At 37.6% G+C, this 144,179-nt stretch overlaps 4 pseudogenes; 3 read left to right on the top strand and 1 right to left on the bottom strand.

Moving 5' to 3' along the window:
* Window positions 1-39,594: 39,594 nt before the first annotated feature.
* Window positions 39,595-40,036, top strand: LOC147575527 (6-pyruvoyl tetrahydrobiopterin synthase pseudogene; annotated as a pseudogene).
* A 27,017-nt stretch (window positions 40,037-67,053) lies between these two features.
* Window positions 67,054-67,428, top strand: LOC112868230 (large ribosomal subunit protein eL43 pseudogene; annotated as a pseudogene).
* A 23,613-nt stretch (window positions 67,429-91,041) lies between these two features.
* LOC147575526 (protein LLP homolog pseudogene) lies at window positions 91,042-92,216 on the bottom strand (annotated as a pseudogene).
* Window positions 92,217-96,898: 4,682 nt separating this feature from the next.
* LOC112868231 (uncharacterized) lies at window positions 96,899-138,633 on the top strand (annotated as a pseudogene).
* The last annotated feature ends 5,546 nt before the right edge of the window (window positions 138,634-144,179 follow it).

Here is a 144,179-nt window from a genome sequence, read left to right as displayed (position 1 = left end):
AGTGGATAAATAAGGGTAAAATTTTAAACTTATATAAATATAAAACTACAACAAACAAAATTATAAGGCAAACAATAAACTCTTTAAAAATATTTGCCAGTGGGGCGCCTGGGTGGCTCAGTCGGTTAAGCGTCCGACTTCAGCTCAGGTCATGATCTCGTGGTCTGTGAGTTCGAGCCCCGCGTCGGGCTCTGTGCTGATGGCTCAGAGCCTGGAGCCTGTTTCAGATTCTGTGTCTCCCTCTCTCTCTGACCCTCCCCCGTTCATGCTCTATCTCTCTCTGTCTCAAAAATAAATAAACGTTAAAAGAAATTTAAAAAAAATAAATAAAAAAATAAAAATAAAAATATTTTCCAGAAACATAAAAAAAATAACATCCTTAAAAACAAAGAGCCTTACAAATCAGTGAGAGAAATACTATTATTACAATTTTAATAGTAAATGATATTAATTTACTGATTAAATTGAAAGGAGCTATTAAATATGTAAATAGTTTTAACCTCATTAAGAAACAACTGCAATTTAAAACAAAATATCGGGAACTGGCGGAAGATGGCGGCGTAGGAGGACGCTGGGCTCACCGCGCGTCCTGCTGATCACTTAGATTCCACCTACACCTGCCTAAATAACCCAGAAAACCGCCAGAGGATTAGCAGAACGGAGTCGCCGGAGCCAAGCGCAGACGAGAGGCCCACGGAAGAGGGTAGGAAGGGCGGCGAGGCGGTGCGTGCTCCACGGACTGGCGGGAGGGAGCCGGGGTGGAGGGGCGGCTCGCCAGCCAAGCAGAGCCCCCGAGTCTGGCTTGCAAAAAGCGGAGGGGCCTGACGGACTGTGTTCCGACAGCAAGCGGGACTTAGCGTCTGGGAAGTCATAAGTTAACAGCTCTGTTCAGAAAGCGGGAAGGCTGGAGGACAAAGGGAAGGAGAGCTGCTGAGCCCCCGGACGACAGAGCTCAGTTTGGTGGGGAACAAAGGCGCTCGCCAGCGCCATCTTCCCCGCCCATCCCCCAGCCAAAATCCCAAAGAGAACCAGTTCCTGCCAGGGAACTTGCTGGCTCCGCGCGCAAACACCCAACTCTGCGCTTCTGCGGAGCCAAACCTCCGGCAGCGGATCTGACTCCCTCCTGCTGCCACAGGGCCCCTCCTGAAGTGGATCACCTAAGGAGAAGCAAGCTAAGCCTGCCCCTCCTGCCCCTGTGCACCTTGCCTACCCACCCCAGCCAAGACGCCAGATCCTCAGCATCACAAGCCTGGCAGTGTGCAAGTAGCCCAGACGGGCCACCCCACCCCACAGTGAATCCCGCCCCTAGGAGAGGGGAAGAGAAGGCACGCACCAGTCTGACTGTGGCCCCAGCGGTGGGCTGGGGGCAGACATCAGGTCTGACTGAGGCTCCGCCCACCAACTCCAGTTATACACCACAGCACAGGGGAAGTGCCCTGCAGGTCCTCACCACGCCAGGGACTATCCAAAATGACCAAGCGGAAGAATTCCCCTCAGAAGAATCTCCAGGAAATAACAACAGCTAATGAGCTGATCAAAAAGGATTTAAATAATATAACAGAAAGTGAATTTAGAATAATAGTCATAAAATTAATCGCTGGGCTTGAAAACAGTATAGCGGACAGCAGAGAATCTCTTGCTACAGAGATCAAGGGACTAAGGAACAGTCACGAGGAGCTGAAAAACGCTTTAAACGAAATGCATAACAAAATGGAAACCACCACGGCTCGGATTGAAGAGGCAGAGGAGAGAATAGGTGAACTAGAAGATAAAGTTATGGAAAAAGAGGAAGCTGAGAAAAAGAGGGATAAAAAAATCCAGGAATATGAGGGGAAAATTAGAGAACTAAGTGATACACTAAAAAGAAATAATATACGCATCATTGGTATCCCAGAGGAGGAAGAGAGAGGGAAAGGTGCTGAAGGGGTACTTGAAGAAATAATAGCTGAGAACTTCCCTGAACTGGGGAAGGAAAAAGGCATTGAAATCCAAGAGGCACAGAGAACTCCCTTCAGACGTAACTTGAATCGATCTTCTGCACGACATATCATAGTGAAACTGGCAAAATACAAGGATAAAGAGAAAATTCTGAAAGCAGCAAGGGGTAAACGTGCCCTCACATATAAAGGGAGACCTATAAGACTCGTGACTGATCTCTCTTTTGAAACTTGGCAGGCCAGAAAGAATTGGCACGAGATTTTCAGTGTGCTAGACAGAAAAAATATGCAGCCGAGAATCCTTTATCCAGCAAGTCTGTCATTTAGAATAGAAGGAGAGATAAAGGTCTTCCCAAACAAACAAAAACTGAAGGAATTTGTCACCACTAAACCAGCCCTCCAAGAGATCCTAAGGGGGACCCTGTGAGACAAAGTACCAGAGACATCACTACAAGCATAAAACATACAGACATCACAATGACTCTAAACCCATATCTTTCTATAATAACACTGAATGTAAATGGACTAAATGCGCCAACCAAAAGACATAGGGTATCAGAATGGATAAAAAAACAAGACCCATCTATTTGCTGTCTACAAGAGACTCATTTTAGACCTGAGGACACCTTTAGATTGAGAGTGAGGGGATGGAGAACTATTTATCATGCGACTGGAAGTCAAAAGAAAGCTGGAGTAGCCATACTTATATCAGACAAACTAGACTTTAAATTAAAGGCTGTAACAAGAGATGAAGAAGGACATTATATAATAGTGACAGGGTCTATCCATCAGGAAGAGCTAACAATTATAAATGTCTATGCGCCGAATACCGGAGCGCCCAAATATATAAAACAATTACTCATAAACACAAGCAACCTTATTGATAAGAATGTGGTAATTGCAGGGGACTTTAACACCCCACTTACAGAAATGGATAGATCATCTAGACACACGATCAATAAAGAAACAAGGGCCCTGAATGAGACATTGGATCAGATGGACTTGACAGATATATTTAGAACTCTGCATCCCAAAGCAACAGAATATACTTTCTTCTCGAGTGCACATGGAACATTCTCCAAGATAGATCATATACTGGGTCACAAAACAGCCCTTCATAAGTTTACAAGAATTGAAATCATACCATGCATACTTTCAGACCACAACGCTATGAAGCTTGAAATCAACCACAGAAAAAAGTCTGGAAAACCTCCAAAAGCATGGAGGTTAAAGAACACCCTACTAACGAATGAGTGGGTCAACCAGGCAATTAGAGAAGAAATTAAAAAATATATGGAAACAAACGAAAATGAAAATACAACAATCCAAACGCTTTGGGACGCAGCAAAGGCAGTCCTGAGAGGAAAATACATTGCAATCCAGGCCTATCTCAAGAAACAAGAAAAATCCCAAATACAAAATCTAACAGCACACCTAAAGGAAATAGAAGCAGAACAGCAAAGGCAGCCTAAACCCAGCAGAAGAAGAGAAATAATAAAGATCAGAGCAGAAATAAACAATATAGAATCTAAAAAAACTGTAGAGCAGATCAATGAAACCAAGAGTTGGTTTTTTGAAAAAATAAACAAAATTGACAAACCTCTAGCCAGGCTTCTCAAAAAGAAAAGGGAGATGACCCAAATAGATAAAATCATGAATGAAAATGGAATTATTACAACCAATCCCTCAGAGATACAAACAATTATCAGGGAATACTATGAAAAATTATATGCCAACAAATTGGACAACCTGGAAGAAATGGACAAATTCCTGAACACCCACACTCTTCCAAAACTCAATCAGGAGGAAATAGAAAGCTTGAACAGACCCATCACCAGCGAAGAAATTGAATCGGTTATCAAAAATCTCCCAACAAATAAGAGTCCAGGACCAGATGGCTTCCCAGGGGAGTTCTACCAGACGTTTAAAGCAGAGATAATACCTATCCTTCTCAAGCTATTCCAAGAAATAGAAAGGGAAGGAAAACTTCCAGACTCATTCTATGAAGCCAGTATTACTTTGATTCCTAAACCAGACAGAGACCCAGTAAAAAAAGAGAACTACAGGCCAATATCCCTGATGAATATGGATGCCAAAATTCTCAATAAGATACTAGCAAATCGAATTCAACGGCATATAAAAAGAATTATTCACCATGATCAAGTGGGATTCATTCCTGGGATGCAGGGCTGGTTCAACATTCGCAAATCAATCAACGTGATACATCACATTAACAAAAAAAAAGAGAAGAACCATATGATCCTGTCAATCGATGCAGAAAAGGCCTTTGACAAAATCCAGCACCCTTTCTTAATAAAAACTCTTGAGAAAGTCGGGATAGAAGGAACATACTTAAAGATCATAAAAGCCATTTATGAAAAGCCCACAGCTAACATCATCCTCAACGGGGAAAAACTGAGAGCTTTTTCCCTGAGATCAGGAACACGACAGGGATGCCCACTCTCACCGCTGTTGTTTAACATAGTGCTGGAAGTTCTAGCATCAGCAATCAGACAACAAAAGGAAATCAAAGGCGTCAAAATTGGCAAAGATGAAGTCAAGCTTTCGCTCTTTGCAGATGACATGATATTATACATGGAAAATCCGATAGACTCCACCAAAAGTCTGCTAGAACTGATACATGAATTCAGCAAAGTTGCAGGATACAAAATCAATGTACAGAAATCAGTTGCATTCTTATACACTAACAATGAAGCAACAGAAAGACAAATAAAGAAACTGATCCCATTCACAATTGCACCCAGAAGCATAAAATACCTAGGAATAAATCTAACCAAAGATGTAAAGGATCTGTATGCTGAAAACTATAGAAAGCTTATGAAGGTAATTGAAGAAGATTTAAAGAAATGGAAAGACATTCCCTGCTCATGGATTGGAAGAATATATATTATCAAAATGTCAATACTACCCAAAGCTATCTACACATTCAATGCAATCCCAATCAAAATTGCACCAGCATTCTTCTCGAAACTAGAACAAGCAATCCTAAAATTCATATGGAACCACAAAAGGCCCCGAATAGCCAAAGTAATTTTGAAGAAGAAGACCAAAGCAGGAGGCATCACAATCCCAGACTTTAGCCTCTACTACAAAGCTGTCATCATCAAGACAGCATGGTATTGGCACAAAAACAGACACATAGACCAATGGAATAGAATAGAAACCCCAGAACTAGACCCACAAACGTATGGCCAACTCATCTTTGACAAAGCAGGAAAGAACATCCAATGGAAAAAAGACAGTCTCTTTAACAAATGGTGCTGGGAGAACTGGACAGCAACATGCAGAAGGTTGAAACTAGACCACTTTCTCACACCATTCACAAAAATAAACTCAAAATGGATAAAGGACCTGAATGTGAGACAGGAAACCATCAAAACCTTAGAGGAGAAAGCAGGAAAAGACCTCTCTGACCTCAGCCGTAGCACTCTCTTACTCGACACATCCCCAAAGGCAAGGGAATTAAAAGCAAAAGTGAATTACTGGGACCTTATGAAGATCAAAAGCTTCTGCACAGCAAAGGAAACAACCAACAAAACTAAAAGGCAACCAACGGAATGGGAAAAGATATTTGCAAATGACATATCGGACAAAGGGCTAGTATCCAAAATCTATAAAGAGCTCACCAAACTCCACACCCGAAAAGCAAATAACCCAGTGAAGAAATGGGCAGAAAACATGAATAGACACTTCTCTAAAGAAGACATCCGGATGGCCAACAGGCACATGAAAAGATGTTCAGCGTCGCTCCTTATCAGGAAATACAAATCAAAACCACACTCAGATATCACCTCACGCCAGTCAGAGTGGCCAAAATGAACAAATCAGGAGACTATAGATGCTGGAGAGGATGTGGAGAAACGGGAACCCTCTTGCACTGTTGGTGGGAATGCAAATTGGTGCAGCCGCTCTGGAAAGCAGTGTGGAGGTTCCTCAGAAAATTAAAAATAGACCTACCCTATGACCCAGCAATAGCACTGCTAGGAATTTATCCAAGGGACACAGGAGAACTGATGCATAGGGGCACTTGTACCCCAATGTTCATAGCAGCACTCTCAACAATAGCCAAATTATGGAAAGAGCCTAAATGTCCATCAACTGATGAATGGATAAAGAAATTGTGGTTTATATACACAATGGAGTACTACGTGGCAATGAGAAAAAATGAAATATGGCCTTTTGTAGCAACGTGGATGGAACTGGAGAGTGTGATGCTAAGTGAAATAAGCCATACAGAGAAAGACAGATACCATATGGTTTCACTCTTATGTGGATCCTGAGAAACTTAACAGGAACCCATGGGGGAGGGGAAGGAAAAAAAAAAAAAAAGAGGTTAGAGTGGGAGAGAGCCAAAGCATAAGAGACTGTTGAGAACTGAGAACAAACTGGGGGTTGATGGGGGGTGGGAGGGAGGAGAGGGTGGGTGATGGGTACTGAGGAGGGCACCTTTTGGGATGAGCACTGGGTGTTGTATGGAAACCAATTTGACAATAAATTTCATATATAAATAAAAAAAAATAAAATAAAAAATAAAACAAAATATCATTTTTGCCTATAAAATTAGCAAAATATTTCTATTTTTTTATGACTTTATTTCTTAAATGCCTGTTTTCAGCATTGATAAGGTACAGTGAAAGAGATACTCTAAACATTAAGTTTAAGGCAATGTCAACGTGTTCAATGTTTATGGGAGAACAACTTGGAAATCTTCAATGATGGTCTTACAAGTTGACATTATTTGAAGAAATAATTTGCTTTCCAGCCATCCAACTCAAGAAAATAATCTCAATATTTATGTATAAAAATATTATTTCATAGTTTTATCTATAAGAGAGAAGAATGAGTACCCCTTAAATGTCTAGCAGTAGGGAAATGGTAAACTGTAGCGTATATATTAATGCAATATTCTGAAGCCATCACAGTTATGTTTACAAAATTTTTAATGACATAAAAATATTTATAATTGTTTCAGGTTGCTACATAACAAGCCACCCCAAAACTTAATGCCTTAAAACAATAGTATATATTTTTCACAGTTCTGTAGGTTAAACATGGCTAACATCCTGGGGCAGCTAGAAAAGCCAAAGTGACTTTCCTCATATCCCAAACCCTTCATTCTCCTCCATATGAACCACTCCATAAGGTTTCTTAGACTTCCTCAGAGAACGGACACTGGAATCCAAGAAGAAATGCTCCAAGCAGCAAAAGTGGAAGCTAAGATCTCCTAAAGCCTAGCTCTGAAAGTTACACATTATCATTTCTGCTGCATTTTATTGGTCAAAACAATTCCCAGCATCAATCAGGCTCTGTGCTGACAGCTCAGAATGTGGAGCCTGCTTCTGATTCTATGTCTCTGTCTCTCTCTGCCCCTCCCCTGCTCTCTCTCTGTCTCTGTCTCTCTCTCTCGCTCTCTGTCTCTCTCAAGAATAAACATTTTAAAAAATTGAAAAGCAAAGAAAAAGGGCAGGAGGAGTTGCTCCTGTACAATTCTTTTTTTTTTTTTTTTTAATGTTTATTTTTGAGAGAGAGACAGAGAGACAGAGCATGAACATGGGAGGGGCAGAGAGAGAGGGAGACACAGGATCCCAAGCAGGCTCCAGGATCTGAGCTGTCAGCACAGAGCCTGATGCAGGGCTGGAACCCATGAACTGCAAGATCATGATCTGAGCTGAAGTCAGACACTTAACTGACTGAGCCCTCCAGGTGCCCCAACTCCTGTATAATTCTTTTTTTGATCACATAGAGTATTAAGATATTTGAATCATCAAACATTTTGACCATACTAAACAAATGAGTAACTGATTTTCATCTTTCATTATATTTACATTACATATTGAATATTTTTCTGTCTCCAAAAAGAAAAAGTGAAATAGACTTTCCTTGTTTTCTAAATACAGATCTAAGCCAAAATAAAATAGATGCAGAAGTCTTGAGGCAGAGACTAACAAAACTTAAAAAGTTTTAGTAGATGTATATATCAAAACCTAAAAATAAAAAATAGACGTGCTCAAAAAATAAAATTTCACTGTTGTTCCTTCTGACTCTCATTTTATACAGTTAATCAAACAGTCCTCTGTGGGTTTGTTTGTTTTTTTTTTACAAAACCAGCACACTATTTCAACACAGCATCATAAATTAATGTTGTATGATTCTAATAGCAACTTTACATGATATGAAACACTGAGGAAGGGAAAAAAACATGCATTTCTCTTACACAACCCATTAGACAGACATTATTTTCAAAGATCCAAGAGCTGCTATTTAATAGCTTGACTAGCCATTCCAGAATTGTCAGAGAGCCCAGTTTTAATCTTTGCCTCCTGACTACTCCTGAAAATATCCCTGGCTTACACCAAAAATAATATATTTGAGAGAAGAATTCTCTCTCCCTTCAGAAAGCAACAAAGAAAGTACTACAATTTAAAAGAAGGAGAAATACTGGGGAAGGATTAGCCAAAACAAAGTGTGTGCTCATGTGCTGTTTACAGACAGTATCTGTTGGAACTTCAAAATATCAACCTCTCCCAATTCAGGAATGGCTTCTGTCTATGTACAGGTACCAGATGAAGGTGCCCTTTCCTTGCAACTTGAGGCTTCTAACTCCATGCACTGAGTGATCCCCACCCTATCCTGAAGATGAATTCCTAGCAATCTTTCTTAAGGCACCTGCATATGCTATGATGATCACTTTGGGCACAAACCAGTAACGATATATTCCATATGGAAAATATTTGTGACATGTCAGAAAATCATGAAATGTAAGGTCCTTTCTCTATGTCATCCTTTCAGCAGATAAAATCAATTAGATAGCATGTGCTCCTTTGGGTCTGGGTAAATCCGCATAACATTTTTAATATATTTCTATAAAAGTGAAAACAACCCTATCAGAGCTTTGATAAAACATATTTTAGATTCAGTTAAGCTGTTTTGAACTCTGTTACATGATTTTGGAGACTAAGGAATTTTAGTCTCTTTAAACACTAATGAGACCTCAAGAGATTATTCCAAAATACCTCTAATCCTCCCCCCACTGTGTCATCTCGGCTTCATACATAGTTCTTTCACCCTCATTAAGCTTCAAAGTTTTTCTTAACAATTATCTTAGTTGTCTATGGATTCTGAATGCTTGGTACTATGGCATAAAACAAAAGTTTATTTTATTTTTGTTTGTTCATTTGTCTCCGGGATTTATTTTAGATCTTTGAGATGTTTTCATTTTTCACTGAACAATGGCTGATCAATCTCATTTGAGTTCAGACTTCTATTGACTTGCTACATCTTTGTAGGAGAAATTTAGTATGTCGTTGATTCTATTTTGTTTAATGGCTGGGTCCTGCTATCCTTCAAAATAGAACTGAAAATTAAAACTTTATGACACAATCAAATAAATTCATTTATAAATATTCCTCTAGGTTCTGTATGGCACCAAGATTTTTTTCAGAGACTTATTCCACATTTCTGACCTAATCCACATTTTTTCCCATACATCTTATATTTTTTTTTAAAAAAACTCTGAGAATAAAGGTATTTGAGAACTACTGAAGCAACAAAATAAGAACAAACCAAAAAGCAGTGACTTTGTAATATGACAAGGAACCTGGGTCTGTTGGAGAATAAGGCCAAATATCAAACAGAAGCCTCTGGAAATTTAACCTCATCATATTCAACTAAAAGGGTCTTTTTCAATCTCTCTCTCTTCCTTCCCTCTTCCTTTTCTTCTATTAAAAATGTACAAGCAATCTTCCTTGCCTAAAGTTTCAAATTTAGCTAACCAAAAACTTCACCTAATAAGAATACCCCATTCCCAAATCCAAGGAATAATACAGCTCTTGTTTTCAACACTTAAAGCAGGAGCTGTCCTATTACATAAGTTTCTTCATAGCAAGAGCTTTTGTTTTAGGAAAGACTATCCTTTTCTGTTATTGCAGATGCTAATTTAAGAATATGCTCAAAATGAGCTCATTTTAGTGTTACAGATAGTGAGAGAAATAAAAGCATTCCCACTTCCTATAATCATTTCATTGTCTACCATACAGCTTTTATACTTCTAGGTAGGGGGTTTCTTTTTTTACCCAAACCATCTTATTTCCACAGAAATCACAGAAGGCAAATCTCGACTTTGAACATGAAAATATGATTACATTTAGAAGATAGCATTTCTGGATGTTCTTCCTTAGTGACGTGTAAAGTTCTACTTTTAAATTTGACTAATAGCATCACGCTAACCTTAAGCATATGTAAATGTCTCTCTTACCTTGGAGTGCTAGAGTTCTACAAGATTAGAAATGGAAATGGCCATTTTAAAACTGTCAACTTCACGAGTTCTCCTGGTTTCTTATGTAAGCTATATCAAAGTTCAAATTGTTAGTGAAAATTACTCTATAAAAAGTTTTGCACTGTCATTATAAACTTGCTAAATAGTGTCTCTTCCTAGAGAAGCTCACTAGTTCGTAAACATTAAAGTTTATCTTTTAATCCCCCAACTCCTTTTTGTGGTAGAGGCTATATTTACACTAAGAAGAATTTTATTCTGGGCTATCGAAATTTATTTCTTTGTTTATTTGTTTGTTTGTTTGTTGGTGCTTCTCTACTGAAGAGGGTCCATTGTATTTAATCCTACTATGATGAAAGATGAGTTTTTCTCATTTCTTTCATGCTGAATGTTTTGTGACATATTTCATTAAATCAGAAGATGATGCATCCTGCTATAAGATCTCTAATTATCTCAAAAAATAAAAATAAAAACTCCTAAAGTAATTGAGTCCTGAAATAAGTAAGTTTAGCGAATGTTATGTAAAATCATTGTTACTTTGGTTTGTATCTATTTTTATCAGTTATATTCAATTTTAGTTCTAGTTCATTTGGAATGGAATATTTAACTTAATTGTTTCAGGGGGCATTAGGAAATTGTGAAAACATATGTCCATGTTTTTATTCCTTGATATTTTATAATATTTTATAATTTAAAAACCATATTTATAATATTTTATAATTTAAAAACCATATCAAGCAACTTAACACTTCAAGCAATCCACTGTTAAGCAAAAGACTGTTATATGGGGAGGGGGGTGTGGGGGTGCTGGGTGGCTCAGTGGGTTGAACATCTGACTTTGGCTCAGGTCACAACCTCCCAGTGTGTGAGTTCAAGCCCTGCATCCAGCTCTGTGCTGACAGCTAGGAGCCTGGAGCCTGCTTCTGATTCTGTGTCTTCCTCTCTCTGATCCTCCCCCACTCACACTCTGTCTTTCTTTTTCTCAAAAATAAATAAACATTTAAAAAAAAAAAAAAAGACTGTTACATCTTCTTATAAATGACAAAACCAAAGAAGACGAGATTAAGTACTACCTGAGGTCACAATACCAGCAACTGGCAATGTTGAGCCTGGGCCTTAAACTATGGCCCAGGGCTCTTTCTGCTATATTAATGACACATTGATCATACCATCTATTCAAGATGCACTTATCAAATGCCTAATAAATCATTAGCAGTATAATTTTTTTTAAAGATGAATATAAAGTACAAGAGGTAAAATTCACAACCTTTACCCATGAAGCAGGCCCTGGAGAAGCACAAAGTTTTTCTTGGTTTACTTGAGAAGCAATTTTTTCCAATTTAGTTACTAAGAGGATCAAAACTTTGTTTCAACCATTTTTCAGTGTGATATGTTTCTCTCGTGTCATTTTTGTCAGAGAAAAATTCTTGATTTCAGGTCACCAAACCAAGTGGCTACTGTAAATAATGTCTGCAGTGAATTCATGGGACCTCCAACAGTGTGCCTTTTGCTAGAAAGGAAAATGTCAAGCAGCTTGGAAAACAAGGAAAAAAATTACCTCTGCCCTGAGAATTGGCATCAATTACCCCACATTGCCCTGTTTACTAAGTAGCCCTGCAGAGCCAGGTTAATCCTATGTCACAGCCTCTTTTAGCTTCAAGACTTTGGAATTAATCATGTATGGCACTTTCTGTGCTAATTTCAAAGTATTTTGTGCTATTAAATATTATCTAAATGCTACTTATAAAATTTCATATTTAGGCATAAACTTCATCCTTCTCTTCCAGATTACTGTCATTCTCTTTTTTAGCAGTGAGTCAGATGTCCTCATTTCTCCTCTGGTAATTCAACGAACACTTAAGTACTCTATTTGCATATTGATTTGTCAACAAAACTTGTGGCTTTGTTCCTTGGGAGGCTCTTCATGCCACTTAATTGCATGTGGATGGATTCAGGTATGTTTGTGAGGTTTTGGTTAATAGAAATAGAGAAGACATGCAAGGCAGGGACAGCGTCATCAACATCAGTGTTTTCCAACTATTTGTGAGGAAGGGCTAATATTTTTTTATTACTATTTCTAATCTGTCACTACACACGACTGGTACACAGTTCACACATGTGAGTTTGCTAACATGCAAACTGGTCCATACCCATTCAGTGAGACACAGCCACTGATCCAAGCTTGAATGCCAACCTTGAATGTCATGACAATGTCATGTTGCTACAAAATTTTCTAAGTATTTATTCTCTATATCTCTATTTATCTTGCCACAGGCCAGTAACAAACTGTTCATGGACATTGAGTGGCTGTGATCTACATTTTCCGTATAGATCCATGACTTTTAGCACAAAACTGTGACCAGAGGAAAAGCTAGCACAGTTGCTGCTACGTCACAGAATGACTCTCTTCAGAAGGAACCTCCCAGCCTCACCAATTATGTATCTTCTTCAATCACTGAGCCTTTCAGTTCATTTCCTTACTGTTACTATCTACTTCCTTCTATACATAGCATATGTCCAAAGATGGGCATTTCTGGTATAGCCTTCTTTATAACTGAAAGACAGATCTCATTTAAAAGAGATGTAGTCTCTACCTTAGTTAGAAACTATATAACGTCAACATGCTAGAAGCCTCTTAAAGAACAGATGCAATTTACATCAAGGGTAACAACATAAGTGAACAACCTAAACTTAAAGTGAGCAATTATAAACATACAGTTTATAGTTCAGAAGTCAAAATAACATACTTAGTATAATAATAACATAACATTATAAAGACACTTATGAAATATGTGGACCTAAACGTTTGCTTCCTATAAAGAAACATTACAAAGAGAATAATGTAGATTTTTTTAAAAGAATTTTAAAATAATCAATGAAAGAGTAAGTAATAGCTAAAGTAACATTATCTTCCTTTTCATTGACATGATAAAGATGAAGGAAGATGGCTGGAGTAAGGTGGCTATTGGCCTCGTAAAGCCCCCCTCAAGGTCCAAAAAGGCTGTTGAAGGTTCTAGGTGCTAACCTTGGGTGGTAGTACCTAGGTTACTAGGTAGTACTAGGTAGTACCTAGGTAGTACTATTACTCGCTCCACCTACCTCTTCATAGAAACAGATTTCTTGAGATTCACTTGAATTTTAGGCTGAGATCAGTGCTTTCTCTGTTTCATAAACAATCAAGAGTCAGAAACATGCCCTGACACTGCATCCCAATTAGTATGCAGCTGATATTAATTATAAATTATTATCGTTATTGTAAATTGCAAAGAGAGCTTCTGGTTTTCCATCCTAATGATAAAGGAAGAACAACACATAGAACAACAGAATAAAAGAGTAATAGCTTCTGTGGGAAATATTATAACAGAAAGATTTGCTATTTGTTTCACTGGAGGGTATTCTCTAATATTATCTTCCCAGATCAGACCTGCATGAAGGATAAAAATCAGACAATAATTCGGGCTCACAGATCATCTCTCCTATTTTGAACATTGAGTGTTTTGGATACAACAAAATAAGGTGCTTCATATTTGGAGAATATTTTCCCTCATTTCTATTTTATTTCATCCATTCCTCTCCTAAATATCACTGACTCATTTTTTAGACCTTGTTAATTGTCATCATTAATACTTTTTTCATCTTGGGCTGAATTTACATCAAGTTCCACTGGAGAACTCTGTGATATTACAAAATAAATCCTGAGATACAAACTTGAACGTGTAGACAGTTCTATGAAGCTGGAGTTTCCCATTTTTTTTCTTTCCTACAACCTGCTCTTAAGCACCCACCTCTGCTTCCCCCCCCTTTTTTTTTGTACAAACTTTCAATACTCTTTGCTACCCTCAAAACATAGAAATCAGAGCCAGAAAACAACTCAATATATTTTGTGGATCTATATATTCAGAAAAGTTAGTATCTTCCATCAAAAACCCATTGGTTCAATATTCACTTCTAAACAAGATTCCCTAAGAAACTATAGCTTTTATTATTAACAGGGAGAGATATTTATTTAAATATGTTTAGTCCTCCTTATTACATTTTCACTTTTCTAACAAAATATTTACTGAAATTCTCTAAAATATCCCCCTGTGGCCTATTCTTTCACTTACAATCTCACACTTTAATTCTTTCCCCCCTAATCTATATTCCTTTTGTTTCTTGTATGCCTTGTCTTCAAAACATCATATTTTCAGGTCTTGCTCTTCTATTAATTTTTAAATCCTGTTATAATAATAGTAACATAAGATTTATTAGTTCTTTTTACTTTCTAGAGAGTGTCATAATCCCTTTCCCATTGGCCATAGCTACTATTTCTCAGAGGATAACTGGGATTTGACAACAGATATCTAACTACACCCATTTGTTGCTTTAAGCCAAATGTATTCTGGATGATATATTTTAGGCAAGTTTGTAGGTTGGCTCTCTCTGATAATGCCAACAAAATAGACTCCTTAGGATGTGTGTCCACAGCTTCACCTGCTCTGTAACCACACATGCCTATCCTATCTATACCTCCTCAGAAAAAGAAAAAAAAAAATGATCCCATGAAGGGCAGCATTTACTCCATGTTGCCATTGAAGGGGGAATGGGTATGAAGTATAACAGGTGGAAATTGGATGGGCTATTTGTTGGTACTATGCCTAGGGGCCTGCTAAGAATGCCCAGACCTGTTCTGTCATTCACCACTCCTCCCTGTGGATTTTTTCAGAGAGACATACATGAGGAACAACAGTTAATTTAAAAAAAAAAGTATCCCTTGATTATTAATGGAGACAGGGCAAGAACCTCTGGAATGTGGTTTCAGTATATACCTTGCTATCTAAGTAGGACCATCTATTTCCCCTCAGTTCAAATCAATATTTGTGGATCTTAGGGATGCCTGGTGGCTCAGTCAATTAAGCATCCAACTCTTGGTTTCAGCTCAGGTCATGATCTCGAGGTTCATGAGTTCGAGCCCCTCATGGGGCTCTACACTAACAGTGCAGAGCCTGTTTGGGATTCTCTCTGTCTCCCTCTCTCTCTGCCCCTCCCCTGGTGATGCTCGTGTGCTCGCTCTCTCTCTCTCTCTCTCTCTTTCAAAATAGATAAATAAACTTAAAAAAAAAAAGAATTTGTGGATCTTTTACCTTCTAACCTGCAGGAAATCAAAGCAATGACCAAAACTCTGCTATGTATGGAAATTGAAAGGGAAAAAAGGCAAAAGAGCCCTCAAGTGGGACCCTGAATCAGCCCAGCAATTCTGCCTTCTAGAGTAAAACACAAAAAAAGCATGTATGATACATGCTTTGTTAATATCCAGTTACCCCACCACCTACAAACATAGCCAGATGAATCCTACTAAACTCAAACCAATCAAATTGGCCTTGTTTTCTTTTGGGGAATAAATGGATGACATATGGGGGAGAAAAACAACTAGTGAAAACTGACTTAAGGTTTTCTGTCCCATATGAATCTATTGTGGCGAACTAAATAGTGCCCCCCAGAAATTCAAGATCGATCCACAGCCTCAGAATGTGAATTTATGTGGAATAAGGGTCTCTGCATATAATTAAATTAAGGGTCTCAAGATGAGATTACCCTGGATTTAGGGTGGGTTCTAAATCTAATGATCGATGTCCTTATAAGAGAAAGGTGAGGGAGATTTGAGACACAGACACACAGAGAAACACAAAGAAGGGGGGTATGAAGATGGAAGCAAATATTGGAATTACATATCTATAAGCCAAAGAATGCCAAAAATTGCCAGCAATCACCAAAAGCTGGGAGAAAGGCATCAAACGGGTTCTTCCTCGGAGCTTCCTAAAGGAGCCAAGTATGCTAACAACTGATTTTGGACTTTTGGCCTACTGAACTGTGAGAAAATACATTTTGTTGTTTTCAACCACACAGATTATGGTAATCAGTTACAGCAGCCCTGGGAAACTAATATGCTTATTAACACCCCTCTATTATATGATCACAGAAAATGTGTCTAATTGGTCACAAAGAGACTGGGAAAGAAAAAGATGAATAAAAAATATAAATCTTTCACAACTAAGAAACCATGTTCATTAGTTTCCACACAACTAAGAAATTATGTTTAAAATTTTCATTCTATTGGTGGAGAAGCAATAAAATTACTGTTGGTATAGGGGGTGTCTGAGTGGCTCAGTCGGCTGTGTCCAGTTTTGTCTCAGGTCATGATCCCAGGGTTGTGGGATCCAGCCCCACATCAGGCTCCACACTGAGCATGAAGTCTGCTTAAGACTTTCTCTCTCTCTCCCTCTCTCTCCCTCTCTCCCTTTCCCCTCACCCTTGCTCGCTCTCTCTCTCTAAAAGAAAAAAACATATTGTTGGTACAAAGAACAACAATATAGTATAATGGCTTAATATAGAAACCCAGGTTTGAATCCTAGCTTCATCACGTACTCGTTATAAGTACTTTCTCTAAGCCTTAGTTTCTTCATTTGTAAGATGAGAGTAATAACAGAATAATACTATGTACCTCAAGTGATTATTACGAGAATTAAGTGAGATATTCTTCCTGCATATGCCTGGAACATAGTAAATGTTTAAAAAATGTTTACTATCACTTAATGTCATGCTTTTAACCATCAGTACATCAGTAAACAAAATGAGTGAGCATAATAAAATCTATTCCAACACTTCCTCAGAGGCATGTTATAATAATAAGTGAGGACATGGCATAATTGGAGTCTGAACTGGGACTTCAAAGAAAGGAGAAGCCACATATAGGAACAAATAAGCTACTAGACAATTATGAGATGATGATACTGACCCAGCCAGGTCCAAAGTACTTTCCTCATGTGGAAGAATTTCTTTCAGACAATTTTTAGGTAGTTTTTTAGAAACACCCCCCCACACACACACACACGTTCTGGAAGAATGTACAAAAAAAGAAGTGCCCTACTATATCCTAGGCAATGGTTTGATGTCAGTCTGCTGTTCTCTAGCTCAGTGATGTCCCAAAGTCTGTTTCCTCATAATTGAAAAACAATAATAATTAGCAAAATATGTACCTCATACGATTTTATGAAGATTGATTAATAAGGCAAGTGAAATAGAACATTGTCAATTAAAAGTTACACAACATTAACTATTCTGTATCTCTAATAAAATACCCTGAGAATTACAGAGGATTCAGTCTGAGGGTTAAGGCCCTATCACAGGAGGTGATCATCCTGGGGGCTAAGTGTCACGGCCATGCTCATGTATCCAGGGCAGAAGGGAGCAGTATTACCTTGGGTCTGTTATTTACCTTCTTCAAGTCTCTTGCAACAGCAGACAACTTTGGGGACAGCTGCCCAACATACATGGAGTTCCCTTCTCTGAGAATGAACCTGATTCACAGAAGCAGGTCACCAGTACACATGTCTGTTCTGTGTGATTCTATCACCTAAGCCATAGCTGATTTTTCCAGAAGTCGAGACCCAATCAAGAATCACTCATATTCCTGAGAATTTAAACTTAGCAACCCAGAGATGGACAGCCTGGGAATCACTGGAGCTAAGTTTTCTTTGCAACACGCATGAACTATTGTTGCCAACTCTCTAGAATTTCCCAAATTTCTCCTTTTCCTAAGTCAATTCTTCCTTCAGTTTCATGACATAACCCAAGAGCCTTCTAACATATGCCTCATTTGTGCTATATCAATTAATGTGAAATTCTACAAATATAGTCAAAAAGATACCTTTAATTTTAGACCATGGGCCATCATCATAGTCACTTATTCTCAGAAAGGCAGGGCCTGATATCACATTATTCTAATTTTACAAGAAATACATGGACTTGATATTATATTTTCTTTAACTTATAATAAATATGAGCCTCACCTCCAAAAGAACCCTGAATTAAAAAATAATGTAATTTTGTTAAAAGATGAACAATTGGAAACTTATTAAGCAAAAGTAGGAAAAGATATTCTTCTGTTTGTTTTGCTTTTTGCTTTTGTTGAGGTTTTCACTAAAATGTAAAAGAATCAAACTCACTACTAACAGGAAAAACCTGACTATGGGACAGTCTTTTGCAATTTTTAATTACCTTTTTTATCACAAGAGTATCTATACCAATTTTGTTTAGAAATATAAATTAATGTATTTATAGATTAAAATACAACGATGAAAAATATAAAATCTAATCATTGGTACCAAGAATTTATGGGGTTTTTAAATAGATCAGGTTATCAAATGAACATGCTCATTGTGAAATACAGTAAAACCTTGCTTTGTGAGCATAATTTGTTCCGGAAACATGCTTGTAATTCAAAGCACTTGTATATCAAAGCAAATTTCCCCATAAAAACTAATGGAAACTCAGATGATTCATTCCACAACCCAAAAATATCCATATAAAAATGATTAGAATACTGTAATATAATACAAAATAATAAAGAAAATACAGCATATAAAGAAAAATAAACAAATCAACCTGAATTTACCTTTAAAAACTTTGGTGGTTGGTATGAGGGAGACAAGAGAGAGGAGGGTTATTGTGTTGGACGACTTTCACTATCACTAACAGAATCACTGCTATCTATTGGCTCAATGGAATCTTTCTTTTCATGCAACTTTAACAGGGAAACTATTCAATAACACTTGCTTTTGCTTCCTTTTGAGGATTTTGTGGAAAAGTGACACTGCATTGACAATCACCCACAATCCCTCAGCAAAAGAAAGAGAGAAGAACCACTGGCTCAGTTGTTTGGCATCATGTACTACCCATATTGCAAGACATCATTTGTTTACCAAGTTAAAATTTATTAGAAATGTTTGCTGGTCTTGTGGAACACTTGCAAAACAAGTTATTTGCAATCCAAGGTTTTACAGTATATAAACTGTTAACAAGGCAATATAATTTGTAATCTAAACACTTTACATAATCAAAGTAGGTAAAAGGGCGCCTGGGTGCCTCAGTCAGTTAAGCACTTGATTCTTGATTTTGGCTCAGGTCATGATCTCAGGGTCCTAAGAGAGAGCCCTGCTTGCAGTGAGCCCTGCTTCTGGCCCTGGCTGAGCATGGAGCCTGCTTGGGATTCTCTCTCTCTCTCCCTCTGCCCCTCCCACATGCTCACTCACTCTCTGTCTCTCTCTCTCTCTCTCTCTCTCTCTCTCTCTCAAAAAAAAAAAATCAAAGTTTGTAAAAAAAAATAATAATGAGTCAGAAATAAAAGCAATTCCTGTATCAGAATTTTACTGTTGAAATTTTAGAAGTCTTTAATAGTTTTCCTTAATGATAAATGTTTAAGAAATTGATTTAGTTAATGGAATACCCTTACCAACAAAAGACAGCTCCAAATTTGATTTTTTCAAGTATTTACTTTGAAATTATTTTATTAATCACCTTAAAAATTTGGTTTTGTCTCCTGCTATTTAGATTGTATGTCCTAACAATTTTCTTCATTTAAACATTTTTAAAAATAGGCAAATGGTATAAAGTTTATACAGAAATGCAAAGAAACCAGAATTGTGAAATAGCTTTGAAAAAGAATAACAAAGTTGGAGGACTTACAATTCCCAATTTGAAGACTTACTATAAAGCTATACTCATCAAGACAGTGTGATATTGGAGTCAAAAAGCCTCTAGTAAAATTCTCTATGTTGTATTAGGGATAACTAACATTTATATCTTTCATTGTTTATAGGATATTTTACATAAATATCTCATTTGATTTCACTCAACTCTATGAATCAAATAAGACCTTTCAGAGGTGTAGAAAGCTAAAGTTCAGAGATATTTATCGACATCTAAAGTGCAGAGTTACTAAAAAATTAAACCAGAATCATCATTTAACTCAAAATTTCATGTTTCCAGTATACCACATATACATTTATATATCTATATACACTATTATATATTTTGTATATATAGCCTATTATATATATATATGAGATATATAGATATATATAATTTCTTCTACCAAGAAACCAAATGAAGTTCCCTCATACAAATTTTAAAATAATTACAATGGGAACACTGTAAATTCCTCAAATCAGATCAAGCTTCATATTGATCTTCTGTCTCTTGCAATCAAAGCTGTGCTTTCACAAACTTCTTTTAAATTTTGATCCTCTATAAGAAAACCAAAAACATCTAAGGGCATTAGTCTGACCCTAGGGCTGCGAGCATCTTCCAGAGAATATCGACAAAACATGTCCCTCTTTGACCTCGAGTGTCTGGGAACACGTTATGTGACTGCTAACTTCCTGCTAAGCACCTAAAACCCACCAGGCTCCAACTTTTGCTGCAAGCAGCAGGTTCCTCTGCTTGGATTACTCTTTTAATGAACAGAGCCAGATGGTGGCCAGCGAATTTACCAGACAACAGGAGCTTCCTTCTCTGTGAAATCTGAGTTTTTCATAAAAGAAACACTACCTCTTCTGTTCCTCAGTAAAAACTCATATTCTTAATACATTCAGCCCTTAAGAAATTTCCGAAAATGTTTTTCATCCCAAAAGACTTGTTATGGGTGTCTTATCATATCATTACATGTTGCATGCTTTTATCTCAACCAGATCATACAAGTATTAAACTCCAAGAACTGAAACAGGACCAGGCCTCCCCTTCTCTATTCCCACTAAGCTGCCTCACCCAACTCTGTACACACTCTCCTGAGAGACTCCTGGATATTCGGTAGGCACTTAAGGATCTTGGCTAATTACAGTAGTCACATTTACAAATGAATTAATGAAGAGGAATTCCTCTCAAGAAATCTAAGACAACACTGATTTTTAAAAAATGATAAAAGAAATTCAGAAGATGCATTACAACAACACTAGGAAATTCCTTTTAAAATGTTAATATTATGGGGCACCTGGCTGCTCAGTCCCTTGAGCATCCAACTCTTCACTTGAGCTCAGGTCATGATCTCACAGTTTGTGGGTCCGAGGCCCAGGTCAGGCTCTGTGCTGACAGCTCTGTGCTTCGGATTCTGTGTCTCCCTCTCTCTTTGCCCCTCCCCTACCCATGCTCACTCACTCTTTCTCTCTCTCTCTCTCAAGAATAAACATTAAAAAAAAAATCACTTCCCCGATTATAAGAGTTGATACATTCTTACATAAAAATAAAGCATATAATAATATGAGGTAGTAAGTAATGTTTAGATTGAAAAAATAGCAATTTTTAGGCTATCCTTTGGATAACATCAGGTTCTCAAACCTCACTAGGGGTCACTCAAAACACTACTTTTTTATTAATCTAATGAGGATGAGAAATAAAATTATGCTTTTTATTTTTAAAACTCTTTCTTTTTCTACAAGGAATGTGAATGATTGCCTCATTATCCAATTCTGTGCTATCTGGTCCTACAAACACACATACATGTGCGAGCGCGCACACACACACACACACACACACACAAACACTTCAGGACAGTGTGAGTACTTTTACAAATTACATTCACTATATCGTGTTTCCATAGCAGAGAAAATGAGATATATATTTTATTTACCCATTTCTAAATGAATAAATCTTTTTTATTGAGTAGTTCATTTTCACAAGTGTTTTACCTTTTTTAAAAAAATGAGAGGGTTGACACACAATATTACATTAGTTTCATATGTACAACTTAGTGATTTGACAAGTTTATATATTATGCCATGCTCATCACAAATGTAGCTAGCATCTGTCCCATTGCATCCTATTATATCCCTGACTGTATTCCTTACACTCTTCCTTTTATTCTAGCTATTCCATGACTGAGGGCTTGTATCTCCCTCTCCCCTTCACCCATTTTCCTTTTTAACACTGACCCATAAATCATATAGCCCAGTTTGGGAAAATTTTGATGTTGACCCACTAGGAATTAGGCTTAAATTTAATGTATATGTATATCATTAATATTTTACTATTTAGTTAGGGTACTTGGATATTATTGCCAAATCTTCCTTTGCAGTGTCTCACACTACTTTATATTATCTGTTCACTCAACTGTATGATGTCTAAACTGGATTTAGATAAACTTCTCCTAAATGACGAATGAGAATAATCAAAAGAAAACATTTGACACCTCTCTCTGTATCATATATGCTAGAGGGTTCTAATGTCTGTTTCTTCAAACATATTTTAAGAACTTATTAATTTTATCATTCTTAATTTTCAACCTAAGAGAACCAGTATGGCCTTGGCATGAAATAAATTTCATGTTAAGTTTATTCTAGCCAAGTGACAGTTATAGAATTATTCCCCAAAACAATGTCACTAGCAGAAAAATAAAACCATTAACATTTTTTTAAGGTCCTAAAAGTAATTTTTAAAGCATATTACTATCCTTTAAAAAGAAAATATGTAACGAACTTACAGCTTTAGTAGTGTGAAAACATCAGTGAATCCTTTCCACACAAAAAATTACAATATAAAACTGAACAAATACAATTATGTCTGGGCTCTGAAAATGAATCAAAACCAGACAATAAATTGAGATCTTGGTCTAGAAAAATGATTCAAACTTTAGTTAAGAACAGCCAAAGTCAGGGGCACCTGGGTGGCTCAGTCGGTTGAGCCTTCGACTTTGGTTCAGGTCATGATCTCACGGTTCATGGATTCGAGCCCCACATCAGGCTCTGTGTTGACAGCTCGGGGCCTGAAGACTGCTTTGGATTCTGTGTCTCCCTCTCTCTCTGCTCCTCCCTTGCTCACACTCTGTCTCTCTCAAGAATAAATAAAGATTTTTAAAAAAACAGCCAAAGTCACTGTCTTTCTTCCTGGGGTTGCTTTCATTCATCCTCTCAGCCCCCACCCAGGTCATTTGACAAAAGCAATAGAGTTACCAGTGTCTGACTGGTCTCAAAAAGGGCAGCTTTACTGCCCGAGGGCATGTAGCATCAACTTGGGAGATAGAAAGAAAATCTGTGATTTTATCAACTATCATGGCAAAGTTGGAGGAAAACAAACAAGGGAAATTGCAACTTTGCTAGCCTGAAGTTGCAGCCCTGGTTTGGACAAGCAGTGAATCAGAGATTTAACTGATGGAACCTCAAATGAGAAAACCATAAAAAGGCACCTGGGGAGCCAGGTATAGAAGCCAAAGGAGACTGGAGAACTTAGCTAACCTTGACATATTCTTCCAAGCCACAATCAGACTGGTGACAGAGTGGGAAGCTTTATTAGTTAGAAATGTTTGGATGCAATATTTTAATAAAATAAGTCAGTGCCACCAAAGGAAACTGTAATAAATAAAAATGCATATTACAAACTCTGGAACCAATATTTTAAAATTATGAATATATATATAGCTAAAAATCAACTGATAAAGTATGATGAAGTCCTAAAAACCATTTAACACAAGGAAGGCGTTTAACACAAATAGAAGAGGATGGAACACTTCCAAACCCATTTTATGAAGCCAAACCTAGTATTACCAAACCTAGACAAAACATTACAACAAAAGAAAAATATGGGCTAATATTTCTGATGAATATAGATACAAAAATCTACAACAAAATATTAGCAAAACAATTAGTAATACATTTTTAAAAATACACATTGATAAAGTGGGATTTATTCCAGGGATGCAAGGATGGTTCAATATCCACAAACCAATCGATATGATATAAAATGAAAGATAAAAATCATAAGATCATTTCAGTAGATGCAGAAAAAACATTTCACAAATTTCAACATGATAAAACGCTCAACAAAGTAGATATAGGAACATACTTCAACATAATAAAGGCAAGAGCAATTAAGAAAAAGAAATAAGACATCCAAATCAGAATGAAGTAAAACTGTCCCTGTTGCAGATGACATGATTATATATATGGAAAACCCTAAAGACTCCACCAAAAAACTGTCAGAACTAATAAACAAATTGAGTGAAGTCCCATTTATAATGATATCAAAAAGAAAAAAACTATTTAGGAATATATTTAACCAAAAACGTGAAAGACCTGAGCTGAAAACTATAAGACACTAATGAATAAAATTGAAAATGAAATAAACAAATGGAATGACAGTCCATGATCATGGATTAGAAGAATTAATATTGATAAAATGCCTATATTATCCAAATAGTCTAGAAATTCAATCCAATCTTTATCAAAATTCCAACGGTATTTTCACAGAAATAGAACAATCTTAAATTTGTATGGAAGCACAAAAGACACTGCAAAGCCAAAGCAATCTTAAGAAAGAAGAAGTTGGGGCGCCTGGGTGGCACAGTCGGTTAAGCGTCCGACTTCAGCCAGGTCACGATCTCGCGGTCCGTGAGTTCGAGCCCCGCGTCGGGCTCTGGGCTGATGGCTCGGAGCCTGGAGCCTGTTTCCGATTCTGTGTCTCTCTCTCTCTCTCTCTGCCCCTCCCCCGTTCATGCTCTGTCTCTCTCTGTCCCAAAAATAAATAAAAAACGTTGAAAAAAAATTAAAAAAAAAAAAAAAGAAAGAAGAAGAACATTAGAAGCATAATGCTTCCTTATTGAAAACAATATTACAAAGTTATAGTAATCAAAACAGTATGGTACTGGCATAAAAACAGACATATAGATCAATGGAAAAGTATAGACAGCCCAGAATAACCCACGCATAAATGTGTGGGTTAATTAATTATTAATTAATTTACAAAAAAGGAGGCAAGAATATAAGTGTGGAAAAAAGTCTCTTTAAAAAAATAGTGTTGGAAAAACTGGATATCCGTACACAGAAGAATGAAACTGAATTAGTATCTTATACCACACACACAAAAGTCACCTTAAAATGATTAACGATTTGATATAAGACTGGAAATCATAAAACTCCTAGGGAAAAAAAAACATAGGAAGTAAGCTCCTTGACACTGATCTTGCCAATGATTTTTTTTTTTTTTTTGTATTTGAAATAAAAGCAAAGGCTACAAAAGCAAAAATAAAAAACTAGAACTACATCAAAGTAAAGAGCTTCTTTATAGCAAATGAAACCATTAACAAAATGAAAAGACAGCTTACTGAATGGGAAAAGATATTTGCAAATTATATATCTAATCAGGGGTTAATAAGCAAAATATATAAAGACCTCATACAACTCAATAGAAAAAAATTCCAATTAAAAAAAAATGTATAGAGGATCTGAATGCACAGTTTTCCTAAAAGGACATACAAATGGCCACTGGTACACAAAAAAGATGCTCAACATCCCTAATCACTCACTACTCATCAGAGAAATGCAGACCAGAAGTGCAATGAGATATCACCTCACACCTGCTAGAATGACTGTTAACAAAAAAGAAAAAAAATAACAAGTGTTGGCAAGGATGTGAAGAAAAGAGAACACTTGTGCACTATTACTGGGAATGTAAACTGGTGCAGCCACTGTGGAAAAGAGTATGGCGGTTCCTCACAAAATTAAAAATAGAATTGCCACATGATCCAGCAATTCCACCTCTGGGTATTTATCTGAAGAAAATGAAAACACTCACTTGAAAAGACACATGCACCTTTATGTTCACTGCAGCATTATATATAAGAACAAAAACATGGAAGCAGCCCACGTGTCCATCAACACCATCAGTCATTGCATAGAAAAATGCAAAATAAAATGACGAAGCAATACCACTCCATACACACTACAAAAGCTGAAAGATTAGCAACATCAAGTGTTCGCAATGATGTGGAGAAACTAGAACTCTCATATATTCTTGGTAAGAATGCAAAATGGCACGGTTTCTTTTACAAAACAGGTTGGCAGTTTCTTAAAAATGTGTTAAGCATAAATTTACCAAATAACCCAGAAATTCCACTCCTAGATATCCACCCAAGAGACATAAAAACATTTGTCCAAAGACTTTTATATTAATATTAATAACATCATTATTCATAATAGCCAAAAACTGGAAACAAACTGCATAAATAAATAAAATGGAATAGTATCCAGCAATAAAAAGTAACAAACTACTGATATATGCTGCAATACAGATGAACCTTGAAATCATGCTTTGTGAAAGAAACCAGACCCTAAAGATGACATGTCATTTTATTCCATTTATATCATAAATTTTTTTTGGTTTCAAGTTTTTATTTAAATTCTAGAGGCTCCTGGATGGCTCAGTTGGTTGAGTGTTTGATGCTTGGTTTCAGCTCAGGTCATGATCTCAGTTTGTGCGATCGAGCCCCACATCGAGCTCTGCACTGACAGTGCAGAGCCTGTTTGGGATTCTCTTTCCCTCTCTCTCTGTTCCTCCCCCACTTGCACTCTCTTTCTCTCTCTCTCTCTCTCTCAAAATAAATAAATAAATTAAACTAAATAAACTCAAGTTAGTTAACATACAGTGTGTAATATTGATTTCAGGAGTAGAATTTAGTGATTCATCACTTACATATAACACCCCGTGCTCATCACAAGTGCCCTCCTTAATACCCTTCACTCATTTAGCCCATCCCCCTATTTATATCATAAATTTAATGATTTCATACAAAAAAAAAAAAACTCAGAGAGACCAAAAGCATATCAGTTGTTTCCTGAGTTGGGGAATGGGAGCAGTGGTTTTCTGCTTTGGAAATTGATTGAAAATGGGCACAAGGGAACTTTTGGCATAACAATTGTTCTAAAATGATTTGAATTTGAATTATATATTTAGAAAGTGTATCTCAACAGCTGTATAAAACAAATCTTTGCCTACTCAAAAAAAATCTATCATTAGTGGAAAAAAGAAAAACTGCTTCTATCAAAATTTGATTAGTATTATCACAAAATAACATTCAATATTTATTAAAGGCATATGTAGAAATCCATTGAATTTCTATACACTAATAATGAAGTAGGAGAAGAGAAATTAAGAAAATGATCTTATTTAACATTGTACCAAAAATAATAAAATACAGAGGAATAAACTTAACTAAGGAGGTGAAAGACTCCCATACTCTGAAAACTATAAAACACTGATGAAAGAAGTACACACACACAATGGAGTATTATTCAGCCATAAAAGAGAATGAAATCTTGCCATTTGCAACAACCTGGATGCATTTAGAGAGTATAATGCTAAGTGAAATAAGTCAGGCAGAGAAAGACAAATACTGTATGATTTCACTCATACTTGGAATTTAAGAAACTAAACAAAGAAAAAAGGGGGCAAACCAAAAAACCAACTCTTAACTATAGAAAACAAATTGATGCTTACCAGAGGGGACATAATAGGTGAAGGGGATTAAGAGTACACTTATGACTAGCACTGAGTAATGTATAGAATTGTTGACTCATTATATTGTACACTTGAAACTAAAATAACACTGTATAAATTTTTTAAAAATATTTATTGAATACCATTAACCAGCTACCTACTTAAGTAGTTATTCTAGGCAAGATGTTGACTATTACATATACATAGTTTTACTCATTTTTTTCCCTTTGTAAGAACTAAGTTGATTGATTGGTATATTCAATTATTAAAATGATGCATTTTCTTTACTATAATAGACTGCTCATTTTTGAATTTTTTTATACAATTAAATGAACTGCAGTAAAATACTAACAAGTTGGGGAGTTTAATAAATGATTTTAAACAACTGAAAACTGAGGAATAGCTATTAAAATTATCGATGTAAAGTTGCCTGTGTATGGCACATATTTCACCCCCACCTCCTCTTGCATACTTTCTCTCTCTCTAAAAATAATAATTAGGGGCGCCTGGGTGGCTCAGTCAGTTAAGCATCTGACTTCAGCTCAGGTCATGATCTCACAGTTTGTGAGTTCAAGCCCTGCATCAGGCTCTGTGCTGACAGTTCAGAGCCTGGAGTCTGCTTCGGATTCTGTGTCTCCCCCTCTCTCTACCCCTTCCCTGCTCATGCTCTGTGTCTCTCTGTCTCTTAATAATAAATAAATGTTTAAAAAAATTTTAATAAAAAAATAATTAAAGGCAGTCAGAATTAAAATTAATCTGACTCAAATATATCTTTGTACCTGTTTCTCCTTGCAAAAGTATAGGAAATGCCATATCCTAGCAACCAGAGAATGCACATTCCTGACTCCAACTAAATTGCCTCGTATGTGCTAGACATCCAGGTACGTTTTTTATGCTTCAAATTTATTTCTCTTCTAGACCGCAAAGGAGAAATTGCTACAGTCCAATACACACCTGCACAGAGATGTCACTGAAGTAGAAAACATGGGATGTAAACAGTTTTCCAACATGTTCAAATTCTCCATCACAAACCTTAGAGCCAGGTGAATACCATCCGTTTTTTTTTAAAGAGCGAGACAGCAAGCACATAAGTGGGGGGAGGGACAGAGAAGGAGAGTGAGACAAAGAGAGAGAATCCCAAGTATACTCCATGCCAAGTGCAGAGCCCAATGTGGGGCTCTATCCCACGAGCCATGAGATAATGACCTGAATTGAAATAAAGAGTCCAAAATCAAGAGTCAGACACTTAATGGACTGAGCCATCCAGGACCCCCTAGGTGAATACCATCCATTTTAAATGCAGAGGGAAAGAGGTATTTCCTAGGACATTAGCAATGTGTTTTTAAATGCAAGAAAATTGAGATAGGTCAATATATTCTTATTATGTGTGTTATAAACTAATTTGGGGCTATACGAATAATATGTTCTGGCTAAGATCTTAGTTACTTTTGTAGAACCAAACCAAAATGAAGTCACTTATGTCAGGGACAAAATGGACATGGTCAACCCAGGCACATTAAAAAAAAAAAAAAAAAAAACTTAACCAAACTTACAGGATTTTTCAGCTCTTCTCGGAAATCAGCAGAGGCCATCAACCAATACCCAAACACCAAGTCTGTTCACACAATTTCTAGATTTCCTGTTTCTCTGACCCAGCTACCCTGAACCAAATAGAGAAGAAGATGGCTAGGCTTATCTGAAAAAGCCAAAGAACTTCTGCATTTACTCCATAAAAATCCCTTAGTATTGTAAGCAACTCATAACTCATTGCTCCTGTAGGCTTGAATTTCTTGACTTGCAGATCAAAAGCCCTGCAATAAACTCATCTGTTTTGTTTTATTCACTGTGCAGTTTAGTTTTTGCCATTTCACACCCTCAAAAGTCTGAGATAGCTGTAGTCTGTGCTTAGTTCACATTACCGCAAAGGGAGTTACTTTGTAGAACAGAAATATAAATGGAAAAGGAATGTAGGACTAAAATCTCACTTCCACTGTGTTCTTTTGAGGAAATCGTTTATCACTGACTTGAAATTCAAAATGATTGAGAAAGCTCTTTGACTTCTTGGTAGAGAATACCCAGCTCCTAGAAGATAGCTGATGTAATACATCTTGTTTGGGAATTCAATTTAAAGATCAAAAATGAAATTATATGATGGTCATAAACAAGTTTCCCTGGTCATCACCATTATATTTTCCTTGTCTTCCTAAAATACTTTGGCCTGGGACACCTGGGTGGCTCAGTTGGTTAAGCGTCTGACTTTGGCTCAGGTCATGATCTCAAGGTTCACGAGTTCCAGCCCCACATTGGGCTCCACGCTAACACCTCAGAACCTGGAGCCTGCTTCAGATTCTGTGTCTTCCTCTCTCTCTCTTCCCCTCCCCTGTTTGTGCTCTGTCTCTCTTAAGAATAAATATTTTAAAAAATTAAAAAAAAATACTTTGCACTAATGACAAAGAAACTTGGGATTGTCTCTTTTACCCTACTAGTGAGTACCACAGAGAAGCAAAATGTCATCCCATGGGCACCAAAAGTGCACTCACGACCCACTACCACTTTGCTGCTTTAAATTCTGTTGCCATTAATTTATGCTATTACCCCTTCTGTATGAACTTAACTTTATCCTTCTCAACCCAACTAGCACTGTTAGAGCCATTTTAGGATGTTATGATCCTAAGGTTGTTTGCTACCAGAGTATAACCTAGCCATTCCAAACTGATACACTCTCTCAGAGAAAAGACCATGTAATGTATTCCTTTTGCATGTGAAACTATTCTGAAGGACCTACACCAGTGAACTGTGAACAGCTGCCAAGTCTGTCACGTCTTCCAAATAAACTCTGCCAATCAATGGAGCAGTAAATGTCACAGTTAAATCACCCTCATTCCAGCACTAGCATTATTATCCCCAACTCAGACAGTGAAGGCTTGGATTACTTCTTAAATATTCCCAAAAGTTCAACAAAGGACTTAAGATTTGAATACAGCTCTCCTAATTTCCCAAAGAGTAGACTACACCTCTGCCTGCTGTTTTGTATGCCTCAAAATATGATCCACACTCTTCTACTCTCCTCCTCCTCCATCCTCAAGCTTCTCTTCAATCAGTGAAAGCCCTTGCAAAAGTTTTTATCTTTTATTATTTCAATTTTATTTGAAAGAAAACTCCCAAAAATGTAGAAATATATTTTCTGGGTTTTGTGAGAGCTGCTTTGGACATCGTATAACAAAAAGTGTTCAGCATTATTACACACGCTTCCCAATCTAGTACACAATCAATTATAATCCAAACTCTTAAACATGGAATCAGAGACTGAAAAAAATAAAGGAATACAACAAAGAATTATGTCTTCATTTGTGCTCATATAGATAAATCTGTTCAACATGGAATAGTATTTCTTCATGGTTTTTGCCATTGTATGATTTTAAGAGCTTTGTGGATTAATAATACAAAAAATCCTGTTTTCAATTTACTTCATAATTAAAATTCTCTATTTAATTTTTTTTCAAACCTACTAAACCCAGCAAATGGAAAACTTTGTGCACTGAAGCTGAATGAAACCATTGCATTGAAGGTCACATTTAGAACTTTGAACCTGCAATTGTTGAATGTTTCTTTCACTCTAAAAATACTTTGATCAGTAGAAGAATCTGAACATTGTCATTTGAATGACAATCATTATTCTACCTGGCAAATTATGTAAATTTCTGTGGATTGGCAACCAAGGTCAACAGCTTCTTTGCACAATTAGAGAATAAAAATTAAACCCCAACATTTCAGCATTTTAGAGAGAAAGATAATTTTTAAAGCTTCATGTAATATGTTTTTAAGTTTAGAAAAATGTACATATAGAAACTGTAAAAACTCAATGAATTTGAAATATCCATTTCTTTCTTAAAGAGAATTCACCACATTTCTTTGAGGATTTTATATTAAAGCATTACTTTCAGTCTTTTCATAAAATCTAGGAAAACCTTAATTCCAATTGGAAACTATTCTTCATTCTACTGTCATTCACTTAAAAAGAAATGATGACTTAAAATGGTATTTGCTTTTGTTTATATAAATAAACAATGCTTCTAAGTAACTTCTTGCTCTTTTAAAGTTTGTATTTCATTTCATATATTGTTTTTCTTCTCTGATATTGCTATTTACACTTATTTTTATAGTACATTATATCCTATAGTACAGTTTAGAAATCTGTAATTATCATTATTAGAAGAGGTTGGGTTTTTTAAACCACTTCCTATTATACCCTGCAATCAACACAGTTATTTTTCAAGTTCTTTTTAGCACTCCTAACCAAAAACAATAATAACATTTGAAATGAAGTGATCCTCCTTTATTAATGTTATTTGTGATAATCAGTTAACACTAAGTTTGAGTGTCATAAGTGATTTTATATTCCACATATCTTACGTTTTACAGTAGATTCAAGCTCAGCATATATTTTTTCTATACTGAGTAAACCAGAAAGAATTAGAAAATTCACTAAAACCCTGATTATTGGACATTAGCCGTAACAAAATAGTCTCCATATAGTTAGGCTTCCTTATTCAAGTTTTCCATTTTTTCATTTTTAGTCCTGACTCATGATTAATTACAACAGCCTAATAAAGAATGGAATCTGCAGTGAGTCATATAGAACCAGGGAGCTCTAGAGAAAATAGAGTGTATTCCACATCTATAAGGGTTCTTTGATGATATCAAATATTGCCAAGTAATATTACTGAATTAATGCCACAACAACATACAAACTATCAGTAAAAGCCATCAATATATATCAAAAATCTAAACTAAGGTTTACTCATGTGTATCTGTGTGGGTCTGTACGTGATGTCTGGGTGGTGTGTGTGTATATATGCGCATGGTGTCTGTGTGTATATGCATATGTGATGTCTAAAAGTGTGTATGGGTACATGATATGTGTTTGTATGGTGTCTGTGTGTCTGTATGTATGTGTGATGTCTGTATGGTGTGTGTGTGTGTGTGTGTGGTGGGTGGGTGGGTCTGTGTGGGTGTGGGTGTATACTAGGAGACACATCTAGGGGAACAAAGAAACAGAAATGAGAGGGAAATGAAAAGAAGATGGATGGTAGTAAGCCAAAAACCATTTTCTTTCTTTCAGAGCTGATCTGTCCCATGGGATCAAGACATAGGAAAATAGACATTTCACAATCAGTCCATATAACTCATGAAAGGGTTCTGATAATGAATAAAGCTCCAGAATCCCAATCTGGGGCAACCCTCATATCCCCACTTAAGACGCATAGTCATAGGTTATTTTTAGTGTTTTGATTTTTTTAATTTAATTTTGTAGCGATGTGTTATGAGAAGGTATAGATGACAGAAGGATTGGAGTCTTTAAAAGGCAGAAACCCTGCTGAGTATAAACAAAAAGGAATTCTGTCTGTATGTTGTAGCTCTCTGTGACTAAAAAAAAAATCAGCAGCAAGGGCATAAATTTCAGGAGACGAGAAGGAGGTTTGCTACTAAACTGCCTTGATCAACTTTTAAAATAATATTTTATGTGACAGGGAAGTGTCCTCTCCTCCCCACCCCCATCTGAGGATTTATTAATGGCTCTCCCCAAGAGACCAGCTAGAAGCAAAGCCAGAAGGTACAGGAATTGTCCCTGGCTATTATCTATCAAAGCTTTTTCTTACAGCAATAGCTATAAACTGGCAGATGCGGAGCGAAATAAATTCAATTCATATTTTTTTCCCCTTACCTCCATATCCCTCTAAGGAAAATATCCTGTGTGTCAATAAATCTAAGCCGGAAAATGTCCTATTGTTTCATCAATCTCCAATGAATAAATCCAAATAGAGCAAAAAAAAACCTAATTTCATGAACACTTACCCCTACACTGTCCCAGGGACCTGCCCTGGAGGACCTTCAAAGAGGAATGTGACAGTGTTTCCATCTTTGGGCTGAAGTAAAGTGAAGTAGGTCAAGGGTGTTTGGAATGTTCTATCCTTAAGGAGCACACTCCTGCACTCCATAGACTGCTTGTACAGCATTCATATGACAATGGGGCTGCAGGGTGCCACTCCTCAAAACTGAACCTATGGTCCTTAATCTTCTTTCCCAAAAGCTCTGACTGCCTTACCAAAGATTACTTAGGTCTACTTGATATTTTCTATGGAAACAAAATATAAAGAGGGAACACAAAGGCGGAAAGTTATATAATTTGAAAACTCATTTTGTTTCCTCAACCTTCTAAGTATGACCACCAAGAATAAATTTGAGTTGGGAAAATAATAACAAAGAAAATTTTATTGAATATGTGGGAGGACAGGGGAAGAGAGAAAGAACTTAAGTCTAAAAAAATATATATATATAATCATCTCTTCAAATACATCTATTAAAGGGGCGCCTGGGTGGCGCAGTCAGTTAAGCGTCCGACTTCAGCCAGGTCACGATCTCGCGGTCCGTGAGTTCGAGCCCCGCCTCGGGCTCTGGGCTGATGGCTCAGAGTCTGGAGCCTGTTTCCGATTCTGTGTCTCCCTCTCTCTCTGCCCCTCCCCCATTCATGCTCTGTCTCTCTCTGTCCCAAAAATAAATAAACGTTGAAAAAAAAATTAAAAAAATCAAATACATCTATTAAAGATTCTAAACACAGAAAAGAAATATACACCATGACCCCTTATTTTTTTTTAATATTTAATATTTACATGCTCCATAAGCTTGATGCTATAATGTGAAATTTGGGGAAGGAATTACACCTGACAGTGTTCATAATATACAGATTATATTGTTAACAAAGTATTACCAAAAATAGAAAATCTTACTATGAAATTGTTAAGCTGTTAGAATATAGATCACTGTATTGGACTTTAAAAAAAAAAAAACTATAATGCAGAGCTTTAAAAGATATGAGGTATATAGGAAAAGGCTTCGATTGAGACAAAGTCACTTTTGAGGCAATAAAATGAGAATCTTCCAAAAGAGATATTCTTTTTTTTTTTTTTTTTTTTAATTTTTTTTTCAACGTTTATTTATTTTTGGGACAGAGAGAGACAGAGCATGAACGGGGGAGGGGCAGAGAGAGAGGGAGACACAGAATCGGAAACAGGCTCCAGGCTCTGAGCCATCAGCCCAGAGCCTGACGCGGGGCTCGAACTCACGGACCGTGAGATGGTGACCTGGCTGAAGTCGGACGCTTAACCGACTGCGCCACCCAGGCGCCCCCCAAAAGAGATATTCTTGATAGAAGAAAGGAAATAAAGGACCGGACAGAACATAACAGAGAAAATGGCAAGATGCAGAATTACAAAGCACAGCGTAAAGTTGGGTAAATCACTAAGAAAAAAATGGGAAAGAAAACTGAAGTTGGTGAAGAAATGAGAGAGTAAAAACATTTTTAAATAACTGTTATTAAAAAGGAGAAAAAGAAAGGTAGAATGGTACCAAAAAAGTCAGAGAAATAAAATAAGTTAAATTTTACATGGAAAGAGAGTTGTGATTATCCTTATAGTTAATTTTTCCTAATTACAATATCAAACATCCCTTGGGAAAAATCTAGAAAATGCATCAAAGCAAACAGAAGAATAATTGATATTCATAATCTCACAATCCAAAGCCAAATGTTATGAATACTCTAGTGCACTTCCTTCTATGTTTTAAATGCATTTTATATAGTTGTGAAACTATCACATTTAAATTTGTATTCCACTTTTATCCCTTAACACATTACTAGAAATGCTACACAAATATTTTTGTTATATAATATTTATTATGTAGATATACCACAATTTTATTATCATTTTTCTATATGGGGTTTTCATGTAGTTTTCAGTTTTTCAGCACTATAAACTAGAGTTCCAAAAGCATTTATGCATCAGCTTTTAAATCTATATTTGGGGACACCTGAGTGGCTCAGTCAGTTAAGCGCCGACTCTTAGTTTCGGCTCAGGTCATGATCTTACAGTTGGTGAGTTCAAGCCCCGCATCCAGCACTGTGCTGACAGTGCGAAGCCTGCTTGGGATATTCTCTCTCTCTCTCTCTCTCTCTCTCTCTCCCTCCCTCCCTCTTTCTGTCCCTCCCCCACTTGTGCTATCTTTGTCTTTCCCAAAAATAAATAAATAAACTTTGAAATAAGTAAATCTATATTTGGATTTTTCTTTTTTTACTGATAAAACAGGCAAAGTAGTTGACACACATGTCTTCAAAGAAGACATACGGTTGGCCAACAGGTATATGAAAAGATGCTCAACATCACTAGCCATCAGGGAAATGAAAAGCAAAACCACAATGAGATCACCTCACCCCAGGGAAAGGGACAATAGAGATCCTCTGCAGTGGGACACCAAGCAGAGTCAAAGTCAGGAATACAATATTGAAGGAGGACTAAAGGAATATCATACTGAAGGAGGCTGAATGTTGAAATCCCAAACCTCTTCCCTGACTTGGATCACAGAACACTGGCAGGAGAGATCTTTATTTGCAAAATCTGACCAAAAGACAACAGACAAACTAAAGATATTGATATTTGAGCATATCCTCCATGAAATAACTAAATCAGCTCAGGTTATTATAAAGTTCACAGGCAACAAGCTCTGTACATGCTGTCAGCTTCTTAGTGGACCACATTTAATATTAATCCACAGACAAGGACCAATAGACATAGGCAAAACGTCTCTACATTTTTGGAGAAAAATAAAACAAAGACAGATAAAGGAACTTGAAGGAAAATAGAGATCATTCAAGAGAAAGAACATTTTTTTATTTTTAAAATTTTTTTAATGTTTATTAATTTTTGAGAGAGAGAGACAGCAAGTGAGCAGGAGAGGGGCAGAGAGAGAGGGAGACAAGAATCCAAAGCAGGCTCCAGGCTCTGAGCTGTTAGCACAGAGCCTGATGTGGGACTCGAACCCACAAACTGTGAGATCGTGACCTGAGCCAAAGTTGGAGGCTTAACTGACAGCCATTCAGGTGCCACAAAAAAGTACATTTTTTTAAACTATAACGTTAACATTCTCACAAAGAAATAAGATTTTGCACCAATAAAGCATGAATATAATACTGCAGAGAAGAAACTTACAGAAAACAAAAAAGTGCTTTTACTTTTTAAACAGTCATAGAAATGAAAAACTCAATCAAATCACTAGATGAAACAATGAAAATATTTCCAACAAAGTAGAATCAAAAAGACAAAGGTATGAAAATAAGAAAGAAAAGATAGGAAAGTTAGAGGCTAAGTCCAAGAAGTTCAGCATCGCAATAAAAGAGTTCCAAAAACAAAAAAAAAAAAAAAAAAAGAGAAAACAAAATTTTCCAAAACTGAAGGATACATTTTCACATTGAAAGAATCCATGAGAGCACAGAATAGTGTATATAAATAGACCTACTCTAAGGCACATCATCAGGAAATATCTGAAGTAAGTCGGAAACTAATCTTAAAACTTCCAGAAATAAAATCAATTTATACACAAAGGATCAAGAATCAAATTGGGTCACACTTTCTCAATAGAAACACTGGAAGCTGGAAGAAATGCCTTCAAAATTATGATATAAATTATTTATATATTTATATATTTATAATCTAGAATTATATATACAACCCAAATACCAATTAAAGATGAATTGAGAATAAAGGATTTTCAAACATATATTAAAAATTTGGGGGCGCCTGGGTGGCGCAGTCGGTTAAGCGTCCGACTTCAGCCAGGTCACGATCTCGCGGTCCGGGAGTTCGAGCCCCGCATCAGGCTCTGGGCTGATGGCTCAGAGCCTGGAGCCTGTTTCCGATTCTGTGTCTCCCTCTCTCTCTGCCCCTCCCCCGTTCATGCTCTGTCTCTCTCTGTCCCAAAAATAAATAAACGTTGAAAAAAAAAAATTTAAAAAAAATTAAAAAAAAAAAATTTGTCTCCCACTTACTTCTATTCAAAAGGCTGCTGGATGAGTAAACCAAGAAAGATGAAGGCATGGGACTTTGGGAAAAGTGAGCCAATTAACAAAGATGTGGAAAGAATTCCCATGAGAGAGATGAGTGAGTTAAGATACCAGCTTTGTAGGGGCGCCTGGGTGGCTCAGTCGTTTAAGCGTCGGACTTCAGCTCAGGTCACGATCTCGCACTCCGTGAGTTCGAGACCTGCGTCAGGCTCTGGGCCGATGGCTCAGAGCCTGTAGCCTGCTTCCGATTCTGTGTCTTCCTCTCTCTCTGCCCCTCCCCCACTCATGCTCTGTCTCTCTCTGTCTCAAAAATAAATAAAACGTTAAAAAAAAATAAAAAAAAAAAAAAGATACCAGCAAAGCCTAAAGAACAACCAGTCTAGACAACAGTAAGGTGAAAGCTCCAGTTGGGAATGATTTAGGATAGACGATAGCATTGGAAGCACCAGGAATCCATCTCCCCACCCTGATAAAAAATATACTGTCAGAATCTGTGTGATATAACTATTTTGGAACTCTGGAGTCTATTGAAGGCTTGCCACTTCCAGGGAAAGGCTTGTACTGTAAAGTGCAAGTTAATTTCAGCCAATTTCAGCTCTTAGCACTGCAGCAGCCACCCAGTCCTCATGTTTCAGTTCCATGGTAGGCAGCCATGCACATGCTCCTGAAGCAGCTTGCACATAGCTTGTGGGAGACAGGATGGGCAATAAAGACTCTGTCCTCCAAATATCAGGAATCTATATTCATTATTATTGATTCTACAGAAATAAAAGAATTATAACAGTATTATGAACAGTTGTACATCAACAAGTTGGATAACCTGGATGAAATAAAGACATTCTTAGAAACAGAAAATCGCCCAAGACCAAATCACAAAGATAGAAAAACAAAATAGTTCTATAGCCAGTAAAAGATTGACTCAATAATCAAAAATTTCCTGACAAAGAACAACCTTGGATAGGATGGATTCACTGGTGAATTCCACCACATATTGAGTAAGCTAACACCATTCACGAATTAACACCAATCAAATAGCTGAGAAAGACTGAAGAGGTGAGAAAACTACCTCACTCATTTTATGAGGCCACTGCTATTCTAATAACAAAGTCAAAGACACTATGAGAAAAGAAAACTACAGACCAATATCTTTTATGGACACTGATGCAAAATTCCTCAGCAAAATACTAGCAAACTTAATTAATTCACTAGCACATTAGAAAGATTATACACCATGACCAAGTGGGATTTATTCCTGGAATGCAAGGAGAGTTCAATGTAAAAATTGATTATTATAATACACCATATTAACAGAATGAAGGAAAAACTCAATGATCATCTCAACTGATGCAGAAAAATCATTTGACAAAATTCAGCACACTTTCAAGATAAAAAACACTCAACATCTAAAAATAGAAGTAAACGACCTCAAGATAACAAAACATAATAAAGGTCATATATGAGAAACCCATAGCAAACATCATACTCAATGATAAAAGACTGAAAGCTTTTCCTCTAAAATCAGGAACAATGCAAGAATGCCCACTTTTACCACTTCCAGCCATAGAAATTAGGCAAGAAAGAAATAAAAGGCATCCAAATTGGAAATGAAGAAGTAAAATTATCTTTATTTACAGATGATATGATCTTACATATAGAAAACCCTAAAGATTCCACACACCAAAAAATTGCTAGAATAATCAGATTCAGCAAAGTAGCAGGATACAAAGTCAACATGCAAAAATTAGTTGCAGTTGTATACAATAAGCAATGAACAAAATGGAAAAGAATATAAGAAAGAAATCTAGGGGCACCTGGGTGGCTTAGTTGGTTAAGCATCCGACTTCAGCTCAGGTCATAATCTCACAGTTTGTGTGTTTGAGCCCCATGTCAGGCTCTGAGCTGTCAGCACAGCTGCTTCAGATTCTGTGTCTCCCTCTCTCTTTGGCCCTCTGCCGCTTTCACTCTGTCTCTCTCTCTCTCTCTCTCAAAAATAAATAAACATTAAAAACAATTCTTTTTTTTAAAGGAAGCAATCTATTCACAATAGCATCAAAAAGAATAAAATACTGTGGTTCCTGGCTGGCTCAATTGGTAGACCATACAACTCTTGATCTCAGGGTCATGAGTTTGAGCCCCACATTAGGCATAGAAATCACTTAATAAATACATACATACATACATACATACATACATACATACATACATACATACACTGGGAGATTGCCCTTTTAGGGGGTGTCTGTCTGACTCACTCAGTAGAGCATGCTACTCTTGATCTCAGAGTTGTGAGTTCTGGCCTCATGTTGGGTGTAGAGATTAAAATAATTTAAAAATCTTGAAAAAAAGAAACTTCTTGAGGTTAAAAAAAAGGATAAAATACTGGAGGAGAGGCGATGAGTGCAGCAGCCACATTTGGTATCTGCCAGGCACAAGTGTCCTGCCTGGTCTCTTCCAGCACAACCCACTAGCATGACAGCAAAACTCTGAGTAACCAAGAAAACTTTAAACTGGTAAATGCCACAATCCCAATGCCATGGACACAAGTATAAAGTTGTGGTGACTGTACATAGAGAGACTGATCCTGTTACAGGAGTGGTTATGAATTTGACCAACCTCAAAGCGTATATGGAGGAGACAGTTATGAAGCCCCTTGATCATAATAATCTGGATTTGGATGTGCCATACTTTGCAGATGTTGTAAACATGACAGAAAATATAGCTGTAGATATCTGGGAAAACCTCCAGAAATCTCTTCCCCTGGTGGGGGGGGGGGGTCTTTATTAAGTAAAAGTATATGAGACTGACAATAATACTGTAGTCTATAAAGAAGAATAGCTTTTAAGAGTTAATACTGTTGGGGCGCCTGGGTGGCGCAGTCGTTAAGCGTCCGACTTCAGCCAGGTCACGATCTCGCGGTCCGGGAGTTCGAGCCCCGCGTCGGGCTCTGGGCTGATGGCTCAGAGCCTGGAGCCTGTTTCCGATTCTGTGTCTCCCTCTCTCTCTGCCCCTCCCCCGTTCATGCTCTGTCTCTCTCTGTCCCAAAAATAAATAAACGTTGAAAAAAAAAAATTAAAAAAAAAAAAGAGTTAATACTGTAGAAAGATTAATTTATTTCCATATTTGAAAAAAGGTCTTTATCCCCTTGGACTATTAAGAAGTCATCACATAATTGTTATACCTCCACATTGTGTTCTGGAGTGATTGATGTATTGAAATCATTGTGAATTCAAATCTATTTTAAAGTCAAACTTGTAAAACAAACAAAAAAAAAGGATTAAATACTCAGGAATTAACCAAGGAGGTAAAGGACTTTCACAACAAAAACTATAAAACATTACTGAAAGATATTAAGGAAGACATAAATAAATGGAAACATATCCTATGTTCATGGATTAGAAGACTTACTATTGTTATGATGTCAATATTACCCAAAGCAACTTACAGATTTAATATGATCCCTATCAAAATCCCAACGATTTTTTTGCAAAAATAGAAAACTCCATCATAAAAATCATATGGACTCTCAGGGTACCCCAAATAGCTAACATTGAAAAACAACAAATATGGAGGACTCATACTTCCTGATTTTAAAACTTACCACAAAGCTACAGTAATTAATACAGTATGGTGCCAGCATAAAGACAGATGTTTAGACCCATGTAATATACTAGAATTTGGAAATAAACCCTGACATATTTAGTCAAATGATTTTTGACAGGGTTTCAAGGCCATCCAATGGGGAAAGGACAGTCTTTTCAACAAAAGGTGCTAGGAAAAGTGGATATCCACATGCAAAAGAATGAAGTTGGACCCTACCAAACACCAAATACAAAAATTACCTCAAAAGGGATCAAAGACCTAAATTTACACCTACAACTATAAAACTCTTAGAAGAAAACACAGGTCAAAAGCTTCACAATACTGGATTTAGAAATAAATTCTTAGATATGACACCAAAGACATGGGCAACAAGAGAAAAAAAAATAGGCAAATTAGGCTTCATGAAAATTTTTAAATTTTAAGTATCAATAGATTAAAAAGCATTAAGAGAGACTTCTGGGTGCTTAGTCCATTGAGCATCCAACTCTTGATTTCAGCTCAGGTTATGATCCTAAGGTCATGGGATCGAGCCCTGCATCAAGCTCCATGCTTAGCATGAAACCTGCATAGCATTCTCTCTCTCTCTCCCTTTGTCCCTCTTCCCTGCTCACACTCTGTCTCTAAAATCAAATCAAATAAAATCAAATCAAATATATTAAGAGTATATTCCTCTCGGTGAGCACTGAGAAATATATAGAATTGTTGAATCATTATATTGTATACCTGAAACTAATATAACACTGTATGTTAATTATACTTGAATTAAAAGAAAAAGAATCTCTCTGTGTGAGACTCCAGTGATTCTAATGTGCAGCCAAGTTTGAGAATCTGTGCCCACAGACCTATTGTTCTCCAATTAGATATGCATCAGAATCAAGTGAGGAGATATTATACAACACAGAAGCCCAAATTCACTCAAGCAAGTACAGGACTTGGGCCTTTCCATTTTTAAGTAGTTTCCCCAGGTGATTCTATCTAACAAAGTTTGAGAACCACTCCATAGACTATGCACAATAAAAAGGCATCAAAAGACAACAGAGTAAATCTATCAACAGAGTAAAAAGGAAACTCAAAGAATGGGAGAAAATATTCACAAATGATATATTTGATAAGGAATAATATCTAGAATATATAGAAAAACTTAAAACTCAACAACAATAAAACAAAAAACCCAACTCCAAAATTGGCAAAAAAAACTTGAATGGACATTTCTTCAAAGAAGATACATAAATATTATGGAAACAAGTACATGAAAAGATGCTCAACATCACTAATCATTAGAGAAATACAAATCAAAACCACAATGAAATTCCACCTCACACCCATTAAGATGGCCACCATCATCAATCAATCAATCAATCAGAAAATAACAAGTACTGAAGAGGATGTGGAGAAATTGGAACACCTGTACACTATTAGTGGGAATACAAAATGATACAGCCACTGTGGAAAACAGTATAGGAGTTCCTCAACATTTTTTAAATAGAATTACCATATGATCCAGCAATTACATTTATGGGTATATACCCAAAAGAACTTAAAGTAGATTTTCAATGAGATATTTGTACACTCATATTCATAGCACCATTATTCACAATAATTAAAATGTGGTAGCAACCCCTGTGTCCATCATTGGATGAATGGATAAGCAAAATTTGATACATACATATAATTGGATATCATTCATACTTTTAAAAGGAAATTCTGACATATGGTACAACATGAACGAATCTTGATGACATTATGCTAAGTGAAATAAGCCAATCACAAAAAAACAAATACTACATGATCCACTTATGTAAAGCACTGACATTAGCCAAAATGATAGAGAAAGTAGAATGGTGGTTTCCAGGGATGAGAGGGAGGGAGGAATGGGTATAGAGTTTGGGCTTTTGCAAGATAAAAGAGTTCTGGAGTTGGATGATATTGATCATTTCACAATATGAATATACTTAATACTTCTGACCTGTACACTTAAAAATGGTTAAGATGATAATTTTGTGCTATGTCTATTTTACCACAATTTTAACAAGTGAAGAAAACAAGCTCCAGTAGGAATGTCTCCAAAAGATGAAAAAAATATATTACCTGAATTTTTTTATAAATTAAGAGATTTAAACTTCTGAGGAGTAAATTAAGGATAAGACCTAACTACAGAGAAAATAAAGCAAATGCAAAGCAAGATATTATTAATTCCAACCAAAAGAAATTTTTAAATCTATGCAGGTAAAGAAAATAATCACAGTATACCACATGGCTAAGTTAGGCCCCCCTCTAACATTTGGGGAGGGGGCAGGGGAAGATAAATGAAGGGCCATGTATCATATGACTATACATTTTTAAAAGGTAAATCAAACTAAAAAAAGTATTAAATAAAATACATCCTATTCTCCTACCTTAAGTAAATGACCTAGAAAGCCAGGATTAAATTTAAAATCCATATACTTCTCAGAGTTTCACGCCAGAACTTAACAGTGGATGGAGAGCTAGGTACTGGCCTCAGACCAAGAGCCCATCCCCTTCTATTCCAGCCTCAAGTTCCAACCCACACACTGAGGAAATTTTGGGGCATGTGTAGACACCAACCCATGTATTATCCTAGCTCAGATCATACACTCACAAACACTTTCCCATTAGATGTGTACACAGACAGCACCATCCACCCTTCAGCAGGACAGATGATAATGGGGCCTGCATGGGGTTTAGAAGCAGCCTCAGGGTTGTTTGTGCAGGTAATTCAGGGACCCAGAATGAGATCTGAAAAGGCTTGGCCTTCTGAATTCCTCCCCCAGGGAGAAGGGCCAGAGCAAAAATTTCTCAAGTCTGGCTTACAAGACATGGGCTCCTATGCAAATGTCTAGGAATAGTACTGGGCTCACCTGAAAATAGCATTTATATAATTATGCTAACACAAAAATAATATAAAAATCTTAACGTGAAATTTTCAGGAGGATGAGGGGGATGGGAAACATGCAGTACAGTGCTTGGTAACAAGTGGGAAATGATTAAAGAAAGATAAAGCCTAATCTTTTATGGTAGGAAGTCAATAAATGATGCCTAAAAGTGAAAAACTTTAAAGTTGCCATACAATTATGTTATTTTGAGATATGAAGGAAAATGAAAAGAGAAACCGCTAAAAAGCACTAAGCTCTAGGAAACAGAAAATGAGGGAGAATAGAGTTGTAGAGAGTATTATTCTTCATTAAAAGCATTGTGGAACTATGTGACAACTGTGCACATATTAACTTTGATACTAAAAAAAAGAATATACCGCAAAGAGAAATTTTTCAAGTGTATTTTTCAACTTAACATGAGTTCTGCAAAACTCTTCATTAACCTGGTCTTTTCAGAATGACAAATGTAAGAGGCAGAAGATTAGGGGAGATTATTAACATTTAATATGTGAAATGAAGACTGGTAATAGGAAAGTTTCAGATTAACATTCTTTTAGGTTTCTGAGGGCACTACATATTTAAATTAATTCATTCAGTAGGTACTTATTGATCATCTACGTGACAGGCATTGTGCTAGAAGCTGGGGATACAGAAGTAAAATAAAATTTTTGTTTGTTTGTTTGTTTGTTTTTAAGTGAAGGCACTCTTCTTTATTTTCATGTAGTGATGTCTACACAATTGTGTGTGGGGTTTTTTTTTTAATTTTATTTAACTAACTAAGTTAGTTAACATATAGTGTATAACAGTTTCAGGAGTAGAATTTCGTGATTCATCACTTACATATAACACGCAATGTTCATCCCAACAAGTGTCCTCCTTAATGCCCATCACCCATTTAGCCTATCCCTTCACCCAACATCCCTCCAGAAACCCTCACTTTGTTCTCTATATTTAAGAGTCTTTTATGTTTTGCCTCCTTCTGTTTTTATCTTATTGTTGCTTCCCTTCCCCTATGTTCATCTGTTTCTTTTCTTAAATTTCACATATGAATGAAATCATATATTTATCTTTCCCTGACTTATTTCACTTAGCGTATTACATTCTAGTTCTATCCATGTTGTTGCAAATGGCACATTTTCATTCTTTTTCATTGCTGAGTAATATTCCATTGCATATAAATACCACATCTTCTTTATCTATTCATCAGTTGATGGAAATCTGAACTCTTTCCATAGTTTGGTTATTGTTGATAGTATGGCTATAAACATTGGGGTGCATGTGCCCTTTGAGTCAGCATTTTTGTATCCTTTGTATAAATACCAAATAGTACAATTGCTGGGTCATAGGGTAGCTCTATGTTTTTAATTTTTTGAGGAACCTCCATGTTGTTCTCCAGAGTGGCTGCACCAGTTTTCATTCCAACCAGCAGTGTAAAAATGTTCCCCTTTCTCCACATCCTTGCCAATATCTGTTGTTTCCTGAATAGTTAACTTAAGCCATTCTGACAGGTGTGAAGTTGGTATCTCATTATAGTTTTGATTTGTATTGTGGTTGTCTTCTTTGGAAAACTATCTATTCATGTCTTCTTCCCATTTCTTCACTGGATTATTTGTTTTTTGGGTGTTGATTTTGATAAGTTCTTTATAGATTTTGGATACTAACCCTTTATCCAATATGTCATTTGCAAATATCTTCTCCCATTCCGTTGGTTGCCTTTTGTTTTGTTGACCATTCCCTCACTATGCAGAAGCTTTTTATCTTCATGAGGTCCCAAGTGAAACAAAATTTTTTTTTTATTTTATTTATTTTTTTTTATTTATATATGAAATTTATTGTCAAATTGGTTTCCATACAACACCCAGTGCTCATCCCAAAAGGTGCCCTCCTCAGTACCCATCACCCACCCTCTCCTCCCTCCCACCCCCCATCAACCCTTAGTTTGTTCTCAGTTCTCAACAGTCTCTTATGCTTTGGCTCTCTCCCACTCTAACCTCTTTTTTTTTTTTTTTGTTCCCCTCCCCCATGGGTTTCTCTTAAGTTTCTCAGGATCCACATAAGAGTGAAACCATATGGTATCTGTCTTTCTCTGTATGGCTTATTTCACTTAGCATCACACTCTCCAGTTCCATCCACGTTGCTACAAAAGGCCATATTTCATTTTTTCTCATTGCCACGTAGTACTCCATTGTGTATATAAACCACAATTTCTTTATCCATTCATCAGTTGATGGACATTTAGGCTCTTTCCATAATTTGGCTATTGTTGAGAGTGCTGCTATGAACATTGGGGTACAAGTGCCCCTATGCATCAGTACTCCTGTGTCCCTTGGATAAATTCCTAGCAGTGCTATTGCTGGGTCATAGGGTAGGTCTATTTTTAATTTTCTGAGGAACCTCCACACTGCTTTCCAGAGCGGCTGCACCAATTTGCATTCCCACCAACAGTGCAAGAGGGTTCCCGTTTCTCCACATCCTCTCCAGCATCTATAGTCTCCTGATTTGTTCATTTTGGCCACTCTGACTGGCGTGAGGTGATATCTGAGTGTGGTTTTGATTTGTATTTCCCTGATAAGGAGCGACGCTGAACATCTTTTCATGTGCCTGTTGGCCATCCGGATGTCTTCTTTAGAGAAGTGTCTATTCATGTTTTCTGCCCATTTCTTCACTGGGTTATTTGCTTTTCGGGTGTGGAGTTTGGTGAGCTCTTTATAGATTTTGGATACTAGCCCTTTGTCCGATATGTCATTTGCAAATATCTTTTCCCATTCCGTTGGTTGCCTTTTAGTTTTGTTGGTTGTTTCCTTTGCTGTGCAGAAGCTTTTTATCTTCATAAGGTCCCAGTAATTCACTTTTGCTTTTAATTCCCTTGCCTTTGGGGATGTGTCGAGTAAGAGATTGCTACGGCTGAGGTCAGAGAGGTCTTTTCCTGCTTTCTCCTCTAAGGTTTTGATGGTTTCCTGTCTCACATTCAGGTCCTTTATCCATTTTGAGTTTATTTTTGTGAATGGTGTGAGAAAGTGGTCTAGTTTCAACCTTCTGCATGTTGCTGTCCAGTTCTCCCAGCACCATTTGTTAAAGAGACTGTCTTTTTTCCATTGGATGTTCTTTCCTGCTTTGTCAAAGATGAGTTGGCCATACGTTTGTGGGTCTAGTTCTGGGGTTTCTATTCTATTCCATTGGTCTATGTGTCTGTTTTTGTGCCAATACCATGCTGTCTTGATGATGACAGCTTTGTAGTAGAGGCTAACGTCTGGGATTGTGATGCCTCCTGCTTTGGTCTTCTTCTTCAAAATTACTTTGGCTATTCGGGGCCTTTTGTGGTTCCATATGAATTTTAGGATTGCTTGTTCTAGTTTCGAGAAGAATGCTGGTGCAATTTTGATTGGGATTGCATTGAATGTGTAGATAGCTTTGGGTAGTATTGACATTTTGATAATATTTATTCTTCCAATCCATGAGCAGGGAATGTCTTTCCATTTCTTTAAATCTTCTTCAATTACCTTCATAAGCTTTCTATAGTTTTCAGCATACAGATCCTTTACATCTTTGGTTAGATTTATTCCTAGGTATTTTATGCTTCTTGGTGCAATTGTGAATGGGATCAGTTTCTTTATTTGTCTTTCTGTTGCTTCATTGTTAGTGTATAAGAATGCAACTGATTTCTGTACATTGATTTTGTATCCTGCAACTTTGCTGAATTCATGTATCAGTTCTAGCAGACTTTTGGTGGAGTCTATCGGATTTTCCATGTATAATATCATGTCATCTGCAAAGAGCGAAAGCTTGACTTCATCTTTGCCAATTTTGACGCCTTTGATTTCCTTTTGTTGTCTGATTGCTGATGCTAGAACTTCCAGCACTATGTTAAACAACAGCGGTGAGAGTGGGCATCCCTGTCGTGTTCCTGATCTCAGGGAAAAAGCTCTCAGTTTTTCCCCATTGAGGATGATGTTAGCTGTGGGCTTTTCATAAATGGCTTTTATGATCTTTAAGTATGTTCCTTCTATCCCGACTTTCTCAAGAGTTTTTATTAAGAAAGGGTGCTGGATTTTGTCAAAGGCCTTTTCTGCATCGATTGACAGGATCATATGGTTCTTCTCTTTTTTTTTGTTAATGTGATGTATCACGTTGATTGATTTGCGAATGTTGAACCAGCCCTGCATCCCAGGAATGAATCCCACTTGATCATGGTGAATAATTCTTTTTATATGCCGTTGAATTCGATTTGCTAGTATCTTATTGAGAATTTTTGCATCCATATTCATCAGGGATATTGGCCTGTAGTTCTCTTTTTTTACTGGGTCTCTGTCTGGTTTAGGAATCAAAGTAATACTGGCTTCATAGAATGAGTCTGGAAGTTTTCCTTCCCTTTCTATTTCTTGGAATAGCTTGAGAAGGATAGGTATTATCTCTGCTTTAAACGTCTGGTAGAACTCCCCTGGGAAGCCATCTGGTCCTGGACTCTTATTTGTTGGGAGATTTTTGATAACCGATTCAATTTCTTCGCTGGTGATGGGTCTGTTCAAGCTTTCTATTTCCTCCTGATTGAGTTTTGGAAGAGTGTGGGTGTTCAGGAATTTGTCCATTTCTTCCAGGTTGTCCAATTTGTTGGCATATAATTTTTCATAGTATTCCCTGATAATTGTTTGTATCTCTGAGGGATTGGTTGTAATAATTCCATTTTCATTCATGATTTTATCTATTTGGGTCATCTCCCTTTTCTTTTTGAGAAGCCTGGCTAAAGGTTTGTCAATTTTGTTTATTTTTTCAAAAAACCAACTCTTGGTTTCACTGATCTGCTCTACAGTTTTTTTAGATTCTATATTGTTTATTTCTGCTCTGATCTTTATTATTTCTCTTCTTCTGCTGGGTTTAGGCTGCCTTTGCTGTTCTGCTTCTAGTTCCTTTAGGTGTGCTGTTAGATTTTGTATTTGGGATTTTTCTTGTTTCTTGAGATAGGCCTGGATTGCAATGTATTTTCCTCTCAGGACTGCCTTTGCTGCGTCCCAAAGCGTTTGGATTGTTGTATTTTCATTTTCGTTTGTTTCCATATATTTTTTAATTTCTTCTCTAATTGCCTGGTTGACCCACTCATTCGTTAGTAGGGTGTTCTTTAACCTCCATGCTTTTGGAGGTTTTCCAGACGTTTTTCTGTGGTTGATTTCAAGCTTCATAGCATTGTGGTCTGAAAGTATGCATGGTATGATTTCAATTCTTGTAAACTTATGAAGGGCTGTTTTGTGACCCAGTATATGATCTATCTTGGAGAATGTTCCATGTGCACTCGAGAAGAAAGTATATTCTGTTGCTTTGGGATGCAGAGTTCTAAATAGATCTGTCAAGTCCATCTGATCCAATGTCTCATTCAGGGCCCTTGTTTCTTTATTGATCGTGTGTCTAGATGATCTATCCATTTCTGTAAGTGGGGTGTTAAAGTCCCCTGCAATTACCACATTCTTATCAATAAGGTTGCTTGTGTTTATGAGTAATTGTTTTATATATTTGGGCGCTCCGGTATTCGGCGCATAGACATTTATAATTGTTAGCTCTTCCTGATGGATAGACCCTGTCACTATTATATAATGTCCTTCTTCATCTCTTGTTACAGCCTTTAATTTAAAGTCTAGTTTGTCTGATATAAGTATGGCTACTCCAGCTTTCTTTTGGCTTCCAGTAGCATGATAAATAGTTCTCCATCCCCTCACTCTCAATCTAAAGGTGTCCTCAGGTCTAAAATGAGTCTCTTGTAGACAGCAAATAGATGGGTCTTGTTTTTTTATCCATTCTGATACCCTATGTCTTTTGGTTGGCGCATTTAGTCCATTTACATTCAGTGTTATTATAGAAAGATATGGGTTTAGAGTCATTGTGATGTCTGTATGTTTTATGCTTGTAGTGATGTCTCTGGTACTTTGTCTCACAGGGTCCCCCTTAGGATCTCTTGGAGGGCTGGTTTAGTGGTGACAAATTCCTTCAGTTTTTGTTTGTTTGGGAAGACCTTTATCTCTCCTTCTATTCTAAATGACAGACTTGCTGGATAAAGGATTCTCGGCTGCATATTTTTTCTGTCTAGCACACTGAAAATCTCGTGCCAATTCTTTCTGGCCTGCCAAGTTTCAAAAGAGAGATCAGTCACGAGTCTTATAGGTCTCCCTTTATATGTGAGGGCACGTTTACCCCTTGCTGCTTTCAGAATTTTCTCTTTATCCTTGTATTTTGCCAGTTTCACTATGATATGTCGTGCAGAAGATCGATTCAAGTTACGTCTGAAGGGAGTTCTCTGTGCCTCTTGGATTTCAATGCCTTTTTCCTTCCCCAGTTCAGGGAAGTTCTCAGCTATTATTTCTTCAAGTACCCCTTCAGCACCTTTCCCTCTCTCTTCCTCCTCTGGGATACCAATGATGCGTATATTATTTCTTTTTAGTGTATCACTTAGTTCTCTAATTTTCCCCTCATATTCCTGGATTTTTTTATCCCTCTTTTTCTCAGCTTCCTCTTTTTCCATAACTTTATCTTCTAGTTCACCTATTCTCTCCTCTGCCTCTTCAATCCGAGCCGTGGTGGTTTCCATTTTGTTATGCATTTCGTTTAAAGCGTTTTTCAGCTCCTCGTGACTGTTCCTTAGTCCCTTGATCTCTGTAGCAAGAGATTCTCTGCTGTCAGCTATACTGTTTTCAAGCCCAGCGATTAATTTTATGACTATTATTCTAAATTCACTTTCTGTTATATTATTTAAATCCTTTTTGATCAGCTCATTAGCTGTTGTTATTTCCTGGAGATTCTTCTGAGGGGAATTCTTCCGCTTGGTCATTTTGGATAGTCCCTGGCGTGGTGAGGACCTGCAGGGCACTTCCCCTGTGCTGTGGTGTATAACTGGAGTTGGTGGGCGGAGCCGCAGTCAGACCTGATGTCTGCTCCCAGCCCACCGCTGGGGCCACAGTCAGACTGGTGCGTGCCTTCTCTTCCCCTCTCCTAGGGGCGGGATTCACTGTGGGGTGGGGTGGTCTGTCTGGGCTACTTGCACACTGCCAGGCTTGTGATGCTGGGGATCTGGCGTCTTAGCTGGGGTGGGTAGGCAAGGTGCACAGGGGCAGGAGGGGCAGGCTTAGCTTGCTTCTCCTTAGGTGATCCACTTCAGGAGGGGCCCTGTGGCAGCAGGAGGGAGTCAGATCCGCTGCCGGAGGTTTGGCCCCTCAGAAGCGCAGGGTTGGGTGTTTGCGCATGGAGCTAGCAAGTTCCCTGGCAGGAACTGGTTCTCTTTGGGATTTTGGCTGGGGGATGGGCGGGGAAGATGGCGCTGGTGAGCGCCTTTGTTCCCCACCAAACTGAGCTCTTTCGTCCGGGGGCTCAGCAGCTCTCCTTCCCTTTGTCCTCCAGCCTTCCGCTTTCTGAGCAGAGCTGTTAACTTATGACCTCCCAGACGCTAAGTCGCGCTTGCTGTCAGAACACAGTCCGTCAGGCCCCTCCGCTTTTTGCAAGCCAGACTCGGGGGCTCTGCTTGGCCAGCGAGCCGCCCCTCCGCCCCGGCTCCCTCCCGCCAGTCCGTGGAGCGCGCACCGCCTCGCCGCCCTTCCTACCCTCTTCCGTGGGCTTCTCGTCTGCGCTTGGCTCCGGCGACTCCGTTCTGCTAATCCTCTGGTGGTTTTCTGGGTTATTTAGGCAGGTATAGGTGGAATCTAAGTGATCAGCAGGACGCGCGGTGAGCCCAGCGTCCTCCTACGCCGCCATCTTCCTCTACCAGGTCACAAAATTTTTAAAAAACATGTTTTTGCCCTTACAAAGAGCTTAATGTCCAGTCCAGGTGACACCATGGAAGCAAATGTTCATTCAATGAATATAAAATATTAACAGTAATACCTGTTATGAACTAAAGTTCTTGGTGCTAAGAATGTGTAGAGCAGGTAAACCTGATTCAGCAAAAAGAATGGGAAAGTTTTCCCCAGAAATAACATATGAGCAAAAATCTCAAGAATGAGTGGGTATTAAATGACCCTTCAGAGGAGTCCCACATCTCCTGGAGAAGTGCCTGCCTTAGTATCATCCTGCAGCTCTCAGTTGTCAGTGGGGAGCAACTCTGAACAAAGGCCTCAATGAAAAAGTAGTAAAAGGGTTCAAACTTAGCAGGTGAGGCCCTAGGTCAATTATAAGCCCTGTAGCTGGAGATCTGTGAGATGCAGTAGTATGACTGCCACAGTCTTGGAGGAGGTACAGGGATAAAGAAAGGGACAAAGCAAATCTTCATTTTGTAAAGACCACCAGGCTACAACATGGAAAATGAATTGATGGGGGACAACAATAGATGCAAGGGCACCATGTAATAGATAGGTTATTCAAAGATAAAAACATATTGAGTGTATGCAAAGAAATGAGTACTTTAAGTAAGTAATTAATATCCTGCAGGGTATTTTTTCTTACCCCTGATTAATAACCCTTTCACAGTCAGTATTTTCAAGTTACCTTAAAATATAATATCTTTGAAAGGCATTTAACTCATAAACCCATTAAGAAATTATCTGTTAACTCTTAAAAACTGAGAATAAACTGAGAGTTGATGGGAGGTGGGAGAGAGGGGAAAGCGGGTGATGGGAATTGAGGAGGGCACTTGTTGGGATGAGCACTGGGTACTGTATGGAAACCAATTTGACAATAAATGTCATATTAAAAAAAAGAAAGAAAGAAATTCTCTTGTTATTTTTATACCAATATTTATTATCCAATGGGTGTTAAACCATATGGGTTCAATCATCAGAAATGAGTAATAACAATTATTATGATCAAAAGAAACATCTAAGCTGATCTGACTAAGGCCAGACTGACATGTGGTCTATTCCAGCCTTCTCTTTTCTTATATTGGGAGTTGTGTGCTGCTTTTGCTTCTTTGTTTGCATCTCTGGCTCAAGGAAGAACTTTCTGGTAAATTTCTTAGACAGGTATGATGCCACGTGATTGAGCTACTTTGACAGTGTGTTAATTTTGTTCAACTGTGATACATCATAAGAGCCACTACTTTATGTTTGTAACAAAAAACAGCAGGATAATATCAGTATATTTTTTGTTTATTTTCTGAGAATCAATTAGTTTATGGGAAAAGAGAAGATAATTCACCATTTTGGCACTTTTTTGGACAGCTGTTAAAAACAGATTTCAATATCCTGCCTGGTGAATTTCCCTACAATGTCACATTTCCATTTAACTTCAGCTGCAAGTTCAAAAAGAGATGTGATTTATAGTTATCTGCTCTACTCTGAAGCACCCTAAGTGTCCAAAATGTTCTGAATTCTTTTTTATAAGAGAAATGAATAAAACACACAATAGATTAACATTTCTGACAAAAATGCTATTCTTCTCACTAAATTTTCCATTACTTCCTCTCCATTGTTTTAATGTACAAATTCATGGCATCCTTTCTCACACCAGATTCAGCTTCAAACTTAAGCTCTGCAGTTATACTTCTGCTTAGTCTCTGATAGTCTGTCGATGTATGTTTCACTTATTTTCATTATTATACCTAAAATATCCATCTACTCTTCCTTTCCTGGAGGTCAGTGATGATGTTAGGATCTTTTATACTCCCAGGGTCTCAGGAAGAAGACTCCCTATTCCTTCCTAATTAACATGTTGCCTTTGTCCTATGCCTTATGTATCCGATTAAAAAAAAAAGTACACTACCTCAGAGTAGAAAATATCAGAACTTATCATTTCAACTGACCTTCACTTTTATTCCAATATTACCTTTCAGCAATAGGAACTAAACATTGGAAAATAAATATTTCTCATAACTGAACAGTAGACCTGCTCTATGTTTTCACAAGGCAAAGAAAAATATCTATAAAGCATAGAACCATTTACAAGTTGCTAAAACTAGAACACTCATTATTTTAAGGAAAATCACACTCTTAGTAAAAAACGTTGTTCATGTCTGCTACAAAGTCAGTTAATATAATTGGTACCTTATTTTCCAAATTATGTTCCAAAACCTAAAACAATTCTCAATATCTGTTTACATGCCATAAAATGACCTGGTGATTTACTCTCTACTACAATGTTGACCAGTATAGACAACCTCAGTGAAATAAACTATAAGAAATTTTCAAAACTATCTGCCCGAATAAGCACTCACTTTTGGGCACATGCATAATATAGGTATTTAACCAGTTACTCTCCTTATTTACTATGTTGCCCTCTCCTCCTCAAAGGTTTCTCATGACTAATAATTTTCTTGTTGCTTCTATGTATTCTTTGTATATTTACTACATCAGAACAGTAAAACAGCACCGAACAGTTCTTTGGCTTTGTTGTCATTGGTTTTTTCCCCTTAACTCTGATACAGGCTTCCTGAAGGACTGGTATTTGCCTTTAAAATCTTTTCTAACATTCCAGTTGTTGACCAAGAAGAGATCTCCTGCACAAGCTACACTTCCCTTCATTACAGAATTACTCAGCTCCTACTGTCTCTTTTCTGGAAGTTCTGCACCTGTGGATAAGTTAAAGCGCTCTGCTTGTCAGTTGGAAGTGAGGGAAAAAAAAATCTCAAGTTGGCTTAAACAAAAATATACTTACTGTTCATTTAAATGAAAAGTCCAGACCAAGTAGTAACTTCAGGTGTGGCTTTATTCAGGACTCAAATGATATCACTAATTTTCTTTGCTTCCTCTGAGTTGACTCCATTCTCAAGCTCCCTGCAGTGGTTCCTGAAACTTCAGATTTCCATAATCATCACATGAAGGCCACAACCAGAGGGAGAGTTCAATAAAAGCGCAAACAAAAGTTTGGATTGAGTCTTCTTGGCTGAAATTGGCAAGGTTGGTAGTTCTAACTGGCTTGGCATGGGTAAGAACTCCAGCTATAGTGCCCAGAAGTAGAGCCAGATCTGACCCAATGTTTCTGGGCCAAAAGGAAGTCAGAGTTGCCTCCAGACAAAACTGTAGTGGAGGGAGGAATATGGACAAGGAGGGACAAAACCAATTCTTAGCCACTGGTAGTACTGTATCCACTTTTGACTTTTGGGTAATTTGTTATTGTTTTTCCTAGTGGTGAGTTTGGTCGGAACATTGATCCTCTATGGGACCTGTATCATGCTGCCAAGATGTTCCTTAATGGCAAGTACATTCTACAGAACTACTAAACAAAATTCTTTTTTGTTCTTCCAGAAACAATTTCCAATTTGTGTAATGTAAAAATGACAAATTTATTAATAGTGTGCCTAAACACTATTTATTAGTAGTGTGTCTACTGTTCTTTAAAGGGCTCTTCTCCATCCGGATGGCCAACAGGCACATGAAAAGATGTTCAGCGTCGCTCCTTATCAGGGAAATACAAATCAAAACCACACTCAGATATCACCTCACGCCAGTCAGAGTGGCCAAAATGAACAAATCAGGAGACTATAGATGCTGGAGAGGATGTGGAGAAACGGGAACCCTCTTGCACTGTTGGTGGGAATGCAAATTGGTGCAGCCGCTCTGGAAAGCAGTGTGGAGGTTCCTCAGAAAATTAAAAATAGACCTACCCTATGACCCAGCAATAGCACTGCTAGGAATTTATCCAAGGGACACAGGAGTACTGATGCATAGGGGCACTTGTACCCCAATGTTCATAGCAGCACTCTCAACAATAGCCAAATTATGGAAAGAGCCTAAATGTCCATCAACTGATGAATGGATAAAGAAATTGTGGTTTATATACACAATGGAGTACTACGTGGCAATGAGAAAAAATGAAATATGGCCTTTTGTAGCAACGTGGATGGAACTGGAGAGTGTGATGCTAAGTGAAATAAGCCATACAGAGAAAGACAGATACCATATGGTTTCACTCTTATGTGGATCCTGAGAAACTTAAGAGAAACCCATGGGGGAGGGGAACAAAAAAAAAAAAAAAAAAAAAAAGAGGTTAGAGTGGGAGAGAGCCAAAGCATAAGAGACTGTTGAGAACTGAGAACAAACTAAGGGTTGATGGGGGGTGGGAGGGAGGAGAGGGTGGGTGATGGGTACTGAGGAGGGCACCTTTTGGGATGAGCACTGGGTGTTGTATGGAAACCAATTTGACAATAAATTTCATATATAAATAAAAAAAAAATAAAATAAAGGGCTCTTCTCAAGCTTTCAATATAATGAAATCATGAGTTTTTTTCATTGTATGTTTTTTTGACAATATAAATAACTGTCACACCATAGATAAATACCTTCTATTAACTTATAAGGTCTAGGAGGATTTTCTTATATTAGTTGTCTCCAATTCTTAATAGAAGTTCTAAAATACTTCCTAGAGTTAACAGTTCTCAACTCATGATTTTAGCTATTTTGAACCTTTTAAACATGGCACTAAAAGCTGCCTTGGCAAGGTGGGGGGGGGGGGGGACGTGTAAAAAGTCCGTTGTTAATGTATCCCCCATTCCTCTCAAGAGGTCCATTCCTTTTAGCACTTTCAAGCCAGGTAATTGTGTTCTCCAGTGTCACTGCCTTTTTCTCTTTTATAAACACTTGGGAAACAAGTCAAATGTCATTCTATCATTTCCTCTTCCCCTTGCTTCCCTTTAAATATTATGGCAGAAAACAAAATTTTCCAGAAATATATTTGGATTCATTCATCCATTAGAACTGTATCTTCATATACTATGGAATATTTTTAAACAACACCAAGGGGTTTTTTTAGTTTAGTGGTTTTTGGTTTTTTGCCCTCTTGTCAATTTCTTCCCATACTTACTCCTTTTCATAAAGTTGACTTTTTTTTTCCTATTCAAACTTCTGTTGGATATTTACTTGTCTTCTCTTCTTCCACTGAGGCATGTTAGTAACTTCTTAAAGATGCTTTCTACAAACAACTCTTCCAGAACTAGGATACTGCTTAAGCCTAAAACTACCATTTTAAAATTATTTTTGTTTTTTATGCACATGTCAAAAATGCAAACTGAAAGAAGTAGAAACATAAAACAAAATATTCTTAAACTTATTAATATTCCATATTTATATATAAAAACACTGTAAGTCCCAAAATAGTAATTAAAAGCACTGGATATTTTTGTCTATTGATTTTAATTAAGTTTACTTTAGGTTGTCTGGATCTCAAGTAAGAGAGAAAAGAGAAATAGATGAAAATATCACAAGCAAGCTTTTTATCCCAGCTCTTGGGGAAAAAAACTAATAAGCCACCTCCACAGTGAATTTCTAGTGAATCATTAACCAGGGATTTGTTGCCTTGGTTACTGAGCCAGGTAGAGATTCCAGTAAAAAAGCAATGTGACCTGTGAGCTCAGGAAACTGAAGAAGTGAAATTTCTGCATGATGATATTTGCAATTTCTACAGAATGAAATGAAAACAGTAAAAATGTATGTTAAAATAGAATACCTTGATTTTTGACCCAATGTTAGATTTTACACACACACACACACACACACACACACACACACACATACTTAATAACAACAATAGTGTGTGCTTGCTTGCAAAATTTTACAAAATACAGACCATTTCCAATATGAGATATCTCTCCTGGAAAACAAAGCACTTTGCTTTTCAATGATGACTAGATATTCCATCAGTAGAGAATATTTTGATAACAATAGATTTGTAAGACAAGCATTCAGAAAGCAGACTGAGTATATTTTACAGGCAAAATACCTCTGTGTATGATTCTTTACGTTATATTGTATCAAAATAAGAATCACGTAAATATTGATACCAAACCTAGAACCAAAGGCAAAACCAAAATACAGATTTAAAGGCATAACTTCAAGCATCACTACTATCTTAGGATGGAATTAGATTTATTACTAAACTCAGGATCACACTGAAGATGTCAATGGTGCACTAACCAACAACTAGTGATGACAGAGACTACATTATCTCTGATGGTTCATATTGTTCTGTTTCTCTGGAAAACCCTAATATGCTATCCAAGCCCTACTTCCTACTTTTTCATGCCAATTCTTCAAGCAAGTCCAGTTTACACTAAAACTATCCCAATTATAGAGTAAAAGACAGATAAATTTACAGCTGTCCCATGGATAAGAAAGAGGCATCTAACAAGAAACAATAAACCTTAAATTCTTCCAACAGTTAGTGATAACTAGGCAGCATGACACAGCCAATAGGACAGAGTTTCTGAAGTCAGTTGGCCTGGATTTATATTCTAGCTCTACCACTTACTGACTGGGTTGTTCTGAAAGTAAAATCCCCAATCCCTGGTTACTAAGCAATGCAATAGGAATACTCACACTTATTCCAGAAGACTGATTGTTACCAAAATTCAATAAGATGATACATACAAAGCTTCTCTAGTTCAATAAAAATGGGTATCTTTCTTCCTTCCTATTTCTCACATGGAAAACTTCCACTTTTCATTTTAAAAAATAAGATTTCCTGAAATGCTTAAACTTGAGATTCTAAAATTTAGAATATTTTCCATATACATCCTTTAAGAGCTATTTTTTTAAGTGCACTATTACTACTGGCTCCCATGGTCTGGAACCTTCCTTCAAAACACATAAAAAAAATTATCTGACACAAAGCTAGAAATAAAAGTAAAAAGGGTAAATTTAATGTTCAGATTGTGTGTTTAATCCATGCCCAAACTTGAATGCAGTCACATAGGGCTCACACCTAGTCTCACAGCCCCAAATATGCAGCATTCATGATCAACATATATACTCAATCATAAATTACCCTGAGTTTACAATTTTCCCAGCATCTTCCTATGGGTAATTGCAAAATTTCTTTCACCATAATTAATCCAATTTGAGAAATTAACTTAGTTTGAGATTAGTGCCAGACTGACTTAAATAAGATGAATGTTTGGCATCTGTGGTTTATTGCAAATTATACAGAAGGTACTGAGATTTGTTTTATTCCAAATATGGCTTTATTTAGGCTTCTCTTTTTATGACTGTATTAGGCTTTCTGCCTTTATTTCCTGTCAAAGCTCTTAGATGCTTATTACTTGATATTTATTTGTCCTTTACCTTTCAGAGACAGCCAAATCCTAAGATGTTTAAATATATTACATAGATTTTGAATTTTTTAGGGTTAATTTTTAATAAGAATTATCTTAACAGTGGCAATAACCAACTGGCAAAAATACCATTGGGGCTTTAAATTATATGTTTAGTAAAACTTTCTTTTCCTTAATGTATCTATTACTCAAATAGCACATTATATTTCATATTCAAGAGATGATTTTTAAATATTAGCCAATAAGATTAAAGGCTTATTTAACAATAATATTTGAGTATATGAATTTCACAAAGAACATTTTTATTCTACAATTCCCTATGTTTTCATGTATAGGTCTGTTATATGAACATGGACCTCTGGCCTATTTTGTCAGGTCCCATCTCATAACAAATGAGATGACATGGTTACTACTTTCAAGGAGTTTTCAGTCTCCCAGAAGAGACAAGCATTAAACAAGTCATTATTATATTATGTTAGCCAAAGCTCCCTGAAAAAAAAGTTCCCAGACCTAGGAGGAAGCACTTAAAATTCATCTGGGGCATAAAATCTCCATAGAGCAAAAGTAAGGAAAACTATAAGATGGAAAGATGGGGAGCAATGCAAAGTGATACACTACTGGGCTGGCAACTACTTCACAATAAACCCTAAAAAGACACAGCCAGTCACTGGTAGTTCAATTGCTCAGCTACTCAGATGTCTGCATAGAGACACTCTGCTTAGAAAAAGAAATCCATGGGAAGCAAAGAGAGGACACAATAAAAGATAACACTCTGGCCTGCTAGTTCTCAAAATGGTCCACATTCTCCAATCGAAGCATCAAGAATAGTAACATTTAGAGACATTTTCAGAGGAAATCAGGAGGAGCCAAGATGATGGAACAGCATGGAAGTTTTTTTGCATCTTGCATCCATGAAATACAGTCAAATCAACACTACACCATCCTGCACACCTAGAAAACTGATTTGAGGATTAACACAACAATCCACACAACCTGAACCACAGGACTCAGCAGGTAGGTGGCACAGAGAGGTGAATTGGGGGAGAGAGAAGCTGCGGAGGGCAGGGAGTCACTTTTGCGTGCAGGGAGAGGACAGAGATGGGGGGAGAGTATGGGAAAAGCACCCCCCTCCAAAACCAGCTGGAAAGAGGAAAAGTGGAAACAGCCATAGGGACTGAATTTAAAAGAGAGAAAGGAGAAAAGAGAGGGTTTAAATTCCATTAAGACTCTATAAACAGGAGGAGTGCAGAGTTTGAAACTCTGCAGCTCGATACCTGGCAGTGCTCTGGTGGCAAGGAAGAATCCCCAGGAACAGAATGAGGTCTGGGGATCCTTGGGCCACAGGGGGAAAGGCGGTCCCCCTGCTGGAAGGATATTTGGTAGAGGCTGTATGGCCACCTGGTCCCAGCAGACCGCAGAGAACAACCACATTCACTGGTGCTGGAACAAAGTCATTAGGGGTGAAGCTTGGTGCCAGATATGTGTTGTGATTTCCCATAATCCCTGAAATGCTGCTGCTACACAATTGTGTGAACTTTTTCTGGGGTGGGCTGGCACCCAGCCACAGTCTCTGGGCATCAGCATCAGCACGGTCCCTGAATGTTCCTGGGTGCAGCTGGAACCTGGCCATTGCTCAGTGAGACCCTCCCTCAGAGGGTCTGAGTGGGTCAAAGCTGCAGTCCCTCAGAAGTGAGGGGTCAGGAAACACAGCAGCATCCGAGATAAAACTCAGGAGGGAGGTGCACCCTGACAACTTGATGCCTTGGTCACAGGCAGTGTAAAAGCAGAAAGTGGACAGAAGCAAGAGAAAAAGAATGAGATTGGGGAGAACAGAGTTCGGATACTAGAGACTGGGTAACTGGGTGACGCCATTTTCACCCCTTCCACGCATGTGCATACACACCTACAAGCACAGCATTCAACCCCAGTAAGTTAAGCAGTGCCATCTAGTGGAGAACGGAGCCATTACACTAAGCCCCACCCAATTAGGCCAATCTTGCTCTTCAGGAACACCACAAATCTCTCCACCTGCTTAGTTTCTGGACTATAAAGTGCATCATAGTTTGACCTCTAGGGGAAAACAACATAATTTCAATCATATTTCAGTCTGCTCACCGGTGCATCTAGTCAATTTTCTTTCTTTTTTCTTTTTTTCTTTTTCAAATCTTTTCTTTGTCTTGAATACAGAAAAAGAAAATTTTTATTATTTTCAATTTTTATTAAAAATATATTTTTAATTTTTCTCTACTATACTTTTTATTTTGTGTAAATTTTTCAAATTCCATTTTACTTCCATCACTTCATCATATTCTATTTCATTGTCCTCATTGTTTCAAATATTCAAACATTTCCTTTTTTAAAATTTTCCTTCTTTTCCTCCATTTTTCTCTAATCTATCAAACTCCTTTCAACAACCAGACCAAAACATACCTAGGATCAAACATCATTTATTTGATTTGTGTGTGTGTGTGTGTGTGTGTGTGTGTGTGTGTGTGCTGTTTATAATTTTTTAATTTTAATTTCTTTTTACCTTGTTAATTCATTTTCTTCCTTCAAAATGACAAAACAAAGGAATTTACCCCAAAAGAAAGAGCAGGAAGAAATGACATCCAGGGACTTAATCAACACAAGCTACAAGCAACATGTCTGAACGAGAATTTAGAATCACAATACTAAGAATACTAGCAGGGGTCGAAAATGAATTAGAATCCTTCCCTGCAGATATAAAATAAGTAAAGCCTAGTCAGGTTGAAATAAAAAATGCTATAACTGAGCTGCAAACTCGAATGGCGGCCGCAGCAGCAAGGATGGATGAGGCAGAACAGAATCAGGGATAGAGGACAAACTTATGGAGAATAATGAAGCAGGAAAAAAAGGGAGACAAAGACAAAAGAGCATAATTTAAGAATTAGAGAAATCAGTGACTCATTAAAAAGGAACCACATCAGAATCATAGGGGTCCCAGAAGATGAAGAGAGACAAGAAAGGAGTAGAAGGCTTATGTGAGGAAATCATAGAGGAAAACTTTCCTAACCGGGGAAAGACACAGATAGCAAAATCCAGGAACCACAGACAACACCCATACAATTCAACAAAAACCAACCATCAACAAGGCATATCAGAGTCAAATTCACAAAATATTAGGCAAGAAAAGATTCATGAAGCAGCAAGGGGAAAAGTCCGTAACACATCAGGTTTGCGGCACACCTATCCACAGAAACCTGGCAGGCCAGAAAGGAGTGGCAGGATATATTCAATGTGCTGAATAAGAACAATATGCAGCCAAGAATTCTTTATCCAGCAAGGATGTCATTCAAAATAGGAGAAATTAAATTTTCCCAGACAAACAAAAATTAGAGGAGTTCATGACAACTAAACCAGCCCTGCAAGAAATTTTAAGGGGGTCATTCTGAAGGGAGAAAAGACAAAACAAAAAACAAACAAACAAACAAACAAACAAACAAACAAAAAACACCAAAAGCAACAAGACTAGAAAGGACCAGAGAACACCACCAGAAACTCCAACTCCACAAGAAACATAATGGCAATAAACTCATCACTTTCACTACTCACTCTAAACATCAATGGACCAAATGCTCCAATCAAAAGACAGAGGGTAACAGAATGGATAAGAAAACAAGATCCATCTATATGCTGTATACAAAAGACCCACTTTAGACCTAGAGACACCTTCAGATTGAAAGTAAGAGGATGGAGAAATATCTGTCATGCTAATGGTCAACAGAAGAAAGCCAGAGTAGCCACACTTATATCAGACAATCTAGACTTTAAAATAAAGGCTATAATAAGAGATGAAGAAGGGCATTATATCATAACTAAGGGGTCTATCCACCAAGAAGACCTAACAATTGTAAACATTTATGTGCCAAATGTGAAAGCACCCAAATGTATAAATCAATGAATCATAAACATAAAGAAACTCATTGATAGTAATACCATAACAGTAGGAGACTTCAACACCCCACTCACAGCAATGGACAGATCATCTAATCAAGAAAGTCAGCAAGGTTGGGGCGCCTGGGTGGTGCAGTCGGTTAAGCGTCCGACTTCAGCCAGGTCACAATCTCGCAGTCCGTGAGTTCGAGCACTGCGTCAGGCTCTGGGCTGATGGCTCAGAGTCTGGAGCCTGTTTCCGATTCTGTGTCTCCCTCTCTCTCTGCCCCTCCCCCGTTCATGCTCTGTCTCTCTCTGTCCCAAAAATAAATTAAAAAAACGTTGAAAAAAAAAAAAAAAAAGAAAATCAGCAAGGAAACAATGCTTTGAACGACACCCTGGACCAGGTAGACTTAACAGATATATTAGGGACATTTCATCATGAACCAGCGGAATATACATTCTTCGTCAGTGCACATGGAACGTTCTCCACAATAGACCACATACTGGGACATAAATCAGCCCTCGACAAGTACAAAAAGATCGAGATCATACCGTGCATATTTTCAGACCACAATGCTCTGAACCTTGAAATCAACCACAAGAAAAAACTTGGAAAGATAACAATACTTGGAGACTCAAGAACATCCTACTAAAGAATGAATGGGCTGACCAAGAAGTTAAAGAGGAAATTTAAAAAGTACATGGAAGCCAATGAAAACGATAACACCACAACCCAAAACCTCTGGGACGCAGGAAAGGCGGTCATAAGAGGAAGTATATAGCAATCCAGGCCTTCCGAAAGAGGGAAGAAAGATCTCAGATACACAACCTAACCTTACACCTTAAAGAGCTGAAAAAAGAACAGCAAATAAAACCCAAAAACAGCAGAAGACAGGAAACAATAAAGATTAGAGCAGAAAGCAATGCTATCAAAACCAAAAAACAGTAGAACATATCAACGAAACCAGAAGCTGGTTCTTTGAAAGAATTAATGAAATTGATAAACCCCTAGCCAGTTTGATCACAAAGAAAAAAGAAAGGACCCAAATAAATAAAATCAAAAATGAAAGAGGAGAGATCACAACCAACACAGCAGAAATAAAAACAATAATAAGAGAATATTATGAGCACTTATACGCCAATAAAACGGGCAATCTGGAAGAAAGACAAATTCCTAGAAACATATACGCTACCAAAACTGAAACAGGAAGAAATAGAAAATTTGAACAGACCCATAACCAGTAAAGAAATCAAGTTAGTAATCAAAAACCTCCCCAAAAAACAAGAGTCCAAGGCCAGATGGTTTTCCAGGGGAATTCTACCAAACATTTATGGAAGAGTTAACACCTATTCTCTTGAAGCTGTCCCAAAAAATAGAAATGGAAGGAAAACTTCCAAACTCTTTATGTGAAGCCAGCATTACCTTGATTCCAAAACCAGACAGAGACCCCACTAAAAACGAGAACTATAGACTAATTTCCTTCATGAACATGGATGCAAAAATCCTCAACAAGATAGTAGCCAACTGGATCCAACAACACATTAAAAAAATTATTCATATATTATACATATATATTAAAAATATATATAAAATATAACACCAAAAGCATAAGAAATTGTGAAAGGGAAGTAAAAACGTAGTACATTTAGAATTCATTCAAAGTTAGGTGACCATGAACTTAAAATGACTACTATATACATAGATTGTTATCTGTGAACCTCATGGTAACCACAAACCAAAAACCTATAATAGATACATTACTAAAAAAAAAAAAAAAAAGAAAAGAAAAGAAAAAGAGAGAGAGGGAGAGAGAGAAAATCCAAGCAGAACACTAAAGAAAGTCATAAAATCACAAGGGAAGAAAACAAGAGAAAATGAAACAGAGAAGAACTACAAAAACAACCATTAAACAGTTAACAAAATGGCAAAAAGTACATACCTATCAATAATTACTTCAAATGTAAATATGCTAAATTCTCCCATCAAAAGACGTAGGGTGGCTAAATGGAAAAAAGAAACAAAGAAAGAAAGAAAGAAAGAAAGAAAGAAAGAAAGAAAGAAAGAAAGAAAGAAAGAAAGAAGGAAAGAAAGAAAGAGAAAGATTAATCTATATGCTGCCCTCAGGAAATTCACTTCAGACCTAAAGACACACAGACTGAAAGTAAAAGGATGGAAAAAGATATTCATGCAAATGGAAATGGAAAGAAAACTAGAGTAGCAATTATTATATCAGATAAAATAGACTTTAAAACAGCCTGTGACAAGACACAAAGAAGGGAATTACATAAAGATAAATGACCCAATCCAACAAGAGGGTATAGTAATTATAAATATATATGCACCCAACACAGAGCACCTAATTATAAGCAAATATTGACCGACACAAAGAGAGAAATACAATACAATAATACAATAATCATAGGGGACTTGAACAGCTCATTTACATTGGACAGATCATCCAAACAGAAAACGAATAAGGAAGCATCAGCCTTGAATGACACATTAAGCCAGACAGACTTAATAGATATATATCAGACATTGCAACCAAAAACAGCAGTATACAAATTCCCCTCAAATGGACATGAAACATTCTCCAAGATAGATCACATGATAAGCCACAAACAAGTCTCAAAAATTTTTAAAAGATTGTAATCATATCAAACATCTTTTCCAGCCACAAAGGTATGAAACTAGAGATGAATCACAAAAAAAAAACAAAAAACAAAAAAACCTACAAACACACAAACACATGGAGGCTAAAAAACATACTACTAAAACACCCAAGGGATCATCAAAGAAATCAAAGAGAAAAACAAAAATTACCTGGAGACAAGTGAAAATGGAAACACAACATTCCAAAGTCTTTGGGATGCAGTAAATGCATTTCTAAGAGGGAAGTTTATAGTGATGAGTGGGGGAGGGGCAGAGAGAGAGAGAGAGAGAGAGAGAGAGAGAGAGAGAGAGAGAATCGCAAGCAGGCTCCACGCTGTGTGCAAAGCCTGACATGTGGCTCAAACTCACAAACTGTGACATCCATTACCTGAGCCAAGATCAAGAGTTGGACATTAAAACCCACTGAGCCACCTCAGTGCCCTTAAGCACAGTTCCTTGAAGAACTGAGGAGATACTGAAGTATTAAAAAATATGTATTGAGAACCTGAGGAGGCATGTAAGAACCATCCATTCTACCTCTTTCTTTCTTGCTTTCTTTATGTGGCTTGTTTGACAACTGGTAGTAAACCCACATGAGTGGAAATTAAACCATATTGAAGTTATCATTCTCACTAGACTTCAACATTAGACTAAAATGTGTTCTGTCAGAACTAGCTCTGCTGGACTTCTTAAGACTGCTATTTTTTGAATGATACTATTTCAATTAAATAAATAGTTAAAACTTATTTCAGCTGCTATATATCATGCATTTAGCTAGACAATGGGAAACCCAAAGGTTAATAAGAAATTTAAAAAAACCAAAAACCTCTGCCTTCAAAGAACTTGGAGTCCATTGAAGGAGACAGACAAATAAACAAATAAAATGTGTCCCATGGTGATCTGCATTGAGTGCAGTGAGAATTCAGAGGGCTACCTCACCCACCCAGTTAAGAACATAAGGTCGTATTGGAGGTGAGAAAGAATAAGATAGAGATTATCTTTTTTTAATTAGTTATTTATTTTTTTTAATATAGATAGAGACATTATCTTAAAGGGCAGAGGTAACACTTGAACTAAGGACTAATTTGAATAGTCAGGAGAAAATGAGATGAAGATATTCTAAAGGGAAGAGGATAAGCCTGAAAAAGGAGGCAATGAAACTGTGTGATATGTGCAAGGAACCAGAAGTAGTATGCTGCATCTAAAGCAAATAATGTGAGGCAGAAATGACAAAAGATAAAGTCCATGGCATATTTCCATGACGGACTTTGAGCTGTATTCCATGGGTGATGAAGAGTCACTAAAGGTTTTATACAGAAGAGTAATATAGTCAAATTTGTGTTGCCCACTGGACAGTGAGTCCCCTGGGTAGAAGAACTAACTCAGTGGCAGTTTAAGTTAGGTCTTGATAAAGAGAAAAGAAGATTTTTTATGCTCTCTAGCACATGAGCTTGTGTGTCCAAAGCAGTTCGTTTTCTTTCCTGTGTATATATGTGTGTGTGCTAGAAAGACAGATTTATCTGTATCTTTATAGCTTCTGGAAAACCACCTTTATGAGAATATTAAAATGTTTATTAGAACATTCATAAGTATTTTTGTGCATTATGTAGCAGAGGTTACAATAAAACCTAAGGCTATAAGAGCACATAATTTCAGAAGTAATGTATGTAAGGAAGGGACTCTAACCAGTATCTCTCAGAGGATGTGCGCTGTAAATTGCTACTGAAACAGCAATCAGCCCTGCTAATACAGCAGTCATTGAAGGTCAGGATCTCCACGATTACCAGTAACATTCAGAGTTCACCCAATCCAGGTATCTAAATGTAATAATCCCATGCTCTCTGGGCTCAGACCTAGTTTGTGGCAACATGGCTAAACATGCCAAGAAGGTCAGAATCATTGGTAAATACAGGACCCATTATGGTGTCTCCCTCAGGAAAATCGTGCAGAAGATTGAAATAAGCCAGCATGCCAAGTACACTTTGCAAGGGCACGTTGCAAGTACACTTGCTCCTTCTGGGGCAAAACCAAGATGAAAAGACGAGCTGTGGGAATCTGCCATTGTGGTTCCTGCATGAAAACCATAGCCAGTGGTGCCTGGTCCTACAACACCACTTCTGCCGTCATAGTAAAGTTGGCCATCAGAAGACTGAAGGAGTTGAAAGACCAGTTGAAGCTCCACCATTTGAAGCTAGCCTATAATAAATGGGTTCATTTATATAACAAAAAATAAATGTAATGATTCCTAGAGGGGTTCTTTTGGCTAAGGACCATGAGTAGGCTAAAAGTACTCATTGGGAAGGACTCAATCCAAACTCAAAGACAAAAAAAAAAAAAAAAAAAAAAAAAAAAAACACAAGTATAAACAATAAGCACTAATATTGTGAAATTGACTTTCAGGTCCTTTGAATACTCTAGCAGGCACACATAGCTGGTATAACTAAGAGCAGAGCCTTAACTGCTTCATCTGGAGCCATCTTCCTCAGTAGCCCCACATATACTGAATATCTCTAAGGTATGCTGCCCTAGGACTGATGCTACTTCCATTCAGTAGTATCAGTCTTGGCATATGAAGTTATTCGAAGTTCTTCTTTACCTGTTGATTTATACTGAAGCCTTGTTTCATACTAATATGCTTTACAAGATGCTTGTAGCCTGCTTTATCTAACTCTTGGAATAGTTTTTATCTGCCTGCTAGTCTAGGCAGCACTACTATAAACTTCATGTGTTTAAATGTCCACTCTGACAGCTGCATTCTCCCTGGGGTGGAGGAGCCAAGAGGAAGGTTTAATCTGTCCCCTTGACAGAAAGAGTGTCCATGGCATTAGGGCTCGAGCTATACAGACCTACAATGCATACACACTTGGCACTTCCTACCTTAAGCATTCATCTCCAACAGTAAAAACTCAGAGATAATATTACTTACATTATACTCACTACACTCAGTTTTCTCAACTTTCTCTTCAATGGGACATATTTGACTTTGTTATCAAAAATTGTTGTATTTTAAAGTAATAAGTAAGGAATCCAGGTTCTCCAGCAAAAGAGACACAGTTCAACCTTGTAGCTTGCATATACTCAATCTTGGAACCCTGTACAGTATACCTCAGTCTCTGAGCCCCTTCTTACCAAAAGACAAATCTACCCAGGATGGGATAAATTCCAATTGGTCTCAGAGACATATCTGATTTTGAACTCATTTATGTTCTAAATACTGAGCCTGGATACCTAAGTCTTTGTATTTTATTTATGCTTTCTATGTTGTGATAAACTTCCTAGTTTCCAAAGTTGCCTTTGAATTCTTGTCTTTAAAAATTCTGCACTGGTTAATAATTATTTATATAGTTATATCTATCATTGCTCACTTCTCTCAACTGAGAAACATATTAGGCACATTTTCTTCCACCTGTTCACTTTTTTTGACCAGAAATTTAGCAGACAGAATTCTATTCTTGCTCTGGCAAAATGCCTAGAAAGGATCATTATCTTCAAGTAATTTGAGTAGAGAGAAGGGAAAGGGTACTTATCCTATAAAGCCCAGAGTCAAGAGATTCTGTCTTCTGCACTCCACATAGTACTGGAAATCTGTAAGCCACCAACAAAATTTCGTGGCATTCCTGGCACTCCATGAGTTGCAGAAACATTTATGTAAGTGTTTCTAAATGACCTACCATTCCAGACTTGGAGATGGCAAGAATGCTACCAGTTCTGACTTCAGCTTCTAACAGCAGCACTTTATTAGTAAAAAATGAACACTGCTTATTATAGAATTCTGTCCTTGACTTTCTCTGTGACAGGGCCAATTCATCACCCTCTGGTTCTCTGCTTCCAGCTTCTGTAAGTGGAAATGTTGACAAAACTTGACCCATCTTCTGAATGGTGATGTGATGATGGCAATCAATACATGTAGAAATACTTAGGAAAAATATAACTTGATATTAACAGCATCAGCATTACTGCAAGTAGTACAAAATAAGTTCCAGCTTGGTGAGGAAATATGCTAAGCCAGTATGACAGATGAGAGGTGAGAACTAAAACTGGGGAATTACTTCTTCTTCTACTCAACTGTCAGGCTTTGGTCCTCCCTCAAAGACAAAGATTATTGGTGGTAAACTTCAAACAGAGAGACCAAGAAATGCACACTTTCTGGCTATCACAGAAAGCTGTAAGTTGGTCTTAAATAGAGCACAGGTCCTTATTCCTATAAGCATCTTCTTTGTTATATCAGAGTCACATAACCCAGAGATGGAAGTGATTCTAGAAAACATCCATCTATCTTGTCTACCTTCCTCATTTTTCAGAGGACATCAAGGCTTAAAAAAGTAAAGCAGGTCCCAAACAACATAGCTACCTAATGGCACTGCTACAAATAGAATCCAAGTGCCTGGATCCACTGTAACTCACTGCCCATTTCTTTCATGGTTCCTGCATCATTTAAAAATAGTAACAAAGAAGAGGCAGGGGATGGAAAATAAAATAAAATAAATAAAATAAAATAAAATAAAATAAAATAAAATAAAATAAAATAAAAGTAAGTAACAAAAAGGACAGCAAATTCATTTATTCATTCATTCAACAAATATCTAATACATGCTTATTTGGGGCCAGGCATTGTCCATGCACTGACAACACAACAGTAAATAAAACAGCCAAAATTCACTGCCTTCGGGGAGCTTACCTTCTATAGTGAGAGACACAAAAATGATTGTTAAGAAAAAATAAGTAAGTAAGTAAAGCTCCTGGGTGGCTCAGTCGGTTAAGCATCCAGCTTTTGATTTTGGCTCAGGTCATGATCTTGTGGTTCATGAGTTTGAGCCCTGCTTGGGATTCTCTGTCTCTCTGTCTCTGTCTCTGTCTCTGTCTGTCTCTCTCTCTCTCTCTCTCTCTCTCTCTGCCCCTCCCCTTCTCACTCGCTCTCTCTCTTTCAAAAATAATTAAGTAAACATTAAAAAAAATAAGCAAAGCAGAGAAGGAAAGTATGGGGGGAGGGGAAAAAATTTCTAAATGAGATAGCCAGGGAAGGTGACTTTTAACTCAAGGCCTGAAGGAAGTGAGAAAACCAGTCATGCAAATATATAGCAGAAAAATGTTCCAGACAAAGGAAGAGCAAAAGCAAAGTTCCAGAGGTAGTAGCTCTTAGTGTGTGCAAGAAACAGCAAGGGGGTCAGTGTGGCAGGTGTGATAAAATGATAAAGGGGTTAATAAAGTCCAAGAAGTTCAACAAGAAACAGGTTTATGGAGAGCTGTGTTTATGGCAAAGACAGGAACTGAGTCAGAGAATAAGCCATAGAGAAGTAACATGACCAGATTTTCATGGGAAAAGTTATTCCTGTAAGAGCAGGCAAAATTATTGTAATTATGCAGAGGACAGATGATGGTGGTTTGGGCCAGGATGATAGAACTGGACGTGGTAGAGTGGGCAGAATTTGCTAATGAACCAGATAAAAAGTATGAGAAAAAGAGAGAAGTCAAGTATGACACCAAAGTTTTTGACTGAACAATTGGAAGAACGGGATTGCCATCAGTTGAGACAAGAATACTGGAGATACTGGTTTGAAAAGGAGGTAGTGAATCTCAGGAATCTGTTCTTTCAAGAGCTTATTCAACATCTGTGTGAAGGTATCAACTGGATGACTGAGTATATAAGTTGAGAGTATAGAGGCAGAGCCTAGCTGAAGAAATAAATTAGTAGGAGTTAAGCAAATAGATATTTAAAGCCATGAATCTGGATCACATCACCAAGGAAGAGTGAGGATGGACAAAGAAGATGGTCAATTACTGAGCCCCAGGGTTCCCCAACATTTTAACATTGAGATGATTTACTAGAAAATATCAGGGAGCTAGAAACCCAACAAAATAATTATGACCATTCTCTCTGAATTCCTGTCTACACATCCTTTTATGCCCAAACTTATATTCCCTCTTATTAACTTATTTGTGCCCAAAAATCATATTGCACAATTTTACCATTTATCTTATTCATCAGTCTTTCTTACAATATTTTCCAAAACCCAAACTGCCTCCCACTCTCTGAAAGAAAACATTTGCTGCCATCAATTACTCTCAAATGGATATGCCACAAGACATTATTATAAAAGTTCATATCTTTCTCCAGTGGCTATTTAAAAGGAGGAAATGATCATTCCTATATATAGTTTCGTGTGTGTGTGTGTGTGTGTGTGTGTGTGTACACAGCTGATATTTATTAAGTGTTTCCTAGGTGCCAGTCATCCTATAAACACATTACATTTATACATTATCATAATACTTTCACAATAATCTCATAAACTAAGTACTATTATTATCCCCATTTCAGACATAAGGAAAATGAGGCTTTCAAATGTTAAATTAACTTGCCAAACTTATCTGCTAGCCTGGTTAACAGGAACTGAACCTAGTTTCACTATAGAACTTCTGCTGTTTAAACTTTTGCCCAGAGTTTGCAAACTGACTGCCAATCCAGGAGATGGACTTGAGCCCATACAGCTCTTTTTTTGGGGCTACATGGTGGTTTGAAAAAAGAAATGTACTTTAAGGGGTGCCTGGGCGGCTCAGTCAGTTAAGCATCCAACTTCAGCTCAGGTCATGATTTCACCATTCATAGTTTGAGCCCCGCATCAAGCTCACTGCTGTCAACACAGACCCTGCTTCAGATCCTCTGTCCCCCTCTCTGCCCCACCCCTCTACCGCTCTCTCTCTCAAATAAATGAAAACATTTTTTAAGAAATTTTAAAAAAGAAATGTGCTTTGATGCCTTTTGGAGGTATGCATGTTCACTACCTCACAGCCCACACCAGCGCTCATAGCCTTCGTCCTCCCCCTTCATCATGTACTTTACCTAATGCACCAAATACATTTGAGCTATTGATACTTGCTCTACTATACTACTTCCTTTCATCCTTAACAGGTGTGACATGACTATAGGGTCCAGAACACATATTTTCATTCTTTCACATTCACACACACACTACCACCACCACCACCACCACCATCACCACCACCACCAACAACACTATCAGGAAAAGTACATATAAGTTTTAATTTCCATCACTAATATTTTCCCCTTTGGTGGTCATTCATAGTGCCTAAGATTTATCTCTGCAAAGTTAATTCAAATCCAACTTCTGCAATGTAGGGGCAACTTGTTTCTTGCATAAAAGCATAGGACTATGCCCTGCGCGTGTTCCATAACAATGGGAATCCATCCTCCAAGAGATGCATCATCTCATAATTTGTTTGATATTGTCATACCTCTTACCTCTGAGCAGTAGCCTAGGACACATTTTTATGTTCTAAGTGCTAGTGGATTAAAATCATTTTTGTTTTTAAATGGAAAAGACTCTGCTGATATGTGTTGCCTTATGAACTCATTCTTAATTGCACATCCATTATACATTCAGCACATAAGAATAGTTTCCTAAATTACTTGTATCAGGAGCTAACATATTTCTTTGATTATTTCTGGCTCTTGAGTACTAGAAAGGGAATTATGGTTTTGTCTCCTTTTTTGGATTTGGAGGGGAAAATCTGAGTTCTGTATGTATCTTTTGTTGTTGTTTCCTTAAAGAAAGTAAAAAGACACTTGAACAAAGGCCATATTGAAATCCTGTTTGCTGTAAAAATAAATGATGAAAAATGTCAGTTATTTGTGGATCAAATATCTTGGGAATATTATCGTAGCAAGGTATTAAAACCACTTTTTCAGAAGCTACTCTGTATTGCCAGTTCCAACAGAGCAGAAATAAAGACGGGTGCTGAGCACTAAATTGGGCCAGCTGCGTTACCCGTCTAATGGGCTGATGTTTGCACCTGGGGCAGTGAAAGCGTGCACAGCTATTAACCCCTATGGGTTTTTTTTCTTTCTGACAGAAGGGTTGAATTTCTCTTCCCTTTATACATTTATACACAAAAGATGATTTTAGCCTTAAACCAAAGAGTCACCTATTACATGTTTAATGATTCAATTCACTAATTAGAACACCAGGACTCATTCTCATTTAAAATTTATTAAACACTTTAAACAAATTAAAAAAAATCAATACACTCTGCCAACTTTCTACACATGGTAACAAATATAATTCAGAGTAATTCTAGTAATATAGAGCTATTACTATTATTCCCACTTCACACATGAGGAAACTCAGAGAACTAAGTCACCTTCCCAAGATCACACAGCTGCAAGTGATAATGGAAAAGAGATTCCAACTTACACCTTATCATTCCAAATCCCATATTCTTTCCATGGCTCTCCTTGTTTGTGGTTTGCCCTGATATTGGTGATGAAAATCACTAAACAGCTGCCCACTGTATCAACACTCACAGTCAACAATCTGCACTAGAAATGGGTTAGGAGAATGGAAAATGCCGTACTTGTCATCTGACAACCTTTCCTTAGTCAGTCTATGGATATGAAAAGCTCCAACAATTCCTAAACTGCTAGGACAGTTTTCCCATGGAACACTAGCTCTGCAGGGTGTTACACATAGAGAGGTTTTGTGAACACATTTCCTTTCCTTCTAGAATTTTCAGTATGCTAGTGTGTCCCATGATTCTCCCAGAAAAGGGTATAATACAAAGTGTTTTCCAAGTATATTCCATCACAGAACTCATTTTATAGACTAACTGGATAGATCAGTGAACAATGGATGATCTTAGATCCATTGTTCTTGTAAATCTCTGCAATTCACTAAATTCTGGAGAATTTATCCTAGGAAGCATCTCTCTTAGCCTGAGAATACATTGTTTAGGACAGTTGGTAATAAATTTACAGAGATCACTCTCTCAAAATTTGGTATAGAACAAAAATATAAACAGATTCAAAAACAGCTCAGAACAAATTTATTAATGGCATATTTACCATAATTTACTAAGGGAAACTTACCAACAGAATGGTACAACTTAACATCTGTGCAGATATCAGAGTTATCACTTAGTCTGTTTCCACCCTGCCCCTATGTGCCACTCTCTGAGAGAGTGTCCCAGGTTGTATGGTCCAAGCCTGACCCAGGATGACAGCCCTTGTGTTCTTAACTCAAATTTACTTCGGGGTGGCACCCAGCACTGTATTCATTCTTGTTAGCGTAAAGAGATGAACTCAAGGCTCAAAAATAATTGTGTTTAGAGGAGGAGCCAAGATGACAGAACAGCATGGAAGTTTTTGTGTGTCTTGCATCCATGAAATACAGCCAGACCAACACTAAACCATTCTGCACACCTAGAAAATTGATCTGAGGATTAACACAACAATCTGCACAGCCTGAACCACAGAATTCAGCAGGTACATGGGGCAGAGAAGTGAACTTGGGGAAAGAGAAGCTGAAGAGGGCAGAGAGCCTCTTTTGCATGCAGAGAGAGGGGGGAGGGGAGAATACGAGAAAAGCAAAAAGCAGCTGGAGAGAAAGTAGAAAAGTGGAAACAGCTGCAGGGACTGAGCTAAAAAGGGATAAAGGAGAAGGTTTAAATTCCATTAAGACTATAAACATGGGGAGCACAGAGTCTGAAACTCCGCAGCTCTGTACCTTGTGGTGCTCTGGTGAGAAGGACGAAACCCCAGGAGAAGAGCGGAGTCCAGGGTTCTTCAGGCCACATGGGGAGAGGCAGTTACCCTGCTCGGAGGACACCTGGTAGAGGCTGTGTGGATCCCCTAAGGCAAGGCCCCAGTGGACCCGGGAGACCCACATTTGCTGATGCTGGAACAAGGTTAAGGGTGAAGTCTGGTGCCAGATGTGTGTTGTGATTTTCCATAATCCCTGAAACGCTGCTACACTATCTCATGAACTTTTTCTGGGGTGGACTGGCATCTGGCTGCAGTCTCTGGGCATTGGCAGCAGCACAGTCCCACAGATGATCCTGGGTACAGCCAGCACCCAGCCATTGCTCTGTGAGACCCTCCTGGGGCAGAACAGGTCAAAGCCGCAGTCCCTCAGAAGTAAGGTATCAGGGAAAACAGCCACATCTGAGACAGATATCAGGAGGGAGGTGCTGCCTGGGGCTTGGTCATGGACTGTGTAAAAGCGGGGAGTGGTTGGAAGCTGAAGACAAAGGATGGGTGTGTGATTGCTGATCAGGGACAACAGAGTTCTGATACTAGAGACTGGGTAGCTGGGTGACGCCATTTTCACCGCTCCCACGCATGCGCATATGCACCAACAAGCACCACAAATCCACTCCAGTAAGCTAAGCAGCGCCATCTAGTGGAGAACGAAGTCATTACACTGAGCCCACACAACTGGGCCAACCTCACTCTTCAGGAACACAAATCTCTGCCAACTTAGTTTATGTACTATGAAGTGCTTCATAGTTTGACTTCTAGGGGAAACGAAGTAAATTTAGTCATATTTCAGTCTGTCGATCCATCCATTCAATTTTCTTTCTTTTTTCTTTTTTCTCTTTTTCATTTTTCTTTTTCTTGAAAACAGAAAGAGGAAAAGTTCATTTTTATTATCAATTTTTATTAAAAATATTTTTCTTTAATTTTTTCAACTATATTTTTTACTTTTGTGTAAATTTTTTCTTTTTTTTTTTTTTTTTTTAAATTTTTTTTTTTTTTAACATTTATTTATTTTTGGGACAGAGAGAGACAGAGCATGAACAGGGGAGGGGCAGAGAGAAAGAGGGAGACACAGAATCGGAAGCAGGCTCCAGGCTCTGAGCCATCAGCCCAGAGCCCGACGCGGGGCTCGAACTCACGGACCGCGAGATCGTGACCTGGCTGAAGTCGGACGCTTAACCGACTGAGCCACCCAGGCGCCCCTGTGTAAATTTTTTCAAATTCTACTTGCATCATTTCAATTTAGTCTACTTCAGTGTATTCATTCAAATTTTCAAACTATTTCCTTTTCTTTTTTCTTTCCCCTTTTTTCTCTACTCTATCAAGCCCCTTTCAACACCCAGACCAAAACACACCTAGGATCTAACATCATTTATTTGATTTTTTTGTGTGTTTGTTTTTCATTTTTTAATTTTAATGTTTTTTTAATTTTAATTCTTTTACCTCATTAATTCCTTTTCTCCCTTTACAATGACGAAATGAAGGAATTCACCCCAAAAGAAAGAGCAGGAAGAAACGACAGCCAAGGACTTAACAACACAGATACAAGCAAGATGTCTGAACCAGAATTTAGATTCACGATAATGAGAACACTAACTGGATTCGAAAATATATTAGAATCCTTTTCTGTGGAGATAAAAGAATAAAAAGCTATTCAGGATGAAATGAAAAATGTATAACTGAGCTGCAATCTCAAATGGAGGTCACGGGAGCAAGGATGGTTGAGGCAGAAAAGAGAGTCACTGATATAGAGAACAAACTTATGGAGAATAATGAAACAGGAAAAAAGAGAGAGATTAAGGCAAAAGAGCACAATTTAAGAATTAGAGAAACCAGTGCCTCATTAAAAAGGAACCACATCAGAATCATAGGGGTCCCATAAGAGGAAGAGAGAGAAAAAGGAGTAGAAGGGTTATGTGAGCAAATCATAGTGGAAAATTTTCCTAACTGGGGAAAGGCACAGATATCAAAATCCAGGAAACACAGAGGACTCCCATTAGATTCAACAGAAACCAACCATCAACAAGGCATACCATAGTCAAATTGACAAAATACTCAGGCAAGGAGGAAATCATGAAAGCAGCAAGGGAAAAAAAGTCCTTAACCTACAAGGAAAGACAGATCAGGTTTCCAGCAGACCTATCCACAGAAACTTGTTAGACCAGAAAGGAGTGGCAGGATATATTCAATGTGCTGAATAAGAAAAATATACAGCCAAGAATTCTTTATCCAGCAAGGATGTCATTCAAAATAGGAGAAATTAAATTTTCCCAGACAAACAAAAATTAGAGGAGTTCATGACAACTAAACCAGCCCTGCAAGAAATTTTAAGGGGGTCATTCTGAAGGGAGAAAAGACAAAACAAAAAACAAACAAACAAACAAAAAACACCAAAAGCAACAAGACTAGAAAGGACCAGAGAACACCACCAGAAACTCCAACTCCACAAGAAACATAATGGCAATAAACTCATCACTTTCAGTACTCACTCTAAACATCAATGGACCAAATGCTCCAATCAAAAGACAGAGGGTAACAGAATGGATAAGAAAACAAGATCCATCTATATGCTGTATACAAGAGACCCACTTTAGACCTAGAGACACCTTCAGATTGAAAGTAAGAGGATGGAGAAACATCTGTCATGCTAATGGTGAACAGAAGAAAGCCAGAGTAGCCACACTTATATCAGGCAATCTAGACTTTAAAATAAAGGCTATAATAAGAGATGAAGAAGGGCATTATATCATAACTAAGGGGTCTATCCACCAAGAAGACCTAACAATTGTAAACATTTATGCGCCAAATGTGAAAGCACCCAAATGTATAAATCAATGAATCACAAACATAAAGAAACTCATTGATAGTAATACCATAACAGTAGGAGACTTCAACACCCCACTCACAGCAATGGACAGATCATCTAATCAAGAAAATCAGCAAGGAAACAATGCTTTGAACGACACCCTGGACCAGGTAGACTTAACAGATATATTAGGGACATTTCATCATGAACCAGCGGAATATACATTCTTCGCCAGTGCACATGGAACGTTCTCCACAATAGACCACATACTGGGACATAAATCAGCCCTCAACAAGTACAAAAAGATCGAGATCATACCGTGCATATTTTCAGACCACAATGCTCTGAACCTTGAAATCAACCACAAGAAAAAACTTGGAAAGATAACAATACTTGGAGACTCAAGAACATCCTACTAAAGAATGAATGGACTGACCAAGAAGTTAAAGAGGAAATTTAAAAAGTACATGGAAGCCAATGAAAACGATAACACCACAACCCAAAACCTCTGGGACACAGGAAAGGAGGTCATAAGAGGAAGTATATAGCAATCCAGGCCTTCCAAAATAGGGAAGAAAGATCTCAGATACACAACCTAACTTTACACCTTAAAGAGCTGAAAAAAGAACAGCAAATAAAACCCAAAAACAGCAGAAGACAGGAAACAATAAAGATTAGAGCAGAAAGCAATGCTATCAACACCAAAAAACAGTAGAACATATCAACGAAACCAGAAGCTGGTTCTTTGAAAGAATTAATGAAATTGATAAACACCTAGCCAGTTAGATCACAAAGAAAAAAGAAAGGACCCAAATAAATAAAATCAAAAATGAAAGAGGAGAGATCACAACCAACACAGCAGAAATAAAAACAATAATAAGAGAATATTATGAGCACTTATACGCCAATAAAACGGGCAATCTGGAAGAAAGACAAATTCCTAGAAACATATACGCTACCAAAACTGAAACAGGAAGAAATAGAAAATTTGAACAGACCCATAACCAGTAAAGAAATCAAATTAGTAATCAAAAACCTCCCCAAAAAACAAGAGTCCAAGGCCAGATGGTTTTCCAGGGGAATTCTACCAAACATTTATGGAAGAGTTAACACCTATTCTCTTGAAGCTGTCCCAAAAAATAGAAATGGAAGGAAAACTTCCAAACTCTTTCTGTGAAGCCAGCATTACCTTGATTCCAAAACCAGACAGAGACCCACTAAAAACGAGAACTATAGACTAATTTCCTTCATGAACATGGATGCAAAAATCCTCAACAAGATAGTAGCCAACTGGATCCAAAAACACATTAAAAAAATTATTCACCACGACCAAGTGGGATTTATACGTGGAATCCAGGGCTGGTTCAATATCCACAAAACAATCAGTGTGATTCATCACATCAATAAAAGAAAGGACCAGAACCATATGGTCCTCTCAATAGATGCAGAGAAAGCATTTGACAAAATAAAGCATCCTTTCTTGATAAAAACCCTCAAGAAAGTAGGGATAGAAGGTGCATACCTCAAGATCATAAAAGCCATATATGAGCAACCCAATGCTAATATCATCCTCAATGGGGAAAAACTGAGAGCTTTCTCACTGAGGTCAGGAACAAGACAGGGATGTCCACTCTTGCCACAGTTATTCAACATAGTATTGGAAGTCTTAGCCTCAGCAATCAGACAACACAAAGAAGTAAAAGGCATCCAAATTGGCCAGGAGGAGGTCAAACGTTCACTCTTTGCAGATGACATGATACTCCACATGGAAAACCCAGTAGATTCCACCAAAATACTACTAGAACTGATCCATGAATTCAGCAAAGTTGCAGGATATAAAATCATTGCACAGAAATCGGTTGCATTCCTATACACCAACAATGAAACAACAGAAAGAGAAATCAAGGAATCAATACCATTTACAATTGCAAAAAAACCATAAAATATCTAGGAATAAATCTAACCAAAGAGGTGAAAAATCTATACACTGAATTCGATATGCTAGTATCTTACTGAGAATTTTTGCATCCATATTCATCAGGGATATTGGCCTGTAGTTCTCTTTTTTTACTGGGCCTCTGTCTGGTTTAGGAATCAAAGTAATGCTAGCTTCACAGAATGAGTCTGGAAGTTTTCCTTCCCTTTATATTTTTTGGAATAGCTTGAGAAGGAGAGGTATTATCTCTGCTTTAAATGTCTGGTAGAATTCCCCTGGGAAGCCATCTGGTCCTGGACTCTTATTTGTTGGGAGATTTTTGATAACTGATTCAATTTCTTTGCTGGTTATGGGTCTATTCAAACTTTCTATTTATTCCTGTTTGAGTTTTGGAAGTGTGTGGGTGTTAAGGAATTTGTCCATTTCTTCCAGGTTGTCCAGTTTGTTGGCATATAATTTTTCACTGTATTCCCTGATAATTGCTTGTATTTCTGAGGGATTGTTTCTAATAATTCCATTTTCATTCATGATTTTATCTATTTGGGTCATCTCCCTTTTCTTTTTGAGAAGCCTGGCTAAAGGTTTATCAATTTTGTTTATTTTTTCAAAAAACCAACTCTTGGTTTCATTGATCTGCTCTACAGTTTTTTTAGATTCTATATTGTTTATTTCTGCTCTGATCTTTATTATTTCTCTTCTTCTGCTGGGTTTGAGGTGTCTTTGCTTTTCTGCTTCTATTTCCTTTAGGTGTGCTGTTAGATTTTGTATTTGGGATTTTTCTTATTTCTTGAGATAGGCCTGGATTGCAATGTATTTTCCTCTCAAGACTGCCTTTGCTGCATCCCAAAGATTTTGGATTGTTGTATTTTCATTTTCATTTGTTTCCATATATTTCTTAATTTCTTCTCTAATTGCCTGGTTGACCCATTCACTCCTTAGTAGGGTGTTCTTTAACTTCCATGCTTTTGGAGGTTTTCCAGACTTTTTCCTGTGGCTGATTTCAATCTTCATAGCATTGTGGTCTGAAAGTATGCATGATATGATATCAATTCTTGTATACTTATGAAGGGCTGTTTTGTGACCCAGTATGTGATCTATCTTGGAGAACGTTCCATGTGCATGTGAGAAGAAAGTATATTCTGTTGCTTTGGGATGCAGAGTTCTAAATATATCTGTTAAGTCCATCTGATCCAATGTATTATTCAGGGCCCTTGTTTCTTTATTGATCCTGTGTCTAGATGATCTATCTGTTGTAAGTGGAGTATTAAAGTCCCCTGCAATTACCACATTCTTATGACCCATCAATAGCACTGCTAGGAATTTACCCAAGGTATACAGGAGTGCTGATGCATAGGGTCACTTGTACCCCAATGTTTATAGCAGCACTCTCAACAATAGCCAAATTATGGAAAGAGCCAAAATGTCCATGAACTGACGAATGAATAAAGAAATTGTGGTTTATATACACAATGGAATACTACGTGGCAATGAGAAAGAATGAAATATGGCCTTTTGTAGCAACATGGATGGAACTGGAGAGTGTGATGCTAAGTGAAATAAGTCATACAGAGAAAGACAGATACCATATGTTTTCACTCTTACGTGGATCCTGAAAAACTTAACAGAAGTCCATGGGGGAGGGGAAGAAAGAAAAAAAAGAGGTTAGAGAGGGAGAGAGCCAAAGCATAAGAGACTTAAAAACTGAGAACAAACTGAGGGTAGATGGGGGGTGGGAGGGTAGATGGAGGGTGGGAGGGAGGGGAGGGTGGGTGATGGGTATTGAGGATGGCACCTTTTGGGATGAGCACTGGGTGTTGTATGGAAAACAATTTGACAATAAATTTGATATTAAAAAAAAGGAAAATCTATACACTGAAAAGTATAGGAAGCTTATGAAAGAAACTGAAGAAGACACAAAAAAAATGGGAAAAGATTCTATGCTCCTCAATAGGAAGAACAAATATTGTTAAAATATCAATACTACCCAAAGCAATCTACATATTCAATGCAATCCCTACCAAAATAACACCAGTATTCTTCACAGAGCTAGAACAAACAATCCTAACATTTGTATGGAACCACAAAAGACCCTGAATAGCCAAAGCAATCTTGAAAAAGAAAACCAAAGCAGGAGGTATCACAATTCCAGACTTCAAACTATACTACAAATCTGTAATCATTAAGACAGTATGGTACTGGCACAGTATGGTACTGGCACAAGACTCAGGTCAATGGAACAGAGAACCCAGAAGTGGACCCACAAACATATGGCCAACTAATCTTTGACAAAGCAGGAAAGAATATCCAATGGAAAAAAAGACAGTCTCTTCAGCAAGTGGTGCTGGGAAAACGGAAGTGACACACAGAAAAATGAACCTGGACCACTTTCTTACACCACACACAAAAATAAACTCAAAATGTATGAAAGACCTCAATGTAAGACAGGAAGCCATGAAAATCCTAGAAGAGAAAGCAGGCAAAAACCTCTTCGCTCTTGGCTGCAGCAACTTCTTACTCAACACATCTCCAGAGGCAAGGGAAACAAAAGTGAAAATGAACTACTTGGACCTCATCAAAATAAAAAGCTTCTGCACAACGAAGGAAACAATCAGCAAAACTAAAAATCAACCGACACAATGGGAGAAGATATTTGCAAATGACATATCAGACGAAGGGTTAGTATCCAAAAATCTATAAAGCACTTATCAAACTCAACACCCAAAAAACAAATAATCCAGTGAAGAAATGGGCAAAAGACATGAATAGACACTTCTCCAAAGAAGACATCCAGATGGCCAACCAACACATGAAAAAATGCTCAACTTCACTCATCATCAGGGAAATATAAATCAAAACCACAATGAGATACCATTACACCTGTCAAAATGGGTAACATTAACAACTCAGGCAACAACAGATGTTGGCGAGAATGCGGAGAAAAAGGATCTCTTTTGCACTGCTGGTGGGAATGCAAGTTGGTGCAGCCACTCTGGAAAACAGTATGGAGTTTCCTCAAAAAAATTAAAAATAGAACTACCCTTTGACCCAGCAATTGCACAACTAGGTATTTATCCAAGGGATACAGGTATGCTGTTTCGAAGGGACACATGCACCCCAGTGTTTATAGCCAATGTATGGAAAGAGCCCAAATGTCCATTGATGGATGAATAGATAAAGAAGAGATGGTATATACATACAATGGAGTATTACTCGGCAACTCAAAAGAATGAAATCTTGCCATTTGCAACTACGTGCATGGAACTAGAGGGTATTATGCTAAGCGAAATTAGTCAGTCAGAGAAAGACAAATATCATATGACTTCACTCATATGAGGACTTTAAGACACAGAACACATGAACATAAGGGAAGGGAATCAAAAATAATATGAAAACGGAGGAGGACAAAACAGAAGAGACTCTTAAATATGGAGAACAAACAGAGGGTTACTGGAGGGGTTGTGGGAGGGGGGAATGGGCTAAATGGGTAAGGGGCATTAAGGAATCTACTCCTGAAATCACTGTTGCACTATATGCTAATTTGTATGTAAATTAAAAAATAAAATTAAAAAAATAATTGTCTTTATATTTAGATTTATCTACATTTAGAATGTCTCTCCAAATCTCATTATATTCTTTTGAACTAATAGTTATTATTTTTCCTTATTTTCTTTCAGTGATAAACAAAAAATTAAAAATTAGAAAGTAATATTGTATAAGAAATATTTTATAAAACTCCCTTCTTACCCTGAAATGAATTCCATAGGTAATCTTACCTGTATATACATAATCTTTGAAAATAAAACCAACCTAATATCTAAATGGTAGTATAAACGAGAGATAATACTTTATAATGAATTCATATGAATGTCAACATATAAATGCCAAAGGATTGCAGTATTTCAGGGTATAGAGAATCCTGACTCCTACCAACTAAAGAATAGTAGCCCACCTTCACTGTGACAGCTCAAAACATGTCCTCTCCTTTTGAGAATGACTTCTACGCATCCATTTCCTCCCCATTTAAAAACAGTATATTAAAGAAATTTAAATAGAAAGCAATGTGTTCCAATTACTTCCTTAAAAGATCACTCTGGCTGTTGTGTGGAGAATGAACCAGGAAGGGACAAGAGAGGAAACAGCACGACCAGCACAGAGGCAATACAATGACCTGAGCAAAAGATGTTACATTCATGCTACTGACAACCAAATCTCCAGTCAGTCCATTCCCTGTGTCTAGATGTCTCTATATTAATAAGCTGGTAATATGTGAAATATTTTAATCGTCAAATTAAATTTTAGAATCCCCTTCATTCTCTCACAACACACTAGCATATCCAATTTTGTCAGCATTTCAATTGTACATAACTCTTCTGCAGCACCTCTGGAATTTTTGTTTTTTTTTTTTTTTTATATCCAATCCCACTGTTTTTCCATCTGGAAAAAATGACAGCCTCTTAGTTAGCCTATACCTTGTATCTCCAGTTGGAATTCACTCTATAAGCAGCTTCTGGAACAATCTCTCTCAAATGGCAACATCTACACATCATCCACTCTTTGAAACACTGTCTTATTCTGGAATTGAAAGACTGACTGGAGCCTTCACCTGGCCTGGGATGGCCATGGAACACATGGTGGACCAAACTCATTGTCAAGGTATCCTACCCATGTAAGTTATCATTCTAATGCAACATCTTTCCCATTCCTCCTCTCCATTGCCAAGTCATATTTTGCAATTCCTTACAAAGAAATAGAGAGATTTAACCACCATCCCCAGCATTCTGAGAAAACAAAAACAACTTGTTTCTCTCCTCTTAAATGATACACACACACACACACACACACACACACACACACAGGTTCTCAGTAAATGATAAATTCACTTCAAATGTTAAAATAAGGCTCCAAAAAGATGACATACAGGAGTATGAAATGAAAACCTTAGTTATTTTTTGTGGATTTAAGATTTTTCATGACTTTGCAAATCACCTGATCATTCTACGGTGGAACATCAGTTTAAATATTCCATGAAGCAATAATGCAGTGCAACTCTGAAGCACTGATTCCAAAGTCAAATTATTTGTGTTCAAATCTCAGAAACATCATTTACTACCTGTAAGAATTTAGGCAAGTTAAACTCTCTGTGCCTTAATTTCCTCAACTGTTTAATGAATAGCAATAGTATCAACTTCACAAGATTATTCCGATGAGTGAATGACTTGTTGCATATAAAACATTTGAAGTGATACTGGACACATAGTAAACATTTCTCAAGTATTAGCTATTATTAATACAGCAAAGTTTACCCCTAAAATGCTTATAAATATATCCATAGACAGATACCATTATTTTATGAAATTAATAGCCTTTTCTCAATAAAGATATGAGGCTTAGCAGTTATATATAACATTTAACACTACCAAAAAAAAACTTACTAATTAGAAATAAGTCACAGACTCTAAAAATAAAGGGAAGGTGTAAAAATAATCAGGTTCCATTTATTACTTCTCATGTGATAGTTGTGACACTTTTCAATGGCTATGAAATAGGCCTACTGAAATCTTTTAGAAAAGCTGAGTTCTCAATGGTATGCTTCTTATGAAATCCTAATTTTATTTTATTGATGGCCACCCTAGGAACTTTAATTTTCGTTGATATCACCAAGAAATTGCAGTGCTAAGGTTCCTTCCCTTTCTGGTCAGAAATTAAGACTGAGAGAAATTGATTTCTCAGTATTTTCCAAGTAGGTTACTCTCTCCAGAATTAAAAGAATACCTTTTTTATCCCACCATTAAAACATATTTCAGGGGCACCTGGGTGGCACAGTCGGTTAGGCGTCCGACTTCAGCCAGGTCACGATCTCAGGGTCCGTGAGTTCGAGCCCCGCGTCAGGCTCTGGGCTGATGGCTCAGAGCCTGGAGCCTGTTTCTGATTCTGTGTCTCCCTCTCTCTCTGCCCCTCCCCCGTTCATGCTCTGTCTCTCTCTGTCCCAAAAATAAATAAACGTTGAAAAAAAAAAAAACATATTTCAGTAAATGGATATCAATAGAACATGAAGTTATAAAAAGGAAAAAAAAAACCATTTTGACCAAAACCCTAGAATGTTAACTACAAAGAAGATTCCAGAGATAGGCTCTCTATATAATAAATGCATTAGTATTTGTGTTTGTATATAACAAAACAAAACTTTATGTGGATTGATGCTTTCCTTGGCTCTTTAAGAACACATCACAATCAGAAAGAAAAGATAAAGGGAAAAGGCATTATCAGATATGTCCCAAATTCCTTTTACTGAAGTGGCAGACAATGAAAAGCCATCATGTAACCTTGTGCAAGAAGTACATTTTGTAGCATTATTCCCGAGTCAAAGCAGAGGGAACATTTGAATTCACATCTTCAACTACCAACCACAAAAAACAAAGCAGACTTATTTCTGTTCCCTAATGTTCAATCATTTGTCCTAACTTCTCTCTGGTGTCTGGGAGTCTATTAACCAGTGATGCCTCATCACTTTCCCAGCTTCCACTGAGGTCCTGGACACTTCTCAGAGATAACAGCCACTCTGAAGAACCCAAGGAGAGGTAGGACATCTCTAAAGGATGCCAGCAGAGGCATGATCAGTTCATCAGCCACTTTTCTATGTTTCAGAACTCAGCAGTGAGAGGTCTGAGCTCTACACAGGTCTGGTAAAGTTCTGCTTGAAAACTCTCTGGTTTCCAAGAAAACTGTGGCCAATTCCCCCCAAAACAGAACTACTCTCAGGGAAGAACTCACACCTCCAGTCTAGCTCAGACTCTGCCCTATAGTGGATTCTTCTCCTTCTATGAATTTCTTCAGCAAGTGCTTTCAAATTGCATATGTGGCCTTGCATTAATGCCTAAAGGGCAATATCTTGTCAGAGAAATTGTAAATGCCTCTCATGTCAGGGATGTTTCTTATATATCCCTTTGAAGACCAACATATGCATGTACTAAACCAATAATGAATGAATGAATGAATAAATGAATGAAGTTATTTGGGAGGAAGGAGGAACTTAACTAGCACAGACTCATTCCCTACATTTCTGCGGTTCAATAAAACATCTTTATATATTAGTCTCTGTTAAATCAAATTATTTTAAATGTCTTGAACTCATTCATTCAATATTTAGTGCCTGCTCTTCAAGGGGAGGAATGCAGTAGAAGGTAGAGACAGAGTCCAGGTCATGGAGACTGTCATACATCAAACTAAAGAACAGGAGGATCTTGTCTTTAATAGGTTGGAAAGTCACTGGGGAATTTTTGCATGGTTAAAATGGTCGGTTTTGCTTTATAGATAGAACTCTCTACTGACAATGTGAAATGTGTATTTGAAGGGCAAGACAGGAAGCATAGATAGATGCAGGACACCAGGAGAGAAATAATGAGGACTTCAACTAGGGCGATAGTCTTAATGATGTAGAAATGGGAACAGATGTAAGATACAAAATAGATACAATTTGGTGACCGACTGTTGAGGATCAAAATTGAAGAATGACAGTCAGGTTTCTAACTTGGATAAGTAGGTGGTAATGGTTTAGAAATATATGATTGGCTTCCCTTCAGACAAGAACCCTAGATTTTTCTCATGCTTCTTTCATAATACTCATCACCCTAAAAATGCTAAATGTGTCTTTCCTGTGTGCCTATAATCTGCAAGAGGTTGTGGGCCATGCTGTGGTATTTACCATTGTCTGTTACCTGGTACAGACACCAGTACATGTTAGATGCTTAAGATATACTCTTTGAATTAAAATTGGCATACTAATTTGAGATGAGTCGTATATATCTAGGAAGATCATTTGAAAAAAAAAGCCACTTCATACTTTTCTACCTCTGAGCCTACCAAGTCAACTTTACCAGTAAAAACTGTATTCTGTATCACTATTTATCAGAAACAAAATTCCATAGTCTAATTTAACATTTCCATGGTTCAGCAGACCTTGCTGTCAAAAAAAGTCTTCCTAAATATGGTGCAAAATCATGGTTTCCATTTAAGTCATAATTGTATTTCATGAAACAAATATGTTAGTTTTTTTTAAGCTGTTCCTTCACATGAGTCAAAAAAGGTTTGAAAGAAGACATACCTCCATGAAGAAAAAGTGAAAGCTGGTATCAAGCTGTTGGCTGAGTACACAAAATTTTATTTTCCTTAAAAATAAATTTATAGGGACGTCTGAATGGCTCAGTCAGTTAAGCATCCAACTTACGCTCAGGTCATGGTCTCACAGTTGGTAAGTTCAAGCCCCACATGAGGCTCCGTGCTGACACCTCAGAGACTGGAGCCTGCTTTGGATTCTGTATCTCCCTCTCTTTCTGCCCCTCCCCTGCTTGCGCTCTCTCTCTCTCTCTCTCTCACTCTCTCTCTCTCTCTCTCTCTAAGAAATAAATAGACATTAAAAAAATTTTAAGATAAATAAATATATAAAACCATGATAGTCACATGGTCTTTGAAATCCTAACAGTCTGGCCTTAATATTCTCCTAGGTAATAGAAAATAATATTGTTCTTTGCTTTTTTGTGAAGTTAAGCATTAATCACTGGGCCAGTGTAAATCTAATAACATTACGTGCCTAATATACAGATCCTTAATATTTGCTTTCTTGTGGATTAATAGAATTTTAACCAGAATTCCAACAGGAAACGGGTGGCACACTTGAAATAGGCTAATTTGACAAGTTTATTTACAACGGGATTAATTATAAAGGCAATGCTATCAAGGAACTACAATATACAGGAAAATCACCCAGGGCTATTATAGCCTGACTATGATTATCCCTACACCAGAATGAATGTGGGAAGCAGTGGTTACTGGAATCTGAAGGGAGAAAGCCAAGTAGGGAATAATCCGTCGAGAGGACCAGAGACTTCTGTTGAGAGAGACTAAGTCAGCCTCACAGTAGGAAATCCAGGGGGAAAATACCCGATCAGCTCTCCCCTCCTTTTTCTCTTTTACCAGATCTCTCTACTGGTCAAACGCATCTGAAGACAAAGGGAGTGGGAGCCATACAAGTTAGCCTCCTGAGGCATAGAACAGAGTGCAGAAAAGTAGAAAGTTGATTTGAGGGACAAATAGAAGGTATCAGATCAGAGTTACCCTTTTGAAATTTTCTACCTAGAAAAGACTACCTTTTTCCATTTTCCAGGGCCCAAACTGTTTTCCATGACCTCTCTCTTGCAGAGGAGAACTTTTCCTAAGTTTACATTTAAATCTCTAAGTATACAGCTGTCAACAAACCCTGTGTTCCTCTAGCATAGCAACAGAAAATCTAAAAGATGAATGCAGTTCTAGAACATTGGGGAAACAAGTACAGAGAAAGTACAAAGTAAAACACCCAGTAAAACTGTAAATAAACATTCCAGGAATTACATGCAAAAAGTTCTATAGAATCTTTTTGAAATTTTTTAGAATTTAGGGATGGCTTCATGATTTGCATCTCATGCATACAAACACAAACATCAGGACCTATGACACTAAAAGCATCCTCCTTTTCTCTCTTTTTGGAGATCTAAAATCTGCCTATCTGTGGAACTGTACTTCAACAGTCCCTTTTATCTAAATGCTTAGATATGTCCTCAAATAGTACTATTTCAACCTGAAAAACATCATTATTGATTTCTACTGCTTAACAATAGTACAATTTTTTGTCTTTTATGTTCGTTTACGACAATATGTCCAAAGGTGTTAGACTCCCATTCAGCACTTTCTTGACTATTTGATATGTGTACGAGAGAGCACAGCACTTAGCAAGTGCATAAAATTAGTATAATAGTAACAGGTAGCTGTTGCTCTTATTTGTTTCTCTTTTGAAGATATAGTGTATTTTTTCAAAGCATGGTTTCAGAAATGTACTCTTTAGCGTGAGGTTAGAATCAAATTTCTGTCTCACAATAGGTACTGCCATGAATGTAAATGTTAACAACAATAACAACCAAAAAAAGTTTCTACAATCCCCTGGTGAATATCTTAAAGTTTAGGATAAAGACATTAAAATTCAATGAACCAAAGAGATTCTAGGTAAAGCCATACTGGCAAAGACTCTAAAATCAACCCCCCAAGGAGGAAACAAAAAAGAGAGAAGAGGGAAGCAAACCCTAAGAGACTATAGAGAACAAACTGAGGGTTGCTGGAAGGCAGGTGGGCAGGGGGATAGGCTAAATGGGTGATGGGCATTAAGGAGGGCAGTTGTGTTGAGCATTCGGTGTTTTATGTGAGTGACGAATCACTAAATTCTACTCCTGAAACCAATATTACACTATATGTTAACTAACTAGAATTTAAATTAAAATGTGGGGAAAAAAGAAAAAGTAAGAAAATAAATAAAACCAACCCCCAATATAGTTATTTATTCATTTATTTATTGGAGCATTACATCCTGTTTCTTCCCAAAAGAAATAAAATGCTTCACTGTCATTTCCTCCTTATTTTCCCAATCTTTCCTTAGATTAGAAACTGACAGTTTAGATCACGCTCTGTCAGAGCACTGAAACCACAGCACAGCCATATGTTATTTAAAGACCTGGATTTTATTCACCTTAGGTAAAGTTGACTGAAGTGCAAGAGCCTGATTTATATCACTGGGCTGCCAGCGGGATAGGGATCACAGCCCCTGCCTCCCACTGTGAACAAGATCTATAAAGGAAGCTGAGCCTCTATTTTTCTACCAGAGCACTCATTTTACACAGTGCCAAGTGACAGAATTTTCAGGAGCAAACCTTCAGCGAGTAAAACATGAGAGTCTCTCTAACTGGCTTAGAGATAACTAGTCAAAAGATAGTAAATATAAGAAACAAAGGAAAAAATAGTTACAAACAGAGAGGGAGGGAGGCAAACCATAAGAGACTCTTAAATACAGAGAACAAACTGAAGGTTGATTGGTGGGGGGAGGAGGGGGATGGGGGATGGGCACTGAGGAGGGTGCTTGTTGGGATGAGCACTGGGTACTGTATGTAAGCGATGAATCACAGGAATCTACCCCCAAAACCAACCAAGAGCACACTGTATACACTGTATGTTAGCCAACTTGATAATAAATTATATATTAAAAAAAAAAAGTTCAGGCATGACTTCTCTCAAAAAATGTCTGTTACTTTGAACTTGATATTGCTAATGCCACTTAGAAAGACAGGCATATTGGTTAAACTCTCACTTGAAATGCAAGTTTAAAATGTTTATCTCAAGTCGCTATTTCATAAGAATTTCATAGTCAACCTATCTTTATACTCATGGTTTTCATCGTTAACAGTGCTATTTTAAAATATGACAATCCTCTGACCAGAGGCTATACTAGCCACTCTGCCTTAACCAGTACTCTACTACACTGATTACATTATCACCCTGAATGTAAGTGCTGTCCAAGGACCTTTAAAGAAGGACTTCTATCAACTTCTTTTATTATTAAAGGTATCAAACTAAATTATACAAGTCCCACTTCTAGTTAGAGCACAGAAAATCATAAAAGAATATTGCTCTTGCCATAACAAGAATACACCAGCTAAACTAAAAAGTATGCTCTCCTTTTCTTTTTTTTTTTTTTTTTTTTACTCATCAAAGAAAATATTTTATGCAAGTTCCCAAAACAAATTTGAGGAGTTAAGTTGGGTCTGAATTGAAGAAAAAGGCCAAGTTAAGTCTGGAAACAAAGTTTTAATTTGGTGGAAGTTGAAACTGATGTATATACATTCTAATCAAAGACTTGTCCCATGTAGGATTTTTCAAGTTTTTAAGAGTCTACCAGACCAAACCCTTCATTGCCTTTGCTGCTTTTGCTTTGCTTTTCCCCTTACCTTTTCTCACTTTGCCTTCAGTCTTTTCCTTTGTCTCTGGTTCATCCATACGGGGTAGAAGACTCTTTGTTTCTCTTAATACAAGTCTCCAAATTCATGTCATCTTTTTCATCTTGCACTATGCACTGAGTTTTCTCTTGACAGTGTTTCGGTACCACCACAGTTGCTATCTCTTGAACATCTTTCATTAAAACATCACTATACACTTTAAGAATACTTTTAAGTCTGCTATGCTCCTTTGGGGCATTCTTTTTTCTCTTTTCAGCACCCATCTTCCTTTTCCACTTACTCCACAAGCTTTTTGCCATATTTTACCTGGAACGCAGGAAACTCAGAAACTTAGAGACTGCACACAGTCCACACTGACCGGAAGCCTCCACACTTCCACCCTCTGGGCAGCATCTTCCACAGACTCCCCCAAGTATGCTTTAATTTAAAGCCATCAAATAATAATTCACACAATGAAATTAAAATTTCCAGAGGAAAGTGTGAGCCTTTTCCAGGTGAGTAAAGACTGAGACTGCTTTCATAGCTGGGAATATGTCTTATCTGGGGATATAAACAAGTAGAGGAGCTCCTCTCCTATAAGCATTTCTTTGTTTGGACAAAGAAATGGACAAATAAAATTGTATGACTGTAAAAAATGGAAAGATGGTATAAAATCTAGAAGAGTCTCAAATGTAATGCTAATCTTCCTGATCCAACAATTCTTCTCCAATCTTACTAAGCACCAGCTGAGGGCAGAGCTCAAAAGAAGAGAAAGTTTTCACTGACTTCTAGTTCTTGAGTCATAAAGTCTCGCCTGAGGAGTAGAACTGAACTCATCCAAAACCTATTTTAAAACAGAGAAGATCTGAAATTAGTTAAAGCTTCAACCTAGCACTGATGTAACTCAACTCTATTAAAATAAAAAATATCAAACTTTCACCCTAGCTTCCTTACAAAGGAAACAGCATGCCCTCCAAAGGAAAAAAAAATCTAGTTCAAGCTTTACTGTGTCTTGTTTTTTCATATAACATCTAGCATACAATAAAAATTAAGAGGGAGATGCCTGGGTGGCTCAGTTGGTTAAGAATCCAACTTCAGCTCAGGTCATGATCTCATGGTTTGTGAGTTCAAGCCCTGTGTCAGGCTCTGTGCTGACAGCTCAGAGCCTGGAGCCTGCTTCAGATTCTGTGTCTCCCCCTCCCATGCTCATGTTCTGTCTCTCTCTGTCTCTCAATAATAAATAAACATTTAAAAAAATTTTTAATTATGAGACATGGGCTAACGCTTGAAAATGTGACTTATAATCAATAGAAGCAGCTCCACAATTGATTAATACGTTGCTATTAAAAGACTTGGATTTTTATTTTATTTTATTTTTTATTTTTTTTTCAACGTTTATTTATTTTTGGGACAGAGAGAGACAGAGCATGAACGGGGGAGGGGCAGAGAGAGAGAGGGAGACACAGAATCGGAAACAGGCTCCAGGTTCTGAGCCATCAGCCCAGAGCCCGACGCGGGGCTCGAACTCACGGACCGCGAGATCGTGACCTGGCTGAAGTCGGACGCTTAACCGACTGCGCCACCCAGGCGCCCCAAGACTTGGATTTTTAAATAATTATTGTAAATATTTAGAGAAAAGGCTGGACAAAATAGGTGATCAGATAGGAATTTCAGCAAAGAAGTAGTCTGCAAAAAAAATTTGAATATCCTAGAAATTAAATTTTTTTAAGTTGAAATAAAGAATATATTGGATGGGCTTTAAAATATACTGAGCATAGGGGCGCCTGGGTGGCTCAGTCGGTTAAGCGTCCCACTTCGGCTCAGGTCATGATCTCACAGTCCATGAGTTTGAGCCCTGCGTAGGGCTCTGTGCTCGGAGCCTGGAGCCTGCTTCAGATTCTGTGTCTCCCTCTCTCTCTGACCCTCCCCCCCATTCATTCTCTGTCTCTCTCTGTCTCAAAAATAAATAAACATTAAAAAAATATATATACTGAGCATAGTAAAATAAAGGATCAATGAACTTGTAGATACATGAAAAGAATTACTCAATCTGAAGAATGGGAGATAAAATATTAAAACCAAATAATAACAGCTTGGGTGGCTCAGTTGGTTAAGCATCCAAATTCAGCTCAGGTCATGATCTCATAGTTTATCAGTTCCAGCCCCACATCAGGCTCTGTGCTGATAGCACAGAGCCTGGAGCCCACTTCAAGTTCTGTTCTCCCTCTTTCTCTGCCCCTCCCCTGCCCCTGCTCACCCTCTGTCTCTCTCTTTCTCAAAAACAAACAAACATTAAAAAAAAATTAACCAAATAATAACAAAGCACCAGAGACTTGTGAGACAATAACATACATGGAAATTAATCGAAGAAAAATAAAATAGATGGTAAAAGAAGAACTATGAAAAAATGACTATAAAATTTTCAAAATTCATAAAAATCATCAATTCAAAGATTCATGATACTTAGCAAGTGTCAGTCAGAATAAACATAAAGAATACTATACCAGGGAAATCATAAACTGCTGACAATAAAATGTAAATAATTTAAAAAGATATATACATACATATATACACATACATATATTGATAGAATCAGCAGAAATTTGAGAATAGCAAGAACTCATAAATAGTGGAATCCAGATGGCATTTTTTGAATGCTGAAGGCGGGGGTGGGGGGGAGAATCAATCCAGAATCCTACAGAAATTAAGATGAAATGAAGGCATTTTTAAGACAAACCAAAACTGAGAGAATTCATTGCCAACAGACCTATGCCTCAAAAATTACTAAGGGAAGTCATTTGAGCTGAAAAAAATGACCCCACATGAAAAATCAGACCTGCAGAAGTATACATAATTACCAAAGACTATATTTAACATCTTTATAGAAAACTGATTGTTCAAAGCAAAAAATGTCAACAATGTATTATGTGATTTATAACATACATAGAAGAAAACTGTTTGATAGTAATAACACAAAAAATGAGAGTGAGCTAAATGGAATATACCTTTGTACATTTCTTCCATTGTTTGTAAAATGATTTAGTATTAATTTAAGGTAGATTAAAGATTCATTTTTAGGGGCACCTGGGAGGCTCAGTCAGTTAAGTGTCCAACTTTGGCTCAGGTCATGATCTCAACAATTCAGGTCAGGCTCTGGGCTGGTGGTGCAGAGCCTGCTTGGGAATCTTGGGATTTTCTCTCTCTCTCTCTCTTTCTCTCCCCCATTCTTCCCCCACTTGTGATCTCTCTGTGTCTCAAAAATAAACTTAAAAATTTTTAAATAAATTTTTAAAAAAGATTCATTTTATAATTCTTGGAGTAACCAAAAAAAAACTAAGACGTATATAAAAAATCAATAAAGCAAGGGGCGCCTGGGTGGTTCCGTCAGTTGAGCGTCCGACTTCTGATCAGGTCATGATCTCACGGCTTGTGTGTTTGAACCCCGCGTCGGGCTCTGTGCTAACAGCTCAAAGCCTGGAGCCTCTTCAGATTCTGTGTCTTTCTCTCTCTCTCTGCCCCTCCCCCACTTGTGCGCGCGCGCGCGCGCGCTCTCTCTCTCTCTCTCTCTCAAAAATAAATAAATGTAAAAAAAATCAATAAAGCAATTAACATTTTTAAATAGTTGATTAAAAGAAGGCAGTAACAAAGAACACCAACAACAAAAAAATAGCAAGATATCAGATACAAAACCAACCATATCAGTAATTATACTATGTATACATGGATAATGACGAATGAAAATTTCAATTTGCCTGGCTATCAAATCCTTTTTGAAATGATATCTAATTATAATCCTATGTATTTTGAGAGATATAGAACTAGTCTGGTCCTATCGTTTTACACTTTAATAAGTATTTTCAGAACATTGTTTCACTCTAACCATGAGCACTTCAAAGAAAGGATTATGTCTTCTATTGTTGCTCCTCCATTAGCCATAGAGCATAATTTATTGCATTTAGTTAAGTGTCTTCTCATTGTCTGGCTAGCTACTGTATCCATGAGCTGGATAAAACCATGATACATTGGTTTTATGTATAAAGAGAAAAGTGAAACATTTTGCTCAGTAATTAAATTAGCCAGATGTTGGATAGTTCAAAACAATAAATTGTAGCAATAAGTAATGAACTTTCCTTTAAAGCTTAATGTTTATTTATTTATTTTGAGAGAGAGAGAGAGAGAGAGAGAGAGAGAGAGAGAGAGAATCCCAAGCAGGATCCACACTGTCAGCACAGAGCCTGACACAGGGCTCGATCCCATGAACCATGAGATCATGAGCTGAAATCAAGAGTTGGACAATTAACCAACTGAGCCACCCAGGCACCCCTCCTTTATATTTTAAATACCCCTAAATGATAATATTTGGTAAAAATGATAATAATTGAGCACTTACTTTGACAGGCATTTTCTTATTTAACTTCATGACAACACTAGTATTTTACAGACAAGTACATTGGAGGTCATGGAAAGCAATCTGCTTTCCCAAGGCCACACAGCTGAAAATGCAGGGAAGCTAGGATGCCAGCACAGGTCTTTAAGTTCCCATGCCCTTGCAGACCAAGATTCCCTTGATCAGGATGGCTGCATGAATAGTTCAGGACCAGATGAGGTGTACCACGCTAGGTGTATCTTGTTCACCTGGTCTGCACTTGAGGGTTGACCAATTGCTCATTACTAAACAATGACCCCTACCAATGCACTTTATTTGATGTCTGATCTTTTTTATTGTTTATTTATATTTTCTAGAAGTTTATTATATAAATGGAATCATGCAGTATGTACTCTTTGCTGTTTCACTTGCCATGTTTTTGAGCTCTATCCACATTATGTATAGCAGGAATTCATTTGTATTGATGAGTAGTTCATTTGTATAAATATACCACAAATTTTCTCACCTATTTTCCTAATTATGGACACTTATGTTACTTATGGTTTTTATTGTTGTGATGAATAAAGCTGCTATGAACATTCACGTCCAAATCTTTGTGGACTTGATCTTGCAGTTTCTGAGTTCGAGCCCCATGTCGGGCTCTGTGCTGACAGCTCGGAGCCTGGAGCCTGCTTCAGATTCTGTGTCTCCCTCTCTCTCTGCTCCTCCCCCACTTGTGCTCTGTCTCTCCCTCTATCAAAAATAAATAAAAAATGTAAAAAAAAATTTTTTTAAATATATTGATCAGGACAAAGAACAGAAAAGGACAAGAGTGGGAACAGAAAGACCAGTCTGGAGGTGACTGTAAGAATCTAGGCAGGAAACAAGAATGCCTGCAATTGGGTGGTTGGAGAGGAAACCACAAGAAGCGGCAGGTGTGGAATAAGTCCTGAGGTTGAGCTGCCAGGGCTTGATGCTGGATTGGATGTGAGTATGAGAAGCAAGCAGAAAAAGGGTAATTGCAAGGGTTCTGGCTCCATCAATGGGAAGAATGTAGTTGCTATCCACTGGGATAGGTTCTGGGCCAACCAGACACCTGTCTTCTTGTGGGGAGTGGTATCTGAGCTGGGGAAGACATTCAAGTCACCCAGTGTAATCTCTACCTATATGGTCATTGACAGCACTGGGTTCTTGATCTCACAGCTGAAGAGGGCCTAATTGTCCATCTGCAGGTTGAGTGTCCAGGTGAGCAGGGCATGTACTTCCATGGTGCCCTCACTGCCTGGGGAGTGGCTGTGGAACAGGAAGTAGATGGGCTTGGCACTGTGGACCCAGCATGGGAACTCTTGGCTCACTGCCGTCTCTTGGATGTTCTCTCGGTGGTTACCTGGAGGAGGATGCTGGGACCTGGGGTCAGATTGTGGCCAGGGTGCTCCATGTAGGGACACCCACCCTGGTTCTCAGTGTTCAGCAGGGACAGAGACCTCTGCATCTTGCCCTAATGATTCCAAATGTACATTCCAGCCTGGACCTCTTCCTCGAACTGTCGGCTCAGGTCATGATCTTGCGGTTTCTGAGTTCGAGCCCCATGTCGGGCTCTGTGCTGTCTCCATTTGGATATCCAATATATATTTCAAGTTTGACATGTTCGATAATGAGTTTCTGACTTTTCCCTCCAAACTTACTGTCCCAATAGGCTTCCCCATTTCACTAAACATCAACTCCATCCTAGTTAGGTAGGTTAAATTCCTGAGTTGTTTTTGGCTCTTGTCTTTATCTCATACCCCTTACATCTGACGCATCAGCAAATCCAGTGTACTTTATCTGTGAACTCTACCCAGAATCCAACCAATCTTTTCTTCTCCTCTCAGCCTCTATCATTTTGGTTTAAGCCACCATCCTCTCTTTCCTAGTTATTACAAAAGCTTCCTAATTGTTCTTCCTTCTTCCTGCCCTGTACTATACTCAACACAACAGTTTTTAAAATTTAAGTCTGATCATGTCACTCCCCCACTCAAAATTCCTTTCCCAGCTTCCTATCTCATTTCAAATAAAAGCCAGTGTCCTTACAATGGCCTGCAAGGTTGTGTACAACCTGGCCCCATCTATCTCTCTGACCTTATTCCAGCCACAGTGGCCTACCTGCTATTCCCTGAACACATTAACTTTACTCCCATCACAGAGCCTTGCAGGAATTATTCCCCAAATATCCTTATGGCTCTCGCCATCATCTTTTATTTTTTCCCCCATCTTCTCTTTTAGATCTTTGCTCAAATGCTACTTTCCTAGTGAAGATTTCCCAATTTTTGAATGCTTTGTTCAGTATCCTAATTGAAACAGTTCCTGGTTCAAAGTACATATTCAAAGAATGTTCGTTGAATGCACGCATAGAAAAATGACTTTCCAAGCTTGAAATGAGACCTGAAGATAAATGCACAGAGCCATGATATTTCCTAAGTAATAAATGCCCCACTTAATGTCTACCATGTATGAGTGTATAGAGATAATATTCTGGTGGTAAGCACTTCTTCCATGCCAACTTAATTCTCACAACAATTCTGTGGGTAGGTATCACTATCCAATTTTATAAATGAGAAAACTAAAGCTTGGAGAGCTTAACTAAATAGCCTAAAGTCCCAGAGCTAGTACAGATAGAGCTGGATTTCAAACTCAGATACGTAAGACTACAAAGTCCAAGTTCTTAACAATAATAGGCTGCCTCCTTTAAAAAAAAAATCATTCAATATGTTTTAATACATCAAAATCAATTTCTGATTTGGATGTAGATTAACTATATGTCACACTCCATGACTATATATGTCACACTGTATTAGGCATGTATAAGGTAATCAATGAACAAAAAAACTACAAGACTCTTCAATGTTAGCATTCCTGAAAAAAAACCTTTTTTCATATGTTGCTCATCTGTGTCCCAAATTTAGTGATACCCCAAATAAAATAGATCCTTTTTCATTACTTGTTGCCATAGATTATTGATTCCATAAATATTAACTTGAGATTTTTAGAGGGAGAAATTTATATTACCTTATTTTGCTGTTCTCCTTTGTTTTATGTTCTTGTCAGGCATGACAGGCCATTTAAAACTTGGGCTGTCGTGAACTTAGCATTATGTTTTATATTCAAATAGACTATGATGAAGAATGGAAGAAACACAGTGATGATTTATATACATCAAAAACTTTTCATCGGCAACATGAATATCATTTATTTAGTCACTGGCCAACTGACTAATAGCAAGGGCCTATATAACAGAAACATTTATATTAAAATTATCCCAATTAAAAAGCATATATATGTGTATATGTTTACTATTATGCTTTGCTTATTCATATTTCTTATCCTGATACACTCAAATGCTGCTTCTATTTTGGGCCTATTGGAGAACCATCTGAAACTTGCTTGTCTTTCAACTGTAAACAAAAGAATTAATACAATCTACTACATGAATTTCAGAAACCATAATTTATGCAATAAGGTACCTACCACAATCGATAAGAAACAAGTTTCCATTTTTAAATTTTTTTAACGTTTTATTTATTTTTGAGACAGAGAGAGACAGAGCATGAACAGGGAAGGGTCAGAGAGAGGGAGACACAGAATCTGAAACAGGCTGCAGGCTCTGAGCTGTCAGCACAGAGCCCGACGCGGGGCTCGAACCCACGGACCGCGAGATCATGACCTGAGCCTAAGTCGGCCGCTTAACCAACTGAGCCACCCAGGCACCCCAACAAGTTTCCATTTTTAATGTAATTGAGCTCTAAGCAGTCTTCATCAGACTGAATAAGCATGAGAAATGAGAATTAGGGGTGATTTCGATCAAAAAAAATTAGGTAGGATTAAAATTTAAGTGTGAATACTTCAGTCACTGAGCCCATCCTTAATTTCTAATCTTTTGTAGGGAGAACAACCACCCAGTATTGTAAATCTGTACTAAGAACATTCAGTAAATAATGCATTGAAGGTCTAATGCTATGCCAGCTCAAGTACACAGAAAAACACTTTAAGTGATTACACATAACTGAAGCATACACCATGTTCTTCTCTGTTTCTTTTCTTTGCAACCCATGAATAATTTCTGGTCCTAATGATCACAAATCCCCTTCTCATCAGAGTATATAAAGAACTAGACTTAGATTTACAGTTAATCACATGATGAAGTATTTAAATAAACTAAAGTTAGAAATGCTGCAATAGGCATCTATTACAAATACATTTCTTTTAGGAAAGAGAAAGAGATGAAAGACATTTAGAAAAAAACAGTTTAATTTCAGGGAACAAGTATAACACAAGAAGCAAACAATAATAAAAGGAAAGTCATGGAAATCCATAAAGTAAAAGTGAAACTCTCTTAGTTTCTCTCAGATAATGAGAATATTGTCTTCTTTTTTATTTTTTATACACAATTGAATATATACATTCCATGAAAAAGTTAGAAAAATGAATTAGAGTTATAATGATGACATAGATATATGCCTAATACTTATGATTAAGTATGAAAATAAAGCTGAAGAGATATATGTACTCATGAGCTCTTTTATGGAAAAGCACTTTTAACCAAGCCGATATATCACTATGTGTATGTAAATGCATGGGGAAATGTTTAGAACAGTGAAAATGGCTTCCTGCAAGAGAGAACTGTGATAGGTGTGGGAAAAAGGAATTTTGATGTTTATTCTATTTATTCATAGTTATTTCGGTGTTGTTGAAATTTGCAGTAAGAACGCATTTATATATTACTTACCAATTTACATAATGAGTACAAATATGTAAGTGTTTAAGACATATGCACAACCTCTTCTTTAATGGATACCTCTGTAGACTAGAAAACATCAAGGCTAGATTCCACTCCAGTCTTAGAGCTGCTTAGAATCCAGTCCCAGCTTGACCCTGGCTGAATGTGTGACCTTAGACAAGTTGTCAAATCTGAATTGATTCACTTCAATCTCGTCATCAGTGCACTAAGCAGATTGAATTCAGTGATACCAATAAACTCCTTCCTGCCTATGTTTATAAATTTATAATGAAAAGGAAGATGCAACATCAGTGAACTATTCCAGCTTCTATTCTTTTGGTAAGTTTTTTTCTCTATAATCAAAGCATACGATCACATACATAGTTCAAAATATTCCAATTTTTATACACACTCAAGCCAAGAACTTATACAAACATGTACATCCTTCAGGAGGAGCTCAAAACCAGTCATCTTTTACACTTGTCTACATCCTTGACTGCAATATTTAATAAAGTCAACCAAATGTGAGGAAGTAATGATTAATGTTTATCTTAATCACCCCTATTCTATTTCAACCACAACTGGTACTTCAATTAAATTCTGGTATGAAATACATAGAGTTAACACAGAGCCCAGAAGTTAAAGGACCCACCCAGGCTACAACAAAAATGCCCACTTCAGAGCAACTGTCTATAAACCTATGACATTCCCATAAGCCCCCTAATGTTTGATAATTCATTAGAATGACTCACAGAACTCAGGAGAGCATTACACTTATGATTACAGTTTTGTTATAAAAGATACAACTCTTCATGGAATCAGGACACCTCACCCTCGTAGCAAATCAATGTGTACACCAGCAAGGAAGCATAACTAAACTTTGATGTCCAAAGTTTTTATTAGGGTTTCAGTACATAAGCACGATTGATTAAATCATTGGCCATATGGTTTAACTCAATCTCCAGCCCTCTGTCCCTTTGTGGAGGTCAGTCTGGCTCTAAGTCCCAACCCTGGGACAGAGCCCTTCCTGAAGCTATCTAGGGGCCTAAGCTTGAGTCCTCTCATTAGCATAAACTCAGATGTGATCTAAGGGGCTCATGAATAACAAAAATACTTCTATCATTTGGGAAGTTCCAAGGGTTTTAGAACTCCATGCCAGGAACCTGGGACAAAGACCAGACAAATTATTATACAGCAAACTCCAAACCTATTGGAGACAGTACTTAAATTTGACAGATCCAGAGTTTTTATGTTATCAATCTAGAACTTCTACCAACAGAGTATCCTTGATTATTCCACTGATTAGTTGACTTCCAACAAATAGTTTACACTTCAAATTTGAAGTTGGTTTATCTCTCTACAGTCCTGACAGGCAGGACAGCATCTTGGTTAAGTACTGTAAGCTCTAGAACTAGATTTCTTGGGTTCAAATTCAGGGTTTCACTACATCTCAGTTTTTAGACAATTACTTTACCTGCTTCTCCATCAAAAAAATGGGATATAAAAATTACACCCATCTCCTATGTTGATTGTAAGGATTAAATGTGCCGATAAATGCAGTGTTCAGTACCTGGCACTCAATAAATGTTCACTTTCATTGCATTCCAACTCAGAAATATGATAATTATATAACTGGCCTCTTGCCATCTAAAATAACTCTAGGGGCACCTGGGTGGCACAGTCGGTTGAGCATCTGACTCTTGATCTCAGCTCAGGTCATGATCTCACAGTATGTACGTTCAAGCCCCGCATTGGGCTCTGCGCTGATTGCACGGAGCCTGCTTGGGATTCTGTGTCTCCTTCTCTCTGCCCCTCCACAACTTGTGCTCTCTCTCTCTCTCTCTCTCTCTCTCTCTCAAAATAAATAAATAAACTTAAAAATTTTTTTTTTAACTCTAACTATGTAGCTTAACTGGTATGACATCCTTATACATTCCCTTAATTGCTCTGATACTGACACCTCATTGCAAGTGATCTTCAAGCATTCTAATGTAGTGATTCAAAACTGGTTTTTTCTGAACTGTTATTCAAAGTATGAAGAAGGAATCTCTGCCAATACATCCCAGAGAGGCTCTATTTCAGAACCATAGAGCTCAAATATTTGACAAACTTTGAGAACATACACAGACCTGCAGGCATCTAGCAAGGTGGAAAGAGCTATTTTCTATTTTCTGCAAAGGAAAGTCCACTTTATCCTCCCCCAGCTTTCAAGCAAAGAATGGAGTCTACCATCTGCCAAACTCATCCTCCGTTATTAAGCAATACCACTCTGTGTTTGTCTTTCACTCATCTTTTTTCTTCCTGTAGGAAACTAGCTCACAGCACTTGATATGACAGATCATAAGATTTTATTAAAACCATTTAGAATACCTAACATCCTGCCATCTCTTTGCCTCTGATCTTTTCTTATTATTTCACCCATAGGGTAGAATCCCACAAGTTACATCTAGATGGGAGAAAATTAAATCAAAAAATTTCTCTATTTCTATAGATCAATATTTTAAAGATAAAAAATAATGCTTTGGTTTCTTTAGAAATCTAACATTCAAATGTTAAGAACCATTTAAGCTTAATGCTAAAAGGGCACAGATCTTAATTCTCATACATATGGATGGGTATATATCTGTGTATCAGCACATCTGCAGTTATGTGTTCCATTCCAAATGCCTCAAAGTGATAACAGAGCAGAGAGTAAGGAGAATGGATGAGGAAGTAGTTGGGGGGGGAGGGAATGACAAAATAACTTTAACATAAATAAAATAATAGAAAAGAAATCAGAAAAAAATCTGACATTTAAGAATGGAATATTATGCTAGAGAATGCTGTCTATGTCATATATCTTCATTTTAGACATCATCATTAAAGGTGAACTTATTGATTCATGTAGCTATAACTCTGAAATTTTGGCTGCATGAGAGTAGAGTAGAATTCCTAGCTAGCTGATATGCATGAAGTACCCAGAGGGTTGACTAATATCCACCTACAAGAAGGACTTTTGTGTAATGCTACAGGACTCTGACCCTGCTCCTATCTCATTCAACATTTTGTAATTTTTTATCTAAATGAATGCACCTTAAGATATCTTCATCAGATTTTCACATCATGCCAAATAAAGTGTTGGCATGATGATTGAAGGGCCCAATATTCAAAATTATCTTGAGGGCTTGAAACAACAATATCAAAGGAAAAAAAGATAAGAATAAACATAAAATCCTGCGTGTAAATTTGGGGATTTTTTTTAATTGCACAAATACAGCATAAGGAGATCCATTTAACTACATGGTCTTAAGAAAATTACCTGTTCATCTGTTTAAGGATAAAATCAGTATGAGCCAAAAGTATAAACCAGAGAGGACAGTGAAAATTTGAGTTTCATTATTGAAAGAAGTGGTCCAGATCAAGAATTTTAGAATATTGTGTGCTCATGAAGTTATAGTTTGGGTTCCATTTTAGATAACTATCACTTGGTCATTAAGAGGAATACTGACCACCAAGAGTATTTGGATTTACATTTCAAAAATTTGGCTAAGGTTCTTTATCATTTACTTTGCCAGTTTTTCCCCAGTGCTGCTTAGAAACCAACAGCAGCAGTCTTTCTCCTCCAACTCCTATTTATTCTGAAAAACAGAAAGAAAGAAATAGGGAGAGAAAGGGCATTGGTGCTTTTTCTTGTTCTTAACTTACTTAACAATTTTATAGGTTAGAGATGTCCACAGAAATTGGAGATGAAAACCATCTTTGAAACAGTTCCATCCTGGAATGGCTTTTTAGAGGATTTCACCTCCTACATTGGATGGAGTGAACAACCTGTCCTGTTTTCCCCTCACTCAGTGTAGAAGGAATCTACATTCTTCATTTGTCTGGGTAGTCTGGGCCTCCTGCCTAAATGGACGGTTTTTATTTGGCATCACAGGGTTTTTTTGTTTTGGACACACAGTGTCAGTCCTCATTATGTGTGTAATATTTTTATTTGATAAGTATTGACGTCATCCTCCTTGTAGATATGAATTTGTAGTATACAGATATTATGTATGTTCTTAATACAAATGACTTTCTACTTTATAATTTTGCTCACACAAAAATTCATACTCATAAACTATATTAGCACAGCATTCTCAAAGAGGAAGTAAAATAATTTTAAAAGGTATTGGGCTAATTAAAAAGAATAGGAGGTTACAAGTTAAAATTTCCCTCAAAACATTTCTTCAAAATAGAGATTGCAAAAGAGGAAAATGTGAATGGAGAAGAATCAGGATACACAAAACTCCCGAACTTCTTAGAAGATTCTTAAGAAAGAGGAAATACGGCATTACTTTGATTATATCAACTAATGAGCAGGAATGAAAATGACAGAGCTTTCTATTCAATGTCAGAATTTTCAACAATGAAAAGAACTTCAGCCAAAATAGCAAGTTCCGTGTCAATGGAAGAGTTCAAGTAAGGGTTGGGTAATCTTTCAATGACATTGTAAGAAGAAATAAAATTCATGGGGTTCAAGATTGACTAGAGGATCTCTAAGAAATTTCCAACATTTAAGAATCTATGGTCTATAATTATGATAAAGCAAAATGAAAACTTTTAAAATGTGAAAATTATAAAAGAGAATATGTCAAGATTTTGCTGCAACAGCTTTACCCAAAACATGACTATTGTTTATGAATTAAATGATAGTATTATATGGCCAAGAGGCTACAGTACATAGTCTATAATATTAAAAACTAAGGTTGCATGGACCTTGAGAAAGGACAAATTTGTGAAATATCTGGGTTGTTTTTTTTTTTTTTTTTCATTCAAAAGACAGATATAAGAGAGATGATAAGACAACAAGAAATTTAAAAGTACGTTTAAGGAACCCAGAAAAAAAAAGGAAGAACAAACAACACATTACCTAAATGAAAGTATATGAATACAATCCTTCTTAAAAAACAACTGAATGATAATTCTAATCAAAGACAAGGTTAATTAAGACAAAGAACTCCCCAAAGGTGAAGCTATGGTAAAATGATTGGTGGGAAGCTTTGAAATTATTTAGGTAAATACAGACCAAAGGCTAAAATAAACATGGTATTGCGGCTACATGTTACCCTCCCTGTACCAAGATAGATGACTTCCTTACCACCAGAGACAGGGAATTAGGGCCAAGAGGCTGTATAAATAACCCTTGTTAAACTAACCCTTATCTTCTTAGTTACTTCTTCATAATTTACTACCCATGGCCCAAATGTCTTTGTCTTGTCAATTCTTTGCAAATATACTGTTTCTTTCTCTAAAAGGTATAAAAGCTTCCTTCTCTGGTCATTTCTTCTAGCCTTCATACTCTTGTGAAGGCTTCTATGTACATGTAAAAATTCAATAAAATGTGCATGCTTTTCTCCTGTTATCTTATGTCAGTGTAATTCTTAGGCCCAACCAGAGATGCAAAGACAGTAGAGGAGAATTTTTCCTCCCCTATATAATAAGTAATTCCATGCGAATATGAATCCATTGCTCTTCCCCTTAGTTTGTTGGGTATTAATATAAATAAATAATTGCTCAGTATTTTATGATTTTTTTTAATTATGAGTCTTCAATATGAAAGCTTAAAAAAATATGTCAACCTTGATTAACTGCAAAATAAATAACTCAGTCATGGAAAAAAAAAATCTACTTAGTTATCTCCCCCAAAAAAACATTGGGAATTTTTGGGCAGGACTTCCACTTGTAGAATTTTAAGGCATTAACATCACAAAATAATAACAAATGCTATTCACAGTGCATGGGGCTGTTGTTCATCGTTTAAATGGAAGTCCTTCTTGTAAGAAGAAAAACAACTTTCATCTGTGATGTTCAAGGACTCTTTCAAAATGTAAGAATGTGTTTCTATAAACAAAGGGAAGCAAAAAAGTGACGTGAATCCAGAAGACCTAACCCAAAACTGTGGCGCAGGTCTTGGTAAAGAGGAACCCATCCAATAAGTCTGAGACTTAATAACTAGCCAGTTGTTAAGCCAGTCCCAGACACTGGGACTGAAGAGAGGAATGATTAACTATAACTGCAAATTTACAGTTCTGAGAGTAAAAAGAATGGCAGTGCTTAAATAAAATTAAATTAAGAGCCATAGTCTCAGTAGAAAACTTGATTGAAATCAGGCCAGACTCCCTACAGCCCCCCAGTCTACCCCCAGGTACTATGAACCTAGGACTACTAGATTTTCAAACTCACAGAAAATGCAAAAATATCAATTGGTTTAAAGGTGGGAAACACTCAAAGAAACCCAGGGAAAATAATTTCTTTCCATATTCTCTTCTAGAGAAATATCTACAATATAAGGAAAGAAAAAACACCTCTCCAGTGTAGCAAAATAGATAGACTACGACCTTATAATGTGATTAAAGTCTACTGTGCTCATAAAAAAAGGTGACACTTAATTACACCATGCTTTTTCATCTTCCAAGCACTTTACAAGTACTATATTAACCAATTAACAATGGAAAACCTGATGTTTCTTGGAAAAGACTGCTGTCGCTACTTTTTTTCACCTTTTAAATGAACTTTTTTAAATCTTGAAATACAACATGCACAAAATGGGTGATATTTAAACTTTTTAAACTAATGATTATGGCAAGCAGTTCATTTTCCTGGTACTTCAGAGTTAAATTACAATAAAGGATGTAGGTAAGCTCTCTAAAAAGAGAAACAACTCTACTGGCTCATAAAAGGCTATCTGGTAAGCACCAGTGAGCCCTGATAAGCGATGAAGTAGCAGTAATGCAAAGATGCTTATTTCTCCCTCCTCCAGAACCAGATGGCATAAGGGCACCCATTCCCACATGCACTGGGTGCTCTAATGTGGGTTTCAACTGAGATTGTCTTTTTCACCTCCATTCATTTTTAAGTTAGGCATTTGTCAAAAGAACACTGGGCTAATATAGTATGTCCCTCCCCCCCATGTTTTTGATCCATAAAAAAGTTTTTTAAGGGCTCATCTAAGAATCTGACTCACACTGCTCAGCCATTCACTCATTCAACTAAAGAGTATTAAGTACCTATTGTGAACCTCTAAGGAGGGTGTAGACTTCGCGTGCACATCTCTCTAATCACTTTAAGAACTGGGTGACTGATGCTGTATCCTTCTAATCACCTCAAGAAATGAGCAATTATCATTTCATACTCTTCCTGTCTGCCCATAAAAATCTTGCCTGCCAAAGTCAGGCTAAAATTCCCAGTCTAGAAGACAGCATGAACTAGGGAAAAATCAACAGGCTTGAGTTTATATACAAGCTCTGCGTATACTGCTCTAGCAGTCAAAACTTAAGAAGGTTAGTGAACCCCTGTGGACCTCTGTTTCCTCACATAAAAGGAGAATAATAATACTTTCACAACTATATAAGCAAGAACCTGTATATAGAGTGCAATTGGCTTGGTTCTTTTGATTTTGAAAAATACTTTTCCATTTCTTATATTGCTAACGGGGTTCCTTCTAATGAAATGGTGGAGTTTTCTGAACAAATTATAAATAATAATTTCTTTGCAAGCTTACTGTAAACATTAAATAAAATAATGTAAGAAAAATGCCTAGCTGATGGTACAGTATAGTAAAACATATACGATTTGGAGTCAGATAGACCTGGCTAAAAATCCCGATTATAGCATTTAGTGAGTAGAAGCCTATGTTACACCTTCCTGACATCTCATAGTATCTTTCACAATGCTAAGTATACAATATACATTCACTAAAATTTTCCTGTCTGACATTGACTTATTAGCCAGTCAAGTAAAATACACAGGTGTGCACCTACACTTTATTTAACTCCTTCCAGCTGTATAGTAACAAGTAGATGCTAGCAGAGACTTTGAGCTCTTCTTGGGGTTTAGCCCTAAAGTTAGTGGAGTCAAAAAAGAAATTGACACCTTCATCTCTGATATACACATATTCTCAGTTCAGCAGCTCCAGAATGAACTAGGGATAGTAGGATGCCTGTTACTTATCCTGTGATCTGAGCTTTAAGAATAAAGCTATAGTGAGCTCTAGATATCTAATAATCCTCAGTCTATGTGTTATTCCAACTCAGATATTTAAGGAATATTCTTTCTGACCTCTGCTTATGTGCTCTTCAATAATTTACTCCAGAGGTCATGGATTACAAAGGCATGGATTATTATTCTAGTAAATATTTTCTTAGAATTGTTCATTTATTTTTCCAATCTTCCCAGTCATCCTTTAATCAAAACAAGATCTGAGCCAATACACACAAATTCTAATTTGTTCTATCTAGACAAATTTTAAATCCCTCTTGTCTATTTCTAACTTTGTTATTTATATTTATGATATACGCTATAGCTATATTATTCTAGAGAAGAGCAGTTGCAAAATTATCAAGAATTCTCTTAAGAAAACTATTCTCGGGGCGCCTGGGTGGCGCAGTCGGTTAAGCGTCCGACTTCAGCCAGGTCACGATCTCGCAGTCCGTGAGTTCGAGCCCCGCGTCAGGCTCTGGGCTGATGGCTCGGAGCCTGGAGCCTGTTTCCGATTCTGTGTCTCCCTCTCTCTCTGCCCCTCCCCTGTTCATGCTCTGTCTCTCTCTGTCCCAAAAATAAATAAACGTTGAAAAAAAATTTTTTTAAAAAAGAAAACTATTCTCATGATAAGTACAAATTGTTAGCATCTATCACTATATGATGTAATCATATAAAAGCCTTTTCTAACTTCATCCCCATAAAGTACCTCTCTATTACATTGTAAAGATAAATGGCAAAATGTTTTGCATGACACTTAAGCCATTATAGAATTCTACAGGGAATTCTACAGGGAATACGAAGATACTACAAGTTTTCTGATAAGCAACGATAGCTAAAAATTGGCCTTACATTCTATATTTCTTTTTTTTTTCAGATTTGGTATTTTGTTAATATTTTACATATCCAAAAGATAACTAAAAAACTAAAGTTTTTAAAAATGGAAATAAATGCTTCATTATTTTTAACTCTGTATCAAGTTGATGATAGAACTACACAGAGAACACAATTACCTCAAGTTATTAACACTGTATTTTTACTATACATACTCAGTGGAATGTATTCTTTTGTTTGTTCATTTTTGTTTTATTTTTGCTTTTATTTTTGTTTTATTTAAATCCAAGTTAGTTAACATATAGTGTACTAATTTCAGGAATAGAATTTGGTGATACATTACTTACATATAACACCCAGTGCTCATCCCGACAAGTGCCCTCTTTAATGCCTATCATCCATTTAGCCCATTCCCCTAACCAACACCCCCCCAGCAACCCTCAGTTTGTTCTCTGTATTTAAGAGTCTCTTATGGTGTCTCCCTCTGTTTTTATCTTATTTTTGCTTCCCTCTCCCTTTGCTCATCTGTTTTGTTTCTTAAATTCCAAATATGAGTGAAATCATATGATATTTGTCTTTGACTTATTTTGCTTAGCATAATAGACTCTAGTTCCATCCACGTTGTTGCAAATGGCCAGATTTCATTCTTTTGAATTGCTGAGTAATACTCCATTGTATATATTAATACCACATCTTCTTTATCCATTCATCAGTCGATGGACATTTGGGCTCTTTCCATACTGTGGCTATCGTCTATAGTGCTGCTATAAACATTGGGGTGCATGTGCCCCTTCGAATCAGCATTCCTGTATCCTTTGGATAAATACCTAATAGTGCAATGGTTGGGTCATAGGGAGTTCTATTTTTAATTTTTTGAGGAACCTCCATGCTGTTTTCCAGAGTGGTTGCACCAGTTTGCATTCCCACCAGCAGTGCAAAAGCGTTCCTCTTTCTCTGCCTCCTCAGCAACATCAATTGTTGCCTGAGTTGTTAATTTTAGCCATTCTGACCAGCATGAGGTGGTACCTCATTGTGCTTTTGATTTATATTTCCCTGATGATGAGTGATGTTGAGCATCTTTTCATATGTCTGTTAGCCATCTGGATGTCTTGTTTTGAAAAGTGTCTATTCATGTCTTTTGACTATTTCTTCACTGGATTATTTGTTTTTTGGGTGTTGAGTTTGATAAGTTCTTTACAGATTTTGGATACTAACCTTTTATCTGATATGTCATTTTCAAATATATTCTCCCATTCCTTCAGTTGCCTTTTACTTTTGCTGATTTTTTTCTTCTCTAGGATTTTGATGGCTTCCTGTTTTACATTTAGGTCTTTCATCCATTTTGAGTTTATTTTTGTGTATGGTGTAAGCAAGCAGTCCAGTTTTGTTCTTCTGAATGTTGCTGTCCAGTTTTCCTAAAACCATTTGCTGAAGAGAATTTTTTTCCATTGGATATTCTTTCCCGCTTTGTCAAAGATTAGTTAACCATACGTTTGTAGGTCCATTTCTGGGTTCTCTATTCGTTCCATTGATCTGAGTGTCTGTTTTTGTGCTAGTACCATACTGCCTTAATGATTACAGCTTTGTAATACAGCTTGAAGTCCGGAATTGTGATGCCTCCATCTTTGGTTTTCTTTGTCAAGACTGCTTTGGCTATCTGGGGTCTTCTGTGGTTCCATACAAATTTTACAATTGTTTGTTCTAGATCTGTGAAGAATGCTGGTGTTATTTTGATAGGGATTGCATAGTCTTTCTTTTTTTAATTTTGATTCTTTATTTGAGTATAGTTGACATATAATGCTACATTGGTTTCAGATATACAACTTAGTGATTCCACATCTCTATACACTATGATCCACCACAAGTAACCTCACATTCTTAAATCAACTAATCTCTTTCACAATATTTATTTCCCCCAAAACAATTTACAACTGAGCACAATCAGATCACAAAGTCAACACAAACATGTATCAGGAGTAAATATGCCATTGTGTGTTTGAAGAGAAAGTAGTTAAGTAATCAGCTTGGGGATGGATGTGACATTTCGTTTCAGTTGAGAACAGCCTAAACCAGTTACATCATTCTATCCTGCAATGCTGCTAACTCCCAATTATCCCTGATGACTGGATATGAGTAATTAGGATTCACAGATAAAACCCAAATTTATATTAGGCAATAGTTAATTCCCAACCGTTTACTGCTACTTGAAAGGAAGCATTACGTTTGGGGTAAATACAAATATTGAGTAATTTGTCCCTAAATCCTTCTTCTACTTTCTACCACTCCCAGATTAGCTGTTAAATCATAATCCATTATTTTCTGTATGATATTTTTATTCAATTGAATGCAACATAGTGCTATTATGTCTCTTTGACTCTTTACATTAATTAACTTAAAAATTCTTTATTAAAACAAAATATTCTAAATGTTCATACTTGAAAATATTCCATATTCTATGTATCTTTAATACCAAATCATATTTTTACTTATCTAAATTAGAGCGAAAATCATGAACACTCATAACATCTTTGCTCTTTGAGAAACTTATTTTTCTTTTTACCAAAACCTGACAATTTTTGTATCTTCTCTGGAGCTCATGTTGATATTACTCATAACAACTATAGTAGCTAATATTTATTGGGTATGTAATGTGCTCCAGCCATTGCGCTCAGTGCCTTGTCTCTATTGCTTAGCACTCAGCAAGTACTGTTATTTGTACATTTTACATATGAGGCAACTGACAGCCAGCTTCAGCCAGAAGCCTCTGTTCTTAACTACTTCACCGTATTTCTTCTTCATATTTGCTCATATTTTAGTCTATGTCTGTATAGCCTTACCTAATTTATGTCCAGGATATATTTAAAGAAATTATATTAGTAAAACATACACTAGCTTCTCAGATCAATGACAAAACAAACAACAAACATAACCAAAAAACACAGTGGCAGGACAGTCACCAGGGCCTAAGTGACTTTCTTTCACCCTTCTACTCTGGTGTATCAGTATTGCCTCTTCTCACTGTCCCAAGAGGCTGCACTTCTAAACATCACAGACGACAGACAACATCTAGGGAAGAAGAGGGGCAGCCCATACTGAGTATCAGTTTTATTTATGTGTTTGTTTGTTGTTTTCTTTTTCAGTTAAAGGAACCTTTCCTAGGAGGTCCCCAGAAGATTGACCTTGGGTTCTAGTGGCTAGAATTGGGTCATCTGCCTACATCCAAATCAACTCACATGGTAGATAAGACCACATTACTGATTTTTTCACTAGATAGATATAAAGATAATAAGCTCAAATTGTTAGCTTCTATCACAGCTATATGTATATGATATAATCATATAAAAGCCTTTTCTTTAATGCTTTTATTTATTTTTGAGAGACAGGGAGACAGAGAGACAGAGCGTGAGTGGGAGAGGGGCAGAGAGAGAGAGAGGCATACACAGAATCTGAAGCAGGCAGGCTCCACGCTCTGAGCTTCTAGCACAGAGCCCAGTGTGGAGCTCAAACCTGTGAACCTCATCATGACCTGAACCAAAGTCAGAGGCTCAACCAACTGAGCCACCCAAGTGCCCCTATAAAAGCCTTTTCTAACCAAAGTGTCACGAAAGGCCTTCTCCAGAGGAGTTACTGTTGTCAATCACCATGAGAAGTCAATGTTATTTCCTTATTTTGAGATAAGAAGGTGTTAAGAATTACAGTGGAAGTTTAGGTCCTGCCCTGACAGGGAAGACTAGCTGGAGAATCAAAAAAGAGACACTGTTCCATTTCTAACATATCTAGGAATTGCAGTGAATTTCACTACAATTTCAAGGACTATTGTCCTCATTTTTCATTAAGAACCTGCCTTTACCCATCCCTCCCAAAATTCCAAGAAGCTTTACACTGTGCCCTGAGGCCTTCTTAAAACAAAAGGAAAGACAGCTGTGAAAGTATTGGGATGAATGCAAAAGTGATATGGGGCAGGAAGGAGGGGTGGAGAGCAGGGAGAAGCAGAGAGACCGAGAAGGTTTCTAGCAAGGAAAAGAGAAGGACAAAAAGTTTAGAGATTAAGAAGGAAAAAATGCCCTCCAGCCGCTGCCCTCTGCAATCCAGTCTCTGCAAACCAGAGGGCTTGTTTTAGAAACCACAACCATTACACTTTCCACCTGAAGCAAATAATATCAAAGACCCTTTTCAATTCTCCTCTTTTCCCTAAGCATCCTCTGAGCACACTTCCCACTTGAGATCTTGTCTTTGCAATTTGTCTAGGTTCAACATTCCTCTTCCAACCTCTGACAACCCAAAGAAATATTTTCTAATGAAATTCATATGTCAAATAGAAATTCCAGCCAGGAGGCATGGCAGGCTGAAGCATCCAGGTATAAAAGCAACAACTGACAGTCACCCCACCTCACACTGGATTAGCTTTGCATCCCTAGAGCAAATATACTTAAGCCGTGTAGTCCCTAAAACTATAGAATATACATATTTTTATATCTGTAGGAGGTTTCCATAAGCAGCTCTCTGATTTCATTCTCTTCAAGGAACTAGAGTGTAGAATAGAGGCTGAGCAGTCTAGCTGCAAATTCATTTCTCCAGCCAGACAAAAAGGAAAAGCTGAATGCTGTAGTTGGGATTCCATGGTACTACTGAGCTGGCAGAGGGATTTTCTCTCATCCTTTGCTGACAGGAGCTCTAAAAGGAAGGGATCGTGCAGGGCAAAGATGCACATGGCAATTTGAGAACGAAGACTGTCTGGTGGTAAACTAGAGAAGAAAGAACACACGAAATGCCCATGTTTAGGGCCAGGGAATCAGAGTGCAAGGAAGAACAGAACCTTATCCCATAACTGAATGGGACAAGCACCAAGGGCCAGACTGAGCCAGGTCTGACAGGAACTGGAGATAGCAGGATCTAGCTGGCTATCCTATACCCTCACAGGGCACTCACCTCCAAAAAAATGCTCCTTTCACTGTTTCCTTCCCATGGCTATACAATAACTACTCCTTCACCTTCTTCCTCACTGTTTTCTTTTTTTTTTTTTTCAACATTTCTTTACTATTGAGAGAGAGAGAGAGAGAGAGAGCAGGGGAGTAGCAGAGAGAGAGGGAGACACAGAATCGGAAGCAGGCTCCAGGCTCAGAGCTGTCAGCACAGAGCCCAATGCAGGGCTCGAACCCACAGAGATCATGATCAAAGCCAAAGTGGGAAGCTTAACTGACTGAGCCACCCAGACTCACTATTTTCTTAATAAAAACCCCTCACTGTTTTCTTAATAATTCACTGAGATTTGTAAACAGAAACATCTGTACTTACACCCTCTCTGTTCTCTCCTTCCTGGTTCTATTTATTGCTAAAGAAATTATTTCTCCTTCTTTCTCCACACCTAAATTTTGGTAAGTGGAAGAGGGTACACTCTTATGGCCAGAATAAAGGCGCCAGCAGGGTTTTGCCTTTTTACCATTTATCATGTCCCTCCCCCACAGCAAGTACCAAAGTTGTGACATCAGCAGAGCCTCAGCCTCTTTCAACCCTTTTTCTGTTACTTGAAAAATCATAGCCAGATTAATATAATGAAAAGCTACTCAAGAGCTCAAATTACCTGTGAACTTTCAAGTCAATAGTTGAATCTTAAGCATGGTAATTCACGTGGAACATCAAGTACTTCGTAATTTGCCAGCAGCTGCATGCTTGTATGTGTCTAAGAATTCCCAGAATAGTAACCCCAACATTCTCACCCTTTTCCATCCCTAAAGTCTCCCTACTAGAGCCCATTCTGGAGCAAGGAAGTCTTTGGAAAAGTCATGTTATTCCAGAAGCATAAGGAATTTTCCTTTTTGGAGACTTACGAGTTGAATAAAGTCCTCCCAAAATTCATACGTTGAAGTCCTAACCCCCATACCTTAAAATGTGACTGCATTTGAAAATGGGTACTTTATAGGCATAATGAAGTTAAAATGTGGTCATGAGGGTGGCCCTAACCCAATATAACTGGTGTTCTTTTTAAAATGGGAAATGTGGACACAGAGATATACAAAGAGGGAAAACAATGTGAAGTAGCATAAGGAGAAGACAACCACCTGCAAGCCAAGGAGAGAAACCTGGAATAGCTTTGCTCTCTCAGCCCTGAGAAGGAACCTGCAGACACCTCGATTTTGGACATCCAACCTCTAGACTGTGAAACCATACATTTCTGTTGTGTAAGCCACATAGCCTATGGTACATTGTTATTGCAGCCTTAACAAACCAACTTAGTTAGACACATCTGAAATTACATCTGGAATAGAGGATAAGAACGTAGGGTTCCAGGGGCAACATTCCATCCCCAGTAGAAGATAAAGAAGTGAGAGCACATAGTGCCTGACATACAGTCAAAATATATGCGCTCTCCCACAGTTCCAGTTCTTAAAGGACACAAATTCCATTGGTATTGCTCTGTGAAGTGAGTCGCAGACTCATCTACCCAGACAAAGAATCCAGGACTGACTTCACAGGCTAGCACAGGCCATCCATTAAGCCTCTCTTATCAGGTGAAAACCACCCAACACATTCACACTATCAACTATAATGAAACATTATGTAATGAAGACACTGGGATGGGTGCTGTAAGATAAACAGAGTTAACAATATTTACCCCTTGCTTCAAAGAATATAGGTTCAGAGATATCATCAAAATAGATACCATCTAAGGGAAGGAATCTGTTGACTCCTCACAGACATTGAGCACATGGGCACACTTCACCAAAACATCTCTCTCAGCTCCTTATAGTCACCAAAGATTACTCAAAGAGCATTCCCTGCTTAATAGGAGTCTAGCACTTCCTGCAAGAAAGCAAGGTGTTAATCTGCATGCACTCATGTTTCACAAATAACAATCCCAGAGGGATAAAGGAGCCAAATGGCTCAGCATAAGGTCACAGCATATGTCTGTTTTGGAACTTCTAGTATAGTAGTTTCTCATTTCTGCATCCTAAGAAACATGTCTTCTTGGGGGAAACAAATGCATTACACTTATTTTCATACCTATTCAATAGTGAAAAGAAGGGTATAGTAACACTTCCATCAGCAGCCCCCCCACCCTTGTATATCCATCACCCACCCCCATGCCACTTACATGAGATTATCTCATTTCGTCCATAACCCACCCACTTCCCTACCCACTAGATTATTATAAAGCAAATCCCAAACCTATCATTTCATTCCCAAATACTTTAGTGAACATCTCTACAAAATAGGACAGTTAAATACCACACAAAATTAATAACAGCTCCTTAATCTCTCTAAACTTCCATAATTAGTTTATCATTTTTATAGTTTATCATTTTTATAGCTTGTTCTAAATAATTAGATTTGGGGGCACCTGTGTGGCTCAGTCAGTTAAGCAACTTTGGCTCAGGTCATGATCTCCCAGTCTGTGGGTTTGAGCCCCATCTCAGGCTGGGCTTTGTGCTAACAGCTCAGAGCCTGGAGCCTGCTTCGCATTCTGTGTCTCCCTGTCTGCCTCTCCCCTGCTCACACTCTGTATCTCTCTCTCTCTCTCTCTCAAAAATAAACATTTAAAATTTTTTTAATAAAAAATGAAATTAAATAAACCATTAGATTTGACTGATATCTCTTAAGTGTATTTTTATCTAGTTTTCTCTTCCCTCTTTTTTCTTGTACAATTTAGTTGTGGCAGAAACTGTGCCATTTGTTCTGCAGAATTTCCCACATTCTGGATTACTGGTACTGATAACTACTATGAACTAGTAATTAAATCTGGAGGCTTGGTCAGATTCAAGCTCAACATTTGGAGAGAATATATATGGTGCTAGAAACACAGTATCTAGCTATCTCTCTTTCTGTGACATCATGAACCAGTGAGCTCATGTGTTGTCAGCCTGATCTATCCATTATAGAATTTCTGTTCTAGTTTTGTTTTTTCCAAGTAAGAGTCTGGAGCAAGAACTTGAATGCAAGAGGCTTATTTGGGAGCTGATCTGAGGAAGCAGCAGTGAAGGTACAGGGCCAGAGACACAGGAAAGGAAGAAAAAGAAATGAAAGTGTGTATTAGCAACTCCACTAAGTCCTCCTGAGAAGCATGCAGAAGACCTTCAAGAATGGCCACCTAGAAAATAGGAGCCAGGAGCATTTGTCCTTCAGTTCCTCTTTGTTGAGGGTTGCTCCTGGGGACATTACCTCTTCCACACTCAGGTCTGACTATGAATGCTGGAGCCAGGACAACTCAAAGAGGTAAGAAGGAAGGCAGAGGAGCATAGAACAAAAAGACTCCACATGCATTGAGGGGTGCTGGCAGTGGGAGAGGAGGAATGTGAATGCAACAGATCTGTCTGCCATAGATGAGGCCAAAATCAGAGGTGGTCCAAGAGGATGCTGCATGAGCTCCTTATCTCTTATGCTGATGATTTTAGCAGCCAATAATGACCATTGCCTATATCCTTTGTATAATTAAATTAGAGGTATAAAATGCAAATAATTCCATTGTTCCTTTTTCATTTGTTAGCTGATATTCCTTAAGAAAGTGTTTTCCCACAAGAACTATTTGGTTATCTTGAAATAGTGTCTGTTCAGATTATGGAGTTTGTTCAAGAGTTTGATTCTTCCCTTTCTTCACCTGTTTTCAGAATAAAAATATGATGACCAATAAATCATTATCCTTAATAATAATGTGATGACCAATGAATCATTATCCTTATGTACTAATGGGTTTTAAACATATTTTATATGTTTCAATCCATTGTAGTAATTATTCTTTTTGATATTCAAATCACACCATCACTGTTGGTTAGTGCGAGCCCCTCCCATGAGCTTGTGAGTCCTTTTGACATGACCCCAGTTGTCTTTGCTAGCCTCCTTGCTTTTTGACACAGCAAAGATATTTCAAAGTCATTTTTCACATATTCTCCAAAAGACCTGAAATTAGCTATTCACCCAAGGAATATCAATTCCTTTTAGGAGACATGACAATTATAGACCATAATCTAGGCATCAAGAGTACTCTTAGCTACTGGGTTGATCACTGTTGCTAGCCTTTTTGATGGACAGATATAAAACATCATGAGCCCACATTAAAATTTCCAACTCAAGGGGTGCCTGGGTGACTCAATCGGTTGAGCATCTGACTTTGGCTCAGGTCATGATCTCATGGTTTGTGAATTTGAGCCCCACATGGGGCTCTGAGCTGACAGCTCAGAGCCTGGAGCCTGCTTCAGATTCTCTGTCTCCCTCTCTCTGCCCCTTCCCCGCTCCCACTCTCTCTCTCAAAAATAAATCAACATTAAAAATTTTTTTAAATAAATAAAATAAATAAAATTTCCAACTCAAATTTAGAAATTTAGGAAGTTTATGTAATTATTTAATTTTGTTTCTGTATTTGTATCTCTTGTCCTTTATGCTGAAAAAGAAGGTTGTTTATGACATTATTAAAATTAATCATTTAAGCCAACTGTTTGTATAATATATTTTCAAAATAAGAATACCATTATTCTAACCAAAGACATGAATCTTTTAAAAAGTTTTAAAAAGTTTAAAATTTCTTATTTGACTTTAAGATATGTCCCATCAAGGATATACACTGTCGGGGCGCCTGGGTGGCGTAGTCGGTTAAGCGCCCGACTTCAGCCAGGTCACGATCTCGCGGTCCGGGAGTTCGAGCCCCGCGTCGGGCTCTGGGCTGATGGCTCAGAGCCTGGAGCCTGTTTCCGATTCTGTGTCCCCCTCTCTCTCTGCCCCTCCCCCGTTCATGCTCTGTCTCTCTCTGTCCCAAAAATAAATAAACGTTGAAAAAAAAAAAAAAATTTAAAAAAAAAAAAAAAAAAAAAAAAAAAAAGGATATACACTGTCAAACTGATGTGCCATAAATTCACCCAAAATATTTGTTGCAATGTGGGTAAGCCACCAACTTTGTACACAAGTTCATTTGTTTTATTTTCCTCTCAACTTTTTAGAATTGCTTTTTTTAATTTTTCTTTTTTTTAATATGAAATTTATTGTCAAATTAGTTTCCATACTACACCCAGTGCTCATCCCAACAGGTGCCCTCCTCAATACACATCACCCACTTTCCCCTCCATCCCACCCCCCATCAACCCTCAATTTATTCTCAGTTTTTAAGAGTCTCTTATGGTTTGGCTCCATCCCTCTCTAACTTTTTTTTTCCCTTCCCCTCCCCCATGGTCTTCTGTTTAGTTTCTCAGGATCCACATAAGAGTGAAAACAGAGTGTTATGCTAAGTGAAATAAGTCATACAGAGAAAGACAGATAGCATAGAATTGCTTTTTAATGTTGATTTAATCTTGTTTTATAATTACAAAAAAAATTACATAATTCCAAAATCAAAACTAAGGTACATTCAGAAAATTCAAGTGTCCACATCTTTTCTATCCATGGGAACCACTTTTATTTATTTTTTTTTTTAATGTTTATTTATTTTTGAGAGAGACAGAGGCAAAGCACCGGCTCGGGGGGAGAGGGGGCATGGAGGGGCAGAGAGAGAGGGAGACACAGAGTCCAAAGCAGGCTCCAGGCTATCAGCACAGAGTGGGGCTCAAACTCAGGAACCATGAGATCATGACCTGAGCCAAAGTCAGACGCTTAAAGGACTGAGCCACTCAGGAGCCCCTGCATGGGAATCACTGTTTAAAAAATCAGTTTTTAGGGAGTACATGGCTAGCTTATTAGAACAGCGTACAACTCTTGATCTCAGGGTTGTGAGTTTCAGCCCCATGTTGGATGTAGAAATGACTTAAATAAATAAACCTTTAAAAAACAAAAAATAGGGGCACCTAGGTGGCTCAGTTCGCTGAGTCCAACTCTTGATTTTGGCTCAGGTCATGATCTCACGTTTTGTGGGTTCAAGCCCCACATCAGGCTCGGCACTGACAGCACAAAACCTGCTTGGGATTCTCTGTCTCCCTCTCTCTCTACCCCTCCCCTGTTCACACTCTCTTTCTCTCAAAATAAGGGGGAAAAACATTAAAACAAAACGAAAGGAAAAAATAATAAACAATAAAATTTAAAAATAAAAAAAAAGAAAATCAGTTTTGAGCTTTTCCCTTTCATTTTTTTTTCTTAAATGTTTATTTATTTTTGAGAGAGACAGAGCGCGAGTGGGAGAGGGGCAGTGAGAGAGAGGGAGACAGAATCCGAAGCAGGCTCCACCCTCTGAGCTCTCAGCACAGTGCCCGATGCAGGGCTCGAACTCACGAACCATGAGATCCGAGCTGAAGTCAGATGCTTAACTGAGCCACTAAGGCGCCCCTCATTTTTTTAAATATAAGCAAATATATCCCATATTATTTATAGCTGTGATAGGTGATTTAATGTGTCAACTTGATTGGGCCACAGTGTCCAGATATTTAATCAAACATTATTCTGGATGTCTCTATGACAGTGTTTTGGATGAAATTTACATTTTAATTGGTAGACTTTGATCAAAACAGATTGCCTTCCATAATGTCAGTGGGCATCACCCAATCAGATGAAGGCCTGAATAGAGCAAAAGATTGACCTCCCTCAAGCAAGAAGGAATCTGCCAGCAAAGTGAGACTCACACTACAACATTAATTCTTCATAGGTCTCCAGCCTGCTAGCCCACCTTTAATATTTTGGAATAGCCAATCTTCATAAGTGTATAAGCCAATTCCTTAAAATAAAATGAAGATATATATATATATATATCTTTGTATACACACACATATCCTATCAGTTCTAAATTTCTGGAAAACCCTAACACCTTAGTAATTATTATTATGCATTGTACATTATATATTAAATGTTTCATACTATATTTTGTATATAATATGTGAATATTATATATATTATATTCCTATCCCTCCCTAATTTCTTAAATAAAAGATAGCATACTGTACATGCTCTTCTGTATCTTGCTATATCCTAGAGATCCTTCTATAGCAATGTATAGAGCTCATTCCCATTTCTGACTACATCTACATAGTAGTGCATTATGTAGCTGTACCAGTATTTATTTACCAGTTCCCTTATTGATGCTCAATTGTATTGTTCCCAGTCTTTTCCATTAGGGATGGTACTGCAATAAATTACCTTGCATATCAGTCATTTTGTGGTTTTTGCCAGTGAATCTTAATAGATACCTAAAAGTAGGACTGTGGGTCAAAACACACATGTATATGTAATTTTGCTAGATAGAATGATATCCATCCCATAGGAGTTCTACAACTTTGCCTTCTATAAGCAATAAATTAAAATGCCTATTTCTATCCAGGCTCCCCAACAGAATATGATGACTATCGAACAATGATATTTACAGAGGCAGTTACAATTGATAGGTAAGAAAAAGTATCAGCCTAATTTTGATTTGTCTCTCTCAATGTGAACAAGGTTGTATGTCTATTTATATGTTGTAGGACATATTTACTTCTTTTCATACTAACTGCATGTTCAAATCCTGTGGCAATTTTTCTGTAGAATTTTGATATATTCTCTATTTTTAGTACTTCTTATATATTAGATATATTAACAACTTGTCTGTGATATATTTTTTCCAGTTTATCTTTTTTTCATACAAAATTTTTAAATTTTTTTATCATCATTAACTCCTAGTAACTACATCACATAAATGTCATTGTTTCTGTTAACAATTAAGTTGGTATTAAAAGTTAATTCCAGGGGTGCCTAGGCGGTTCAGTCGGTTAAGCATCTGACTTCGGCTCAGGTCATGATCCCACGGTCCATGAGTTCGAGCCCCACGTAGGTCTCTGTGCTGACAGCTCAGAGCCTGGAGCCTGATTCAGATTCTGTGTCTCCCTCTCTCTCGGTCCCTCCCCTTGCTTGCCCTCAGTCTCTCAAAAATAAAAAAAAAAATTTTAAAGTTAATTCCAACCACAGAGAAACCCAATTATTGGCATTATAACACTTTGGGTACTGTGAGATCTGGTTCCATTTTCCAGTCTCCTCATCCAATTTCTGCTGTGATTGTTTACATTAACCTGATGTGTACCCTATACTATATGTGCTTAGGGTCAAATTCAAGATCACCTCTATAAAACAGAACTCCCTGTCCTCATTTATCTCCTAAAAAGTGCCTTTTTCCACAAGGACGGGGTAGTCCAATCAACCCAGATGCCAGTCCCTTAAGTTATTGGCTATGAAAAGTAGAAGGGTCACATTTCTTTCTTCTGAAAAGAATTTTAAGATGTGCTATAAAGAAATGGTTTATTTGGGACCTTGATCCTTGAATGATACAGAGTCAAGAAGTCAAGACCATGGGAAAGATTGGCTCCGGCAAGGAGGGCATATAACAGCTAGCAACTCTGACAAGGGCTATTTCTGAATCATGAAAAAGGAGTCTCTGAATTGGGGAAGTGGGGGGTGAATAGGAGAGGAGGAGGATAGAACATTCCTGTGTTGGCTCCTGAAGGCCAGAGCATTCCTGCAATACATCTCTTCCAGGGTTTTTCACCTGTCATGAGTCATAGGTAGAGTGGAGAAAGTTCTGATACCTTCTCTAACTATAACAATGAGCACGAGAAAATTAAAATCAGTGGGGAAAATAGTGGAGGAAGTTTATGAGTAGGATCCCTTAATTCATCAAATGAGTGGGTACAAGTCATAATTTCTCCAACTGACTACTGTTTTTGAAATTTGTTTTCAGTGAAAACAAAACCTTTGATTCCTCTACTGGAGGCGGTGGGGTACTTTAAATACTCTCAGAGAGGTGATTCTGTGTATTATTGACTGATAGAGTCATTAAGGATAGCATTCTTACCTAAGAGCAAGTTTTGATTGGGGTGAGAGATGGAGGGCAGCTTATAACTGAAGGTGAAAGTGAAATAAGAAGGGAAGCTGTGAGAGGGGAAAGAAGGAAAGACAGCTCGGAGGCACTAAAATCAAATTCTCAGCTTCAATGCTTTGCCTAGAGCAAGCCCTGGGTGTATAATTTCTTAGCCTGCCTAAAAAATAAAAAATAAAAAAGATTGCCCCTAAAAGCTTTATTAACTCCATAAACCAGTGATTACTGCAGCCTTTAATACAGAAAAACGACTTCCCTTCTCACTGAAACCTTAAGGGAAGACACCTCCAATCAACTTTGAAATGATCCTAGAGGAAACAAGAAGGAACATTAGAGAGGCAGAGAGGAGAAGGGAGGAGGGAAAAGAAAAATGGAAGTTGAGGAAAGGACAGTGAGCATGATACGAGTCACTAAAGAAGACACCACAATCACGTGGTGGAGTGTGGTTAATAGGGATATAGCTAACTCTGAGGTACCCTTAACAAAGCAGATTAAATTCCACTGGTTAATCATTATAGACTGCAGGAAGTTCAGCAACAACATTCTTAAGAACAATAGCCATACTGAACAGGTATCATTCTTTTTGGCTACTTAACAACTAAACCCTTTTCTTATGTCCTAGGACTCCCCCTACCTTGTCAATCTTCAGGACAGGCTGGGCCACCCCCTACTATAAAAGCTGAAAATTCCTGCCACTTTTTGTTTCCTGGCTTCCATGGCAGGTATGGATACGTTACCTACATAATCCCTCCTCAGACTTTAGTGGGCACGGTGTGCTATGCCTGAGGATTCCCCAAACCAAGAGAACTTGTTAAAATACTCCCTGAGATTCTGACTCAGTAAGACACTGGAGCCACGTAATTTGCAACTCTAGCAAGCTCTCAACTAATGAGGATGCTGTTAGTATTTGAACTACAGTTTCAAGGAAACTGATAGCTGTCACTTATCTGATGAACCCACATCAGGCTTTGAACTGAGTCCTAGTGATGCAAAGTAGAGATTGAAAAGAATTTTCTGGTGAAAAAGGGGGTTTGCAGCAGGTCCACAAGGGCAATGGCGATAGGGTGGCATCCATCATCCCAAGTCATGGATGCTGAAAGTGCAAATGCATATGGGCAGGAGGTGGGGAGTGGGGGAGGACAGAGAGGCAGAGGCATCTCTGCTGGCCAGTTCTGTGGCATAGACCTCAAGTCAGCTTCTCTAGTCCTCCTGGCAATTTTGTGAGCCAGCAAATCATTTTTCCACTAAAATCTGTTAGATCCTGTAGTCTGGAAATAAGGGCTTTGACAGAAATAAAAATTATTAAAATAAGGACAAGACCTCTCATATCTGCTCCTCACGGTACTTAACATGTCACCATACACTCAACAAAAATTGCATTGCTGTTGTCGTTTGCTATTACCACCTAGAAAATAAATAGATCTCAATAACAATTCACCTCATGTATTTTTTTAATTGCATGTTCCTTCAAAGACATAAATATGTGTAAGAAAAAGATGAATTTAATTTTGCAGCCCCCTCTTCACTAACATTCATCAACTCTCTTTCTATCAGCACCTTCGACCTTGAGAAAGCAGAGAGAAGGGAGGGGAAACGGGAGCAGGCAGAATATTATAGTCAGTGCTACTGATTGGGGATGGAACTGAACGGCTTTGATCAGTTATATAGAAGAGGAGAAAATGCTGACTATATCCTAAACAGATATTCAAAGAGGAATATCCTAATCAACATATGTAATGACAATGTGCAAAGTACGGTGTTCAGCTGACTTGCAATAAACATTTTCAACTAATCCAAAGCCAGTAACATTATACCACTTCATAGGTAGTTCAGGTATCTGATAAAATATTCCTGTTCCTCCCAGCTGAACTTAATAAGATTACTATTATTCATTTTATTTATCCATAAGCTATTACCACACAATATATGTTGCTATTATTTGTTCTATCAATTAATAAGAAAAATAAAAATGTTACTTTACCTTTATTTATTCCTTCTCTAACATTTTCTTTCTACACGTAGATCTTACTTTCTGACTTATATCATTGCTCCTCTTTCTGGGAAATTTTTTAAACATTTATTGTATAGTAGGTGTACTGGCAACACATTTTCTGAATTTTTGTTTGTTTTAAAAGAGTTTCTAGGGGCGCCTGGGTGGCGCAGTCGGTTAAGCGTCCGACTTCATCCAGGTCACGATCTCGTGGTCCGTGAGTTCGAGCCCCGCGTCGGGCTCTGGGCTGATGGCTCAGAGCCTGGAGCCTGTTTCCGATTCTGTGTCTCCCTCTCCCTCTGCCCCTCCCCCATTCATGCTCTGTCTCTCTCTGTCCCAAAAATGAATAAACGTTGGGAAAAAAAAAAAATTAAAAAAAAAAAAAAAAGAGTTTCTACCTCTTTCACTCTAGAAAGATAAGTTTGCTAGATACAGAATTCTGGTTTGATGGGGGTTTTCGTTCAACACTTTATATATTTCACTTCCCTATCTTCTTGTTTGCATGGTTGGTAAAGGGAAGTGTGATGTATTTCCTATCCTTGCTACTCTACAGATAAGGTACTCTATAGATAAGGAGCCCCACCTTTCCTTTCAAGATTTTTTTCTCTGTTCTTGATTTTCTGAGTTTGAATATGATATGCTCAAGTGTGAATTTTTGGTATATATCCTGCTTGCTGTTCTCTGAGCTTCCAGGATTTGTAGTTTGGTGTCTGTAATTAATTTTGGAACATTCCCAATCATTATTATTTCAATCATTTCTTCTGTTCCTTTCTCTTTTCTCCTCTGTCATTCCCATTACACACATCATATGTTTCACAACTGCCCCACAGTTCTTAGATATCCTGTGTCATGTTTTTTCATTCTTTTCTTTTTGCTTTTTAATTTCATTCTGAGTCTTTCCTCTACTGATGAGCCTATCAAAGGTATTATTCATTTTTTTAATCTTTTTTTTAATTATTATTTTGAGAAAGCCAGCACAAGCAGGGAAGGGACAGAGAGAGGGAGAGAATCCCAAGCAGGCTCCACACTGTCAGCTCAGAGCCTGATATGGGTCTTGATCTCACAAACCATGAGATCATGACCTGAGCAAAAATCTAGAGTCAGACACTTAACCACTGAGCTACCCAAGTGCCCCAAAGGTATTCTTTATTTTTCGAACATTTCTTTTTTATTCTTTCTTAGTTTCCATCTCTCTGCTTACATCTCTGTGTTTCCATCTCTCTGCTTACAATGCATCACACAAACTGGATTATCAACAAAATGACTTAAAAGTTTATATGAAAAGGCAAAAGACCCAGAATAGCCAATTCAATACTAAAGAAAAAAGCTAGAGGACTGGTACTGCCCAATTTCAAGGCTTACTATAAAGTTACAGTGATCAGGGGCGCCTGGGTGGCTCTGTCGGTTGAGCGTCCAACTTCGGCTCAGGTCGTGATCTCGCGGTCCGTGAGTTCGAGCCCCACGTCAGGCTCTGTGCTGACCGCTCAGAGCCTGGAGCCTGTTTCAGATTCTGTGTCTCCCTCTCTCTGACCCTCCCCCGTTCATGCTCTGTCTCTCTCTGTCTCAAAAATAAATAAACATAAAAAAAAATTAAAAAAAAAAGTTACAGTGATGAAATAGTGTGATATTGGCAAAAAAAAAAAAAAAAAAAAAAAAAAAAAAAAAATCAATGCAACAGAACACAAAGTCCAGACACGGGCCCACACAAATACAGTCAACTGATCTTTGACAAAGAAGCAAATACAATTCCATCAAAAAAAAGACTGTCTTTTCGGGGCGCCTGGGTGGCGCAGTCGGTTAAGCGTCTGACTTCAGCCAGGTCACGATCTCGCGGTCCGGGAGTTCGAGCCCCGCGTCAGGCTCTGGGCTGATGGCTCAGAGCCTGGAGCCTGTTTCCGATTCTGTGTCTCCCTCTCTCTCTGCCCCTCCCCCGTTCATGCTCTGTCTCTCTCTGTCCCAAAAAAAATAAATAAACGTTGAAAAAAAAATAATAAAAAAAATAAAAATAAAAGACTGTCTTTTCAACAAATGGTGCTGGAACAACTGGACATTCACATGCAAAAGAAAAAATAAAAAAGAATCTAGACACAGAACTTACACTTTCACAAAAATTGACTCAAATGGATTATACACTTAGTTAAAATGCAAAACTCTAAAATTTCTAGAAACTAAAATAGGGGAAAAGTAAGGTGATCTTGACTTTGGTGATGAATTTTTTGATACAACAAAAGTACAATCAATGAAAGAAGAAAATTGATAAATATAACTTCATTGAAATTAAAAACTTCTGCTCTGCAAAAGCCACTGTTTAGAAACTGAAGAGACAAGCCACATACTGGGAGAAAATCTTTGCAAAACACATATCTGATAAAGGACTTGTATCCAAAATATACAAAGAACTCATAAAATTCAACAATAAGAAAACAACTTTGAAAAGATGCTCAATATCATGTCATTAGAGAGCTGCAAATTCAAACAATATTGACATACCACTAACATCTATAAAATAACTAAAATCCAAACAGTGACACCACCAAAATACTGGTGAGGATGTGAAGCAAAAGAAACTCTTATTCATCACTGGTGGGAATGCAAAATGGCACAGCCAACTTTGTAAGACAGTTTGGCAGTTTCTTACAAAACTAAACATACTTTTACCATATGATCCAGCAACTGCACTACTTACTATTTTACTTAAGTGAGTTTTTAATAGACTGCACACAAATGTTTGTAGCAGCTTTATTCATAATTACCAAAACTTGAAAGCAATAAAGATGTCCTTAAATAGGTAAATGGATAAGCAAACTATGGTACATCCATACAATTTTGGAATTTTATTCATCAATATAAAGAAATTATCAAACCACAAAAATATATGGAGGAAAATTGAATGCATATTGCTAAATTAAAGAAGCCAATTTGAAAAGGCTATATAGTGATCATTCCAACTATATCACATTGAGGAAAAGACAAAACTAGGGGTGGGACACAATAAAATGATGCATGGTTGCCAGTGGTTCAGGGCAAGGGAGGGAGAGAAAGGAAGAAATAACAGGAAGGAGAGCAGGATGATTAGAGGGAGCACAGAAAATTTTTAGGCATTGAAACTATTCTGTGCGATACTGTAATAGTAGATATATGACATTCTGCATTTGTCAAAACCAGTAGAATGTACAACATAAAGGGTGAACTCTTATGTAAACTATGGACTTTAGTTAATAATAATCCATCTGTGGAGAAACGGGAACCCTCTTGCACGGTTGGTGGGAACGCAAACTGGTGTAGCTGCTCTGGAAAACAGTGTGGAGATTCCTCAAAAAATTGAAAATAGATCTACCCTATGACCCAACAATAGCACTGCTAGGAATTTAACCAAGGGATACAGGAGTGCTAATGCATAGGGGCACTTGTACCCCAATGTTTATAGCAGCACTTTCAACAATAGCCAAATTATGGAAAGAGCCTAAATGTTCATCAACTGATGAATGGATAAAAAAATTGTGGTTTATACACACAATGGAATACTATGTGGCAATGAGAAAGAATGAAATATGGCCTTTTGTAGCAACATGGATGGAAGTGGAGAGTGTGATGCTAAGTGAAATAAGTCATACAGAGAAAGACAGATACCATATGTTTTCACTCTTAGGTGGATCCTGAGAAACTTAACAGAAGACCATGGGGGAGGGAAAGGAAAAAAAAGTTAGAGAGGGAGGGAGCCAAACCATAAAAGACTCTTAAAAACTATGAACAATCTGAGTGTTGATGGGGGGTGGGAGGGAGGGGAGGGTGGGTGATGGGTATTGAGGAGGGCACCTGTTGGGGTGAGCACTGGGTGTTGTATGGAAACCAGTTTGACAATAAATTTCATATTAAAAATAATAATAATAATAATCCATCAATATTGGTTCATTAATTGTAACAAATATACCATACCAACCTAAGATGTTAAAAATAGGGGAAACTGTGTAGAGGAAAAGAGGTAGGTATATGGAACTCTCTGTAGTTTTGCACAATGTGCTCCATAAAGTCTATTAAAAAAATTTTAAAGCTCTGAACAAACACATTTCTTCTCTAATGTTGAAAATCTCAGAGCAAAAGTAGAGTATAATCTATCAAAGAGGTATCTACATATAATATTTCCAAGGGTGTTTTTAGTAAATAGCCCTAAGCTGTTTTCTTAGACTCCAAGTAAACAAACCAAGTTTAGTCTATGGTTTGTGATTCATCCTGCCCTATTACCACAAAACAGAAAAACATCCCCCATAATTTACTTCACTAAATTACTTCTTTATGTCTCATTCTCCAGAGCCTTCTACATCAGATATTTGAAAGTCCTTTCATTGAAAGTCCTGACATTATTATCATTATCATCATTATTATTATTACTATTTCAGATCATCCCCTACTTTCCTTTAACAAAACCAGCTCATGTTCTCTTGGTCCCTGGATTTTCTTGTACATATCTACCTCTCATGGAGATTCCCTAAATTTCACACTTCATTATCTTCCTTACTATCGTTTTATCTTATCTTCCATAAATTACTCCTATTTTTTAAAATAAGTTCCTGAATTCTTCCTCTATTTCAATATTTCTCTAAATAGTTCATCACCTAAGTCTTAGATAACCAACTGGGGCTAACATATGACTAAAAAATAAAAATATATACATAGGGAAAATGAATTACTGTGAGTTTAAATGATTCCTGGCTAAAAATCATACAGGAAACTTTTGAAGTTGAAATTGAACTGTCTTCTGTGTCCCAAACTAATCCTCTTCCACTGGGCAACATTATCATCTTAAATAAGGGAAGGAATAGCATGTACCACTCAGCAGATAGAAGAAAACTGGGTATCAAGAAATGTTTAAGTAATATTTATACATAATCACCACAAGTACCCAGGAACCAAAACTAACCCCACTTGTCTGGAGCTACACATCTTAAATATAAACTAAACTGACAGGTGGTTTTAAAATATAACCAAGAATGTGAGTATAGGTGTAGGTTAATTTGGAGGTTGTTTATCTCTATTACTACTCTTACTCTCCTACTATTACAACTAAGAGGCAAGAGAACACCACAATTCAGAAATAATGAATAAGAGTCCTGGGAAAAAAAGTGATCCTCTTGAAAAACACTGATATCTGAAACTTCAAGGCAAGTACACCCATGTTGTAACTCATGAATATATAAAGTTTAGACCACAATGAGATATCACCTGACACCTGTTAGAATGTCTGTTATCAAAAAGATAAGAAATAACAGGTGTTGGTGACTTGGTGGACAAAAGGAAACTCTTGTGCACTGTCAGGAGGAATCTTAATTGGTGCAACCACTATGGAAAACAGTATGGAGGTTCCTTAAAAAATTAAAAATAGAAATACCATATGATCCAGAAATTCCACCCTGGGTATTTATCTGAAGGGAACAAAATCACTATCTTGAAAAGATAACTGGGGCGCCTGGGTGGCTCAGTGCATTGGGCGTCCGACTTCAGCTCAGGTCACGATCTCATGCTTCATGAGTTAAGTCCCCCAATAGGCTCTGTGCTGACAGCTTAGAGCATGGAGCCTGCTTCAGATTCTGTCTCCCTCTCTCTCTGCCCCTCCCCCACTAACACTCTTTCTCTCTCCATCTCTCAAAAATGAATAAACATTAAAAACAAATTTTTTTTAGAAAAAGAAAACTGTATCCCAATGCTTATTGCAGCACTATTTACTATACCCAAAACACAGAAACAACCTATGTGTCATCAAAGGCTGAATGGATAAAGAAAATGTGATATGTATATATCACACATATATCATATGAATATTATTCAGCCATAAAAAAAGAAGGAAATTCTGGGATGCCTGGATGGCTCAGTTGGTTGAGCGTCCAACTCTTGATTTCGGCTCAGGTCATGATTCCACAGTTCATAAGATCGAGCCCCACATCAGGCTCTGCAGTGACAGCATAGGCCTGTTGGGATCCTCTCTCTGCCCCCACCCCCTGCTTGTGTTCTCTCTCCTCAAATAAATAAATAAACTTAAAAAAAATGGAAATTCTGCCATTTGCAACAACATGGATGACCTTCAAAGACTGTATGATATCACTTACATACAGAATCTAAAAGGGGCACCTGGGTGGCTCAGTGGTTGGGTTTTCAACTCCTGAGTTGAGTTTTCAGCCTGAGTCATGATTTCATGGTTCCTGGCATCAAGGCCCATGTCAGGCTTTGTGCTGGTGGCACAGAGCCTGCTTGGGATTCTCTCTCTCCCTCTCTCTCTGTCCCTCCCCCAATGCACACACGCACACACACACATACATGCTCTCTCACTCTCAAAATAAATAAACATTAAAAAATTGGGGCGTACCTGGTGGCTCAGTTGGTTAAGCATCCGACTTCAGCTCAGGTCATGATCTCACGGTTCATGGGTTCGAGCCCTGCATGGGGCTCTGTGCTGACAGCTCAGAGCCTAGAGCCTGCTTCAGATTCTGGGTGTCCCTCCCTCTCTGCCCACCCCTCCCTCATTCTCTCTCTCTGTCTCTCTCTCTGAAAAATAAACATTAAAAAAATTTTTTTAAAGAAAAACAATGGAAGTTCTAAAAAAGGAATCTAAAAACAAAACAAAAACAAAAACAAACTAAACTCATAGATACAGAAAATAGATTATGTGGCTGCCAGAGGCAGGTAGTGAAGAGTGGGCAAAATGGGTGCAGGTGGTCAAAAGGTACAAACTTCCAGTTTAATAAGATAAATAAGTCCTGGGGACGTAATACACAGCATAGTAACTATAATTAAAACTATGTTGTACATTTAAAAGGTGGTAAGAGAATAGAGCTTAGAAGTTCTCATTAGAAGCAAAACTATTTTTGTAACTATGTGTAGTAATGGATAACTAAATTTATTGTAATCATTTAATTTTTTTTAATGTTTTATTTCTTTTGAAGAGAGTGAGCATGTGAGCAGGGGAGGGGCAGAGAGAGAGGGGGGCAGAGGATCTGAAGCAAGCTCTGCACTGAAAGCAGTGAGCCTGATGCTGGGCTGAAACTCAAGAACTGTGATATGATCTGAGCCAAAGTCGGACACTCCACCAACTGAGCCACCCAGGCACCCCTGTAATCATTTCATTGTATACCTAAAACTAGTACAATGTTATATGCCAATTATGTCTCAATTTGAAAAATAAATAAAAATAGCAAAACAACAACAAAAGGAAGGAAGGAAGGAAGGAAGGAAGGAAGGAAGGAAGGAAGGAAGGAAGGAAGGAAGGGGAAAGAAAATAAAGAGAAAGAAAGAAAGAAAGAAAGAAAGAAAGAAAGAAAGAAAGAAAGAAAGAAAGAAAGAAAGAAAGAAAGAAAGAAAGAAAGAGGAAGGAAGGAAGGAAGGAAGGAAGGAAGGAAGGAAGGAAGGAAGGAAGAAGAAAGAAAGAAAGGAAAGAAAAGGGAAGAGAAGGGAAGGAAGGGGAGGGGAGGAGAGCCTGGGTGGCTCAGTTGAGCTTCTGACTTGGTCTCAAGTCATAATCTCATAGTTTGTGGGTTCGAGCCCCATGTCAGGCTCTGTGCTGGCAGCCCAGAGCCTGAAGCCTGCTTCAGATTCTGTGTCTCCCTCTCTCTCTGCCTCTCCCCAACTTGCACTCTGTCTCTCTCTCTCTCTCTCAAAAATAAATAAAAATGAAGAAAAGAAAAAAGAAAAGAGAGAGAGAAAGAGGGAGGGAGGAAGAAGGTTACTTAGTTCAGGAATAATACTTGGGCCAACCAAAGATGGCCAGAGCATTCTGGGATAACTGATAACCATCTGATAACTTTATTGTCATAAGGACCACCACTTGGCTTCACTGGAATATGGAAATGAAACACATGTAGAGAATCCACACTTAATCAACTTAAAGTTAAGACTGGTATGGATGCAGTTCAGCTCTTTAAATAACTTCCTCACTGAGCTGGCAGCCACAAAACAAAATCTTTTTTCTGTCAACTAAATTAATAGGGGTGACTGTGGTTTTGGCCTCATTAACATCATGATATGACCAACCAATGCATCCCCAATATTAAACACTCTCTATGAGATAATGCAGTGGAAAATAGCACCTTGATAGAACTTTAATTTTTTTTTAAGTTTTATCTTATTGAGTATAATTTCCATGAAAATATTTAAATCATTACTGAAGCAATTGACTATTATATCATAATTTCTGTTGCTGTGATAAGAGATTATTCCATCACATATTTATCTGATCAAATCTGATCACTTATTTAGATGATTCTGTGATTTTCATGACCCCTTTGTACCTACAAGGTAAGACACAGACATCTTAAGGTCTTTCAAGAGATGGCCTTTCTCTACCTTCCTAATCAAATCAAAGGCACCTGTGCTCTAAATAGCATTGCCTTTTTGTGCGCTCATACCCTACTTTACGAGGAAGATCCTTTCACTTTGGCCCATGTCACGACCCATCACTTGAGACTGGAACCAAATGTCACCCCTTCCCTCTACTTCCTCAGGAAAACTTCATTATTCCTTCCTTCCTGTTGTCATATTACAAGGTACTCAGGAGCTATTTTAGTATAGTTATTACAAGTCTATCCTTCCTAGTAGACTATAAAATGTACATGGCAGGAACAACGTCTTATTCATATGTATTTCCCCAACATCGGACCCAAAAAAGAGATTACATATATAATTTTTAAATGAAAGAAAAACGTCTAATTTTTTTCAAAAGATGTCCTTCTAGTTTCTGCCATTCTTTATTTAGGACAATAGATTTTTGCCAAATTAGAACAATCGAGGTAATACAAGAAAAAAACTCAGCAAAACTTTTAAATAATTTTTATTTCATTTCTGATAATATATATTCACTTCAGAAATCTAAGAAAATACACAACATAAAAAAAGAGAAAAATAATTATTAACCACATAACCCAGAAGATAGCCATTTTATGTTTTAGTTTATTTCTTTCTATTATTGTTAAATTTATTTCTATGGAATTTATATTATAATTTATATCATTTTGGAATTATACTCTATAAGCATTTTAGAAGTCTAGGTGTTGTCTTTAAATGTAATATTATATCATAAGAGTTTTCCACACTATTAACAAAAATTTCAAGACAATTTATTGGACTTGGAGGAATACTGTAATTTATTTAATCCTTTCCCTATGTTGGATATGTGTACTCTTTCATATTTCTTACTATTTTAGATACCACAAGGAGAAATACTTTTATAACAAATGTTAGTAAGCATTTATTATTGCCTTAGAATGGAACTATATCCTTAGAATTTGAATTACTGGTTATGAACATTTTTAAGACTCTGAAAGGGCGGGCCTATGCCTGCCACCCCATCTTGTTCTGTGTCCTTCACCTTGACCACACCTCCTCCCTTTGAGTAACCTCCCGCTCACCCGTTCAAACTTCCCAATCAAAACTCGCCCGGCGACCTGTGCAACAGGACTCCGACCCTTCCCCAGCCAATCGGCTGAGGCCACAGCCATTACCTCACCAACTGCCCCTAGACCCCAATAAAACCTTTATGTTTTTGAAACTAGCTCTCTCTCCCCACATCTCACCGCTGTGTCGGTGCAGCTAGGGGATTGAGCTCGAGCTAGCTCTAATAAAGGCTCTGCTTTTGCATCGGACTCGGTTCCCTGGTGGTCTTTGGGGATCACGAATTCTGGGCATAACAACTCTTAACTTGAATTATTAATTTGATTTCCAAAACCTCTGCCCCAATTTATATTCCTAGCAACAGTAGAGCAATCTGTTTATCCCTTTATCTCTTCATCACAAAGAACATTATTGTGGTTGTGTTTAATCTGAGCTAATTCGTTGTGTTAAAATGGTAAAATTTTTATTGTTTTAATTTGCATTTCATTGATGGCTAAAGCGGATGAATAATTTTCATTTCTATTAGCCATTTATACTCCCCGTCTGCATATCTTCCATTCATTTCCTTCACTATAATTTCAACTGGGTCTTTTTTAAAATTTTTATTCTAATTTGAGTTAGTTAACATACAATGTTATATTAATTTCAGGTGTGCAATATAGTGATTTAACAATTCCAAACATCACCCAGTGCTCATCACAAGTCCACTCCTTAATCCCCATCATCTATTTAACCCATCCCCCCACCCACCTCTCCTATGGTAACCATCAGCTTGTTCTCTATAGCTCAGTCTGTGTCTTGGTATGTCTCTCTTTTTTTTCCCCCTTTCCTTGTTTCTTTTCTTTCTTAAATTCCACATGAGTGAAATCATATAGTATTCATTGTTCTCTGACTTCTTTCACTTAGCATTATACTCTCTAGCTCCATCCCCGTTGTTGCCAATGGCATATTTCATTCCTTTTTATGGCTTGAATAATATTTCATTGTATGTATATATCACCTCCTCTTTATCTATGCATCAACTGATTGACACTTGGGCTACTTCTATATCTTGGCTGTTGTAAATTGTGCTGCTATAAATATATGGGTGCATGTATCCCTTTGAATTAGTGTTTTTGTATTCTTTGAGTAAATACCCAGTAGCACATTACTGGATAGTAGGGTAGTTCTATTTCAACATTTCCATATTATTTTTTACAGTGGCCACACCAGTTTGCATTCCCATCAACAGTGCAAGAAAGTTCCTTTATCTCTACATCCTCACCAAAGCCTGTTGTTTCTTGTGTTTTTGATTTTAGCCTTTCTGACAGGTGTGAGGTGATACCGCATTGTAGTTTTGATCTGCATTTCTCTGATGATAAGTGATGATGAGCATATTTCCATATTAGCCATCTGGATGTCTTCTTTGGAGAAATGTCTAGTCATGTCTTCTGCCCATTTTCTAATTGGATTATTTGGTTTTGGGGTGTTAAGTTTTATAAGTTCCTTATATTTTTTGGATAATAATCTTTTATCAGATATGTCATTTGCAAATATCTTCCATTCTGAACGTTCTTTTAGTTTTGTTGATTGTTTCCTTTGCTGTGCAGAAGCTGTTTATTTTGATGTCGTCCCAATATTTTATTTTTGCTCCTGTTTCTCTTGCTTCAGGGGATCAACTGGGTCTTGATGTTTAGCCTGATGTGTATATTGTCTTTATAAATTAAGAATATTAATCTTTTATCAAATCGTAACAAATATTTTTCTCAATATGCCATTTACTTTTCCATTTTGATATCCTAAATTGGGGAAGAGCCGTAATTCATCACCTATTTTGGGAGAGGATACCAATTCCTTGAGAATCTGATAAAGTCCCTCATTAGAAAAATGAGCATATGCATATACCTATTTGCAAACAATTTTAAAGGGTTTACGGATCTCTTGAATTCCATCTACAGACTCTTTCAATTATATTATTCACTACTCTTTGATCTAGGTCCCAACCACCTTATAACCCTACAGGATGATAGAAATTCATTGCACTTTCTTACCAATTGCAATGTGTGAAAAGAATATAGAGTGTGTTGTATACATAGTGCTGTGTTGAGCGAACTAGTATGTAAGGTCAGAAAGAAACTGTTATTATCAGTCCAAAAACCTGAGCTCTCACGCTAATTCTGTCAATAGCTAAATGAGCTGAGAAAAGCTACTTAATCTTCTTTCCAGATCTTCATCTGTAAAGTATGCACATATGTGTGTTTACTCATGTGTGTATGTGTGTGTGTATAAGGTATAGTTAACGGGATAATTAACATTCTCCATTCTATTTCTTAAAAGTGCATATATCACGTACCAAAGTGATATTCTGTTATACAACACTTTTATTTTTAAGTCATTAAAAACCATACTGTAGAAAAGACACATAAACTTCAAACAACACAGCTGTGACTATTCAGCACTCCTTAGTTACAAGTAGTTACACTGCCATTTAATGGTACCATTAAAAATGCATTGTTACCATAGTAACTGCAACATTACAAGACACCAAATCTTTCCCTGAAATACTCATGCTGAGCAGCATAGAGTATCTTATGCAATAGTTGCTTCCACCTTTTGTTTTTTTAACTGAGAATGCTTAGCTTTCCCTTCTTCTCCAATTTATTTGTAACCCTGAAAAACTATCAAGAAACTGCTTTAAAAAAAAACTTTCTGATACAGTACCAGATAACAGTACCAGATAATCATTTTCTTATAGAATGAGAAACAAAAATGTTCCCACTGTAGACAAAATTCTGATAGAATTCTCCTGCTACCAGCTTTTCATCTCTTTGTCCCTATTATTCCTGCCTGCTGGTCCTTTGCCCTCTGTTTTTTTTACACCCCCGCTCCTGACAGTCTGTCACTTGCACATTCTATGTCCTATTTCTCCCTGGGTGGTCACTAAGAACCAAAATATTAGTAGACATTGATTTGAAAGATGAACTCACAAGGCTAATTGTATTTTAAGAGGATAGTCCTGAAGGCTACAAATCTTTCAAGACTCAAAGCTTTAAAAGTCAAGGGACAGATAATACAGTCAAGTAATTTGACATAGAATAGCCTAGCCTCATTAACTCCAGATAAGCTATCTTCTACTCCACCCACTTTTGAGGTCTTTTTTTGCCTCCATTAAAAAAGTATTTGTTGAGCACCTACCCAGTGCTTTCCAAGGCATAGAAGCTATACCAGCCAATGAGACTGACAATGCATATCATCTATTTCCGTTTAGTTCAAAGGGAGATAGAAAATCAAAAAGTAGGGGCGCCTGGGTGACTCAGTCGGTTAAGCGTCCGACTTCGGCTCAGGTCATGATCTCACAGCTCGTGAGTTCAAGCCCCGCGTCGGGCTCTGTGCCAACAGCTCAGAGCCTGGAGCCTGTTTCAGATTCTGTGTCTCCCTCTCTCTCTCTGACCCTCCCCTGTTCATGCTCTGTCTCTCTCTGTCTCAAAAAGTAAATAAATGTTAAAAAAATAAATTAAAAAAAAAAAGGAAAAAAGAAAATCAAAAAAGTAGGGGCACCTGCGTGGCTCAATCAGTTGAGCATCCGACTTCAGTTCAAGTCATGATCTCACAGTTTGTGGGTTTGGGCCACACATCAGGCTTACTGCTCTCAGTGCAGAGCCTGCTTCAGATCCTCTGTTCCTCTCTCTCTCTGCCCCTCCCCTGCTTTCTCTCTCTCTCTCTCTCTCTCTCTCAAAAATACACACACACACACACACACACACACAATCAAAAAGTAAACAAACAAGTCATTTCCCAGGGGTGCAGGATGGAGTACCCAATGGCCTACAGAGCAATGTGTCTAAGTTTTATTGTCACTACTGCAAAACATACCTCATCCATGACTCTCCATCAATGAGAAAGATACACTGCAGTGGTCAGAAACACAAAAAGAATGTGAAAGACTACTTTCAGAAATGGATGGAAGAGCACGCTCAGAGCCTGATTGAGAAAATAACCGTTGCCTTTCAGTAAGGGAAGATGCCCCCTACACCATTCTCTGTTCTTCCTCCTCAAGGGCAATGATCCCACCTCACCCCAGTCTCCTGGGTCCTCCTCATCCTGGTATGATGCCAGCACCCCATATGGGGGCCCTCCCATGATGCAAATGATGGGCCTTCCTCCTCCTGGGATGATGCCAATGGGACCTACTCCTAGAATGAACCTACGTACAGGAGGCCACATGTCAAAGATGCCTGGGCCCCCAGTGATGAGACCTCCAGCCCATCCCATGATGGTGCCCACTTGGCCAAGAACAAATCGACCAGATAAATAAGGAGAGACAAGAACCTCTTTATATCCATTTTATTTTACTTGTTCTATTTCACCAAGAGATCATGGTGCTGTGACTCTGGGTGTTTTCTAACAGCATGACAAGGAAGACTTCTTCTCCTTCCTATCAAAGAAGAGAATAGTTTTCCAAGGAAGTAGTGGGACTTAAAAAAAAAAAAAAGCATTTGTATTGTGAAATGTGAAAATAAAACTGTCCACTGTTTAAAAAAAAAAAAGTTAAACAAACAATTTTTTTTACAAAAGATAAACTCAGCCCTGAAGGTCTAAAAGAGCTTTTCAAGTAAGATGGACTGACCCCTTGGTTGCAAGTCTTGAGATACAGAAGAATTCTACATGTTTTTGGAACAGTAAAAGGCCAGTGTGTTTAAAGCACAGTTTATGAAAAGGAAAGTAGTTTAGGATGAGGTCAGAGAAAAGTATCGGCCAATTCCTGTAAGATCTTAGAGATGAAAATGAAGTCTGGAAATCTAATGGGAAGTAAATGGAAGATTTCAAAGAGGGAAGTAAAATGATCTGATTTACCTTTTGTAAACATCATTCCTGGCTTCTATATGAAGAATCAACTGTAGCAGGAGACAAGGGAATAAAGGAGACACATCTGAGGAAACTGCAATCGTCGAAGTAAGGTACAGTAGTTGTAACTGCCAGCAAGGGCTATGGCATGGCTTTTCAATTAAAATGAAAAGGCTTTGACAGGGATGTTAAAAAGTGTTATTTGCTTTCACTCCCCAAATGCCATCATGGCTGCTATTTTCTAGTCCAGACTCTAATGGACAAGTGAAAAGAATACAATCACAATTCTTCTATTCCAGGACTTCTGTGACTAGCTCTGATTTGGTCAATACTTAAGTGAAGCACCAATCACAGAGTTTCTAAGACTTTTAATAAAATATAGTAAAAGCAATAAACATAATTTATACAGAAGAGAACAGAGTTAAAACCAAGGTAGAAACCCCGCATTCCTACCTCCCAATGTGTAGTTCTATCCACTAGCCCATACTTCCAGTGATTCCAGGTATGTTTCTTAATATATTCCAGATATTATACCTCTCAATACCTATTCTAAAAATCCTTATCTATGTAGCAACCATCCTAAAAGAATGCAACAAATAAGCAAGGGAATTAATTAAGTGCCTAATTAACCTTGAGGTGTCATGAGAACCTTTACCAAGGTTTGCCATAATCTTTTTTTAAAAACTGAATCTCAGGGCGCCTGGGTGGCTCAGTCGGTTAAGCGGCCGACTTCAGCTCAGGTCACGATCTCACGGTCCGTGAGTTCGAGCCCCGCGTCGGGCTCTGGGCTGATGGCTCAGAGCCTGGAGCCTGCTTCCGATTCTGTTTCCCCCTCTCTCTCTGCCCCTCCCCCGTTCATGCTCTGTCTCTCTCGGTCTCAAAAATAAATTAAAAAATGTTAAAAAAAAAACTGAATCTATTCTTCATTAGTATATATATTATGTGCTTTCACATGGAATCACAGAATAACAAATTGTTAGAGGTGCAAAGAAATCTTAGAGTTTATTCTAAGGTTAAGATTGCACAAATTGGTATATTTAAATAATTTTCCCAAAATTATAATGCACACTAGAATCAGGTGCTAAACAAGAACACAATTGGTACATGCTCTGACAGGTTGCATTCAATCCATTTATCTTGCCCCTTTCCCAAAATCCTAACCTATCTCATGCTCTCATTCCCCACTTATTAGTGTGTATTCCATGGGCATCACTGCAACCACTGCCTTGCATATATGCTCAATTTTCTTGACCATCATTCACTCTGTCATACTCTAAGCCCCAATCATGATTAAATCCAACTTTCTACCTACTCCACACCTATATCTAAGCATCTGAATATGTCTGGAGAAAAGTACACACTTGACAGATGTCAGCTAAATGTAAAAACACTAACCTCAAGGGGCTTCTCATTCTTCTCCATGATCCAACTGAATTTCCACAGTCAATCTCACTCCCATTCTTCAAATCACACCTTCTCCTTTTAGCCTCAAACTCTACAACTCCCCACCACCCTCATTATCTTCACACCAAGAAAACTGAAGCAATCAGAAGAGAACTTAAAAGTTATCCCCACCAAAACTGCCCTCTTTTCTTCAGGTGTACCCATATATTCTGCCTTCCCCTCTGTTATAGAGGATGAGCTCCTCCATGCATTTAGTTCCTTCCTTTCTTGACTAGATTCTACCACCTCTTTCCTACTACAGAACATTTCTCCTGCAACTGTTCCACCCTGCCTTAATTTATCCACTTTCCCTTTCTACTGGAGATACATGTGCATTTATTCATGATTCTGCAATTTAGGTGGGCAGTTCCTCTGATGTGTGGACTTATGAGGTCACTTGTGTGCTGCAGTCACCTGGCAGTTCATCTGGAACTGGAAGTCTAGTGTGACCTCAATCCTTTGTTTGGTGGTTAGCTAGGGCTCTTGGCTGGGGTGTGTCAGTTCTCTTCTACAATGCCTTTCTAGCAGGATAGTTCTAATTTCTGGTATGATGGGGGAACATTCCAAGAGAAAATGAGCAGAAACTGCAAGGTATCTTAAGACCTTGCTGAGAAGTCACACATCACTTCCACAGCATTATTATTGCCCAAAGCAAGTTTAAAAGCCAGCCCAGGTTAAAAGGGAGGAGAAAAGAGACCCTATCTCTTGATAGTAGGGGCTGCAAATACATCCAACACAATCAAGGTATTTAAGGAAATCTCAATGCCTCATTTGCTGAAAGCAAAAAGAAGCCTCCTTAAGCATTATCCCAATATCTTCCAAGTGTTCTTATTAAACTTTCACATACAGAATTATGCCCCAGGCTGGAGCTATAAACCATCTTCAATCAGAATTCCCCTTCTTAGTAACACTGGAAAAAATTTCATAGAATTATTCTTTCTTCCTTTCAAATCTCCTGTCCTCTCAGACACAACCCCAATCCTAACAGCAAATAGTTGCCAAGAACAGTTGGGGCAAATAGAGAAAGGTGGGAGTAAGAGACGGATTGCTAAATATGCTACATGCATTCATTTTGAGTTAAATAACAAGTCATTTCTAACATTTCATTCAGTTAAATCCTAAAATATGTACAAATGGTAGAATTTTAAAAGGTCTTCAAAGGAAAAAAACTGAATATTTAAGATTATATTAATCAGCTTGGAATGTACGTGGTAGATTCTGATGAGGTGTATCTAGGCTTGCATGGAATATTGGGTTGAAAAAGAAAAGTAATAGATATAAATGAGCTACTTTGAATAAAAGTGCTGAAACTGGATCTTGAAAGTGACAGTAGGAAGCGTAGTTAATAAGAAGAACAATCTAAAAACATTGCAGATATTCATGCATGAACACATGAAGAAAATTGTGTTCTCTTCGCATTTGGTACAAAAATTCCTTTGTAGAGAGAACATCACCTTTATTTGAGAGATGCCCTGATAAGTCCTTTTGCAAGAGAAACAAATTGGCTGGGCTTTGGTTTCTTGAGGAAGAGACGAAGTAGTCAGCATTAAAAAAAGAGAGAAGTGTTTTGCTTGAGTGAGAGCGAGAAAGAAAAATCAGGGTTGCCCAATGCTGACAGGCGAAGGGAGACTAAGGAAAGACACTGGCCTCATGGGATGGAGTGACTTTAGGGCAATAAAAGGCTGTTGGGAGATATTTTAAGGGAAATGTTGAATGTAACTCCCACCAAAAACCCAGCAAAGTCTACCAAAATTCATAAAATGCTGCACGTGGCTGAATTTTTCTTCCTTTACAGACTCTTAAAGTAGAATGTGGAAAAAAATTTTTTAACTAGATTAGGAGGAAAAAAAGAGGATGAGTAGAAATGGGGCTGTAACGTGGAACTGAAATATAGTCATTCTCTCCACCTCTCATTTCAGCTTGTCTCTGGATGCCAACCTCACCCTTCTCCGCACCAAGGAGTAGGGAATATGATGTTTGGCAGCTCCAGGCCCACATCCCACAGTCTCACCACCCTACTGAGGCCAAAGGTGATCCTATTGTTGGCCCAGCACACATCAGATGTGTATCCTTAGACCAATCACTGTGGCCAAAAAGATGACATCTTCCATTGCATGATTGTTAAAATGCTGGTCTAAAAGGAGGGGTGGAATTGACACACAAAACAGTAAATGTCCACTCCAGCCTTTACATGGAAAATACTAAAGTATCTAGGTCTACGTGCCAGAAGGTTCAGGAAAAAGAAATAGTCAACCAACACTCAGTGCTACAAGGCCAAAGACTGAATTACTTTTGATGTAAGTAACAGTTTAAATCATTTACTACTCACTTTGTCTTTAGTCATCAAGTAAATATTGTCATTTCTGCTTGCTATTTTTTCAAGAGGTTCTCCACAGGTGGTAAGACACTAGAGTTCCCCATGAATATATAATAAATGGTAAACTGAAAAACACAATTTTTCACTTTAATTTTTTTCTGGTTCCATCAGGCCTATACATATGAATGCATACATATATTTCTCTGATATTGTTAATACATAAAATATTCAAAGGAAATATTAAAGAAAAATTCAATTACAGACACATGAAACACAAAATGGTAGGAACCTTATATCTCTTAGGCAATGAAAGTATATGTGAACTAAAATATGGCTGTTTGGTCTATTAGCAAATCTCTTTCATATTTGGTATGAAATCAAAACCTATAGGCTTGAGGCACCGAGGTGACTGTCAGTTAAGCAACCAACTCTTTTTTTTTTTCAATATATGAAATTTATTGTCAAATTGGTTTCCATACAACACCCAGTGCTCATCCCAAAAGGTGCCATCCTCAATACCCATCACCCACCCTCCCCTCCCTCCCACCCCCCATCAACCCTCAGTTTGTTCTCAGTTTTTAAGAGTCTCTTATGCTTTGGCTCTCTTCCACTCTAACCTCTTTTTTTTTTTTTTTCCTTCCCCTCCTCCATGGGTTTCTGTTAAGTTTCTCAGGATCCACCTAAGAGTGAAAACATATGGTATCTGTCTTTCTCTGTATGGCTTATTTCACTTAGCATCACACTCTCCAGTTCCATCCACGTTGCTACAAAGGGCCATATTTCGTTCTTTCTCATTGCCACGTAGTACTCCATTGTGTATATAAACCACAATTTCTTTATCCATTCATCAGTTGATGGACATTTAGGCTCTTTCCATAATTTGGCTATTGTTGAGAGTGCTGCTATGAACATTGGGGTACAAGTGCCCCTATGCATCAGTACTCCTGTATCCCTTGGGTAAATTCCTAGCAGTGCTACTGCTGGGTCATAGGGTAGGTCTATTTTTAATTTTCTGAGGAATCTCCACACTGTTTTCCAGAGTGGCTGCACCAATTTGCATTCCCACCAACAGTGCAAGAGGGTTCCCGTTTCTCCACATCCTCGCCAGCATCTATAGTCTCCTGATTTGTTCATTTTGGCCACTCTGACTGGCGTGAGGTGATATCTGAGTGTGGTTTTGATTTGTATTTCCCTGATGAGGAGCGACGTTGAGCATCTGTTCATGTGCCTGTTGGCCATCCAGATGTCTTCTTTAG

This window comes from Puma concolor, chromosome D3 (genome assembly GCF_028749965.1).
Source record: "Puma concolor isolate L17-30 chromosome D3, mPumCon1.1.hap2, whole genome shotgun sequence".
In the NCBI taxonomy this organism is placed as follows: domain Eukaryota; kingdom Metazoa; phylum Chordata; class Mammalia; order Carnivora; family Felidae; genus Puma; species Puma concolor.
The sequence above is the reverse complement of the archived record's forward strand: the minus strand, read 5'-3'. Positions and strand labels throughout refer to the sequence as shown.